Source organism: Scleropages formosus, chromosome 5 (assembly GCF_900964775.1).
Source record: "Scleropages formosus chromosome 5, fSclFor1.1, whole genome shotgun sequence".
Lineage (NCBI taxonomy): Eukaryota > Metazoa > Chordata > Actinopteri > Osteoglossiformes > Osteoglossidae > Scleropages > Scleropages formosus.
This window is the reverse complement of record NC_041810.1, coordinates 15,966,205-16,110,383: the sequence shown is the minus strand read 5'-3', so window position 1 is coordinate 16,110,383 and position 144,179 is coordinate 15,966,205. Positions and strand designations below refer to the sequence as shown.

General features: G+C 43.6%; 4 protein-coding genes across 11 annotated transcripts in view; 2 read left to right on the top strand and 2 right to left on the bottom strand.

The window, feature by feature from the left end:
- pitx2 (paired-like homeodomain 2) overlaps positions 1–50,213 on the top strand; it is a 51,398-nt gene extending 1,185 nt beyond the window's left edge. Inside the window, exons 1-5 of one of the 7 annotated variants that reach the window (XM_018759536.2) lie at positions 11,798–11,872; positions 12,002–12,096; positions 42,588–42,655; positions 48,014–48,213; positions 49,169–50,213. In XM_018759536.2, the coding sequence (XP_018615052.1) occupies positions 42,610–42,655; positions 48,014–48,213; positions 49,169–49,732 (810 nt within the window). In that variant the 5' untranslated portion in view covers positions 11,798–11,872; positions 12,002–12,096; positions 42,588–42,609 and the 3' untranslated portion in view covers positions 49,733–50,213. Of the gene's footprint in view, positions 1–11,797; positions 11,873–12,001; positions 12,097–12,492; positions 12,549–38,304; positions 38,347–40,139; positions 40,553–42,513; positions 42,656–46,943; positions 47,323–48,013; positions 48,214–49,168 lie in introns of those variants that run through there. The other 6 variants (XM_018759538.2, XM_018759539.2, XM_018759535.2 and 3 more) reach the window with 6 other exon arrangements.
- A 5,366-nt stretch (positions 50,214–55,579) lies between these two features.
- Positions 55,580–96,783, top strand: elovl6 (ELOVL fatty acid elongase 6). Of its 2 annotated transcripts, none has more exons than XM_018759500.2 (4): positions 55,580–55,626; positions 86,357–86,488; positions 89,286–89,437; positions 91,359–96,783. In XM_018759500.2, the coding sequence occupies exons 2-4, from the start codon at positions 86,418–86,420 to the stop codon at positions 91,790–91,792; spliced, it is 657 nt and encodes a 218-aa protein (XP_018615016.1). In that variant the 5' UTR covers positions 55,580–55,626; positions 86,357–86,417; the 3' UTR covers positions 91,793–96,783. The 2 variants fall into 2 exon arrangements, with proteins under 2 accessions (XP_018615016.1, XP_018615015.1); XM_018759499.2 differs by lacking the exon at positions 55,580–55,626 and adding an exon at positions 68,296–68,670.
- Positions 96,784–111,825: 15,042 nt separating this feature from the next.
- egf (epidermal growth factor) lies at positions 111,826–133,409 on the bottom strand. Its single transcript, XM_029251900.1, has 22 exons — positions 133,229–133,409; positions 130,722–130,921; positions 130,129–130,310; positions 128,457–128,684; positions 127,979–128,205; positions 127,070–127,189; positions 126,451–126,573; positions 123,571–123,693; positions 122,447–122,572; positions 121,596–121,732; positions 120,085–120,233; positions 119,241–119,345; positions 118,728–118,951; positions 118,445–118,612; positions 118,250–118,357; positions 117,943–118,089; positions 116,731–116,847; positions 116,049–116,171; positions 115,607–115,772; positions 115,042–115,206; positions 113,144–113,237; positions 111,826–111,966 (listed from the first exon to the last, which is right to left on the bottom strand). Exons 1-22 carry the CDS (start codon positions 133,407–133,409, stop codon positions 111,826–111,828), a joined length of 3,354 nt encoding a protein of 1,117 aa, XP_029107733.1.
- A 3,404-nt stretch (positions 133,410–136,813) lies between these two features.
- Positions 136,814–144,179, bottom strand: part of LOC108938748 (leucine-rich repeat, immunoglobulin-like domain and transmembrane domain-containing protein 3) — a 9,957-nt gene continuing 2,591 nt past the window's right edge. The window contains exons 3-4 of the mRNA XM_018759594.2: positions 139,996–140,301; positions 136,814–137,862 (exon numbers count right to left, since the gene is read on the bottom strand). Coding sequence (XP_018615110.1) covers positions 136,814–137,862; positions 139,996–140,301 — 1,355 coding nt within the window. The remainder of the gene's footprint in view (positions 137,863–139,995; positions 140,302–144,179) is intronic.

The following is a 144,179-nucleotide window of genomic DNA, read 5'->3' as shown; positions in this document are numbered from 1 at the left end:
TGGTTCAATTCTAAATTAGCGAAAAGTTCACACTGCAGAGAAATCTTCACACATACGCTTTAACTGCAAAGTAAAACTGTGACGAGATGAAAACAGGCAACATAAAACCAGCAGTAAAATTTTTTCCTCTGGCAAACTGGCCGTCTGGCACGCAAGAGAGAGCCGCGGCAGCCACAGTTTTAACATTCATAAAAGTCTCATACTTCTAAAATCTCATCCGAGAACAAGCGGGAACACAAACTGAATTTGTACGTTGAAAATGGGGGAAAGTTTGCAACACATGCAGTAATTATGCTGCGGAGAATCGGCTACGAAGAGAGAAGGTCATGTCATAGCAACTGTTTCTCATCGGACCGGTCGTACTCCATGCCCCTCGTCTCTTCTTTGACCATAATCGTCTCTATTGCAATCATAGGGAGCTTTAATCTTCAAAAATGTAATTTGTATTTAACTACATGAGACAAGTTAAGATGAGACACAGATCCTACTAGTACTATAATAAAAAGACTTTAAGGTCCTCGTTCTACTAGTGTCCTAAAGGGAATCCATAATACGTGCAATCCACGTATTGCATATTGTGATGGAGCAAATTACATATGCTATCGTTTCATTTTAATATCACATATCCTTGGAATAGATATTACTTACATGGTGGGCACTGAGAATGAACTGTCAGCAAAAGCTACTAGCATAGGCTTTTTGATATATCAGAAAAAGAGAAGAAAGAGATGTACATCTAGAATATCTTGGGGGGAAAAAAGTGTTTTTACTTTTTTTAACTGTGATATTCTTAGCAATATTGTCAGTGACAACAGTATTATATTCAATTTGTTAAATAAAATACTACTGAAAGTCAGAAAGGAGAAAAAAAAAAAAACATGCATTTGGCCTTACTTAGCTTCGGAAATGTATATTCATAACCTTTTATTTATAGTGATTTTGAGTGCAGGAGCAAATTACAGTGGCCTTGAAAAAGAAAAGAGAAAACAAGCTCTGCAGTTTCCCAGCATGCTTAGAGACCAGCTTTTAATTACTCTCCTTACATCGTTATTTTCAGAGGATGTTTCCTTGCCGATGACGTGAGCTCTCGAGTAGCTGGACAAAATGCCAGTGACGTGCCGAAGGAACGTGTGGCCTGGAGCGGCCAATGGCCCCACTGGGGGGCATGCGGTGGGGGCAGCAGGGGGCAGGGAAGAGCACCATCAGCCTGAACACCCCCAGCCCCACAGCCCCCACAATCTAGCTAAGATTAGACAAATTGAACATCAGTCACATCCCTGCCCAGCCTTCCTTTAAAGTGGTTTTGTGTTAAGTATCAGGATGGCTTGAAGTGGAAGCCACAATCTTCTCCTTCATTTGAAATTTAAAAAAAGTTTTGCCTGACTGGTTTGAACTTTCCTTTCATATGGAATGGAAGGATCATGGGTTGTGAGTATCACATCTCTGTAGCACTTTCTAGAATTTACATTTGAAATAATAAGCTAATCATCTGGCATCGACTTCTTTCTCTATCGTTCATTCATCTTTCTCGTTCATTTTCCGTATTAGGACTGCAAGGCATTTTCATGAACAGTTACTCACTTTTAAAAAGCACATGCACATTCAAGGGGGTGTTACGGGTCGCTTCCTGCTCTGAGTTAAACCCCGCCCCCCTCACTTGCAGTTGCTGTAGCTCAGCTGCTCCCCATGGCCTTGGCCATGATGCTGGAGTGGAGCCAGGGAGGCGGGGGTCCGGTGATGGATCGCCGTGTCTCGAGGCACGTCATCACCTGGGAGCATGTGTGATGTGTCTGTGGTAGGATCCCCAGAACGGGGGCCACAGTTTCTAGCGGGGGGGTGGGGAGGCCACCACTCCTGAGACCCCTCGCTATGCTGCTATGAAACTGTCACCAACCTCTATTTTCATGTGGCATTTTAACATCATTGTGGACAGTCCCACAGACATGTGTTCTCTGTGTTTCTGGTGCATAGCTGTGTCGCATTGCATTAAAATTAAACTATATCAGCCTGATACAGTGAAAGGCTGTATTCCATCGTGACCGTGTCTGTTCTGAGATGAGAAAGTGTATCGATTTTATTGTGGGATATTTTAAGAGTACAGAGAATAACATAACCATCGACTTTGCCTAATCTTCAAGAGTTCATTCAACTCTTGACATTATCCCACATGTCAAAGATCAAGCTTTGTAGTGGAAAAAACTTTTACACTTAAGTCCAGCCCATATTTGTGAAGGAAGCGTGCGGTGTGGATCAGGACACCAAATTGATTTGAGTATTTCTCCGCGCTTGTCAAAGTCTGATCTTGATAGTGTCAGTCAGGCTGCTTGACATCCTTTCTAAGGCATTGGGCATGTTAGACGTGTGTTGTCATGTCACACAACATAGATGAGCTCAGATCTGGCAGCTGACAGGTCACGAGGTTGTGAAGTGCTGACAGCATATGTCCATGTCAGACGTCGGGCATCACGGCAATATAGTCTTCTGAGTCTCCGGAGAAGGAGAAGTTTAAGGTTGAGTGTAAGATAGGGTTCTGATTTACGGTGGGATCACTTTCCTGTGCCTGTACACTTGGCGCACAGCACCTGGCTGCGTTTCTTCCTTTTTATTTCGTTTCAAATCAGCCGTCAGCGTTAACAGGGAGAGTCCTCTTCGTCAGGGGGCTCCTCCAGACCCCGTATTTCAAAGAGAAAAAATGTAATGGCGGTCTTGAGAATGAACGGTTTACCCAAGAGGTCAAGTGCCTCCATATTTGGCAGCCCACAAACAATTTGTTTGCGACCTTTAGTTTTCTTATGTTCAAAGAAATTAGATGCTACAGAAATTACCAAATGCACAAGACATTAATGACAAAAATACAAAATCTAACATTCTTCTGTACTGGGAAAACTAGAGACAATAGACTATATTAGAGAAATCCTCCTTCACATTAAAACGGTTGAACAAGGCCTACGATTTGAGCTTGGTTCTTGCAACTCCATTATCTGGTTGAGTTAGACTTCCTTAGAAAGGCTAAACATGGTTTATTTTGGGTACCAGGGAGCAGTATTTCCCCGACAGTCCATTCTGTTGCACATATGAATATGATAATGATTTATTTTGCATAGTGTTTGAAATTATTCATTTTGCAGATGCTTTTTTTGCTGAATTGTGACTAATTGAAAATAAAAATGTAATAGATTTTGTAATGTGGATTTATGTAGATGTTAGATTGGCAGAGAAATGGGTCTAGCAGAGATGTGTTTCAAAGGCCTTCTTGAATTCTGGAGGGATTCAGCAGCTCTGAGGGACAGAGGGAGTTTGTCTGACCACATCAGAACCAGATATAAGACATTTAAACTTTTGAATTTGGAGTTGTTGTAAGTGAGGCCTCCAAGCAGCCTGAGGCAGAGAAGTGTTGCAGCGTATAATCAGCAAATCATGCCTGCTTTTGAATATAGAAAAAGTGCAAAAACAGCAAAAGCACTAAGATGTAAGCTGCAGCTGACAGACACTTCAAACAACTAACCTAACCTAAAAAAAAAAATTGTGTTTCTATGCAGTGTGTGCACCTCCTGTCTGGGGTGGGATGGCATGGAATTAGCAAGGTGTCTAATGGCAGCTGTGTATGCGTAACAAAAAAAATGGGAGCGGGTCGGAGGGACCACATCCCACTGTACAGCACTGATTAATGTGCAACACACTCGAGAAAGTGGAATCGAAATTGGAGCCAAAAGAAGGCAGAAGCATTGGAACCACTCTCCCGGTAACATCACATGTTTCACATTTCCAGCCTCTCGGTGGATGACATTTCATTTCTCAGCGCAAGTCATTTTTAGTGGGCTAATTTAATTTAGACCCTGTTGCACATCGTTAATTCCTTTTCATTTAAAAGAGGTCACGTGCCCCTGCTGAATTCATTTCCACCCTCTTTCCTGAATTAATAGCAGTGGAATTTGGCAGCTGCTGAATGATAACAAACTCTCTTTCTCGGAGAAACAAGAAGGATGCTTTGAGATGGAACGTTAAGCATGACACATGATTTGTCCCACATCGATGGTTTGTGTTCATTCGCTATTGAAACATATTGCCTCATATTTGGCCTTTTAAGACAAGTAGCACAGGTTGTTTCTCTTTGGACCGATTTCTCTGGTTACTCACATGTGCTCACCAGGGGCACCAGGTGGTATAGGGGTTATAGCCGCTGCCATGCACTCAAAGGACCTTCATTTGAATCCTCCATCTGCCATAGTATCCCTGATAGAGGTACTTATCATCCACTTCTCCAAAAAAATTACCCATGTCTATAAAAGGTTACATCATTGGAAGTCACTTCAGAGAAAAGTGACAAATAAAGGAACTAATTAAAAATAGATATACTCAGCAGTGAATATTCTGGGAAATTAATTTTTAGTTGTCAGCATGATTGTGCATCTATTTTTTTGCGTTGCTCCACCGTACTGCACGTGGCCATGTAATAAAACTAGTCATCTGGAGTTACAGAACTAAACATGTCCTCCAATATATTTGTGGATGACCCACTAACCCCAATTAGTCTGCAGTTACTTTTAGCTGAGAATTTTAAAATGCATATTAGGTGACATGACTTTCCTTACGCTTTTCGTTGCAAGATTTTAATTTGTGATTAATGAATTGACGCATTTATATATTAGCAAAGTATCATACATTGGGACTTAAGTCTAATTTGTTTAGCGTGTTTTATTTATTTATTTCTTTGCTCTTTTATGGAATTAAAAAAAGTTTTCCAGTGTCCTTTTCCAAGAGCTAACGGTATGTTTTTTTTTTTTTTTTCCTTCTGCATGACACTGTACGTAGAGACTGCCACATCGTGAGTGACCCTGTTTGGAATAATCTGGTGTCTATATCCTCTGTCAACAACATGCTACCAATTCCGTATTTCTCACTGGCAACTGAAAAACAAGAGCGGGCCAAAAAAAAAAAAAAATCACAGTCTGACTGCAACAGTCATTGTAAGGACAACCAGCCAATAAAATACAACCAAACCAAATAAAATGCTACCGACTCCAGAGTTCTGTGATTCCGTTTGCTGTAGGTCCAGAGCTGGTGAACAGATCCGTACAGTTCACACCGTCAAGATTGGTACTCAGTGGACGTTTTGAAAGATACATATGATGTAAAAGTCAGTAATGTGAGTGTTTGAGCAGAAGTTTTTAAGCTTTATTTTTTCAAATCAAGGTTAACAAAATATAAAAATGTGTGTATGTGTGTGTGTGTGTGTGTGTGTAATTGATGATATATAATTTACCGAAAGCGCTATCAAAGTGGAGGGTAATGGAAGGCATATGAATGGAATTTGTCTAATGCTCCTCTCGCAGAAAGCAAGCGTCGAAGCTTCGTAGGAGAAGAAATTTGTAGAAACAAAATCACCTTGACAGCAGCGCACTCGGGTCAGAAACCCAAAGCTACGGCACACTCCCCTCGGCCCTAATGGAAACAGCATGATCTGTCATCGACGCAGCCATTTTACACCCAGGGACAGGGCCCCTCGGAGATCGCCTGCTGGCTTTCATTTGATCACAGAGCAAACCCAGCCAGGCGGACGCACACGGAGCAATTAATTATGACGCGGAAGAAACGCTGTAAATCATGCGCCTTTCAAACAATGTACAGCGCGAGTATGACACGGGCATCAGTGATCGTACCTGACAGGGCAGTCCATGCGACAAATGGAGTTTTAACCCATCAGCTTGTTTTCATTTACACTCTCAAGTGACTATCTTAGATCCTGTATGCATGACCAGCGATCTCTGTACAGGAAGTGCTGCAGCTCTTTAAGTCATAAAATGCAATTTCACATACATAGTCCCATGGTTTGTTCACCGACTGGGAGTACGAGGGCAGCTGCACTCACCATTTCTTCTACGAACAAGGATCCCTGTTTCTGAGGCCTGCTCCTCTCACACTCCTCTTTCCACTAATGAATGAATGAATGAATAGGGTGACTGATTTAGTGAGTAAGTGAGAGAGTGAGAGAGAGAGAGAAATGGGACTAAGCGTCAGTTTCAGTATCTTCTTGTCTGTTGGCAAAATGCACTTTTGTATTCTGTGAGGTGGGGGGACGCAGTGACGCGGTGGGATTGACCAGGTCCTGCTCTCCGGTGGGTCTGGGGTTTGAGTCTTGCTTGGGGTGCCTTGTGACAGACTACCATCCCGTCCTGGGTGTGTCCTCTCCCCCTCCGGCCCTGTGTTGCCGGGTTAGGCTCCGGCTCCCCGTGTCCCCCCCGTGGGATAAGTGGTTTAAAACAGTGTGTGTGTGTTCTCTGAGTTGTGAATCGCTTTGGAGAAAAGCATCGGGTAAATGAACAAATGTAAATGTGAAAAACCCAAACTGCTCTATAATGAGGGAAGCAATAATTGTGAGTTTTGAATGGGAACAGAGCAGCAGACTGGCTCTCTCTCTCCCAGCCACTCTCCCTGGTGAGCCAGGAAGACTCGTGCACGTGATTGGGAACTCTGAGTCCTCTAGCAGAGGTATTTACACCACCTTGTAAAGGCGTAAGCATAATAAAACGCCATGCCTACGGTTGGAGCAGAGGGTTTGTGCTCATCTACAACTCCTGGGTTTTTTCCCCACAGATCATATGAAATTCTAATACCCCATAGAAGCATAATAATAAATAAAAGCATAATTATAAAAATTTTTTAAAACCAATGTTGTTTTCCTTGAAGTGCACGCGACTACTGCATCACCTTGGAGCCAGTGGTATTATATGGAGCTGAAAGCTGATGGACAGATGGCAATTTGCTGATGCTAAATACCAGCACATGTAGTAGCCACATCATCTATAGTTGGTCACCCCCTCTTTGCTTCTTTTATTTATTCTCCACTCTTTGAAAAAAATTTAATTAAAATTCAGTGCTTCCTAGGGAGGTGGGGTAGCACAGCGGGTTTGGCTGGGGTCCGCTGTGTGGTCGATCTGAGGTTCGAGTCCTGCTTGGAATGCCTTGCAGTGGAGTGGCGTCCTGTCTGGGGTGTGTCCCCTCTCCCTCCAGCCTTGCACCCTGTGTTGCTGGGTGAGGCTCCAATTCGCTGCGACCCTGCTTGGGACAAGCAGTTGTCACCCGTGTGTGTGTGTGTACTTGCTATTTGCAGTCGACATCTCTCAGGATGTTAAGTTGTTTTGAACCAGCATGTTGATGCATGCTTTATTGAAAAATAAATACTAAATACTTCTCGAAAAAAAAGTTTTAAGTTGCCTTGGACTAAGGTGTACATTTAATAATACTACTACACAGCAGACTGTGGTCTTTCATTTGTAGTGTATTCATTTTATTATACTCATTGACAACACATGAATCCCATGATTTACCAACTCTCTAAATGTCATTGCAACAGCTTTTGATATCCAATTTTCGATTTATAGAACGAAAATCACACACACACTTTCAGAACCGCTTGTCCCATACGGGATCGCGGGGAACCAGAGCCTACCCGGTAACACAGGGCGTAAGGCCAGAAGGGGAGGGGGACACACCCAGGACGGGACGCCAGTCCACCACAAGGCACCCCAAGCAGGACTCGAACCCCAGATCCACCAGAGAGCAGGACTGCGGCCCAACCCACTGCGCCACCGCGCCCCCACAAGAAGGGAACAATTGGAAACATTTCTTTTCACGAAAATCAGTACAGCAAAATTTATCTGAAGTGTGTGCAAAAAAAAAAAAAAATAGTAATAATAAAGTTGCATGTTAATCAAGTGAAATGGAAGTGCAGTAATATAAGGTAGCTGGCATGTCTGTACCTAGATCTCTCCATCTGTTGGTGTGTTAGGGATGTGAGAGTATTGCTTTAAGAGAATGGGGAATTATCGGAAGTATATGAAATTCCTGTCGGACATAACGGGTCTGTTTTTTAATTAATTAAATTTCACACACACACACATTTTCAGAACCGCTTGTCCCATACGGGGTCGCAGGGAACCGGAGCCTACCCGGCAACACAGGGCGTAGGGCTAGAGGGGGAAGGGGACACACCCAGGACGGGACGCCATTAAATTAATTAATAAATTAATTAATAAAAAATTTAATTAATTTAATGATTACAGAGACAGCAGAACCATTAGCAGGAAAAGTTTATCTCATGGTTTTGCAGGTATGTATGTACAATTTAGCTACAGTGCACAGTTTCAGAAAGTTATTCGCAATGAACATGCTCGGTGGATCACTGTTTTCAGAAACAGGTTGATTTTGTAAATTGAGGGATGTCTGCATCTGATTTTTAAACGCATAACAGATTTAATTTCCTTTTAAAAAAAATTGTTCAGGCTGTATGTTGTACGTAGCTCTTAATATTACTAGATTCTAAACATTTAAGAGCTTCATTTAAGTGAAGCTAACTTCATTATTGATTATTTTTTGACCTAAACCTTTCTACTCTTGTAAAATTTTTGTATCAAAAATTTTATCTGAGTTCTTATTTTTTGAAAGTAACAGTGCTTTTACTTGAGTACTGTGCTTAGCTGCTCTATCCCACACTGTTAATACTGTGGAATGTCAAGCTGTACGCAAGCAAGGGGAACATTTTAACAGTGTCTCCAGATGAACTCCTGGTTTGCAGTGTTTGATGGGAAAACGTCAAGGTAAATGATAAAAGGAACTTTTTTCTTTTAACATGACATCCTCCTCTGACCCAACGCTGGCCCATGAGGTATGCCGTTTCCAGGACTCTGGGCTTAACAGAGTCTGGGATTTATTACGAGTGGAGTTGCTTGCCCTCTCTGAGAAGAGTTCTGCTGCTTTAAAGCAAACGTTATTGTTTGTCACAGGAAACCAGTCTGATTACTGTTTTCTCTCTCGTGCTGTGCACCAATCCATATTTATGCAAGTGTTTTTCATTCTGCTACCCCAGCCCCTCCCCCTAACCCCCCACCAGCCAATCTCACAAACCTCCTAGGTTGTTTTCTCACGTGTATGAAAAACAGTCTTTAATTTCTAATTTTTTAGCAGTCACACGTAGCAAGGTCAAACAAAAGACAAATCAAGCATTGTTAACAAAATGCACTGGGCACCTTCAGGAGGTGATCGGTCACTTCAAACCCCATTGTTTCCTTATGGCGACAAAAACTAGACAAATCAAAATCAAATAATGTCTCCAAACGGCTCCATTATGGCATGCTGCTTAGAATGTCACCATGCCATCCATTTACTATACAATGGGGCAATACGACAGGCTGGACTATGTTCAGAGAACCCTGGTGACTCGTTATCCAGTAGGTCAAGCTTTCTGACACCGACCGACCTGATGCATAGAAGATACCAAAATTTTGAACACACAGCACAAACGTGGCTGCTATCCTTCTAGATTGTCAAACTTTTCAAGCTGTACAGCTGGGTAAATAAATTCTAAATAGCATAGCTTATAAACCTTTTGTCGTAAGTCACCTCAAAGAGTCATCTAAGTACGCCGGGTCTTCCCTGTAGCAGCATAATTGGTAGCAGAATTCAGTTTGGATTAAGAAAACTAGCTTTGACTAATAAGGCACAAGCAATTTAATTATACAAGATACCCTTTGATTTGCTCATGTGCTCGGTTATGTAAAAGCTTTGAATATAGCTACAATAAATAAAAAAATACTTTGGAAGACAAAGTGTTTTTCTACTAAATATGGAACATTTTTCTTACCTTCGAGCTAGGTACATTTAAAGTTAATTTATAGAGACTCGAAATAAACAGTTATCTCCGTAAATTTCTCTTTAGGACTGATTTTTCACCGATTCATTCTGTTAAAAATGTGCAACATTTCTCATTTTTCTATTGATCACCATTTTTTCTTCCGAACACTGAGGAACTCTAGCCACGAGCTGTAAGAACTAAATGCTGGATAAAAAAGCTGCAGGTTGCTTTTGGTGCCGCAAAAGCAGAAATTTAAAAAATGGAAATGCCATAAAAACTCTTTTAAAAATAGGAAATATTCATGTCTTTGAAAATGTTCAACTCAATGAGTCACTGTAAAAGTTAATAATTCAGTAAATAACAGATCATATGGCCAGTCACAACTGATGGAAGAGCACCTCAAGATCAGAATGCAGCAATAACGTCGACCTGCTGTTTGCTGTGCAAAAGCCTGAGAAGGGTTTTGCAGGCCACGACATAGAGGGAGACTTGAGAATCAGTGGTTCGAATAAAAGCATGGCTGCTGGGTGGGGAGGGCTGTTCTGTTTAATGAAACACATCAGTAGAAAAGAAGGAAAACCGCTGTCTCCTTCGTAATAGAAAAATAATAAAAGAACAATAAAAGCTTAAGGTATTTGATAGGGAAACTGAGCAAGCAGGCCCAAGTGACGGCTATGTCAAGGCTCACAGCTCAGAGCATCTGTCGTGCCATGTGTCAGAACGGCACCGCAGCCTCTCAGCGTGGATCTTCTCACCACGCTGCTTTCGCTCTGCCCCTCTCCACACCTCCATGGAAAAACCAACAGCAATTACACGGTGTCCCTTAAATGAAACGCAATATGTAAATGTTGTGAAAGGACCAAATTAAAAACTAATCTTATTTGAAAGTCCTCGTAATATTTTAATTCCAAAAACATGTTGTTGCTTCTCAATAATGCTTCTCATCTGACTTGTGGCTTTGAGAAAAGGAGTTGATCGTGCTTGGTGGCAAACATTTGTTTATGCTTTCCAAAGGCTGGCGCATAATTTCAAAGGGAAATATCTGTGCCTCATAATAGGCTTTATACCTCTTTTAAATGGAGAACACATTTTCTGCCTCTTTGCGTTAAGAAGTCAAACCAGCACGCTGCCTAGGAAATTGGAAAAACAGAGGGTTCAACATGTCACTTGTTATATTGTGTAGGCAGGAGCTATTAATTTACAAAGAAAACGTAAAACCATTTAAGCAGTTGCAATCAACAGCAATTACACAAGAAGAAATCTAACATTATGTTTTATTGTTAGAAAAAAAAATGTTACCACTGGTCAAAATTTAAACTATGGTTCGAAATGATTGAGTAATATCCCAATTTTCAAACCTCCAACTTTAAATTTTGGATGAGTACTGTAAGTGAATAGATCCCTGTCTGTTTCAAAAACGACTTGACTAAGGGTAAAAATAAATACTGCAATAAAATATAAACATTTTCTTCCCTTTAAAACCTGCTGTGTCTGAGGCATTTCGCTAAACAACCCTCTCAGCCGGCTACCCTTCCTAAATCTTTTGACCGAAAGCGTAATTGTCCAATGGGAAGAGAAAGCTGGGATTATTTAACATGTTTACAAAAAGCTAGCCGGCTAAGCGCGTTATCCTGCTTGGTGAAATGCCCCAGTGGGTGCGCTACGAAAAATAAATAGACTTGCACACAAAAAGCCAATGCCCCTGTGTGAGACTGACCTCCTTGGGTTCCCCATTATCTAAATCACATTAAGAGCTGCCAGTTTCTGTAGCTGCATTTTGTTGCTTAATGTTCTTAGGATTTACAGATCAGGTAAATTCGCCTTCCAATTTAGTCATGTGCAACAGTGACATTGGAAAGTGTGTGGCCAAGGTGAGGGCTTGGCAACTTTCTAAAAGCGAACACCTCTTTTTAGTGCAAACCTGAGTATGTTAATGTTGATATGATGCTAACTTCTGCACCCCAGTAAGAGTGCTGCAATTCTCCACCTCTGGCTGCTTTTCAAGGGGTCAAAAATCAAAAGACCGAATTTGTTCAGTTTTCGACTTAATTTCTTGGGATAAGCTCCCCCTGTCCCTCAGACATGCTGAATCCCTGTGAGTTTTCAAAAAGGGTCTCAAAACAAATTTCTTTCAGATCCATTTCTCCTCGGACCTCCTAACAGCTGCATAAATTTGCCTCCCATCATCTGTGAAGATCTTGTAATGGGACCTGGCAAAAACAGTCGCGTTGGACAAACTAAGTATGTATGAATAATGTGCTTCTGAAATTAACTTTGGTTTACCGTAAGTTGCACATCACTTTGGAGAATTTCTTTCTTTATTTATTTATTTATTTATTTATTTATAGTTTTTTTTTTTTTTTTTTCCAGGGGGAAATTCTGTTTCATTTCAGCAGCATACAATATACAGACTCACACACAAACATACACGCAGACATGCATTGAAGACAGAGATAAATAAGCAGGTAAATGTAACATATATAAAAGCATCTGCTAAATCAATAAATGTAAATGTAGTTATGTAATCCTAAACAATGAATATTCTTTTCATTATCAAGGCCTCAATTAAATTTTCACAATAATCAAAACCACAGACTGGAACCCTACTGGCATCTACATTGAACTCACGAGGCACAGAGCTGGTTTACCTCTGAACAGTTGGCTGTGTTGAGTTCCATATAATTCAATAATATAAATACATCTTGGTCGACCGATAGATTTCTGCACCGCTAACAACATTGATACTATGCTGACACATCTGGCTTCACCATTTTGTACCATCATGCAAAGCTCCAGTACACCGTTAGCAAGGAATAGGGCAGTAATGGCTTTTACCACAGTGCAGCTGTACTCCAGGAATGACAACCGCTGCCAGCAGGGTCCAACAGCTTCATTTGGACTTGGGTCCTAAATACAGGTCCATGTGCTAACTGATGACTGTCTCCTGTTTTTTAAATCAATATTTAGAAGATCAACGCTTCTCACTGTGTCGTTTTTCTTCAGATTCATAAATAAATACAGATTGTGACCTTTATGTTTAATCATTGAGAATCAGCGATAATATGTCTCACGTTACCTTTTTCAGCCTATGCCATTGAGCGAAACAGCATTAAAATTAAATTAAGCTGCTTCGGCTGTCACGTTCTCGGCGTGACATTTACCAGAGGTGTGCTAAACTGATTGTTGACATATTTTTCATTAAATATTTTCCAGCTCATATATAAAACAGGTTTAGTTTTAATAGATAATAAACTCAATTCGCTGCTTTCATCAACTCAGCGGTCTTTCTGTTTACCTATTTTCGACCGTGTTTCCTATACAAACTTGCATCAAAGGTCACGTACCGAGACGTCAATAAACCTGAAATGAACAAAATCAGTTTTATTTGTAGTTCATGCCATCTCTGGAATTTTGTCAATGCCATGCATACGCGTCATGAGTTATTATTCTTTTATACTCCATTTTTCTACAAATTAATTAAAATTTTTATACGTATTTTCGAACCACTTACTGCAAGGCTTATTTGTGGTGATCTCTGCAATGAAAATAGTCAAAGATGTATCAGCTAATTAGAATGTGGTTGAGAGCTGCTGTGCTAAGGTTTGCATGAGAGAGGAAGGTGAGCCTGGAGGAGGGAGGCAGTTGCTCTCAGGCCGGGCAGGCAAGTTGAACAAGGCCTGGAGAAGAATCCCTACCGCTAGTTTAATTTTTCTCCCAAGGAGATCCGCAGAAAGATCAGTGACACTAAGCCCTGGAATTACCCTAGATATTGCCCCCTGCGCTCTGCAAATGAAATCCTACAGCAGAGAGGAAGAACATCGTGGTTAACACTCCGAAATCAGTTTCGTGGCAGAGCACAGCTGGCGCAACCAGGGAGGGGTGAGGGAGAGCAGGTGAGAGGGGACATGCCGGGTGTCCGCTCACCGACCCCAGGGCGAAAACCCAGAGTGGCCAGCGGGTCAACGCCTGGGAACGCGAAAGGGTCAGACTCGGAAACAGAAAAGGGGTCGCGCTCAGGTATGGAGAGGGCTCACCCTCAGGAATATTTAGGAGCAGAGAGCCGTTGGAACTGGTGGCCAGGCTTATTAATGAAACGTGGACCAAAATCCGGAATGGATGGTGGTTATTCGCAGGAACAGGGAGTGGTCACTGTTAGGAGCAGAGAGCGGTTAAGTTCATGAACAGAGACGTGGTCAGGTTTGGAACCGAAAGGAAATCGTACTGAAGAACATAAAGAGCTGAAACCAAAACCGGTACCCACCTGTCCACAGGCATGACCAGGGAGTGGGGGGGGGGCATGTGAAGCCCTTACAGAAATCACTGTGATCATAACCTTCAAAAGGTTGAACCATAACCCGCTCAACCCCACGCCTGTCCCCCAGCTGTCTGCCGCAGGGTCGACTGCCGCTGTTCCGGCCTCTTCGCTTACAGAGAACCGTTATTTATAGCCTCCTCCCCGAACTAAACAAGCACTGCACTTTTTATAACCCCCCCACATCCCAAAATAGAAGATGCACATCCACTTACTAAGTTGAGGGGATTTATGTGTTCTATATAAAATGATGGCGCTTTACTCATTGCCGTTTTGACGTTTGTACTCCGGTCCAAGAAAACAAGGTGCTAATCTCCAATCCAGCACAAAAAAGGTGGAATTATTAGCACAGAGGGCTCTGTATACAGTTAAGTAACATATTTCTTGGCTTAAACTTGATATAGAAATGCTACAGGGTTAGTATTTAGAGTGTTTGACTTGTCAATGCATGGTAATTGAATTTTTGTATAAACATGAATATAATAAGTGACACCGTTGTGTTATAAAAGTTACGTAGAAAATCCTTTGTTACAGACATAGATTTTCTAATACTTTTTTTAGTAAAATACTTTTTTTTCAGTACAGTACAATGTTGAAAACCTGCACGTGGCTTGGAACAATTTCTTCAACTCTTATCTTTTCCGATAATATATTTCGATACTCAAAATGGCCACACGTACAATTAAATATGATGATTGAGTTTGTAGTGATTTTTTTTACTTATTTATTTTGAGGGAACAATTGTAAGAAGTGCAATTAAAGTTACATTTCATTGAATTGTTTTGTAACTGATGGTTGTTTAGGTCAACTGCTAAATTAGTTTTTATTACAGTGACCAGGGCGGCCATTCAATAGCTTGTTATTGCGTATGACATTTTTTATCAGAGAAAATAGCATCCATGTGTAGAATATGCAGTGTATGGTTCACCTTGCAAGTTAAATAAATATAGGACTTGTGAGTCAAACATTATCGTATTTCAGTATCACAACACAGTCCCTTGAGGGAAAATGCTATAATGATAGATGGTGTAATTTCTGTTACTTTTAGTATTTTGTTTTATTTTTATATTTATTTTTTAGTATTAAATTGCTTTTTGCACTCACTCATTCATTCATTCATTCATTAATTCATTTGTTCGTTCATTCATTCATTCATTCATTCAATCTTTCATTCATTCATTCAGTTCATTTAATTGGAGCTTGTCAAATAATAAAGTTTTAATAGAAATCATTTGTGACTAAATAAGAAACAAGGAGAGAAAAACTTGTTTAAAACTTAGAATGAAGTTCTGGCAATGGGTGTGAAGCACACAGAGCTCCAGCTCCTGTCATCTAGAGTCGCTGAGAAGTCAGAAGTGAATATTTTCCAGGAGGCTTTCAAATGGACCTATGAGACTTGAGCTGTGAGATTATGCATGCCTTTCAAACCCCCCCCACCCCACCCCACCCCCCGCCAGCCTGCAGCTGACTTGCAGCATCAGTGCAAATCACCCACCACTTAGCTGATAAATGCTACGGGCACCGATCTGCCTGCATGTTTCACCTCCACCCATTTCTTCTCACACGAGTGTTCTATAGCATTAATAAGGCAAAATGGGTCATAATTCGGTGCAGTTGCCTTCCTTGTCTCCTTCAGTTTCAAGGCTAGGTTATCTACGTTACATGATGTTTTACAGCCCAGAACTCGCTTTACAAGCCGCATTCTTCTCATTCCTGCCATATTGATCAGTGTGTTACATTACCAATGGCGACAGAGTCTATTTTGGGTCACAAATGACTGGCAGTGTGTGTAACCTTTGTGTGTCGCTCTTCCATTTTACACTGCTTTCTCGGTTTTCTGACTCGTCAACCCTGGGCACCCACCCCCCGAGCCATTTTAAAACTGGTGCAAGTCACATTCAGGGACAGTGTGTCATAGAAAATGACATCCGTTTGTTCTGCAACTGGGCTTAGAGATAGTTTTACTCAGCACTTTTCTCGCTCTTACTATTGTTGCGTAACCACAAGTTGGCCCTTGCGCGCTTTGACCACGTCCACAACTTTTAATATTACACAGTTGTTTATATTTCACAAATCGGGGATCAACAATTCACACGGGAATCAAAATAAAAATGAAAGCTTCTGGAGTTGAAGCATTCTGAGTGGAGTATAAAAAATGTACAAGCTAGCAAAAAAATTTGCAGCTATGGGGTATTAATAATTTTAGGATGTGAATGTGCATTAATAATCCACATTTTCAACAATTGCATTTGAGAATGGCTTTTTTAAGCACAATAATGTGACATCCATCCACCCATCTACTATCAATAACCATTTGTCCAGTGCAGGGTTGGGATGGTCCAGAGCCAACTCACAAAACACAAGGTGTGGGGCAGGGCACACCCCTGGCTGGGATGCCAGTCCATCACATGGGAGTCAAACTAAGAGTAATTCAGAGTCAGCAGTTTACCTAAAACACATGAATAGAGTAAAGTAATGCTACCTATTCCAATTAGGGTCTCGTTGACACCACGTGGCTCTAAAGAAGGGTGCATGAGGAGCATGAGTGAGATCTTTTCAAGGGAGACTGTGTTCTCATCTACATCTGGGTCTCTTTAACAGTTTCCAAAGGATCCTCATATGCACCACCTTCCAAGGGTTAACTCGGATGAACTGGAATTGTTGAAAGTCTGTAGAGCACATGTTGCTTACTATGCGGAAGTCTGATGGTACATCATGCCTTCTTTCTTCTTCACATCTTGGGCAACTTCTCACTTTTTTAGCTCACTCACACTTGCCCTTGGACAGTAGTAACTCTCATCATCATTGCTGTTGCTGCCCTCGCTCCCAACACAAAGAAACGATTAACAACGGGACATGCAAAGCATTGGTCTCCACACTTTCTTGAAGAGTTGGCACGTGCAACAGGTCTGGGGTCTCATGTTGCATTCTCAAAATGTTATGAGGGCCTGTTATAAGTGGAGTCATCATAAAATTGCCCCACCTGTCAGTCTTGTGTAGAATGGGAGCCTTGCCACTTGAAACCCACCTGTGATTAGCCGCTCGGGTAGGGTTAGGGGTTGCAGCAGTGTGTTGGGGGGTATCTGGAATCACCATCAGCCCCACACTGACCGTGCTCCAAGGAGGGAAGCCCGAGAACAGATGGAGAACCGTCTCAAAGTTGCAAACCCTATAGAATTTCAGTCTTTGATAGCCTGTTGCTGGTTCCTGTGGTTGTGGCCATGCTCTGATGTGATGGACAAATAAACAGGTTTGGAATTTTCATGCATACATCTCATGCTTCCACTATGTTTTTGGGAGAAGCCACTGGGTGAAGTTATGGTTTAACTCTCTTGCTGATGAAAAAGTTTCATGTTTTTTTTATTATTATTTTGTATAGTAAAGCGACTGCTTGTCAGCCTTAACAGCTTTAGACCGAGATGGAAGAACTGAAGTTTCTGTTTTAGTCTGAGAGGGTTTTGTACCGCTGCATTCACCTGTTTCACAAACCCACACCTTGCACCTTTCCTCCTGTCACACAGTCATTCATTATAAAATTTCATATCAGTGTTATGTCTGTATTGTTGATTTGCATGGCTCAAATCGCATGTTTTTCCATCATATCTCTATTGAATCTTTTAACATCTCCAGTGCTTTAGATGTCCTGTGCTCCTCACATTCTCAGAAGCTTTCCTTTTTTTCTTTGTTTGGTAAGGTATGTAGCTTTTTTATGAGCACATAAGAAATCTTGGTTAATTCTTAGCAGTTCAGCAGTTTCCTCTCAGCATCTTCTTTTTGCTGAAGACCATCAAACCAGTTTTTGTCATTGTGATGTGGTGGATAAACCTGAGTCCACCACCTGGGTTCAAGCATCACAGGTGCAACATGTGAACATTCAACCTTACACAGGTTTGACTGATGAGAATAAAAAATAAGACAGACTTCACATAAAGAGCATTCATAATGGATGTAATCTGTATATTCATAATGCACATGTAATAGATACATTATTATGGTGATAATCATGGTGGTATTAATAATCAACAGTAAATAATAACTGGTGTGCAAAGCAGTTTGGCATTTGTTTTTAGTGCAATATTAAAGGGTGCAATTAAAAAAAAAAATGTTTTAGGCATTTTATTTTTTTTATTTTTTTTTTTTTTTTTGCATGATCTGACCCCTTTTTTAATGCTTCCTTGCTGGTTTTTAAGACCTCTGAAGCCTTATTTGTATATATGCTATTTTCCAGTACATAATGTGATTTGTCCCTGCTAGGCAAATAAATAAATTCTTTTGTAACTGTCAGAAGGCAATAGTTTGGGTTTTTTACAACCATTGCCAGCAATTTAACTGTTGTAATATTGGTGCCATGAAAGCAGATAGCTATGAAAGTAGAAATCTACTATTCACCTGGAGTTCTCCACCTAGGCATTAAGCGATTGAGTGATTATTAAAAGCACAAATTGCATGTCTGTTTCCTCTGTAATAGGAAGTGCAATATTGATGCATGAGGTAAGAAAGGAAAAATAAGAGAAAAGCAGCCAGTAAAGCAATAGAAACGTCAAGCAGCAAATAACAGCAGTTCTCATCTTATGAGAGAATAATTCTTCTGAGGGGTATTGATTCGCATCATAATGCAGCCTTCTGTATCCCACCCGTTACGTTGAAGGAAGGTTCTGGCTGTACAGAATGAGGCCAGAGGAGTGTTTAATTAGCAACAGGTTAGTTCATTCCTCACTAATTAAGCAGATTGGGTGAAGCTATTCTCCTGCCATAAGCTTACGGAGGATTCTGCACTGATTTGCAAAAAAAGGAAACTGAAGGCATTATGAGGGGGAGACAGACCTCTAACAGGCAATTAGTATCTGCGTTGGTATCCTCAACAGAGAGAGACCTGGAATTAATGCTTTGTTTGATTGAAAATCATATAGATTTTTTTTTTTTTTAATTTTTAAAAATCCTCCCACACTCCAGGCTTTGTTTCCAAAACGTAATTTTTGGCGAATTAAATATGTCAGCTTTGCACATACTAAATTATGCTAAAGAACATTACCTCGAAATCCATATTGATTCCACTTAGAGTAATAAAGCATTATGTGGGTGTTGAGCGGTGCAGACAAAGCAATCTGAGAAATCACTCTTTGCAGGTATCAGTTACAGTGGCTCAAAGAGAAACATCTGGCTGGGCAGCTTCCCAAAGGAAACAAATCCAGCTGTGAATAAAGGAGTTCATAAGAGGAAAAGGAGAACTTTAAAAACAAACTGAAGTCTTTGGATGAATTTGCTTTTAGTCATCTAAAAACATTATGTAAAGATCAATCTGTAATAAACTGGGCAATGTGATATTTACTGCTTGACCTGAGCTGCAGCTGTACTGTACATGTAAATATGTTTGAATGTAAGTGCGGTGTGTGCGCCTCCGCGTGAGTTATTAGTCAAAAAATACTAACACCATGACACAACAGAACACTTCTGTATTGTGCAAAACATCTGCTGCAGATGTATTTTGCATCATTTTACATTATATGAGGTGTTCAAGCTTTCTTGTTTCTTTTCCATTTGGAATGTGGCTGGAAATTGTCATTAAAAGTGCTGCCATCAGTTTATACACAGTGTGTATCATAATGCTCTGGATGACATTTTGTATTCATCAAGTTCTTAGCACTCAGTTACAATGTTATAAATAGCTGTAAATTGACTTAAAAGTCTTTTTTTAATCTAGAATGCCCAGGAGGAATGGGCAGCCACTGGCACTAGGACCACCAGAGGTTTAGTTTCTCCCTTGACTTTCAGTTGGGAATTTTTTGTTCCTTTCCTCCATGGCCAGTAGGCATACTCACAGTTTTAATAATTTCATGGTCATTTTAGTAATTTAATGTATAACCAGCTTTCTATTTGCCTCGTGCCTTTGTTCAGTGCTCTGTGTCACTATGTGAGAAGAGTGCTCTATAAAAATATAAAAATAAATTTAATTTTATCTAATATTTAGCTCACCAGGCGGCAGAGGTGCAGTGGTATGGCGAGTTTGGCCAGGACCTGCTCTCCAGTGGATCTGGGGTTCAGGTCCTGTTTGGGGTGCCTTCTGACGGACTGGCGTCCTGTCCTGGTTGTGTCCCATCCCCCTCCAGCCTTGCGCCCTGTGTTCCCAGGTTAGGCTCTGGCTCCCTGCGACCCCTTGCTTGGGACGAGTGGTTTCAGACTGTATGTGTGTGTGTGTTACCAAGTTGGCATTCTTCAAAAAGTACAGTTGTATACTTGTACGTAGGTCTGACAGGTTTCTAGTCTAGGAGACACTGCCGGACACCAATTTCTTGTCATGTCCCGTATTGGTTTTGAAATCTGCAGTGATTTTCAATCAATGTGTGTTAATGTTAACTGTTAGTGTCAATACTCTGAAAAGTATGTGAAGATGATGGGGAGAAAGCCTGTAATTGTTCAGCATTATTTTATGTACAATGTATTCTAATGCTTCAGACATATGAATGACTACTTCAGCAGTTTCATATAATTAAATAATTTTAAAACGTACCAGCACATGTTGCATCTGTGTTGTGTCCAAAGAGCAAAGCCGTGTTCTGCACTGCATCAGTTTGGATCCAGGGTACAGAGTCTATTGTTTCGCGGTGCTGTGATCCATCAGCCAGGGTGTGAAATAGCAGTCCAGATTTACCCCGGCCGGGCGCAGGGACACACACATTGCAGGCTGGCCAGCTGGAGCTACACCCCGCTCTGTCAGTCACACAAACTGGCCAGCGCCCACACTTCCTGTCACCAAGAGGCTTACAGCAAAAAGTCTTCAACTAACTCTCATAAAACCTTGCAGGTCAAAAGGTTTTTAAATTGCTTTTGACACAATTTCCATGCGATTGTCAACGAGGCAGCGTCTGTGTGTGGTGGTCTTGCCACACTCCTCGTGTGTGTACACTTGGAAAAAGGCCCCAGGCCCCTGGAAAGGGCTCAGCTCCACTGAGGAAGTGGTGCGCTGTTTCCAGCTACTGCTACCTACCACAGTGAGCTGAATTACATCATCATTATTATTATTATTATTATTATTATTATTATTATTATTATCCATCCATCCATTGTCAATAACTGCTTATCCCAAGCGGGGTTACGGCGAGCCGCAGCCCTCTCGGCAACATTGGGCACAAGGTTGAAGGGGTGGGGGCTACAGTCCATCGCAAGGTACCAAGCAGGACTCGAACCCCAGACCCGCCAAACAGCGAGGCACTGGACAAACCTTCTGCACCACTACCATAAAAATAATAATAATAATAATAGTTGTTGTTGTTGTTGTTGTTGTTAAATTATTTATCTGACACTTTTCTCCTAAAAAAATCAGTCATTGTTAAATATATACACTAAGCTACTTAATTGTTTACCCATTTATACAGCAGAGTCATTTTTTGTGTATCAGTTCAGAGTAAGAACCTTGACTGAGGGAACTACAGTGGGAAGTGGGATTAGATCCCAGTTTGTAAGTAAAACATCCAACATAACCACAGGGATTTATTTATTTATTCATTCATTTATGTTTTATGCCATTCTGCCAAGACTAGTTTTGTTTTTTTTTTTTTCTTGTATTTCTTCAGAAAACCACAATTGCTGTTTTTTGTCTGCATTTGTTCAACAATTCAGACATCAGCATTTTCATTCTGACTGACTCCTCATCACTCTCCAGTTAGGAGTAACGAAGCCTAAACCTAAGGTTCAGTTTAGCTGTAATCAGTTTAAACCTCCAGTTGCAGCACTTCACATTAGGATTTTGCATCACATTCAAAGATTTGAATAGACTATTATTATTATTATTATTATTGTTATTATTATTATTATTAAATATTGTTGATGATAATAAGAATAATACTTTACAGTCAATGAAAGGATTAGGGGAAGTGGGGCCCATTTGGGATGAGGTGATTCTCTCATGAATCAATGATCTGCATTCTGTGTGGTCACTGTTAACATACCGGAGGGAATCTATGAGAATAAAGACACAAGGAAATAAATATTCGGACAAATATGGCCTTTTGAATTGCTGTCCTCATGCCGGATGTTACAGAAAAATTAAAAACTTTCATCCCTTGGTGACGAAGACATCATCTGCAATGTATTTGGTTTCGTACCCTTATATACTTGAATAGTAGGTGATTGTGAGAAATGAAAAGCTCATTATTCATAACTAATTTGATGAATAACTGTACAACAAACATGCAGACTGGTTAAAAGTCCATCAGTCTGTCATCAGTAACCGCTTCTCTACTGCAGCGTCATAGTGGTCTGAAGCCTATATGACATGGTACACACTGGATGTAACACTAATCCATCATAGGAAGGTCTATCTCTAGCTCTCTATCTGTCTCTCTCTTTTTCTCTCTTTCTCACTCACACTCTCTCAGATGCACACACACACACACACACACACACACACACACACACACACACACACACACGGACTCATTTATTCACTCAGATATACATACATAATGGACTTCAGATAAGGCTTTCTCACAGATATCGTTATTCTGAACTCACTGAGACCTGATTTAGGGGACAAGAGAATCGCGTGGAGATCCTCTTCCCAGAGTCATGTACAGTGGGAGAGGGCCTCAGTATGGGACAGTGACAAAGCCACTATTGCGCCCCTGTCATCCTGTTGTGTTCAAAGCGATGGGTCGGGTCACCGACGGATGGTTTATGTTGGGATTGGACAGAATAGGGTGGGATGGGATGGAATGGAAGACACAGGAAGGGGGTGGTAGGTACAGGAGAGGAAAAGTCAGATATAACAAATGAGGCCTCTGATAAAGGACTGCTGGGGAAATTATTAAGATGTGTTGGTTTTATGCTGCTAGTTCGTGGTTATAATTTAAATGCAAATACTGCCATATACATTTCAGGTGAAGTGCTTCTACATCTTTTTTTTTTACTTTTGTGCCAAGGCAGCCTCCTCGGCTCAAGGTTTGCTACCCACCGAACATGGAAAATGAGTGAGGACTTACTTTGGTGGTTCCATGTACGTGTGTGTGTGTGTGTGTGTGTGTGTGTTTATAGGGGGGGTCGAATAATTCCAGCGCTGCGAAACGCTAAAGCAAATAGCGACGCCTGTTCTCAGACAGAACACGACGATTTCATGCCAAGACATAAAGGCCAATTTCACACAATGAAGGTTCTGGTTTGCAGTGTACAGACCCAGAGCTAGAATTACAGAGGTCTCAAGTTTAAAAAAAAAAAAAAAAAAAAACCCACAGCTCTTTACGCACAGAGTGCCTCTGCTGCACTTTTAAGACTTTTTACATTAATTGCTTGTGAATGTTTCTGATTGAGTCTTTGCTGTCGGCTGGCTCGTTTCTAGACTGCCCCCACTCCCCCCCCCCCCCCCAAACGCTCCTATCTTTCAAACACTGAAACTCATGGGGCAATTTTCTTCTCTTTTGATATTTTATGTGCCAGTGCTTTACCAGTTCACTTTGTTGGCTTTTGGTTGCGGGAAACGTAATGACACAATGAAGTCGACAATCAAAATAACTGCCCTGTTGTGAAGCTGCTGATCACAGACCTCAGCGGAATTCCACACACTCCCTTAAAGCGCTTCGAGTTTTATACATTTATTTCCACATGAACCCACAACAAAAAGGGGGATATGGTTACCATAACTGAAATGATTGCCCTTGAACCGAATATGCCAATATTACCTTTATTTATTTTGTTAACACATGTAGGCAGCTAAACAAGCATCTTATTGTACTTGTAATGAGTCAAAGGAGCAATTGACTTTGAAAATTAAATATCCAGTTACATCGCTCAAAGATTCCATTACAAATATTGAATATTTAGGGTCAGTCTTTTCTACTTTTTGTACATCTGACAGAGAACAGGCCACTGTGGTGTACTGGATCCGCACAACACTGAATTTAGTGAGCCGTCAAATGCGGAGTTCGACCCCTTGTGCAGGAGATGCCTCCAAGAGATGCAGCATTTTCAGCAGAGTAGAAAACTTTGATTTTGTTTTTGTTTGGAACACAAGCAAGAATCTTGTGTAAGAACAAGAAAAGAAGTGACTAAATTTTCTGGTTACATTCCCTTGTGTTTTCAAGTGTAAATTCCTTGGAAAAAGCGAATGATTTTGCTGCTTTTCAGGAAAACAGTCAGGGTCTTGGTTCCGTTTTGGCTCATTATGAAACCAGCGATGTGCAACACCTTCACGCCGATCGGATCTTTGAAGACATGCAGCAGCGCACCGAAGAAGCGCCCCGACCGCTGAGCACGCGCGCATCGTGCTCCAGCTGGAGCAAGGGCTGCAGACACGATCTACGCACTAAACGGAAAATAAAATTTGAACTTCGCAAACCTACACTTAGGCCTTGCGGTTTCCCCCCTCGACACCAGACTTTGATTTTATACCAAACATTGTTCTTTCCCATCAGAACTCGATACACCGCGCACGTCGTTAGATTTTCAGCATTGGCGCGGCTTAACGAATGTAACGTAGTGGGATTGTAATTGCTCTAAGTGCTGGTGGCTCAGACCAATTTGGAAAAATGGAGGTGAATTCAGCCTGGGATCTTGTTCCTTTTTTCTACACAAAAAAAGGGTCTTTCACTGGGCTCAAATGGTCAAATTAAGTCATCATTGGAAGCTGCTGCTACTGAGCAAGTGGTGGCCGCGTTATTAAAAAGAAAGAAAAAAAGAGAAATCCTTGGCCGTGGCGTCTCTCCTTCTGGAGGAAGGAACTCGGCAAGGTCCTCTGGCCTGGCGCCCGGGTGGTCTCTCCACTCCGCAGCCGCTCTGGATCTTTCCCTGAGCCCCGAGCTGAGCCAGCTGACGGTGTACCCCTCCAAACCTGCCCCCCACCCACCCCCGCATGGGGCCGCCTCTGCGCTGCCAATGCTCTGCTCACACACACACTGCACGACAATTAGCCTGTCAGCATGCGACTGTGTTTTATTTCAGTATCTACATCTCGAGAACAGGACATTCTTCCAGAAACAAATCGAGGAAATAATGATTATCTTTCTTTTTATGCAGGAAAGCAAACGGCTGCATTAATTGCTGAGCTATAATGTCTTCTCTAACTGATTCTTACGAGTCCATGTTAAAGCTATGATGATATACGCACTGTGTTCGCACACCGGCAAGCACGGACCTCTAATTTTTCAATGTGGGAGGTTGATGTTCTGACCGTAAATCATACTTCATGGAATATATTTAATTTACTGTTTTAATACTTTCCAGGAAAGGAAAAGTTAGGTTATCTCATGTCGGCATACGTTTTAATTATAAAATTCAAGGAAAATGAGACAAATAGTGTACCTGGACCTAATTTTATTTAACTGATTTTCCTAAGGAAAAAAAAAATCATAAATCTGGGGGAAGGTGGGCTTTTACACTGAAGGATGGCTGGCACTATTGTGAGATACCTTCAGATAGAGGCACACATTGAAGTGCTGCTTTGCTGAATAATGAAGTTAGTGATGGTCCAGGGGTTCAGACGAGCAGTGCTGTGTGAGCTCAAATTCTGCAGTGCAGTTCTGCAGTGAAAAAAGCATTCTCAGTCCACTCTCATGCACCATCCTATACCTTTAAGCCAAAATCTGCCATTTAATATACCTAGAAAATACTTTCAACAGAGATTACGCTGTATTTACGGAACATTTTGCTTTTAGTGTATCGACAATTTTGCTAAAAATGCTGAATATTTTTGTCTTTTTTATTGTTCCTGAGAGCTGTTCATTCAGAAGTTTTGCGAAATACTTTCAGCCTGTGTTTATATCAGCTGTGTCTAGGAAAGCACTGTGCCCATTATAAATAATGCACGGTATTATTTCAGAAGCTTTTTAATGTGTCCTTCTAGTAAATCGGTCAGTTACAATGCAAGAACAAAAATCTAAACATAAGTTTGGGGAAAGCATAACACACATTATTATTATTATTATTATTATTATTATTATTATTATTATTATTATTATTATATAAATATGTAAACTATTCAAATTGAAAAGCCTGAGATGAAGAACTTTCCCTAATTCCCAGTTTTATCATAGAGAGACATAATAGATCAGATTTTTACAAACAGATATTGTGATGTCATGCCTCATTATCGTCTGCCTGGTACTCTCAAAACAATGTGAAACAAATTACAATGCATTTTTTGGGTCAAGTGTTATTTTCCAAAAACAAATCTGGGCATGTATGAAAAAATATGAATATGGACAATCCCTGAGCATTTATAAAGGCCTGGGTTTGAGTTAAACCTTTCATCGCATTAATTAGGAGAATCCAAAATCCAAACAGCCAGTCCACTGCCATTTAATTAGCATGTTATTCACTAAAGAGGTGCTCTACAGTGACACGGTGATCATGAGAAGGCCCCGAGGTAGCGGTCCTAAGGCGTGAGGATGGCATCGGCTTCCAGCACTGGGCAGAGAGCCATGCATGAAGAACCCGGGAGAGGAAGCGCAGCGCATGACTCAGGGAAACCGTGCACTTAGATATTCAGCCTCCGCGGCCAAGAAGAACACACTCCAGAAAAACAGGCATCACTTCAGCAAGAACCCAACACATGCAGGGAAAACCCACGAGGACACAAAGGGCGTTCTTTTATCTAGAGTTCTTGGAAGGCCGAGTCTCAGGCAAGTTTTTTTTTTTTTTTTTTTTTTTCTTTTTTCCAATAAGCACACTTTGCTACACATTGTCCCAGACTGATGTCACATGGAACGCTATGAAAAAAAAATTAAATACTAGACAGGAGTGAAAAAATGGATCACAGAAAGAAATTACATCATTGAGACAGATTAGTGTTACACAGTCATTCTTAGCAAAAAAAAAAATAAAGTACAGAGATGAAGGAAACTGGAACAGCTGAGGCAGCACTTCTAAAGTAAAGGAGAAAACCCCTCAGAGAGGAAAGATGCAGACATGGAGAAAATTAACACTAAACTAGGTCCAGGCAGCCTACCTACACCATCGTGATTCCTTTCCCACAATGCAACTCAGCTCCGAGTCTTTGCTATTCAGAAGCACACAGCGTGTGAAAGAGGCATGAAGTCTCCCAAAATTTGAGGCTAACGGGATGCGTCCACCTATGTATTCGCCCGTTACCCAGCATTCTTTAAGCCCGGAGCAGGGGAGGGAGAGTGTGGCAGGCGACTATGATCGAGCGAGGTATGATGGATGCGTGCAGCTGACCACCCAGCTCAGCTTTCAATTGTTGTGGGATGGAGACTTCTCACCTTGTCAAGCGCTTTGAGGGAACTCGGGGCTGCGGTCATTGGGCGGGTGGCGGTGGGGACACTGGGGCAAACAGGTGCCAGCCCAGAGTGAGACGCGAGATGGAGCCGCTCAGCGGGTCAGCAAGGAACACTTGGCCCGAGGCTCTGGGGCTGGCGGCCAACATAGAGCCCTCCACGTTGGCACCACAAAAAAGCACATTCGTGACCTTCAGGGGCTAGGACCCGTGCCACGACCTAGAACCCTTCCAAGCCAGCCTCATTCCTTCACACCGTCACAGTCAGAAACTTTGGCTCCAGCTCGCTGCTCCATAGGGGCTGCTTGTCTTCATGAGCAGAGTGAGCATGATCTGACTGAGAGGAGCAAATTGCAATAATTCTTCAGGTGAAAAGACCCCGTGAAAGAGGTCCAGTGCTACATGTGTATTGTTAACTGGACTGAGGGGACTACCTCTTTATTCTGTGGCTACCGGTGGCCATTTCAGGCAACTGCCAAGCAGCTGTTTTCACTGGAAAGTCTTCAGTTATGACACATTGCTGTATCAAGTCATTTAATAAAAAGTCTGTCACTATTTATTTGCTCCTTGTGAAACCTTGTTTCCACCTCAAACTCCAAAGCCCTCTGTGACTTCAGTCCTTGAGCATACAGGACATTCAGTTTCTGATTTAACTGGTGTCTTTAATGTTAATATTGTAGAACTTTAACACGCAGTATATGTTCCATTGTTTGAGTTTTACACTAACTAGTTGTTAAGTGTTCCTTGGTAGATGGTCAAGTGGTACTTGGTCCATTGACATTCATGTGGTGTGGCAGTTAGATCCTTTGTCTCTGGACTCAGAGGGTCCAGCTTCGTGTCGTACCTCTTGCTGTAGTACCCTTGTGCAAGGTACTTACCCAAAATGGGTCCAGTAAAAACCCAGCTGTATAACTGAGCAAATTACCATGTATGATGAAAAGCATCAGCAAAATGAATCTATTTAGGACATCCTTCTTTCGCTGCAATATTAATGGTTTGCGGAGTACCTCACAGACAAAGAACGGAGCGGATTGTGTGAATTTTATGTGGGAGTCCGGACTGCCAATATTGGCACGTACTGACACAGTGGGATTTAAATCACAGCCATCCCCCAAACACCCTAAGTAGGGGGTCTTGGACTTCCGCCAACCCCTGAGCACACTCCAGAACTATACCAGTTACAGTTTGAGCAGGCAGCACTGAGCTGCTTGCCCATCATCTGTGCGATGGCATCCTGGTGTTCCATCGCCTCTAATATTATCGCTAAGGGGAGAGGAAGGACCGTTGTCCAGTAGTAGTTTGGTCCACATAGCCACTGTCCTGCGCTACAGCTCTGCAACTCCAGTCACTTAGAGTTTGTCAAGATGAATGATGATGACAACAGACAATCAAAGCCACCGGTGACAAATGAGATCCTTCTGTGTAGAACTGAAGATTCTCCTCATGAGCTTAGTGTAATGAAGCTGCGTTCTGTATCTACCACCATGTGGCTAAGCAGGGATAGGAACCACGAAGTAATAGTAGAAATGCATTTTCTGCTAGCTGCAAATAGCTCTCCTGTAATTTTCTGATGAAAACTGGATGAAATTTCAGCTCGAAAGCAAAGAGCCCGTCCACTTTTGCAGCTGTAATTTCCAGCTAAAGTCAGTCCTTGGGTTTACAAACTCGAGTTTCCCCAAAGGTAAACACTGGAGGCGGCCTATGACTCAGTAACTCCGCGATCCCTTTAATAAACTCTCTCATTCCACCGAAAAACAAGTCTTTCATATTGCTTATCGTACACCTCAGATAGCTCTGTCAAGATAAAAGGTTCTTTCCATGACTCATGCTGAGTCATCCAAATGAAAGGTGATCTGTCAAGAAGGGCCCAATTGCCGGCTTTTCTGCAAATACGTAAAAATATTCCCCGCCTCTCGGTTGTATTTATCAGATATAGAACCGTGCCTGAGAGAGAATGAGAGTGAGTGAAACCTTGTAAGTGGATTGAGTTCTTCCGTGCACGAAACGTACCAAAAATCTAACACAAATTATCTGAATTTGCTCTGAATTCTAATTTTAGTTCTTCTCGATTGAAAAATGAACGCGGAAGAAGTTTTTCGGTGAAAACAATTAGCCGAGCGGTCTTTCTGATACTATCACTTTTTGGATTGGGAAGAATTTAGAAAAGAGCCTGTGATGTGATATTAAATAATATGCTTCACAATTTGGCTCAGGGATGCAGTGCTCACAGCAAGCCGTCCCAAAACAGGACTTAACACTTTTAATTACATCTCTCAGCAATGTGGGATTTGAGAGTGAGCTGAGCTGAGCTGAGCTGAGCGTTTCCTCACAGTTAGGAGCTGTCCATGACACGGCGGTGCGATTAACTGTAACATTAGCTGGGTGGAATGTGCGTAGATGCATGTGGCCCTAGCTAACACACGGCCGCACAGTGCGGCTCAGCCACACGCCACGCTAATATGCACCGTCCGTCAGGACCACTGTCGACACTTTGGCTGCACTGAATGTTTCATTTGCAATAACATCTTAATTCAACTTATTATTAAGCATAAACTAATTTAATCAAGTCTTGTTATGTAGGATCCAGACCAGCGTGACCATTTTCTTAGATTAAGAATACTTTTGGTGTTGGTTTGTGCTATATGTCAGTTTTTGGAAAAATAATATTACACATTCTTGAAATGAGCTAATTTTGGCAAATTTTGGCACCAGATCTCAAGCATTAAATATTCCAGTACCCTTTAGGATCTGATGCTTTCTACAATGGCCTGGTGCCTTCTAGAATCTTCCAATGGCTGTGAAGTACCAAACTAAAACTGACACTGTAGAAAAACTAGTGGTATTTTTGTAATCAGTAAACTTTAAATAAACTTTAAATAATCACGATCATCGCAAAAATTGACATAAGTAAGAACTTTGAAAAATTTTGTTGCGTTGTGTAATGGATCGATTTATAATGGAAACCACACAAAGATGGACATGTTTTTCCATGTTTTTCATAAGCGCTGAGGACAGGAATTTACTGGGAGGGACACATACTTAGTGTAGTAGACCCGGTTCTATTTTACGATCCTCGAAAGTGACTGAGATGTCACATCTGTCATGGAAGTATGGGGTTGACAGGACAATAAAAGAGGCCGGTACTGTTCTGTGTGTCCTAAACAGAAAAAGACACGGAGGTGATAGCTTTGGAAACTTTGGTGATGTTCTTTGATTCTCCAGTATCACAGTTACTGCCTGAGCGGTGGGAAAGGTGTCTGTCAAATGAGAGCTTGGGGCATTATTTTAGGCAATATTTACGAGGCATGCCTGGGCCATTCATATAAATCATGATAACACTTAAGCATGACCTATTACACATTTATTTGTGACTATGTGGCACTCAACAAATCACACCTGTCTGTTAGGTATTTATTATGCCTATTACTAACCAAAGCATTGTCGATGATTTCAAGCTAAATAAAGCAGCGGGGACTTTTCTCCCCCCTCTTGACCTGTGTGGGCATGATAACTGGATGATAGAGAGGTAGTGAGGCTGCTAAGAACATCACTTGGCATGAAGGTTGTTCCCTACTGTAAAGTGAGAATATCCCACCAGGGGCGGAGCCAAAATCAACTGGGTTAACAGTCAATGCACTTCTGTCCTACAGCTATCCCCAGTAACAGGTCCTTGCCAAGTCTTTTCTAGTTTTGTGAAAATGCCACATTGCTAAAACACTACAAAAATAACTTTAAGTATTAAACTCACTGAACCTCATCTATAATGCTTCACCATATATTTTCATTTCATCATGCATGTTTGTCTTTTTGATACCATTGTCATCTTCACAGACTCCACACTATATTCTTTGGCTTTGGATGCCAGCTGTGTAGAGTTTGTGATAATCTACGTTTTTATGCAGTCATGTGAATTCCGCCTCCGTTTTGAAATAGTGTAAGCTATTTATCTGAGCACTTACCATTAACATGTTAAAATTTCACAGCTCTGACGTTGCCGTGGACGACAAACTCGATTGCAGATGCAGGTCAGCATTAGATAGAAACAGCGTTCAAAGTGGACAGCTCTGAGATCACCACCGACATTTTCTGCAGTTCACAGGCTTCCTGGTGTGCCAAGAAAAACTTCTCTGTTTCTGGTATTTATGGAAGCTTTAAAAATGATCCGCGGCGGGCTTGATCTATGCTACCTTTGCTCGCTCCAGTTGCAGGCTCCCCATGTTGTTTCTGCCTTGATGGCGGCCCCCTGGGGGAATTGAATTTAAAACACAAAATAAACTTGCAAGACCTGTGCGCACTCAGGCGTATCATCTGTGCCATATAAAGTGAAGTTTTAATAGAGACATGTGGTTTGAACCTAAATAAAAGCTCAGCAGAAATATATATGTAGTATAACATGGAATAATGTATATTTAAAAGAAGCAGCAGACTGAAGTGGAAGGAAAAAATCTGATTCTTGCTTTAATAGAAGAGGCAGACTTTTTTTTTTTTTTTTAATAAAGACAGTGGGGTGTAATGAGAAGCACACAATCAATAAACTCCAGCAGAAAATGCTCTTGAGGAACTCCCAGTATGCCTTTCTTTCTCTTCTGGCACTGTCAGTGCTCACAAATAGCAGCTATTGAAGACTACAGACCTTCACATTTTGTAAATAATACACAAACTCATCAACCTGTCATTGTGAAAATATGTTATATACATTTTTTTTCTTCTGTATTTGCCTATAAAAATCTCAAAAATAAATTAAATTACCAAATGGGCTTGTTGGTTTAGATCTTAACCCAAAACCTTTTCCGAGCACACTGCAAATTCTTGCTATCAACACTGATCTAAACAAGGGAAAGTTTGGCAGTAATGTTGATATTGTATTTGCAGTTTTAGTCATTCAAAATTACATTGTTTTTAGGTTTTCCAAAATATATCGAGTCGAAAAAACAGCTGTGTTGCTAGCCGGGAGAGCTGTTTATGAACCAGAAAGGCATTTCGGTATTTGTAAGAGCGCCATTGCACCAACCAGAAACCACTATCATCATTACAGATTGTCACTGATGATTTATGTGACCTTGCATTTAACTCAAGCGACTCCCACAATGTATTCATTTATTATCTTTTCTTATCCTTATTTTAAAAAAGAACTTCAGTATGAAGTACAGCTGAATTACATAAAAATGTGCCCACTGTATACAAATCAACTGACAACTCTCCACTACTTCTGACTATCCACACGTCCTTCTAAAGATATATAATGATCCATATTATACTTTTTCACACTTTTTCACATTTTAAAAATGCTCTTAATGTGTCCAAATTTCTAATTTTTTATTTTCTACTGGTTATGCTGGATCAGCTTCCACAGAGGGTCACAGAGTAAATAAAAGTAACTGAGCTCTTTGTCAGTTGTGCCCATCGGTAAACTGCAGTGTAAACAACGCCAGATTTGGGCTGCAAATCTCAAATACTTGGACAAATTCAGTGAATTCTGTGAAATGCCTTTAGCAAGATTAGAAAAGAAAAAAAAAACTATTGACTCAGGGCACAGGGAAGCAGAAAGTGACATCAAGATTAAACAGAAAAAGAAAGAAAGAAAGAAAGAAAGAAAGAAAGAAAGAAAGAAAGAAAGAAAATGTAGACAGGAGTGCTCTTTTTGTCAAAATTTCTGAAAAAAAAAAAAAATGTCCATTCCTGTGTAGTTGTAGTGGGGGATAAATGAAAAGAAAGCGTCAACATTCATCCCAGACTCAATTACACCGTGATCTCATTTCAATAGAGATTATGCAGGTGTCTGAATTCTTTTATCCCTGAAAATCCATAACCAAAATATTTTTTTTCCATCAATTAAAATTTACAGTCTTCCAAACTTAAATTCTTTTTTTTTTTTGCACAAGAAAAAAATAAATGATTTTAATAAAGGAAAAAGCAAAAGAAGTATGTTAGAACACATCAGATCTTATAATGGGAGTGACTTAAATCTTTAGATAGCCATTCCTCTGGGAAAAGGTTTAAGAAAAGATCAAAGCACGTTCTTGCCATTCCTTTTTTTTTTCTTGAATTATTCCACTAGGGCAGAATGTGACATCATTAGGAAAGGTGGTGGATGCAGAATCTCAGCAGGATTAGACGCTCGATTCATTGTCAGGGAGTCTCTCCCGGCTGCCGTCCAGCCGGCACGAGCGAGTAGCACAAAGGGCCTTGTAGGGCCGGGGCTGGGGGGCAGCTGCTCAGGAGACTTGCTGGAAGAAGGCCACTGTGCAGACAGCACCAGCCGCAGTCCTCCATGATCCTCACTGGAGTCGATCACATCAGTCTGTAGAAAGCACGAAACAAAAACACAGTTTGAACAATTAAAATTACGTATGCTTGAAGTACAGGTTGCAACAAGTCCACCCAACCATTAGCTGCATGGTAGAAAGGTCCAGAAGCCCATATACCACGAATACTCTTTACATCACCATCCACACGTTACTCTCCACTCTCTCCGTGTCGGTGTGTGTGCGTGTGTCTCCCGGTAAGTGATCGTAATGGGAATCTCGGTTAAACATCCTTAATGGTGTACAGCAGGAAAAGCTTTCTGAAAACTCCCAGGATGCCTTTCATCCTCCCTTAATATATGTTTTAAATTCTAAGCACTCTTTTTTTTTTTTTTTTTTAAAACTATCAGACACGAGAACTACAGTATTGTAAGAGCATTCATGTCTTACAAGTTATTTTGACTAATTTGACATGAATGTGTTATGGGTTGTTTCTAAAGTTATAGCATAGAATCTGCTCTTTAGATTGGGATACAGCCTTTGTGGTTGAGATTTAAAGACACCTGTGGTTGAGTAATGTGAGGAGGAAGGATGAAGGATACTTTTTGCGGGCTGGGGGCACTTTTCCTAGAAATGTGAGTGCGGGTGCTTTTTGTAAAAAAAATGTGTTCTGAAATATCGTCCCTCTCCGTCCAGTGCCACTTAGAATAAACCAGTCTCCACCCTGCTGAACCCTGCATTTCCATTATTTACACAATAAATTGCGAGTTTGTGAGAAATTGAGTGAATTCAGCCATTTCCATCGTTCATTCTGGATCATCAGTTCCGAAATAAGTGTTTCGTGTCTCGCGTACCCTTCTCGCTCGCACTCGTTCTCTCTCGCTCGCTCGCGGATTACATTCCCTTCATCCATTATTAATGAAGTTAAAGTACTAGTAGCATGCCGAATGTGCTGCATGGGAGATTTGTAGCTAATCTAGCACAAAACAGGCCCAGTCACATAAGGAAGAAAAAAAGCACAAATGTCAACAGTTTCACACAGGGACTGGATTAGACGGGCCCCGCCGCCGATTCCTCACTCAGGGATTAGCTCCTTTTTAGTCCACTGAAGACAGGCCAAATGGCTGCGTGGCATTCTCACGTTGTTTTTACCTTCCGCTCACACTACTGTACTCAAACTGTACCCTTCCCTCCGCTGTCTTCTCAAACAGTGACCATAGTCAAACACTTCTAACAAGGAGGGTGGAGCTCCGATCAAAAGGCCTCCCTACCCACCATACACTGGAGAAAAAAAGAGCAAAAACAGTGTTTGCCACACAACAACTCTATGACACACTGAAAAAGATCCAGAAATTACTGTAGCACAAGAATTAATCCGTACAGCATCGTTACCGCATTTATTATTTATGAAAAAATCTGCATTGCGGCATCAAAAGTGTTGCGCCTATTCAAAATAAAATGAGCATTTCGCTCCATCTGAGGAAGACATGCTTTAATTACAAATTCGAGGATAGTTCAACACACACAGGCAAGACAGCAGATGAAATGGAATCAGGGAACAATGCCTAATTTTAGCTGAGCCGGGTCTCCTGGTCGACAGAAGTTCAAGATCTCCCGTGTCTTGCTGTCGGCGCAGTGGACCAATTAACGCTAAGCTGCCCCCAATTGCACACGCCGCTCCACCTGAGCAGGGCAGCCGGGGACTTGGGATGGAGCACATCTGCTTTACATGTTATTGACGGGAGATGCATCATGGTCATTTTATTACACCAGTTACATTCTTGGATGATTTCCCCTTCGGCATGTTAGTGGCAGCTGCATATTGATCTTTCATGCCATTGATCAGTGACTGCTGGAGCAATTTATTAGCCCCTTTGCATTTATGATTAAGATCAAGGAGTTTTTAAAATAACATGAACGTGTTTTTTCTTTACTCTATTAAACCAATTGCATCTAACTTTTTTTTCCTAGAAACATTAATTCTATTACACACACACACACATTGTCTGAACCGCTTGTCCCGTACGGGGTCGCGGGGAGCCGAAGCCTAACCAGGCAACACAGGGCGAAAGGCTAGAGGGGGAGGGGACACACCCAGGACGGGAGACCAGTCCGTCGCAAGGCACCCCATTACCATAGCAATATTACCATTGAATGGCAAGACATCAAAATTTTAACCACTTTAATTAAATTCTTATTATTAGATTTAATAATGCAGACTTGTTACAATATTTGCCACTGTAAAAAGCCTTACAATGTTAGGAAAAACTTCAGAAAAATGTTAAAGACATAAAGCTTTTGCCAAATTCAAGACTTTTCTTACAATGGACAAATTTTTAAATACGTTTTTATAAATGATTCTCTGCGAAGACGCATTACATATACGAAATATGTCCTACATCAAGGGGAAAAAAAAGCTTACGTGAAAACCATGGTTTATAGGCTGGAGAACTGAATGGAAGGGCAATTATTTAAAAAGGCTAAATGAACTGCTGATGTCTCTTTAAATACATACAATATTGGCACTGTGGTTCTGGAAGGAAAAGACAGAAGTCAATACACGGAACCAGATGATGTCATGTTCACTCCATTAAACTCCAACCACAGTGCGTGGGCTGAACTAAGAAAGTCACTCTGTTTTGCTCTTTATTTCATAGCACACGGATAGGAAATCTGTTCTACATCCAGGCCATTGGTAGGACCCAGCTCAAGATGAGCAACTGGTTCATTTGCAAAGGTTTCCCTCATTAGCATGACATGTAATTCTGCTTGGCAAACAGAAACATACAGAGAAACCTTTCATGGGAGTAATTAGAGATCTTTTGAAGCTGCCAATGCAGAGATGCTCTTTTTCTCTCCTCTTGACCCCCCCCCCCCCCCAACACACACACACACACAGAACTCCATTAAAGTGAAGTAGTAACGTTAAAACCGTTACACCCACAATAAAGTCTTATTCCAAACCATTGCTTTCTGTATAACATATTAGCAGTACATAAACTGATTTGTTTAAAGATTTGTGGCTTCGGAAATACAAATCCAACTCCAAATTTCATTACATGACCATGGTAAGGAGGCCAGAGACGACATTAGGCAAAAAAAAAAAAAAAAACTTCATGTGGTCTGTAAGTGATGTAAAAGTTGAGAGTGCTATGTGTCTGAGAAACCTTCGCTCTCAACAGAAAAGGCCCATGGTAAACATAGGTCATTAAGGTAGACATTTCAGGAACAATGATGTGGATCTTGCTGAGTTTGAGTATGTTTTTTCTTTTCGATGGCTTATGGCTAAGGCTGTAAAAAATATGCACAACGCCATGTCTAGTTGGACTTTTGCCTCTTTTTTTTAACATGACGCGAAGAAAATATAAAAATGTTGCAGTTTCTTCTGTGTCAATTTTTTTGTCAGAATTAACTGTCATTTAATTGATTCCTTATGCCAAAAGCTGGATTCAACTTTAATCACTAGAAACCGGAGCATGAAAAATAATTTGTTATGCCAAACTATTTATCCTACATGTCAGTGAAAATAAACTGTTCCTGAAATAGATCTATACTACCTTATGTCACAGCACAACATTAATAACACCATGGCACTACATATAACTTAAATAAATGATACAGTTCCAAGAAAGTATTTCATAAGAGGACCACTCATCTCCCCTTCTTAACACACTAATAAATTAAGTACTTGTATTTTCCCCTGAGTCTTATTGCCTATGGGTGAAATATTCTTTAGTCAAGCAGCAGTTCTTTTCTTATGACCTGTGTTTTCAGAACAAACGAAAATAATTCGACACTGTAGCATCTGAACAGACAAAAGGCTAAGACTCCAAATGAAAGTACTGACAAAGAGAATAAAATAAAACACGGGACATATTGTGCTCTGCCTGATCAAAAGTGATCAGACATTCAAATCGATGGCTTATCTGAGATTTACAGAACTGGGAAATTAATTTAGCAATTAAGTTTCTAAGAAATGATGCTGTTTTAGTTGTTTTCATTAAGTGTGTCAATATATGCGAAGGACATGGAAGTTTCATTGCACATCTGGAAGAGTATCGGTCGTGTGAAGCGCACAGGTCCGAAGCAGCTACATACAGACTGGAGACCATGGTTTCTGCACACTGGCATTTTCCCCAGTTCCTCATGTTTCAGAAGGCCAGTAAAGTGCCTAAACTCAGTGCTTTACCCTGGAAAAGAATTCTGAAAATGATCTGGAGAAATGTAGGCAGTACCAAGCACTTCCTGCCTTCTGTGGACCAGTCCAGTCCTCTAAACCCAAATTATGAAAAACACTTTAAAGAACAGATGCTTGAAGCGTTTTTAAAGGTAGTACATTTGTCGAAAAACCGCAGGAGAAAAAAGGTTCTCTTTCCCTTCACGTTAGTACTCTAACTCTGATAATTTCAGAAAAATGAAAACACATGTTTAAGTTTTGAAAGGTCGATTCACCAAATCATTTCGAGACTGGAGTATGGATGAAAATATTTCATGTATACGGCATTTATCTCCTTATACACGAGTTTTGCTTTCGACTCTGGCAGAAGGATCTTTTTCTGTTTTTTTTTATTTTCCTCATCCGTGGGTTCAAACGGAGCGAAAAGTTTTCAGAAGAACGAAATTATTAAATAAGCGGAGAGCGCAGAGCGGGCCGAAGAGCGCCGGTTGATGTGGAAATGAAGAATTTGGCGAGAGCCCGGACAGGTCACCTCCTTCCCCCACATCAGAGGCACATCACACACTCTTTCAAGTGTCCTTGTGCGTCGCACAAGATGACAACAGCAAAATCGATAAGGGCTTGAAAGGAGGAGAAAGGAGCTGCCGGCAGCCCCCCGGGCACAGCTTCTGGAGCGCGGGGCGCGTCTCCGCGCGCGCCATTCCTTCGCACCCGTGTCGCAGGGGAAGAGGAGCCCTTCGCTGTGTCCTCCTGATGCAGGTGAGTATGGTGGGGGTAACAGGGGGCTTCCGCCACTCTTCCCTCCCTCTCACCCTCTCACCCTCATCCTCATCGTCCTCGGACAGCAATGTGACCGACAGACGTGAGAGCCGGGGACTCACCTGCGCACAAGGTGGTGTTTTTCCTTTCCTTTCATTTTTTTTTTCTTTTTTTTTTTAAATCCATTTCAGTTCATGTACGCGTTTAATCGTCCGACGGCATCTTCATATGAAATATCCATGTCCAATCTGTCGCAGGGGACGGCGGGTTTCTGAAAGCCAGATGATAATGAGTCTGCGTAAATGCGGGGATTCAAATTGATTATTCTGTTAAAAAAAAAAAAAAAAAATCGCATTAGTTAAAGAGAAGAAGAGGTTGCTTGGAAACAATCGTATTTTAGTGTTTGTTTAAAAAAGTGGCAATTTCTTGTAAGCAAATCTAGGCTAAAGAACCAGCACTTGTCGAGGAAATGGGTAGAAATGGTTTTTTTTTTTTTTTTTTTGGTTTGTTTGTTTTTTTATGGCGCAACACAAATATCGTGCGATTTATAAATATTTTCCTCAACATGATTTTTGCATAATGCAGCAACCAAATGCAACCCTCACGCCGTGCGTGTATTGAGCGTACAAAGTTTATTTCTAACTCAAAACTGACATCTGTAACGCGGTCTGTCTTAATTATCCGTGCCTCGCGACGTGCCCTAATGAAACCGTGTAACGTGGTAATAATATTAGTAATATACAAATATATTAGTGCCATATTAAATGTTGTTCTTATCATTATTTGAGGGCTGCTCCCACAGCTCCCTCCCTGCTGCAGAATCACAATTCCCATGTGAATGTGTGCATTAATTCGCTTCTTAATGGGAGTATGACTGAAAATGTGAGAGGGGGATTAAGGCGGGACGAGGCGCCCGGTTCATTTGGTTCTCTTCAGACTCCGGCGAGGATGAGCGCGCATCTCCTGCGCTCCCGCGTCTCTTTGTCCCGCAATTTGCATCCGCGCTGCTGCTGCTGCTCACTTCATTTGCACAGTGGGCAGAAACGGGCCACAAACACAGCCCTGCTCAAGTGTATCCGACAACACGCAAACGTAAAGTGCGCAATAAATGCAGCGCAAAAATACATAAATGCAACTGTAACAATACAGAAACAAATACAGTCGCTTTGACATTCACCTTATGTTATTTGTATTCATATAAACTGCATATATTAACTGTAGTATGTATGTAGGGATGCACCTATGTTTGTAATAGAGGTGTACATTGAAACTGTGAAAAAATAAACTTTTTCGCCAGTTTACCAATATGTGTATCGAAAGTTGATTGAACACTTGGACTTGGTACTTTAATGCGTTTTAAGGGAATATTTACTTTAATTTGTGTATGATATCACACGCGTGTACAGGTTAAGCAAACACTGGTTGTGGAATTAAAAAGCTATAAATGAAAATGTCATTGAATTTCTTAGCCTCCTCTGTTATTAGCATCATTGCTGTTGCTGTTTCATGTTGTTAATTACATTATGTCTGTTTTCATGCAGTGTTTCTGAAAAAGCTTCAGCGAAATTTTGGAGGGTAGAATGCTAAGAATTTCTCTTCCTCGGCTTTTCCCCTTCACTTGTACATAGCACCCCCCCCCCCTCCCCGCAACACCCCCCAGTGTTTTTGCCAAGTTAGGAAACCTCTCACCTACACGGGACGCGGGACGCACACTTGAGCGCGCGCGCGCGCGTACACACAAACACACAAACACACCCACTGTAAAACACCCTCCCACGCGATCGGCTCGGGGCAGGAGGGGAAAAGTGCGCCACTCTCGAGTGTGTTCGCGAGCAAAAAAGTTGCCCAAAACATGCGGGGCGCGCGCGCGACACACTCGGCGGGATGGGACAGGGTCACTGAGTGCTGAGCGCTGAGCGGCGGCCGCTCCGTCCCCGCTGTTTACTGGCCGAATTAGCGCACGACAGGAGAGCCGAGTCGCGTCGGAGAGAAGATCCGCCGAGAGCCGAGACGCCGCGACATCGACATCGACATCGAGCCGCGACACGAGAGGGAGGGACAAGTTCCTGATACTCATACTGGCTATGATCTGAACGCCTCCGGATCGGACCCAAGCGCGGTGGGCTTCGCTCGCTGTCCGGTTGGATTTGTTCCGAAAGCAGCGGGAATAAAGCCAAAGAAAGGGAGGGAGGGAACCGCAGTGCCGGTGAGTCCCGGAGCGTCGGGTTCGACGTGTGACTCAGTGCGGCGGCGGGGTTTTGCTCCCTTTCGGCCGGGGCTGCGGGACTCTGGTCCGAGTCTCCTCTCTCTGAGCAGCTCCCAGCGGGGACCTGTTAGCACGGCTCTTCTTGCAGTTGGACTGTGATGATGATGATGATGATGATGATGGTGATGATGTGTCCTTACCAATGTAAGAGTGCGACTTTGCGGTACCAGTCCGCTAATTGGTGTTGCCATGTAGTCTTCCACAAGGTTTCATGATTATTACATCTTATACGCTTCGAGAGAATGCACTAAAATGAAACTTAGATGATCAAAGTAATTTTAGTAACGGCAGCAGTAGTAATAGAAAAAGAATAATTAAAATAAGTAGTAGTAGTTGTACTAGTAGTACAAGTAATAGTGGTACAAGTAGTACCAGTTGTGCCAATTTCACCATAACCAGATACAGCCAGATAAGTCTTTACAAGAAAAAAAAAAAAAATATATATATATATATTTTAATGCAGTTTTACTTAACATTTTGTTTATATTATATACCTAACATAGTGTGAAATTTTCAAAAAGATAATTTAAACAATTAGTTGGCCTACATTGTTTTCTGAGTGTAATGTTGACAATAATAAACTGCAGTCGTGTGAAAAGTACTGAATTCCAGGTACATATGTTAAGAACATTTACAGTAAAAAATAATAATAATGTAACCAGGAATTACAGTTAAATGTTCATCTGAGTAACACGTTTACAATTTGTAAATAATTGTCTAAGAATATAAATGAAACTGAAAATATATAGAGACGTAAACCTCATTGTATTTACATTTTCTGTATCTTGTCATGAGAAAATGTAAAAGTATGATAGCAACAAACTGATAATTATATATGTGTACATGTATGTAATATTTATAATAGTACACCCAGGCTTCTTCTTCTTCTTCTTCTTCTTCTTATTATTATTATTATTATTATTATTATTATTATACATCTTTACAGACATTTCACAACTCAGAAGTAGAATATAATTTTAAGATACTTATATCGCAGATACCTCAGCAGAACTAACAATTGGGAAGTTACTGACTATGTAAATGATGTTGCTCGTCAAAAATATAATATTATTACAAATAATTTTACTAAAAGCAGAGAGTGTTTTACACGTTAACATTATGTACACAGTGAAGAAACTGAACATTTACACTGAAATAATACGCGGGCTATTTTACTTTTCAGTACATTGTTGGGTTTTACACCGTTTAAGTCATATTTGAACTGAGCAGCATTTCTGTTTTGGAAATTTTTTCTGTTTTTCCAAGCTATGAAAAGGACCAACACTGTGAGCCACATTCAGAATTAATTTCGCGCAGCAACAGGGAAGATGCAGCGGTTTTGTTCGTCTCAGTGTTAATCATATAGGTACTATCCAGGTACCTGCCATGTAAAACATCAGCTATAATACCTAATTTCAGTGAAATATAACAGAGATGTAGCTGAAGCAGAGCGCAGTTCGGCGCGGATCCACAAATTTAAAAAAAAAATAATAATAATGAGGAAAAACGATTAACAGCATGATTGCATGCAAATTTCTAACTTAAATTATCATAAGCAAACAAGGGAAGCCTGGACTAATAAAATCCCATCTGTGTTACTTCATATCGAGTTAGTATAGAGCTGTGATAATGAATTTTGTAATATCCCACCGACAGACATCTCAATCAGAAACTAATCCCGTGATTTTACTGTAGAATCACTAAACTGCTGCCCCTTTTTACCGCACGTACAGCGCGGAGGCAGCGTGTCCTGCACACTTTTTATTTATTTATTTATTTATTTAGAACACCAGTGTCTACATATTTATTTAAAATTGTTTTTTTTTCCTCTTTTTTTAAAATTCCCATCGTTCTTACTATTTTTAAAATTATTATTACTTCTCTGCGATAGACGACTGATGTCGTGCCCAGGAATGTATATATTATATTATGATATGATACAATAATGTTTAGTAATATCAGAAATGTTTTTCAGAGGCTGAAGTAGAGACACCATAATGGACTCCCACTGCCGCAAACTTGCGTCCACATGTGCCCAGCTGGGTGAGTATGTGCCGCAATAACTGCACTTTTGCTTCGAATTGAAGCGGAACATTTTATTTTATTTTTCTTTTATTTTATTTTTTATTTTTTATTTTTTATTTTTATTTTATTACTCAAGGAAAACGGAAGGAAATGTGTGTCATCTTTTTTTGGTCTTCCTTCTCGGCTGAGGTTGGAGAGGAACTTGGGCAGATGTAAAGTTGTGTTAGAGCGGTCCCTGGCGGCAGAGGCAGAGAGGTGCAGGGAATCTCCTGGGAGGACAGGTCTGTCCATCGCTGTGCGACACTCTGCGCGGTTGAGGTGTGTTTAGTTCGCGATATTACAAAAAAAAAGCACAAGGGTATGAAGAGGACGCTCTCATAATGATACAGTTCGTGACAGCATTTGCACTGTAATTGCTATTAAATTGTCTGCTTGTGATAAGGGACCAAAACTACAGAGTAATCTGGATACTGTGTTATTATTATTATTATTATTATTATTATTATTATTATTATTTCTTCCATTAATACAGAACTACGCCCTCCCCGACATTTCCTCTATTGGCGCTCTGCAAGGACAGTATGAATATGACAGCCACGAACGAGTAAAGGAATAAAAAAAGTAAAGGAAACGATGTAATGTATACTATAACTGACGCGCCATGGCATATTGTAGTGTAGGTGAACAGGTAGCATATTAAACAGCTCTGATTCCCAACAGATTCAGCATCTTTTATACTGCATTCGGTGCTTTAGTTCCACATTGGTATAAGATTGAGAACTTTGGGTGCATTTTCTTAGAGGATTATTATTATTATTATTATTATTATTATTATTATTATTATCCATGCGCGCCACTTTGACGTGAAGTGAACACTAGAACACAAAGACATTCAGACCATTTCTTTATTGGTGATCTTTTTTTTTTTTGCTCAGTTTTCCATCCCTTTAATTTATGCAGCAGTTGTTAGGTTGACTCCAGGGAAAACTAAATGTATAATGAAAGCTTATTCGTGAGGAGGAATATACTAATGGAAGAATGTGATGTCTTCTTAATCCTATGTAAAAAGCTTTGTCGTCTCCCTAATATTGACTGAATGGGTAATTAAGGGCCCTCCGTAGCACAGCGCGCGCGGTAATCCGTAAAAAGGAGAGATAGCACGCTAAAAGTAAGAAATAAAGACAAGAGCAATAATCCAGTCTAAATCTACTATTACATTCCAAACTTCGGAATCATTCAAGCATAACAGGTTCCAATGATTGTCGGACAACACTTAAAATTAATTTCTAGAATGGAAATCACCATTTGTGTTCATATAAACAAGTTACCTGTGTAATTATTAAATGAGCGAGGTTGTCCAACGTTGTCCAACAATAAGTAGCCGAGGAGATACAAAATAATTATTACGGATTAATAACATTATTTTCATAATTTTTTCGCCCGAATTGCCGGTATCCGTACCACGTCAAGTGGATTTTCAAGTTTATGGTATAATGAAGGTTTCTGAAATAATGAAGATTTCTGGAATAATACTTTTTTTTCTGAAATATATTCTTTGCAGGAATAATATTTTATTGCACGCATTTTAATTATTCCTCGACTCTTAAAGGACACATATATGCTTTAAAAAAACGAATTCTGCACCCCTATTCATTATGGTAATTCAGACTTTTGACTTTTGATTAATGTATTCGATTTTACATCGTTTTGGGGTAAAAAGTGTAGCCAGCAGGTATATACACGTTGCAGGGAATTGTATTCTAACTAATCACGTCATTTGGTAACTAAAACCTATAATAAGAATGATAAAAATGCAAAATCACAAGAATCACAGAAACTAAGAAACAAACGGGAATGTCGATTAATCGAACAGGTTATGGCGTATAGAGAGAATTACGAAATGTTACTATTTTTTTATTTTTAAGAAATTAAAACTTTAATGTACATATTTCTGCAATTAGAATTAGTTCATTTTGTTGTAGATTTTTTTATTCAGTACAAGCAGTAGCTCTATAATAACAAGGATAGTCTATAAGCGCTATATAAACTACTGTATATGAATAAGAAGTTGACTTTGATTTTTTTTTTTAAAGAAACTAGTAAAGACTTCTTTCATACTGTTACTTCACTGTAAAAGACCTGAGCAGCCAGATTTTGACAGGTCTCCCACCTCTGTGTGCAAGAATGCAAATGAGGTGTGTATATGAAGGGTTTTCGGGGGATTAGTGCAATAACGTGAGGACAGGCCATGTGATGGAGTGAGGGCTCAATATTTCGCACTTTACACTTTCTTAACGAGCACAGCAAGGCCCCGTGAATCAGTCCTCTTATTACACACCGGGGCAACATTTACACAGTGCGCTGCGCATTCTTCCTAACATTTTAAAAAGAACATACATATTCCGCAATTGTTGCTTCTGTCTCAATGAAATCCGTTAAATTGCGAAGTTCTGCCACTGAATGGCAAAGTTTGATGTGTCTTTATCCCTAAATGGAAATTAAAAAGAGACGGTAGAGCGGTGTAGAAGTGTTTCACGGGTCGATATGAAGGCAGGTGAGGAGAAATGAAAATGTTTGAACGTCACCAGTCAACTTGTGTGTTCAGATACTTTGGTCACGTCTGACTTGCGCGGCTCTGCTGGCTGTTGTGGCAAAACTGAGACATTTGTCTTCCTGTCAAAATGTTAGCAGAGCAGAAGCCAGGCTATTATGAAGGAAACACCTCTGTTTTATTTACACTAACCCTCTGTGCAAGATATGGGCTATTCAAAAATGAGGGTGAAAAAAAAAAAAAACTATCGGAAGAATGCATAAGCATTTTACATCTCCATTCCTGCGTGGTTGCAAAGGAAATATTTACTTTACATTTTATTATCTTGGGGGAATTAAGGTAAATTCATTCGAAAAACTGCGAAAACTCCACTAAACCCCCAGTTTAAAAAGACTTAAGCAAATGAGGGTCTTATCAGATTAAAAAGCACTAGAAATGTAAGAGCGCTGGCTCCTTGGAAAACTCTGTGGGGTCGGAGCGATGGATTCCCTGCCAACAAGAAGGGATGAAATACTTAATTTAAACACCAGATAACTAGTAGGTCCCGAATAAATTAATACGCCGAAATCACCAATCCAAATTTATTACATTTTTACTTCATGTATTCTTTTCTTGCAAAAGGATCATAGGAAGAGGGCAAGTGTTACGCTGTGATACTGTCCGATTTGTAATATGAACATTTTGTACATTACCTGTCTTAGTCCTAACCAAGGTCAATTCGTGCGGTATATAAGTCGCAAACTGTGCGTGCGTGTGTGAGTATATACAATACATACATATATATATATATATATATATATAGATACTGACATCACTCCACTGTATTTAGACGAAAAAAATGCTAAGCCAGTTAGTTCTAATTCTTCATTTACCTTCGAAAATGTTATATATAATAAACGAAGAATTACAACTGGCTTTGCTTTTTTTTTTCGTCTAGTAGTTAACTATGTAATTAATGGATTATACATTTGGTTTTATTGTTTTTTTTTTTTTATGTGTGTATATCATTCTCCTAATATTTCAACGATACACTGGTCTTTTTTTTTTTAAAATACAGTGGAGTGATGTCAGTATAGTAAAGGTATTCCAATAGGCGCTTTTGCCAACTCGAAGCGTGACAGTCGGTGTTCTTCACACTGGCGCGTCATTGTCTTTGCCGTTTGGTTCGGGGAGCAGCGCTGAGGAGCTGCGCTGAGGAGCTGATTAACCAGACCGCAGTAATGGGGGTGTCATTGTTCCAGCTGTGCTGCCATACATGACAGTGGGCATTTTGGAGCCGCACTCTGTAACAGGACCTTCTTTAATGGACACTGTGAGGCTCTAGTTCGGCGTGCTTCAACCACAGATTCCTGTCCTACACCCAGGCCCGGGGGAGGGGTGGGGGGGGGTGGATTTTATTCTGGGGCCGCATAAGCAGCTACCCCGCAGACGCCAATTGGCGGCCCTCTCCGCTTTCGCTCCAAGCTGCGCGGCTCCCGTTGGCCGGGAAAGCCGTCATGTGCGAGTGTGACAGCCTGTCAGGGAGTGGGCGGGGCTTAGTGACGTCAAGGCCTAGAAAAGTGGCTCAGTTGGACAAACAGGGATGAGGGAACAGCTGAGATGAGGAGCGAGCGTTCTGGGGTGTGCGCATTTGGATATAATATCACCTACCTGTCCCTGTCACTCCGATACTCACAGCCACTAGCAGTGTTAACCGGGATATGATTCGCTTCAGATTCCTCTAGAAATCTTCTTCTTTTTTTTTTCTTTCCCTGATACTGATAGCGCTTGCTAGGGCTTTGATTTAAGGCGTCCTAACACGTTTAAGCAGAGTTGTGAAAATTATTTATTGAAGAAGCCGCGCCGCGCAAATCCCGATCACCAGATCCTCCGCTTTCGTCCCAGTCGGAAGATTTCGCTCGAGCTGCGGAACTTAATCTGCTAAAACCAAAGCCTTTCGTCTTGTTATCGATGAACTCTATGAAGGACTCATTGAATTTGGACCCCCATCTTGTCGGGAATAAACTCATCTCGTCTCAGCACACGGCTCTGGCCATGGCTTCTGGTCTGCAGCCCTTGCAGCGGTCTGCAGACTCCAAACACCGGCTGGAGGTGCACACGGTCTCGGACACCTCCAGCCCAGAGTCTGTACTAGGTAAGCCCGGTAGAAACACGCGCCTCTACCGCCGTACACGCGGATCCGTGCGCTCTGTAACAATAGATGATGATCATGTCCTCCGGCGCGTTCACTTAGTAACCGCTTCTGTGCGTGCAAATACTTCTTGCATCGTGGCATCGATGAACAAGTGTGTGTTGATGGCTGTTTACGCTAAGTTGGATATTTTATTTCGATACATACTTAATAACTGGATTATTCTGGTGTTTTTTTTTTTCTTTTTTTTTTTTTTTTTTTTTTTTTAAACGCGTTCGGACTTTGTCCAAATGCTTCGGTCGTGAGACATTGTTACCAATGCAGACGTCGATACTACTGGTACAAAGTATTAGTACCATACCAAGGGTAACATCACATTTCAGTACAAACCAAAGCTTACGCGCTTGTCTTTAATTTCTGTTTTATAATTTAAGTACAGTTTAATGACTTAACTCACATGCTGCTACTGACATGTAGTGTCTGGTTCACCCTTCTGCTTAGGGGCAGTTTCCGTGTAAAATACTGAAATAGATGTTTTTTCGGATGTTATGTTAAATGTTTTCAACGCGAGCGATTTTTTACAAGGGATATTTGTGCAATTTCACGCATTTCGCTTTTCAAGAAACACAACTGAACGTTCCTGCCGTTTTCCTGACACGCGACGATGACAAACAAAGTGTGTTGATCCCCGCAGAGAAGGAAAAGACGCAGAGCAAGAACGAGGATCCCTCAGACGACCCGTCCAAGAAGAAGAGGCAGCGGCGCCAGAGGACTCACTTCACGAGCCAGCAGCTCCAGGAGCTCGAGGCCACGTTCCAGAGGAACCGCTACCCGGACATGTCCACGAGGGAGGAGATCGCCGTGTGGACCAACCTCACGGAAGCCAGAGTCAGGGTGAGCGCGACAAACGAAATAAAATTACATAAAACAGCATGACCATATATATTTTTTTTTTCCTAACATTCTGTTTTCCGTCATATTGTGGTGATCACGGTGGAGCTTCCGATCAGACACCTGGGGTAACTTGTGGTTTTAAATGCATATAATACAAAAAAAGATAACAATGATTATAAAGCACTTGAGCACGCGCACGGGAAATAAGTTAATAATTACCTACTGGGTGTTTTTTTTAAACGGAATTTACGACATGAACGTGCTCAATGCTATTTAATATAAACGCTTATTCCACTGTTAGTTTTCTGCAGAAAGAAAAAAAAATGACAGCATGATTTTTACAAATGGCTGAAGAATAGAGAGGCGGTAAATAAATAGCGCAAAAGGGTTGGTAATTTAAACCATACATTTTAATACGCGGGTAGACTATATGGTTATGATTAGGTTCGCGACCCCTTGAGTGAACATAGCGACAAAGACGGATGTTGAGACGGAATGGACATCAGATTCCGTGGCTGCATTAGAATACACATCTGGAGACGGGTGACCAAGTGGCCCATGGCGTATGTGTATTGGACTGCTGCACATTGACATTGTTCGGTGGGGTGGACGTGGTCTCAGACACCTATTTACATCTTGCAGACTAAGAAAACGGGTGGGACACGGAGAGCAGTGTGCGATCCGGCACATCGTTCAAATTAATTTTAATCCGATTAATGATGCACTATAACGCCCGATTCTTCAAGCGCCGGGCCATATTTTTTTAACCGCTTCTCCAGTTCACATTTTGACAGGAGGAGGTGTTTACACTCAGCATCCCCATTTTTTCTTTTTTTTTTTTTTTTTTTGTTTTTTAAGTCATTTCACTGCGGCTTTGCGCGCGCACGGAATTTTTAAAGCGCTATGCGCCGACGCAGCGGTGTGCGCGAAATTAATGCGCCGTCTTGTGCCGCAGGTGTGGTTCAAGAACCGCCGGGCGAAGTGGAGGAAGAGGGAGAGGAACCAGCAGGCCGAGCTGTGCAAGAACGGCTTCGGCCCCCAGTTCAACGGACTCATGCAGCCCTACGACGACATGTACCCGAGCTACACGTACAACAACTGGGCGGCCAAGGGGCTCACGTCGGCCTCGCTCTCCACCAAGAGCTTCCCCTTCTTCAACTCCATGAACGTAAACCCGCTGTCCTCCCAGGCCATGTTCTCCCCGCCCAACTCCATCTCCTCCATGAGCATGTCGTCCAGCATGGTGCCCTCGGCGGTGACCGGAGTGCCGGGTTCGAGCCTCAACGGCCTCAATAACTTGAACAACCTGAGCAACCCGTCGCTGAACTCGGGGGTGCCCACGCCGGCCTGCCCCTACGCCCCCCCGACTCCCCCCTACGTGTACAGGGACACTTGCAATTCCAGTCTGGCCAGCCTGAGACTGAAAGCCAAGCAGCACTCGAGTTTCGGATACGCCAGCGTGCAGAACCCGGCCTCGAACCTGAGCGCGTGCCAGTACGCGGTGGACAGGCCAGTGTAACCCGGGACCCCCCACAAGAGCCGCTCCGCAGGCACGAGACCCCACAGAGACTACAGATCTTTTCGTCTCTCCTTATGAAATGGCACTAGAACGACTAAAACCACTGAAAACGAGCTGTAACCCCGAGATGGATTTTCGAGCGAAAATCATGGAACATATTCAACTGAAAGGTGGAACCTACGAGTACTAGACATTCACTCCATAAGTATTTTTGTGCTTCGCCAGTGAGTGCCCACTTCGACTGGATATTTTTTATTTTATAACGTTATTTTGAAGTTCCCGAGTATGGACACTAATAGACTGAAATGCTGTAAATATGGAAATGTCATCTTCATTTTATACAAAAAAAAAAAGAAAAGAAAGAAACGAATGCTCTTTGCTCCTCAGTGTTTCCAAGGTTCAGTTTAACAAAGCATGTGGAAAAAAGAAAAAAAAACGTAATGTTTTTGCTTGCAAAAAAAAGGGAATGTATATACTACACGCACCAACTGTGTGTTTCTAACATATTATAAATTTATTATTATATGTCTGTGTGAATATCGGTTTTAGAGTAGGAAACCTTGATTATTAAAACGCATCAAATGTTCCAGCGAAATTAAATAGAATTTGCTTTGTGTATACTATTTGGTACGGAATTTTGTTTCGATTTTCAACAACAACAAAAAAAAATAATAAAATATTGTGTTTTATTTAATGGAAGTAAATATATTGTTCAAAAATATTTTGCACGTTTGAATGAAGGTTTCTGTGGTTTATTATACGGGCGCTTTATGTAGTTCGTTTAAAAGAAACAGGTGACATTTCTCGATTACACTGATGGCTTTTCTGGACCCAATACACATTGTGTGTGTGTGTGTATGTGTGTGTGTGTGGGGGGGCGGGGGGGGGGGGCTGTCCCAGTCTGATACACACATGGGCTTATCTTAGTTGGCTACGTCTGATCACCGACGCTTGAAATAAGGTGGGAATACACAAAAGATGAATTGTAAATGTGCAGGAAAACAATAAAAAAAAAAAACCTCCCACAACTAGAGAAGGTGAATTTGTGGGGAGGAAAAATAACACATCAGTGCAAGAACATTCCAACAATTAATTTCCTTGTTAAGATCATTGTGCTCATTATCCTAATAAGTGCTTCTAATTTGGCATCGGGCAGAGTAAACGTGACTCTGCGTCCGCGTGAAAACTGTTTGCTCTCGTAATTAAATACATTCAGCCAACAAAAACATCGCGGGGAAGAGAGAGAGACAGAGAAAGAAAGAAAAAATATATATCGCGTTGTAACAGTTGTGACAGGCCAGTCGTGGCATGTTTTGCCATAGATCTTATTTAAAAACGTCCAGAATAAATCTAACCACCGAATTAGCCTCGAGTTTAAAAGATAAAGCGCCTAATCACTCGCATCTGAATGATCTGAATGTAAATAATCCCAATTTTAATTAATTCAATTCTTTTCTGGGATTTCGGTTAAAAGATTAACTTTACTTTTATTAATGGAAGTATTTAATGTAAACCATCTAATCAGACCCGATAAATCAGTTCCAGTTTCAAAGTTAAGGCGAAAGGTTAACTTTTTTTTTTTAATGGTTGCAAAAATTCAGTAAAAACAACAGATTACTGTCCAGTTCTGGTTTCGGATTCGGCGCAGGAAGTGCATAAGAACACTAACCCCGTATTTATACCTTCATACTAGTTATTTATGAGAAAGCAATAGCTGGAATGTAAAACTAAAAGTGAAGGAGTTGCCGCACGAAACAATGGAAGGTATTCGGTCCGGGAAGCGGGAGGCGGTGCGTCGCTCTGACTCTTCCATCGGGGACTGGAGACACTCGAATCCGGAGGAAACCATCCCCCAGACATGGGCATCGTCCACTGCAAACACTTCACCTCCCCGACCGGCAATTTTTAAATGGCTTTTAAAAGTGCAGTGGAACTGAGGAAGCGACGGAACTGTACATGTACAGTATGTGCGACTCATTCTCATGCGCGGACACCGCCCGCCGTCCGACATCCTCAGCTGTCTTTGCCACTTTTTTCGGTAAGTAAGTGTGAACAATTTCATACCTCTTCAAGTTACTGATTTTGCTGCACCGATCTAGGGTATTAATTTACCCCAGTAATGAAGAATTTGATTAGAATGCGCGCGGCGTGGGGGGTCCCTTCGCTAATAACCGCGCCGGGGAGAGACGAGGGTCCGCATGAACTGCGCCGCGGTGCGAATCTCAGCTCCTCACTTGGAACCCTTATATTTATTTATATTTAGGACCTTTCTCTTCGATTTATACTTAGCAGTTGGGTTATTTGTGGGTAACCTTTACAGCAGAACACGCGTAAGGCTGCACTCGGGCAAACTTCACGCTGAGAAGCTGAACTCTTGATCCTTTTTAAACGGCGGGGAGGGGGGGGGGGGGGGTCGCACCCTGGTCTGCAGAGAGAGAATGGCCGACAAAAGGAAGGCCTTTCCTTCGAGCAAACAAGTCTGCCACTCAATACACATCCTAATAAACACCGGGGTGAATAAAAGAGCAGTGTGTTCAGACTGGAAAAGAGACGCTCTCCACGCTCCGCACACACTCCTGCTTCAGCGCGCGCGCCTCATTAAGGTAAGACAGTAACACTGTTACACACACTGCAGCACTTTAATGTCTTCATAAACTGGAAGCCAAGCACACAAACTACGTCCTCTCTTGAAGTACATGTTTAAACTACACAGCATCACTAGTATTAGAGCAAGTCAAATGAATAGTACATTTATTTTTGGCGAATTGAAAGAGCTGTTTACTTCTACTTCATATTTGATCGATGGACTGCAGGAAAACCACGTTTCTGTATAAGTTCCTCACGTGGCTGGAGAGTAAGTTCAGGAGCCGAGAAGGATACTTAGGTGAATAATTTTTAATAACCTGAGATCATACTGAATCATAGTGGTTCGTTCGCGATGAAAGGGATAAATTCAGAATCTGTGTGAATTGAGACATGATGATGTAGGTAGGCCTTTACCTTTCCCTCGGAATAATAATAATAATAATAATAATAATAATAATAGATCCCACAAATGTATCATGTGTCATTTTAAATATGAAATTATCGTTAGCGTTACACGCTTGCCGGTCAGATTCGAAGCGTTAATAAGGTTAACTGTGTATTTATTTTTTCCACTTGCTGGTTTTATTGTTGGACTGACCGTGATACAGGAAACTGTACAGAATAACTAAGAGAAAGATTCCCAATTCTGTACGATTAAATTAATTATGTTCAGTAGGAAGCTTGCCGTGTGGCCCTTTCATAGTATTTTATAGTATTTACATAACGTCCCGTAAATCAAAATTGAACCCCTCTGTGTTTCGGCTAATTTTTATAAATGAGAAGAAATGTAGAGTTATGGGTTGAGTTATGATTTTCTGGAAGGCGCTTTTTTTTTTTTTTTTGCTGCATTCATGATTCATCCATCCATTCATCCATGGTCTCATTCACTTCCACAGACGCATCACCCACAGAGTAAACGCGTTACTGGACTCATTTTCATCAACTGTTAACAGCGACTGTTTGCACTGCAGCCAATTATAGAGAATAATACCGAACGGAACTGCGGGAAAAGACCCTTAATCTCGCCCTGTTCCTGTGAAATACACAAGAGTGGCGCTCGGGACTCGATCGGCGCCAAAAGTCCCTCTTTTCGCGCTCCCGGCGCACGGGAAAATAATACAAGTTAGTGATGATGATGAGATTGCTGGTTTAGTGTCAATCTTCTGCTCAAACACAGGTAATCCAGTGAGGAACCCGGTCCACTGATGGTTTCGGAGGCGTGATTCCACGAGGAGACATCTGCAGGCCTCGTTTAATCTAAATTAGCGCAGTACAGGCAAATTATAGATTTTCTGGAAGAAGGGGGAAAAAGATGACACTATCCACTATCAATGGCAGCCTGTTAATAACGTCATTTTACGTGGCATAACTATAAATCTAATACTTGTCGAGTCGCAAGACAACCCTTCAGTAACAGACGGATAACCTATTGCATGCTGTTATGCCTTTTGTTTTAATTAAATAAAGGCGCTGACTGAAGCATGAAAGAAAATTAAAAAATGAATGGCCTTAAGGAGTCTAGACCAGACCATCAGACTGGCTTTAAATGGAAATCATTAGTAATCAGAGTATCCCATTATTTTCATTATTATCATTATGACTGCAGTGTTATTTCTAGGAGCACTGTAGGCAGCTGCAGGTTTTTCAGGGAGCAGATAGTTTCAATCTAAAAAGTGGTTGTTCTAAGAGACCTGTACAACACAAGCCACCTGGACCACAGTTACACATAACTGACAAGAAAATAAGTCCACTGGAAGATTCTGCGATGAACGCATAAAAGAAAAATGCAAACTGCTTATTGACCATTCCTATATCCTTACAGAAGGGCCCACTGCCCTCCCAGGCCTCTCCAAAAGGGAAACTTTGGAGGTATCATTTTTTTGTGCTGTATTAACCTTCCCACTTAGCCTAGACTGGATATATAATTGCTGTTTCCACTGAGGCGGGAGCAAAACGCATAAACATTCTTACGGTAGCTGTAAACGTCTTCGTGCTGCATTTACACGTTTGGAGAAGAGGACGTGTGAGCGGAACACAGGGTTTGTTTGTTGGGAGTGACAGTTGTGACACAGAGACAGAGCACAGAACAAGACTAAGTGCACTGGGGCTCAAGGGGGTTGCGCACATCACCCAGGTGGCCTGCGGTGTGGTCTGTGGGAACTCTTGCCCTGTCAGTCCAGATGCTTTTGTCCTGGTAATAAGACAAGCTGCATCTCTATGGTGTGACTGCGCACCGCACGCTGTGGACTGCAGCGCGCTACTGGAACACGCACGTCGCTCGAGCTGGCGGGACCTCGGTCGCCCCGTGTGCTTTCGCTTGGCAACGGGCGCTGCCGATGAATGGGCAGAACAGATGTCCTCAGTCTCCTCCTCCTCCAGTTCAGTAGGCCGCCACTCATCCCGGGAGCACACACCCCGTGTTTCTTGGACAGATGGCCAAAGTGCAGGACAGACTGACGTCTTCGCGTGGAAATCCCGCTGCACCCCGGACGGCTGACCTCCCACACGCATCTGTCTGCTGGCAAACACGGAGAAAACGCGCAGGCGGCGGCAGGCGCTCGATCTGCCCCCTCTTTTTCGCTTTGTTTCCCGAGCCACAGAAGGTTACACACAATATGCAGGTTGCTCACTTGGTGATCTGCTCTGAAATGTGCTGGTTTTTCATAGGAAAAGATTCCTAATCATGGTAGCACGAGAAAATTTTTAAATATTCGGCTGAACTCAATGTATGTTTGTACGGGCAAAGTTATCTCGGCGCACCTAATATACACTCAAGCACAAAAAGAATATAGAGACATGCAACAAGTAGAATAAGTAATAACAGAAGCAAGACCAAGGGAGCCTGTAAGGGTAAACAAAATATTTCAAAATATATTATTGAATATATGTGTTTTTTTTTTTTTTTGAAAACAGGCAATGGATACAATAAAGAGTATATTTAAAATTTATTTACAGAGTAACAAATAATAAAATGAATCATTGGAATATATATCGAAATTGATGTAATACTTAGCCAGTTTCACATATTTAAAATTTGTTATTTCCCACCTGTATGGGAGCCGTTCAGGTGAGCACAGATTTGACGTGAAACTGCTTCCACATGAAAAGAGGTGACATGTGCAATGTTCAGCAGTTAAACAACATTTTATGGGGGTTGAACACAAAGCACTTGCATTCAGGAATTTAAAAAAATACACTTTTGAACCCTAAAAGAGGCTCTGCCGTTGTACCATTAAATGTATTTCTGTTTTGCCCGCACAGATTTCATACATACGCCGCTAACACCAAGCAAAAAGCTCATAATGCAGGTAATTAAAAACTTTATTTTTATTTTACATTTTCCTTGTTATGTATTAAGAGACTGATATATTGTATCTTTGCATTGCTGAGAATTATAAGAGCACTTGCACTAATTTGACAAATGTAGCGCAGTCTTCGTTTTTGGGTTTGCAGTCTTTGAAAACAGTCATTTAACGTGTTTATAAGTGCTGTGGTCAGCCCATGGCTGTGCCATGTGCTTCTGCATGTTCCCTTGAATTTTTTTGTAGAAAATAAACTTGTAATATATTCTCCTACACTGAAAAACATCAAGCTCTAGAGGATATTCAGAAATTAACTGCTTTTTTGTGTTTACCAGTTATAAAGTTAACAGCGATAATGTGTAATTCTGTGTCTGGATTGTGGGGTTTTACCATGCAAACTGGCTGTCCCGTGTACAGGACCTGTTCCATCTGCTGGGACAAATGCTTTCTAATTAGGCAAATGTGACTCTGTGAAACACAACACAACTTTTCTGGCTGTTTCTGTCATGTTTGGGGCTGTGCTGTTGCTTTTCTTACTGGTGCATTACAAAATCTGTCAAATCATCCACTAGGCAACTGTGAAATATAGCATCATAAACCCCAAGAATGTTCAGAAAAACATGGCCATTTTGCAACTATTACATAAAAATACAGCATTCTAGTATTTCTGATCGTATGATCTAGTGCGATTAACGCTTAAGGCAGCAGAGTTTTTTATGCCATGGTTTTGGTGGTAAGATTGTGGTTTATCTCTTACATAATGGCACTTTTCCAAAGTATCCCTTCTCCAGGGCAGTGATTCGCAAAGAAACGACTAAAAAGTATATGTTTCAAAGGTATAATCACACTGTGACCACCAACGAAAGGCACAACACCCTATATGTTTCAGACATGCAGTGGACATATAGGTAATATCACATGCCTGGACTGTAAAATTGTACATCCGAGTTTTTAAAACGTGCCTGGTACTGATTCCGAGAGACACTTTGCACATGTTTTCCCCGTGGTGTCTTGTCCCGTAGCGGGTGATTCTCTCCATCACTGTCATGCTCTGAGAAACCACGAGCACCAGTCCTCCGGAGCGGTTCCCACAATGCAGTCAGCGGCTGTCGGCCCCTTTTTGGCGTGCAGTGTTTGCACCCAAACAAGAAAGCGTGACCACACATGCTTCAATTTATCGTGCGCCTTAAAAGCATAACTGCTTGCGTGAACGGGGCCAAAACTGCATCCGCGTTAACATATAGCAGATGAGGCGCTGAGCGCATAACGTTTACAACACAAAACCGGAAAACAATGCTGTCGAAAATAAGCATATGAATGCACACGTGTAAAGGGGGTTCACTTCTTTCATTTTCATATTTTAAAATCCTGTAGAGAAGTTCAGCAAATGTAACTTCCCTGGTCTAGGTATGTGAAAATGAGAACATGTGAAGAAGTGCTAATTGTAAAATGCGTGACTCATTTCAATGATAACAAAACACAACAACATTTTTCAAAGTTCTTACTTATGTGGAAATTTGCATTGATTACGATTAGTTAAAGTTTACTGATTACAAAAATACCACTAGTCCTTCTAGAGTGTCAGTTTTAGTTTGGTACTTTACAGCCACTGGAAGAGTCTAGATGGCACCAGAACATTCTGGAAAGTACCAAACATTCTAGAAAGCATCAGGTCCTAAAAAGTACTGGAATATTTGGTGCTTGGAACCTGGTGCCAAAATGAGCTAATTTCAAGAATGTGTAATATTTTTCAAAAAACTAATATAGAGTACGAACTTACCCCAAAAGTATATTTAATATGGGAAAATGCAAAAAAATTGACAGAAAATTTTTATTCCTTTGTGTAATTGAATCGTATTGTTAGGAATGACAGTGATTAATTATCGTGTTTGCTATAATGCCAGTATTTTATAGTATGTATCCTGTGATATTGTGGACTAAATGATCATATGTGATATTTCCATTTCTGTGTACGAGCCCCCGCCACAAAGTCCCGGTGTCCATCCTCCCCACCCTCCCATTAGCGAGTGTCTTTTCTCATCCGTCTGTTTGCTGTGCCACTTATGCTCTTGTGTGTGTTTTAACCCCAGCCCTTCGTTGTTTGCATCCTTTCTTCTGCTGAGTGCGCTCAATCACACAGCCCCCGCAACCACCCTCCGCTCTCCCGGTGACGGAGTCCCCGTCGGCTGCCTCACGTCTCCGCCATTGTCTCCCGCTGAACTTTAGCCCTCGACTTTTTACTTTTCCTCGCTGTCCTTCCGAAGCCCAGTTGCCTTTTTGACCCATTTTACCCCAGACTGACAACCTGCTCCTAAAGAATACCACCCATTCGCTTTAAGATAACGATAAGTTTAATGCATTTACCCAGTAGTCGAAGCGCTCTTTCGTATTTGGTACGACGTAAAGACCTGCTGAAAGACACAAAGCTCTAAAACAAACAATAAATGTCCCAATTTAAGAGCCAAATGGAGAAAAAGCATCGGCAAATGGTCTCTCCTCAAGTACTTATACGTAGTTCAGGACAAGCAATCGACAAAGAAAGCGTTTCCCTTACGATTATGGTTTGAGATCTTGCATGTGAATATTTCAATTTTGCCAAACTGTTTGGAAAAATGTATCGTTTTGAAATACGGTGCATTAAAGCGTATTTGGAGGGAAGAAAGAAACAGGTCCACTCATGTGACTATGAAGCATACGGGAACCTCACCGCGTCCCTCAAGATGTGTTATTGCAGTGTTCTGGAGATGAGGTTTTGGACTAACAGCCTCACTTGACCCAGGTGCTCATTTTTGTCCGCCGTAGAGGACACATTTTTAAGTGCATCTCCCAAAACGAACACGCTGCAGTACTGAGTCACGATGTGCCGTTCTTTTAAACGATACCACGGATTTGTGGGTGGAGCTTGGACGGTTTCGGGGAGACTCTAGAAATACAAACAGAAACCTTTTTCTCGTGGATCTACCCCCATTCACGTTTCAGCCGAGCTCCACCTGTCTGGGATCTGTACTGTATTCCAGTGGAAACATGTTGCAGTGGAGGCCACATGGAAAGAAAAGTCCAAAGTCGTGTTTTTATTATGTTTTTAAACCTGTTGTTCATTTCGACTCTCTTACCGTGCCCGTCTCAGTGTGACACTCCCATCGCCGGGGTCTGATGTCGATGTTCTCTGTTGGCCTCCAGCCACTTTGGCTCCAAGTGAACGGCCTGTCAGAACAGAGCAAACCTCGAAGAAAAAGTTTAACTGTAACGTCATGCAGAAGAGCTCAGTTCTCTGTATTGCAGGAGAATTAAGTGTTTCTGTGGACTGGAGTCACTTCCAGGAAGTGTGGAATCCAGGGAGTCTGATGAACACTTTGTTCTCCTCTGTGGCTGAAATGCAAAAAGATTTTGTGTTTGGTAGGAAGAGTCAGCTTCACCACCAGCCAAACCCGTTCAGTCTTCTGAGTGAAGACTAACTGGTTAACCAGTTCCACCACCGTCCAACTCAATCTTCTGAGTGGAGACTAACCGGTTAACCAGTTCCACCACCGTCCAACTCAATCTTCTGAGTGAAGACTAACCGGTTAACCAGTTCCACCACCGTCCAACTCAATCTTCTGAGTGAAGACTAACCGGTTAACCAGTTCCACCACCGTCCAACTCAATCTTCTGAGTGAAGACTAACCGGTTAACCAGTTCCACCACCGTCCAACTCAATCTTCTGAGTGGAGACTAACTGGTTAACCAGTTCCACTACACCCGATCGTCCAACTAACCATCTGAACATCAAAAATCTTCAGCCGCATGTCCATGAATTCCCTGGGAATTCTGAGCACTTGTCCCATGAAGTGGAGACACCACATGCGGCAACACAGGGCGTAAGACTGGAGGGGGGAGGGGACACACCCAGGACGGGGCGCCAGCCCATCACAAGGCACCCCAAGCGGGACTTGAACCCCAGACCCACCAGAGAGCAGGACGAGGGCCACGCCACCATGCCACCGCCCCCCCCCCCCCCCCCCCCCCCCCCACTGTAGAAACAAATTACTCATATGATATTACTAGTGTCATCATTTAGAGTTTACTAGTTTTAACACTAAAATGATGCTAAATGTGGTAATATAAAGTGGAAATGGTGTGTGTGTGTGTGTGTGTGTGTGTATACAGCTATCATTCCCTTCCTTTCCCTCACTCTCGCGTAAGGCTCACAGACTGTCATTTTCCATTTTTCCTTTTGTACTTGCAAGATGTTCCATACAGAGAGGAGGGAAAGGCTCTGGAGGCATTTGGAAAAGAATTAGAATAGGTGATAAAACGATGTAGGCAAAACTGAGCAAAGGAAAATTGCATTTGCTCCACGGAAGAACTGCGGCCAGGAAACTGGTGAGAGGAAAATGTGGTGACTTGGAGCAGCTGAGAGCAGAGTAAAATGACGAAATGTCACAAGCAGCCACACTCCATTGATATATTCATAGAGAAACCCTTGCGGAAATAATTCCTGATGGGGCCCAGTCAATAGGACCGTCACAGGATCAAGCTGAGGACTCAAAGTGTTCAGCAGATGTGGGAAGAGAGACAGAAAAACAGTATTTTGTGATTCTCCAGTACATTTGCTTTAACTGTTCAACCTGTGCGGAGGGTGCAGAGGTGCAGTGGGTTCGGTCCGGGCCCGCTCCGTGGCGGGTCTGGGTTTCGAGCCCTGCTTGGGGTGTCCTGCGACGGACCGGTGCCTTGTCCGGGGTGCGTCCCCTCCCCCTCCAGCCTTGTGCCCTGTGTTGCTGGGTTAGGCTCCGGATTGCCGCGACCCGCTCGGAATAAATGGTTTCAGCCTGTGTGTGTGTGTGTGTGTGTGTGTGTGTGTGTGTGTGTGTGTGTGTTCAACCTGCTACTGACTGCAATACTCCACATTGCCAGGAGGGGGAGGACTTTCCCAGTTTACATTTTAATAGTCTGCTAAAGGAAAGCAGTAAAGCCACTAAGATGATAATAGTGACCATTATGATTATTATTATAGTAATTCACTGCTGCGTGAAAGTGTGTGAACCCTACAGGGATGGTCATTATACTTGTTTAAAATATTAAAACAAATATATACAATCAAAATCTTAAACATAAAATGAATAAATCTGATTTACACACCTGATTCTACTGACCTACTTGGTGTAACCAGAACAACTTGGGCTTCACTTATTTTTGCACCTGCACTACTTGCGTGTTTCTACTACACACATGATTTCCCCTAAAGCAACATATGGAATTGGTCATTATACACCTATTATGTCACATGAGAAACACCGATTCTCATTAAATAACCATTTAGTGGTAAACTAAGGGACACAAGGGGTTCACATACTTTCAAGCACCACTGTATGAGGGGAAAAAAGCAGGTTTAAAGCAGGCTGAACCAAGAGCGGATAAAAAGCACCCCCTTTTGCCCTCATTTTCTGCGATAAAGTGCGCAGCATGTGACCGTGGGTGACTTACAACCATGTAAATTCTGTGGCCCAAACACACAGTCAGCAGGTTTCCTTGGGCTCTGGTCCCACCTCTGCGGTCTTTAGCAGGAGAGACACGTCCCAACACATTTTCGGTTTGACGAACGCGAGCGAAGGCAATCTGCACCTCGTCCCGTTAAACATTCATCTCATTACCTGCCACAGTTGGAGCTCCGCTCCGTAAGTCGCCGTAATCCAGGCCACCGTGCGTCCCGCGTTCCCATCATTAGCGGTGAACGTGAAAGAATCAGACAGGACGCGGCGGCCCGGACGCCCATCGCACCCGCTGTGCCTCCCGAAAGCAGGGGTTTGGTGCTCCCGAATCGGCTTAGCGTGGCGATGCACTTTGTGTAGCCTGCATGAGGCCTTACTGCAGGGCTTGGTGTTCATTTCCATTCCATTCAAAGACGTGGCTCGGGATCATACAACCGAGCTCAAAATTAGCATTCCCTCAGGGAACCGGTGTCATGTTTTCCTTTGCAAACTTTTACTTTTCTGATGGCGCAGTGCAGCAGAGCCATGTGCCTGAACTGGTCCAGTTGCACATTTCTATTTTTTCATTTATCTGACACTTTTCTCCAAACCAACTTACAATCTTACAACTATTTTTCCAGTTGGGTAATTTTACTGGAGCGATTTAGGGTAAGTGCCTAGCTCAAAGGTGAGGTTCGAACCTGTGACCTTTGGGCAGCAGTTCTAACCACTACGCTACCAGCTGTCCCTACTGCTGGGAGGTTTCTTTAATTACTTGTAGCTTTTAGAAACAGTGATCTGATTATTTTAATGAGAACGGGAGGTCATATGAAGGTGGTTCCAGGTGATCCAGACTCACTGCACAGTAGATGGGGGTGGCAGGGGTCTGCATCCAGGTCCACGTTGGGCTCCAGGAGTAAGTGCCTCTGAATCAACGGCGGATGCATCCAGCACCAGGAAGCCCATTACCTGCCTCCCAATGCCGCTGAGCCGGGAACAGAACCAACAGCCATACCCTGAGGTCACTGTCTTTCCAGGAAAGACCACATTGACCCAAAGCAGGAGGTGTTATAGACAGCAGGTTGGGACTGCGACCTTCTGCCTCCAGAGAAATCCAAAAATCTGAGGTTGTCACATTTTTAAACTGAACCCCGTGTTCTATTTGCCATGTGAATACTGTTAATTTGACACTGTTTTTTTTTTTTTTTTTTTTTTTTTTTAATACTGGTATTGTTTAAGTTTGAGGGGGTGTGTTGGCACAGCGGGTTTGGCCTGTGTCTACTCTCTGGCGGGTCTGGGGTTCGAGTCCCACTTGGGGTGCCTTGTGATGGACTGGCATCCCGTCCTGGGTGCGTCCCCTTGCGCCCTGTGTTGCCAGGTTAGGCTCCGGCTCGCTGCAACCCCGTTCGGGGCAAGCGGCTTCAGTCAGTCTGTGTGTGTGTGTGTGTGTGTTTAAGTTTGAGTTTTAAGTGCGATAGATGCAAGGTGAAAGGTTAGGAGAAATATTGTATCTTTGCGTTTGCTGAGGCGAATCTGGAGGTAAAATATGTTGTGACATTTCCATCATTAAGACAAAGCACGACTGTAATAATGACATCACCGTGAAGGCATTATAACGATGGTTTTGGATAAAGCCTTTATGAAACAAAAATCCAGGATTAAATGTGATGGTGCTGTGAAATGAAAATATTTCTGCAAACGTTATCATTTATCTTTTTTTCTTTTAAATAAAATATGGTGATTCAACATGTTGTGATTCAACATGTAGACTGAAACATCTCAGCACCCATCAAGTCCTCCATCAAGTTCTCAGGATGGATGCCCCCCTGGGGGGTAAGAGACAGAGGTGACAGAGTTTTATAGATGAGATTTGTGGAAAACAAAACCTGAGAAATAGTCCCTTAAGCAGCCACAGAGCATTTCCTCACCATCCTCAGCATGCATCATGTTGATATATCGTGTCATAATTCAATAATTTTGTCTTCTTTAATCTGTTCACAAGCCCACATTTTGGAAACATTTCATTTTAGAAACATAATCCTGACAGAATGATTTTCCTTGTGCGAATGAGCGCCCGATTATTTCAAACTGTAATGACACGATTGAACCAGCAGGTGGCACTGCGGAGCGCGAAAGGCTGAAGTTCAGCACATTTGTATTCTAGAACAAATCTATCTATCTATCTATCAATTTTATATAAACAGATCATGAACAAATTACAAAAATGGACTTTTCCATTTTCTTACTTCAGAGAACAGCAAGAATGAACAATGAAATTTATAAATAATAACAATGCATTAAATTCAATTTTACTCAAAATAACTGTGTTCTCACATGTAATGGTAAAAAAGGAAAACAGAAAACAGCATAATTATCTTTGTTCTGCTCATAATTTTCAATTTTTATCTGTTAAGACTATTATTTTTTCTGACTTACACACACACTTTCAGAACCGCTTGTCCCATACAGGGCCGCGGAGCACCGGAGCCTACCCGGTAACACAGGGCAAAGGCCGGAGGGGACACACCCAGGACGGGACGCCAGTCCATCGCAAGGCACCCCAAGCGGGACTCAAACCCCAGACCCACTGGAGAGCAGGACCGTGGTCCAACCCACTGCGCCACTGCACCCCCGTGACTTACATTTACATTTATTCATTTAGCAGATGCTTTTGTCCAAAGCGATGTACATCTCAGCAAAAGAGAAGGAGACGTAGGTGCAGACATGAAAGTCTCAAGCAAACCTAGTTTGTTCCCTACCACTTGTTGCACCGAGGTTCATCGTTCAAGTAGGTGCATAAGACACAGGGTAGACAAATCCCGATACCCACACCAATTTTTTTTTTAAATTAATTAATAATTTTTTTTATTAAATATTATAAGATACACAAATTAGCAGTACAATACCAGAGTACTGGCTGAATAAAGGTTGTATCTGAGGATGCTTCTGGAGTTACGATGCGTGAACAGTTACACCATAGACGATCTGAAGAGATCTTGGGCGAAGTAGATCTGGAAAAGGTGGGTTTTCAGACCCTTCTTGAAAACGGACAGAGTTTCCGCAGTTCTGAGTGACAGGGGAAGGTCATTCCACCACAACGGACCCAGAACCGAGAACCTCCGAGCTCTACCTTTTGCACGCGGGACCACCAAGCGAGCACAAGTAGATGAGCGAAGGGGCCTGGCTGGGGTGTAACGGTTGATCAAGTCCTGTAAATAGCCGGGAGCAGTTCTATTGATGCATTTGTACACAGTAATCAGGGTTTTGAATTTGATTCGGGCAGCTGTAGGAAACCAGTGCAGAGAGATGAGTAGAGGAGATACATGGGAACGCTTTGGCAAATCAAACACAACTCGTGCAGCAGCATTCTGTAGAAGCTGCAGAGGTTTGATGACTTCTGACTGCGACAGGGATTCGTGGCATTCTCCACACCAGGTGTCTGAACACATGGCATTATTGACCATCATTTTCATCGAATGTTATTTATTTAATCATGTGTTGCACACCTGATTCTCTTTGGCGACGACATCACAGCTCCTCACACGCAGCTCAGACATGTAGAGGCCCAAATGGTTCATGGTTCATAAAGCAGGCATAGAGAAGAAGCGCCAACCTACTTCATAGCAGCCACATGTGTGTGGAGCTACAGCTGGGATAGTGACTGTAGGACAGGAGAAAGACATTAACTACATTTGTTTGGGGAGAGACTGTGAGCCTCATTGGACAAGTTCTAATTAACTGATGGATGGATGGATGGATGGATGGATGGATGGATGAATGGATGGATGGATGGATGGATTAAAAGACGGATGGATGGATGGATGGATGGATGGACAGTAAGCAGTATCAGTGAGACCTCAAAAAGTGGACAACTTTCTAGCTTTGACAAATAAGAAAACGAAGAGTCACTGCTCGCTTTCCAGCAAAATTTTTAAAAGTTTGCATTTATTCATTTATGTTTTTGCTGAGAAGTTTTGAAATGAACTTAGTCTGAAACCAGTGATCGCTGTTGAGTCGACACAGAGACCACTGCTCTGTCGTGGTCTTTTATTACACTCTGTTTTCCGGTAATGTGCTGAATGACTGCAGCTGGAGTAAAGCAGTACCAGGCTGTTGGGGGGCCCGCCGTCCTTCTGCCTTCTCGTCTGCGAAACATATCAGTGCGACACAGCACTGACACGGAGTTGTTTTTAAAGCATACTATTACACGCAATTTTCCACACGACGTACAACGTGAAATCTCAGTCATTATTTTCATTTCGTCACATTACTGTGTGAAACGTGGCCGGCCGAGGCGTCCTTTGATGCTTTTCGCTTTTCAACAGTTTGCGAGAATGAAGTGTATTCAGAGGAAAGGGAAGTGACTGTAACTGATTTACTTCGTGTTCATTGCTTCAGATCACTTGCAGACCTTCTCTCAGCACACACCAGTGTTGTTGACTCGGGTCAAGAGTAAATAGTTCTTCGAGATTTCGGCGGCGGGTTGGCGGTTCTGCTCGACAACTGATTATACGCTGAGAAATAACTGAACGACACTCATGTAAAGACATATTTTAGCCAGCTGATGTTATTGTGCAGCAGACGCAGCGGTTGTCCTTATGGCCAAACGCTGGGACTGGAGCAAATGTAGTACAGTTACATGGCACTTTTTTTTGAAAGCAACTTCCAGTCTTAAGCTACGTACAACTATTTACCCCTTTACAGAGCTGTGTAAGTTTACTGGAGCAATTTAGGGGAAGTATGTTGATCAAGGGAATTACAGCGGGGAATCAAACCTGCAACCTTTGGGTCCAAAAGCAATAGCACTAAACTCTACACTACCAGCTGTCCCCGCCTTACGAGAGTTGTGGGATGGCTGTCATACGTCCACATCAGTGGTACCTGCGCTCCAGTAAGATTGTAAACACATGAATTGTTCTGATATCGATGCTTTCTGAGCGGAGAGGTGGATGGAGGCCTGGTCTCCTATCTGGCCATTGTCACACCTTCACAGCGACATCAAAAAAAGGGTCAGGAGTCAGTAGTGGGAGATGCGTTCCCAGTTTACCCTTGTGCTACATGCATCGAACAGGCACATTTACCGTGTTACGGTGCACCTGTGTGTGGCATGTGCTGCAGATTGGTTTCCTTTGGAGTGCATTAGGGAGAATAGTCTTCGCCGGAGGTGATGTCGAAGGGGATAGAGACACGGAGAGAGGAAAAACCAGGTAGGGATAGAGGAAAATACTCCCTGAAAATGAAACTCATAGTGAAACTCTTGAAGGTAACAGGAAATACAGGAAATGTGTCTCATTATATGTAAAGAATGTAAACAGGAGAGAACGCAAATGGTGAAGCATGCAGTTGATAACGGTCAATTGTGACAAAACTGGTAACAACTGGAATCATAAATTACTGGTATTAAAAAAGTAATAAAATTATATAAAAGATTTCGTGATGGATTATGATTCTGCTTTATTCCAATGTCTTGAACAAGTCAAACTTTTAACAGTTTAGCAATCTTTTTTCTCTGCTTAATTTACGACTGGCATTTTGATTTCTTGGAAGAAAAAGTGTGTCTGTGTGTATGTGTATATATGTATATACATATAGAAAAATGTTTTATTTATGTAAATATATACATACATTTATAATGATATACAAACATTTATACATAGACTTTAATCAAGCCAGTTATTAATAAGGAGCAGCTGGTAGTGTTGTGGTTAGAATTGCTGTGTTTAGACCCAAAGGTTGTAGGTTTGAGCCCCTGCGCAAGGTACTTTTCCTAAATTGCTCCAGTAAAATTACCCAGCTGTATAAATGGGAAAATAATTATATGTAGCTTAACATATCATCTCAGCTCAGTAAGTAAATGTAAACTAGCAAAGATATGTATCTGTCAGCTAAAAGTACTTTGAAATCTTGCAAAATTGTGACATTTCTCCTGTGAGTCTGAAGTCCATGTAAAGTCTGACTGCGTGACACTCTCATAAAATCACGCCACTGATCATCTTACTGCCCTCGGGGAGGGTAATTTTTGACATTTATTTTGCTGACCTCTTTTCACGAGACAACTTATAACGTTATATAATTAATTTTGCATCGACTCACTCATTTACGAAGAAGAATATTGTAACGACCGCGCGTTACTGTTTTAGGAGGGAGTGTGTGTTTAAATATAAATAGTTGCATTATGGGAAATAATGTTAAATGTGTGTGTAACCACTGGGGGCATTTAGGGGGAAAATGGTAGGGTGACCGTGTCTCCCCTTCCCTCAGGAAGAGTTTAGGAGTGCTCGGGCAGGTTAAGAAGGCTGGCTGTAAGCGCAGGTCCTGGAGGAAAAGGGGTTTTTCAGATCGAGAGTATGATTTCCGTTGTGCCAGTGTTCAAATAAATCGTTCGTTAAGAACGGTGCCTCCACGTCCCTCTTCGCCCCATCCAAACTCACGGCGCTGCGCGCCACAATATTTTAATTGTACCAACTGAGAGTGAAAATGTTGACCAAGGGCACTACGGCAGGAGGGGGATCCCAACCTGGAATCTTCAGGTTGTAAGACAACGGCGTTCACAACTACCTCGGATGTTTACAGCATGACTGTTGACACTTCTATGTATGTTTCAGAAATTATATATAATTCATACATAATGTAACATACATAATTTTGTATACAACGCAGAATTCTTTTTGTAATATTTTAGTACATTGTTTGAGTCAAGGCCCCAAGTCAAGGCGATGGAAGGCCAGAGCGCCCTCTACAGGGCGATGCGGTGAACTCTTAGAATGACTCTATGTATTTACACAGTACAGCTCTTCACACAGCAAAAGGAAAGAGCCGAAGGATGAAAAACCGGAAACAAGTGTGCTCCGTTTTTCTCATTATCACCCCCATTTAACTTTGTCACATTATTTTATATCTATTTATTTGATCTCGTCATCTGACAACTGCGATCGGAATTAACACAGAATCCCTAGCTGTAAATAAGTGAATAACTGTAACATCCTAAACCAGCTTGGGCTAAGACATCGCCTAACTAATAACAAATTAATAATGTTCCAAAGTTACAAAATTGCTCCAAAATTTACTCTTAAGTCAGTGCTCCAGCAACAGTTATTGCGCTCAGTCTGCAGTCTTGCTCAGTTCTATTACGTCCACACCTTGGCTTGAGGACGTCACCACAGCAGCCCTGCAAACCGCAGGCTTTAGGACCTGGGGTCCTGCTTCTGGGTGGAGAGGGCGTGTGTGGCTTCAAGCTGGAGGAGGAGGAGAAGGACATCTACAGTGACATCGGAGAAAAGAGTCAAAGATCTGCTGGAGCGGGAGGGCAAGACATGAGAGAGCCGGGGACACAGAGCTGAGACACACACGTACACGCGCGCGCAAACAGAAACAATAGAGACAGAGAGCCTGGTCCGCGCACACACACAGCATCTCCACGACCAGTCCACCATCATCAGGCAGCAGCACCGGCAGCCGCAGACAGGAAACGGAGAGAAGACCGAGAGAGAGCAGCAGTGCGAGGGCACCGCGCCGACATCATGTCCGTGCTGGCTTTGCAAGAGTACGAGTTCGAGCGGCAGTTCAACGAGGACGAAGCCATCCGGTGGATGCAGGAGAACTGGTGTGTATCGCGGGGAGAGAGAGAGAGAAAGAGAGAGAGAGAGAGAAAGAAAGAAGAGAGAGCGCGCGAGAAGTGAGTGAGGGGAGGGACGGACGGAGACGGGGAGCAACGAGTCTAACCGTTAGGCTAACGCAGGGCGTCAACGTCCATCATGTCACATTCATAAGATATTTTGTCACAGTTCGCGCGGAAAGCCTTATTTTAAACGTGTCCCGAGGCCGTGTGTGTGCACTGTGCGTGCGTTGCCGTGGCTCGTGATGATGGTGCTGCTGCTGCTGGTGTGGTGATCATCATCATGCATGATCATCATCATGCATCCTACGCGATGCCCGTGAGCACATCTGTAGCGGGGTCTCCATCGGGAACATCGTGGGGACAGGCACCCCTGGGCCAGGCACGGGGACAGAGACTGAGAGCTGAGGCTGGACCCGGAAAACGTGAGAGAGGTGGAAGGAGGCGCGCGCGTGCCGACTAATCACTGCCCTCATCTGCACCACCTGCGCGACGGGATAAATTAACAACAGTAATTCTGTTAATCTCATACCTCGCGCAAAAAATAAACGCCAGAATTGTCTGAAAGCAGCACGGGCGGCCGCAGCCATGTCTCCTGCTCAGTCAGCGCTCATCATGTCAGCAGCAGGCGTTGTCCACTCGAACCCGGGTGCGCGCCTGGTCTCGTGCTTGTGTTTCCGCTTTCCTTTCATCTTATCCATGTCACAGAGAGGCCGCATTGTAAACCGAACCCCTGTCCGTCACAGCATAATCTATTATTACAGTTATTATTATCACTACTACCACAGAAAACAGATGACGAGAGGACAGTCACCCACAACGCTTTTGGCATGCAACACTAATAGGTGCATAATCTGACCGTTAGGTGCAGTATTAATGTTAATATTAATATTCGTTGGTACTTCGTCTTGAGAACTATATTTTGCAGGTAGCCAAGCTAAGCTTCTGTAGTTGTTCAAGACAGTACAAGGCATTAAAAGCAGTACTGCCGCTATTGTTAGTACTATTCACGTTTTTTGTGTGGTAAAATAGTGGCACATAATGTGATTACTTATTTAGGAAAGTAACACAAACGATTATTTAGACGGCTTTTTTTTAAAAAAAAAAAAAAAGGATGAGTGTGTTCCGTGGAGTTTTTGCAAGGTTATGGGGAATGCATGAGCACGACTCAGCGAGCGCGCGCGCGCTACGGCGGGAGCGAGGCCGCTCCTGAAGCGGCAACGTGGCGACCAATCACGGTCGTCTTCTGATGTCTGCTGACAGCGTTTGGGCCAATTAGGTCGCGGCAGCTCACCGTACGCCGCCGTGAGAAGGGCTTGCATCACAAACCACTGACACAACTGTGGAGGGAGTGGATGGGCGAGCCAGGAGGCGCCTTTTACTCTAAATTAACCTTTGGGTATTTCTTAAACAGCATTAAACATGAGCAGTTGGATGACAAGGAAAATTTTTCTGGACTGCAAAAGGCTGAGACTATTCAAACCATTGCCGCCTCACTGTATTATCCACTTCTGTAATTATGAGCTAGTGACAAAAGCAAGTTAATACTGGTATGCGGGAGGCCTCCTTTCATTCATTTTTTCCCTATAAATTGGGTTTGTCACCAGTTCCTCTTTCTACAGTGGCAGGTTTTATAGTATTACCTCAAAAAGTACTCACGTGATTAGTTTTTTAAATTTGCATATCATTTGCATATAGAAGGATCACAGTTTGTCCATACAGTTTGACATGAAATAAGGTGCTGCTGACTGTAAACCGTGCAATTGCAATAAGGAAGGATTTGAAGCTAATACATACTGTATGTGTCCATTACTTTGGAGAATTAGGTGATACAAATGTGTGTCTCTATACTAGACCACATATACAGTTAACTGTGGCGGAAGTACTATCCAGACACCACGGTAACAGAAGCCGTTGACTAAATATCACATTACCCTTAACAAGATACCACCTGGCATCCTTAGTTTATCTCCCCTCTGGTGGTGTCGTAATCTATAACCGTCTAGTGGAAAGGGAGGATGTTCACGCTCAGTTCCCCTCATTGTGCATGGGATTAACTTGGATGTGAATTTTTATAATGGCCTTCAGTGGACCTTCAGTCTGTCCGCATAGAGACAAGCTCTTTCCTGCCCTTGGCCTGGGACATCAACTGGTGACGGGGTGGAGACAGCAATGTCCCGTCAGTGAGAGCTGACTGTCAAGATGCTGGCCAATTGCTGGTGCACTATTAGTTTTACATGCTCTTTATTTAATTGCTCATTTGTTATTGAACAGGTTGATGGCGAAGCTCTTCAAATTTGTCATCCATCAAAAGAGTACCTCACATTTTCTTAAGGTGTCCTCATCATTCTTTTTGTACATACCTTCGTAGTGCGCAGTAGCAGGTGCACTGTGATTTATTTACTCTGTGCAAATTAGGTTAATTTGCTCAAATTTTCTTCTTGCGGTAAACCTCTATTCTCTGTCCGGTCAATTAGAGGCCTATTGGTACATGGGAACATCTGTATCTTACATTTGCATTGATAAATTTAGCTGATTCTTTTCTCCAAAACGACTTAAAACTTTAATACTTTTAGTTATTTACCCATTTGTACAACTGGGTATCTTTAACTGTGTCAACACTAGGTAAGTACTTTGATCAAGGGTTCAGCATCAGGAGTGGGATTTAAATCTGCCTCCTTTAGATGCCAGACGGTAGGTCTAACTGCTGTGCCACATGCTGGTCATGCTTGACTATCTTGCAGTAAAAAAATTGCTTGGTGTAACTCTTTGTTGTGATCATTGCTTTGCACTTTCTGTTTTTTGCATCAGCTGACTTAGGAGGTACCAGAGAATCACAGTCTCCTTGGCAGGAAGTTAGCGCCATAGCATCATAACTCAGCTGAATGTGTATTGTCAGCTGAAGGAGCTCTGTTCTTGCAGCCAACCTTCACTGACTTACAATTGCACTCCTTTGAGCTTCTCTTTTTTGAGGGTGGTGCACAGCCCCTATCGCACACGGCTTATATACCACAGAGTTTTGAATGCAAGTTCCTGAAATTAACTTCTTTTAGAATTGCCTCATGAGCTTGATAAATATCCCCTGTTTTTATCAATGAAACTGCAACACTTGAGTTGCTGGCATTCAGTACAGTACGGATTCCCTCCTTTCCAGCGATCATTGAGATTATTGAATGAAACAAGTCACAGTTCTGTTTAAAATGCCTTTTTGCAAATGTGTCCTGTAAGCGAGCATGAGTTGCTATTCTACAGAGAATCCTGTGGAACTAATGGATATGTGTGCTGGTGGTACTTCTTGTGTATAATGTCTGCTTTTCCCAAGACTTCCAGGATGGCACCATGTGAAATGGTGAGAAGTGGATGAGAGCATGACGGGGACAAAGTAAAAAGAGAGAAATCTAGCGAGGTGAAGTTCTGCTGGGTCACAAGCAGACAGGCGGATATAGATAAAAGGAGCTTAAAAGTTCACCTGAGTCCACTACAGAGATGAAAACTTATTGCTGCTGGGATGGTTTTTGATCTTGTCCCGTTCAGAGAGAGCGCATGATTCTGGGAAAGGTCCATGTTCAGCATTTATCACCTTTGAAAGAATGACACGTGGGCAACTTGCCCTTTCAAACTTTTTATAAATGCATTAATATGGGCAACAGTTACACTTTTACCAAAGTATGGACCACCAACACCCTTCATATTTTACTATGAAACTGTCTATATTACGTAAGTGGTAAGTCAGGTTGAGTTTTGATTGTAAGTTTCTTGGTACAAGACGAAGGGCTGCAGGTGGCATAATGGTTTAAGGTGTTGCCTCGTAATCAAAGGTTCCACGTTCAAAACCTGTTCCTGCTGTAGAACCCTTGATCAAGGCACTTATTGTGAATCGGTACAGTAAAAATTACCCACCTTTATAAATGAGTAAATGCATTTCATTCATTCATTTAACAGACACTTTTCTCCAAAGTGACATACATTTCAGAGAAAGAATTCAGAGTGTATCACACGGACAGGAGCAGAGATTTGGATGCAAATACATGATTGTAGTGTGTACTCAATTTGTCTCATTGCACCACGTGAACCAGTATACATCACGCGAGTAACTGCATGAAGGTTTATTCATTACTCAACAAATTGTTATTTAAAAATACTAAACATATACGCGTACACATTTATCACAGACATGCTAAATCGGGGGAACTAAGTTTGAAAGAGTGGGTAATTGTAAGTAGTGTGGTGTAAAGCCCAACATTTTAGTGTCAGCTAAATGAATGAATTGTAATAATAAATAACTGATGCCATGGAATTAGTTTTGTCATGTCTGAACTTTTATAGAAAGTAGTTTATCTAGGAAGTCGTGTCGGCGACATCCAAGGTCGCTTTATAGATGGGCACAAGCATCATGGTAAAAATACACTTTCATTTTATTGGTCTATTCCACTTGAGGGTGCGGTCACCATGTAATCTCTGCCATCGTTTGAATTCCGAGAGCACCCATTCAAAAATCCTTAAGTAAACCATGTGCCCTTACACAAATACTCTGTTCTTGTATCTCTGTGTGACTCAGCTGTTTTGAGCAAGCACTCAGCAGCCGAGGCTGATCTTTATATCCTTTCCGCTACCGCAGGCGACCGTACACGCCACTGCGAAGACAATAAAATCTTTACGCAGAATCTTTTCATGCAGAAAAACAACTGTATTGTTCCAATTCAACCAGCCCATTCATTGTCCTGTGGATCATAAGGGCAGCTTTGAAAAACTGCTTGGGAATTTTTTTATGTGTATTCACCAAAGAGAATAAAACAGAGTAATTTAAAGATAGTCATTTTTTTCCTCAGACATCTCTTGATTCTGCAAGGCGTTGCAGGGAGAGAAAAATGGAACAATGTGTGGGAGATAAGTACCTGCATAAAACAGGCTTCATTCCAGCTTTTATTCAAACGAGTGTTTTCAACGGCTGTGTGATCGTTTAGTGTCTTGCAAAGCCGTGTCCTTACACATTGGTGTTGTTGAGTTCTGTCCAGTCCATATTGGATTTTGGTGAGTGCACATGTACGGTGCTTCCAGAATATTTTGGCCTCCTCCTGTGTTCTTGGGGTAAAAGGGTATGTCCGATGTCACAGTGATTGAGTCCCTTGTTGGTGGGTAGATGGATGGATTGATGGAGGGATGGATGGAAGGATGGACGGAAGGATGGACAGATAGGTCAGCGCCACAACATCAGTGAGAGGACTCTTTATAGAGCCTGATGGCCGTTGGCAGAAATGACCTCATCTGCTTCCTTGGAGCAGCACAACTAGACCAGTTTCTTGCTGTATATGCTCCTCAGTTTGCCCAGGGTGGCATCTGGTTGCTACTTGTCTTCTGCTCCACATTTACCAATCATAACCTTCTTAAGAGAATCTGATCGCATGATGCATGTAAAGTATGATAACCTCAGTCTCATTATTTGTGCTTCTAGTGACAGCTATGGCCTTTTTTCATCCAGTATTCATCAGTTTGTTTTCCTGACTATCCATGGTGTACTGATATATGTCCTTATCCTTTACTTAATATTCATCTGTTGACTGCATGTTAGTATAACTATAACAGCCTTGCACCTGTGTCCTGATTTGCCTTAATCACTTGCGATCACACCTTGCAGACAGACAACCTTTGGGATGAGTAAGCCGAGCAGGATTTCGATATTATTTCTGGCAATGAACCAGCTTTGCAGGTTTTTTTTTTTTTTTTTTTTTGCCATGCTGTTTGCTTTTGATTCAGCTTTGCTTTTTTGCTGAATTTTGTGTGTGGTGTTCCCTTCCTGTGAGAAATGTGTTCTCTCCTGTCTTCAGCGTCACAACACAGGATTTTCAGTGGGTTGTGATTTTTTTTTTTTTTTTGGTCAGTTGGACAGATGGTATTAGCAACAAAAATGCAAAGCCTTTGTTGGATATCATGTTTTTAGATTATGTAATTTAAAGCTGTTGCCATTTATTAATATAAGAATACTTTCCATCTGACCATTATCAATACTTGTATGCAGGGTCATGGTGGTCCAGAGCCTATCCTGGAAGCGTAGAGCATAAGGAAGGCTGCACCCTAGGACATAGGTTGAACATATTACAACGTGGTTATGGCTTTGCCCTGGACTGTGTGTGTGTGTGTGTGTGTGTGTGTGTGTGTGTGTGTGTGGGCAGTGACATGCCTGAGCTAGCGCATCACGGCCGCGCCGTTCCATTCCAGTACCTGTACATCGTCCTGGAGAACAGCTCCCGCTGGAGCGGAACCGCCTTGACACCAGGCTCTTGTATGGGGGAGGAGCAGAGGACGAGTGCTGTGTGTGAGCCCTTGTCTCTGAATGTGCAGCTAGTGGCACCTGAATATAGGCATACGCTTGCATACGTTGTTATATTTGCATTTTTTGGGAACAGGCTTTGTAATGTGCTGTTCCCATCGTAAGTGACAGGAGGTCGCCCAGGATTACACGTCGTATCTGTGTGCAGGTAGTTCTCGGTGTTTCTGGATGATTCCATGCCGTGGGTGTTGTCCCGAAGGACCGTGATGCTCCACAGCTCAACGGTGCCCTTGACCCGCAGCCCCTGGACCACACTGTGGTCACCCACAGGATGATGATCAGCTAGCGGTGAGCAAGCGGAAGACGCCTGTCTCATTAGAACCCTTATTGCTAGGGCAGCAGTGACGTTTATTTTTAAACCCTGGCAGAAAAGGTTGTGCCGTGTTCCAGCCGGCTGTGGCTGACAGCTTCCTTTCACCAGGCGCTTCGTCACCGTCTCTCATTGATGAAAGCTGGGCTTCCGTCAGAGCTTTTCACCATGTGTTCGGCAGCGTTTTGAATCCTATTTGACATGTGTGCGGTGTGTGAGTCACCGGTGTGATGGTGTGACACAGCAACAGCAGCGCTCTTGTCTCGAGGACAAATGCTCAGGAGTTTAGCTTTAATTCCGTTTTGTAGTACAGATAGTTATGTCATGGTAGGGTAGGTGCCATTGAGTTCGGTTTGACTCATAGAACCCACTTGCACAGTTTTCATGGTTCAAGAGGGTGCCGAAGTGGTTTACTACTGCCTTCTTCTGAGCATGTCTTTGGATGAGGGGAGAAACTCACCTAAATATAGGCAGAACATGGAAACTCCGCAGGTTCCAACCCCATGTTCAGACACAGTCCAGGTACAATGATCCACCAGCACAGCAGCAGCCAATCAGGGAGAAGCTCCACCCACCTTTCCGACAAGGTCATGTTCTTCCGATCTTTGGTTGACTCTGTCCTAACAACAGTGCTGATTCCCTCTCGTCTTTCTTCATTTGTTGGCCACCATGGAGCTTTGATTTAGGGTCACCTGGAGAATATGTTACACATCAGTGTCTGGCTCGAGCTTGTTTCCCTGGTCCTTCGTGTTGGGTTGCGTTTTTGCTGCCTTCCCATCTGCTGCAGGCTCACTTTGCTGAATCTTCACATCTCCTTAGTGCTTTTTAATTGGGCTTCAGATAGACCCCAGTGTCAGAAATTATAGTTGAAGCATTCATCACCACATGTTCTTCTTCATCTTTGTGTTCAATAAAAGACATCTTTGAAAGCATATTGTTGACAGCTGTTTGGCTGTACAGTAGAGATACATGGCTGTTGTCTTGGAGGGCTCCAGCTGTGTTGGTGTTCAAGGCTCTACACAAATTCATACTCGACCCCTTTCATCTCGCTTCGCCACGTGTCATGACACAGCAGACGAACCGATTCATCCGTGGGATTCCACGTGATAGACCACGACTCCTCATCTAGGTGACCACCTGCCCGCTGACTGGATCAGAACACATAGCCAAGACAGGTGTGCTATGCCTCTGCAGCCGCCCGTTTCTTATGCAATAATTCGGGCAAAAGAGTTCTTTTTCAATTGCACGAGTGTTTCTTTGAAGGTTTTAGAAGGAAGTTTTGAAGGCAGTGCTGGAGATATCGTTGCGATTTTGGAGATGTGAAATTTTTGAGCGAATTGAGCAGTGGGAGCGTTTGGCATAGCGCTGTGCGATTCTCTCCCCCTCACAGCTGTCACACATTTTTAACAGGCACATTAGAGCAGCTCGCAATAGAGGAGATTATCAAGGGCGCCGAGCATCTCATTTCGCTGTTCCTCAATATGCTTCCCTTGGCCAGCAGAGCTTCCTGGAAAACTGTTCTTGACAAACAGTTACATTGGATGATGGAATAGCGCTTAATGGAGGTGGATAACTCGACCGTCCCCTTTCCCCTGTAGGAAGTGGAGCAGGTGGAGGAGTGCGGTGGGAGGTAGTATCACGCAGCACCATGCTGATTTGGCAGGGGCCGCGACAGACGCGTCACGGTCACGGAATTTAAACCGCGGCGACTGGATTGTTACTTGGTCCTGTAAGAGAATCCATTTAATCCGTTCGTCTGAGCGAGCTGCCGTCGCAGGACATCTGATGGTCGCATTGAAGATGAAGTCTAGAGCAGCTCGTATTGCTACGTGATCTTTTGGAGCTGTGATGGCGCAGGTTCAAATCCCAGGAGGGGCCCCATCACTGTACCTTTGAGAGATGTACCAAACTGGAAAGCTTAGGCAGCCAGTGGTGTACTTTTCAGAGCGATTACCTTGCAGCCGCTTGCTTTGCTTCCCTGCCCTTGCTTTAACACCCTTGATCTAGGTAGGCTGCTTACCCTGAATTGACACAGTAAAAATTACCCAGCTGTATCAGTTGATAGATCTTGGTAACCAGCTTAGTGCGAAAAGCTCCCTTTGTTAGTCGCCTTTGAAAAGGTATCCGGTAAATAATGCTTGATAATTAATAATAATAACTGGAAAGATGGAAACGTGAGTAAGTGTGCAGCACTGAAAGCCATGCAGCTTGTATAGAGCAGTGACACCTCCCAAGGGAGCGCTCGCTGACGACCCCTGTCATGCCGGTTGAGGGCTCAGCTGGTGGCACACGGTGGTCTTGATGGTTATGCACCTTGACAGATGCTCCATCTCTCGGTTTTGTTCAGAATGTCATGAGCAGGGCTTGGAGGTGGGGGACAAGTGATGGGTTTTCCCACAGTGCTGCTACTCAAATCGGCCGCCTTCACGATCTACTCCCACAGGGCTTTACTAAACTGTCTTTATGGTGTTGATTGTTCCCCTGTCTTCACTAAGCAGTTCAGAGGCATGAAGTTGAAGGAAATCTGTCGCGCGGAACAGAGGACGCGGGGACGGCTGGACCCAAGCGCAGGATCGTTTGTCAGGAGCCAAGGGGTCAGGCGAGTTCTCGTTGTCGGGGACGGGCGAAGAATCGGGTGATCGGCAGTCAGAGCGGGAACGAGGCTCCACGGATGTAGTCGGGAGACGAGGCGAATGGTCAGAAGCCGGGGAACGAAGAATAGGAGCTAGGAACGAAGGACAACGGGACATAGGCGCAAAAGGGACGGTTGTCTCAGTGAGATTCCGCAAGTGCGGAAGGGATGAGGACGGTCTTTCAAAGGTGAGCGCTCTGATCGCCATCAGGTGCTTGATCGGCATCAGGTGCTGTCGATTGCGGTGCGGACATGGACGTGACAAAACCTAGTGAAGGCAGAAACGATTGACTCATCATTTCTCCAACAAATGTCATTGTCCTCCAAGTGGCATTTCTGGGTATGATTTCTTTATTTGTTCATTCATCTGACACTTTTCATCAAGATAACTTACGATCTTAGGTTTGTAAACCAAGCCACTGACAGTGATTTGTCTGTCTACACAGCGAGGTGATTTTGCTGTATCAATTCAGGATACCTGGTGAAGGGTTCTACAGCAGAAGGTGGAATTCAAACTCAGGTCCTTTGACTGCGGAGTGAGGATCCTGAAAATTGCACCACCTGCTGCCCTCATGGGTTAAACAAAAGGTTGTATAAAATGGTCATATTGCCATTTGCGCGGTGTCAGTTAATGCTGAGCAAGAACTATAGTAATAACTGATTTATCACACTGAACTGGATCAGTGTTACATGACAACCTAAATGCGGTAATGCTGTCAGTACCTGCAGTCTGCCATCATCTTACCTCCTTGAACATGAGCCTTTGCTGGTCCCGTTTTTATTGACTCTCGAGGCATCTTGTGACTGATGAGGGCGTGCAGAGCAGGCATGACCGGAAACAAACTGCGAGAACTGTAGGAGCGGTCAAACCCGGTCGTACCACAACGCTGTAGTTCACCTCCCTGCGACGTGGAAACCGGTGCTTTACAGGGCACACCAAAGCAAGGCCTTTAAGTCTTCTGCTAACCTTAGTAAAGCTTTTATTTTTGTACCCCACCCCCTCCTCCATGGTGATATAAATAAAGATGCCTCTCACCTAGGAACCGTAAGCTCTTAATAAGCTGAAACTATTACCTCCTTATAAAAAGAATATTAGAGCCAAGCAGAAAAGAGACGTGCTGATCTGGTGCTCCATCCCACGTGGCCTGCAGTCCCGTGGAATCAGACATGTATTTTGGCCTTTATAGGTGTTATATGTTATGTCTTTCATTATTATCTAAACATCTCCATTCAACCACTGAAAAGTGTGAGTCCACATGGGGAACCTGGTCAAGACCTGTATGGAACAAGCTGGACAAAGGAGTGAAAGCAAAGGAACACACAAGTGTCCTACATCTCAGGGAGCTGCGGCACAAAAGCCAGGAAGACGTGGCCACCTCGTTTGTCGATCGGACGTGTTAACCAAATACGTTGTGAACGGCTAGTTTGCAGGAAGTGGTCTTGGACTTTTTGCTTGTGCTGTACACGTGTAATGTATCCTTACTGAAAGATTTGCGTATTAATAGTTTATGATTGCGGGGGGTGCGGTGGCGCGACGGGTTTAGCCTGGGGCCTGCTCTCCGGTGGGTCTGGGGTTCGATTCCTGCTTGGGTGTCCTTGGCGTCCCATCCTGGGTGTGTCCCCTCCCCCGCCAGCCTTGCACCCTGTGTTGCCGGGCTAGGACAAGCGATTTCTGACAGTGTGTGTGTAGTTTATGATTTGGTTATAACCCTCATCAAGAATGCATTTCCTCCCCTCCCCCAATAAAAGATATTAGGTTAGATAGATGACATTGCTTTTAATCTATAACTTCACGGTCTTATCTTGAGCAATGTGTGTTAATGCGTATTAGTGTGACCAGAACATAACTAGAATACTGCAGACACATGTCCAGCAGGAAAGCTTTGCCATCCTTTTGCCACGATGAAAATAATATGCAAAGTTCTGAACAGATAGGTCCTCCCACCCCCTTCAGTCTACCTGGGCTGGGCTCCTGTGTCAACAGAGATGTCTGGTTCTTGTGACATGGCCAGTGATGCGTGATGTTTCAGCTTTTATCTTTGTCTCCAACCACGGATTCCTCTCGTAAAACTAGGTATGTGGGGCCCAGGAGGAACGGGGGGGGTCGAACTGGGGGACCATGTCGAGAGAACACGGGAAGAATGGGTTTCCAGATGAATCTCTCTACTTCTGGGCTGTGTGACAGGGGATACTGCTCACATTCATGGGTCTGAAACCTACACACAGCACAAGTCCTTCAATCCAGACTTAGAGGCTCAGGTCAAAGTTCAGATGGATTTTCACACCGTTGCCCTGCGTGACAGCTGCGATTGATCGTTGCCTCTCGGATTTAAATTCCCGCCCAAAAAAATTAAACCTCTGCCACAAAAACCAAGGTTACTTCATTAAGATGGTGTTTTGTAATAATGCTGATGCTGAAGTCATCTTGATCTCATGAAGAACCAGTAAGAGCATACGAATTGTCTGTGAATGGCGATCGCATCCCGGCAGTATGATGGTGCAATTCTCTCTGCTCGTTTCAGGGCTTAGGGGACGTCCATCGCGCATGGACATCTTCCTTCATACCTTATGAGCTCAGAGCTGGCGCGGTCACCCGAGGTAATTAATCCCGGGGGAGATGCACTGCGGTTTGGTCAGCCAAACGCTCAGACCTGCATGTCCTTTCGCTGACCGCAGGGGTCCATCCCATCCAGGTGTTCGAGGTGTACAGCTGACCTTCACATATGGACTGGACTTGGGTCAGTAAAGTTGTGATGAATGGGCGTAATCGCACTGGCTAACAAGGTTAATGTCTGATCATACGGGTCAAATCTGGGCCCAGTGTGGTTGGAGGGAAACAGAAAAGATTCTGGAAATTCTGAAGATGGATGCGTTGCATGATCGTAGAAGGATTGCGGATAACCGTGCAGTTCCAGCCCTTCACCTGCTTTTTGACCTGCTGCGGTGTTTGTACCAGAGGAACATTTCCAAGTACAAAAGGGAGTGAATAAGGCAGCAGCACAATAGGATGACACCCCTGTCCCCTCCCCCATGTCCCTCTGCTGTGTGCCCTTGGTGGAGTTTCTGAAGGAGACTCGGCTTTATTCCTTGTGCCTCCAGTCAGCTTTTTTTTTTTTATTTTATTTATTTAACTGCAGCATGGCTGCTACTGAAATGGCTAATGTGCATATCTGAGAAAAAAGCCATTACTCAATTCGAGGTCAGTAAAAGCACGGTATGTTCTTGTCAGTCCAACCCTTTGATTTCTCTCCCTGCATTTTCCTCCCGCTGACAACAGCTGGAAAATCGCCCCCCCCAAACTGCAACTTCGGCAGAATTAATTCAGTCCCGACGGCTGAATTGATTCAGCTTTTTTCACTCTTGCAATAAGAGGCAAAGGGAGAGCTGTGTTTGGACCGATGTAGATAATTAGCTTCTGTCACTCCAGGAAGGTTCTTGATGGCCAAAGAAGTTTAGGGTGACTGTCCGCCTCAGTCGTGGAATTTTTTGGGATACTGGCTTTGCTTTTTGACCTTTTCCCACCTGATCGCCAGCCCCAGGTGCAGGATCTACTAACTAAACAAGGTTCAGATGGTTTTGAGTTTATCTCCTGAGGTGCAAACTCAGCTAGGCTTCTCGATACAAGGCCTGAGCTGTTTCTTTCCCAGTCAGGGGATTATTGGACAGAGATTTGTTTGGTGATGCTGCATTTCAGCAGGAAATACTGCAGCATCATGGGAGCTGCAGCTTAGCATGAAGTCAGAAAATACGTATGAAGCTGCATATTTGAGGATTACATGCTAGTGTTCTGGAGCAGTACTTGAAAATGTCAATTATTTGGTGAAATATCTGGGTCCAGCTAAAAAGTATTCGTAAAACATGGAGAGAGGTAATATCTGAGTTGTACCTCTGTGTTGCCCACTGTCCAACATGGTGGTGGCAGTGTGATGCTGTGGGGCTGCTTTGCTCGTTACACAGTTGGTGATCTTTACAAAGTCCATGGCAGTCCAGCTTGGCCATCGTGGTACACTTCAGAGCCATGCCATTCCATCAGGGTTTCGTCTGGTTTGGTAGTGCTTTGTTCAGTTTCCACTGAGTGCACTCAAACTTTTGCCTGGTGTTGTCATCCTGGTGATGTTCATTTCTGGTAATAAAAGTGCATGAATTATTGCCAAGAATGCTGTAGTATCACACTGGTTTTATGCATGGCCTTTTGCTGCAAAGGATTGTGGGAAATGTTGTGTTGTTTGTGTATCAAACCACAAAGACATTTGGAGGAACCTTCTAGCAAGTGAATGTAAAGATCCACACTTGCTTGGTAGTGCGCTCAGGCCAAGCACATCTTCAGCTTGGGTTGTCTCCGCTCTCCACCTACAGTTTTCCTCAAGCTCCAAGCAGCCCACTGGTCTTGCAGATTTATTGGGGCATAAAATAAGCAATGCAGGCCAGCAAGTGCGTGTGATTTTCCCAGCAAAATTCTGTAACGGTGTCAGGTTAAAATTGATCTGTTTGCAGAAGCGAGCGCTGGCGATGTCTCACATTCCCCAGTTGTATTTGCACTCAAAATGTCCTTTGTAACTGTGTCATCAAACATTGTGGCAGATCTGAGCTCCATCCCAGGGCCAAGAGGCACTAAACAGGGAAGGCATTTCTTACAGGAACATCTTTAAAACCACAGAGCACCATTGTATACAGGGCTAAAAACATACTACATTTTGCATCATCATTTACCTGATACTTTTCGCCACGGTCACTGACGGGTGAGGTTTGTATACCAGGCTACATACAGAGATTATCTCATTTATGCAGCTGGGTAATTTTTACTGTATCAATTCAGGGTGAAGTACCTGAATCAAGGGTTCTGCAGCAGGGGTAATTCAAACCATTGTTTTCAAGGCGACGACTTTAGAGACTGCTCCATCTGCCGTACCATACAGCTAATGTCCGCTTGCTGTAGTCGCCCTTTTGTGAGTTAATAAAATGGCCATGTTATGAAGTCCTGAATGAAGTTGGTTTTTAAACAAGTGACCATGATGGTTTATAATGTGTGAAACCATTCTGTGGTTTTGAGGATTTTTAGGAACAACTTTCTCAACATTTTTCCTTTTTTTTTTTTGAAGCTCTGGCTTGTCTTTTTTTTTTTTTTTAATGCTCCTTAACCAAAGTGATGGAGACTGCCAGTTTGTCTTTCTTTACCACAATGACTGTTTTTCTGGGTACTTTTCCCACTGTCCTACTTGGGGACTCACATCTGTACCGAGATGATCATTCATCTCATAATGTTCCAGTCTTTGAAAACAGGCCGTGCTTTCGCAGGCGGTCGTCAGCAGAAAAACAGCACAGCTTTCACCGCTGCCAGGCATAGGGGCTAACCTTCAGACTTTCCTCCGTGAACCCAGCCTCATCGCTGTGCTCCTGGAGTGCTGATTTGTGTGGGGCCTGAGCGGGATGACTCCCCCACCTTGCCTTCTGACAGCTTGCTGCTGAAACGTTGCCCTTGGGCGATCTTCCCCACCCGCTAGAGGAGCCATGAGTGACCCACCCGCGGGCAAGCCAAGAACTTTCACTCTCGCCTTTAAAATGTGATTTATGGCACAGTCACATTGCCCTTCCCCTGTGGTCCAAACTGGGGTGGTAACCGCTGGAGTCGCATGAGAATAGGGTAAGCGTGGGTGCACTCAGAGTTTCAGCCCGCCTTGGCTCCAGTCGGAGACGAAATAAAGACATAAAGACGTTCTCTTGAAGTGGGCAGGTTATCCTACAGCAGCTGCATCAAGGGAAGATCTAGCGTGCTAAGTGCCGAGGATGAGGGCTAGCCTGGGTGTCTCTGTGGTATTCCAGAGCGCATACATCCAAACACACACGAACAGATACACTGTGTCTGCTCCTATCAGGCTCCGATGAAGCCCTGGGCCTCCATCATCAGTGGACAGCTCCTTCCTGCCCTATGCATCCTTCTGGCCCTTGCCCCAGCAGTGAGTTACATCCACAGAAAAAGGCCTCGGGTTGCAGATCAGAACCATGAGCCGTTCATTCATTTGGAATCAGATTAGAATTATGTGCGCTATGATTCTATGAGCTGATTCGGTTTCCTTTTTCATCAGCGCAGTCCGGCTGTGTTTTCTATGCCGGTGAACCTAATGCCGTCTGGCAGGTCAGCAGTCGCTCTTGTTTTGGCATCCAGAGATGTACGCAAAGCCAGGTCGAGGCTTCGTTTGCTCATTCATATGCCACTTCACTGGTACGTGCATCTGCTTAGCGTTTTCCAGCATTCAGACAAGTAGCTAATACCTGGTGGGGCACATTGAAAGCAAACGCCCGACTTTGTTATTTCATGCTTGTTGGTTTTACAGGCCTGATCAGAAGTGATCTTTTGTCCATCGCCAGGCTCCGGGATCCAGTGGACACAGGGGGGCTCTTTCCCTTGGGGTCAAACTGTTCCCCCCGCTGCCATTACTCCTCTGGCCCACGTTCCCCAAATGCGCTTCTTTACCAAGTCCGGCTCCAGCATCCATCTTCTGCTAGTTTTCTCTCTACTTATAATTGAGCCATAAATGTGCCTTTTGACCTTTAGCAAAGCTCACTGGCTGCCAGACTTCTGGAATTGGAAAGGAGAAGTAAACCATGCATACAAGCGCACGCATAACTGCTTCTACCTTTCTGTGTCTCCTTCGCCCTCTCGCCATCTGCCTCTCCTTCTCCCTGGCTGTGATCCAGTTGACTCTTTTACCTCCTCTGCACTGAGCAACCACTGACATCCAGAGGCCCTGGAAAACCAGCAAGGAGATGAGGAGCTCGAGATGGGGCAGCAAGTCCAAGAGGAAGAATTGGGCTAATATTGGGGTGCAGATGGGTGGGTCTGGGTGTTTCACTGATGACCTGAAGACTGTGCTCCAAGCTTAGATGGGACCTTCCTGCTAGGTCCTTGGAGAAATATTAACCAGGAGAAAAGGGAACATGTTACCATAGGGATAGCAGTTCAGACCCACTGACACTGCTGTCATAGCCTTGAGCAGTACTCAACACAGATTATTGTGAGTGGAAGATAAGTACAATGCAAAACCTAAACAAAAGGTCTGATAAGTTGAACAACAGGCTCCAGAACTGAAAAGAATTTGTTCAAATTGGACACAGGTCAAAGAATCCAGCGGCTGTTAAAAGAAAACGCTGTCCCTTGGGCATGTATATATTTCCAGATGTACTGCATGACAGCAGTCTACTTTAATATGATAATTTTGTTTGGAAAGTCACTGACTTACATTTAAATTCCAAAGGTTTCAACCCGGAACAGATTACAAATAGTTGATTTCTGTTACGTGGTTTTTGTTTATCCTACTTGGTCTCAAGGAAGAGAGAGTGTTCCTCAAAGACAAAGCAAACATGATGTACGTCTAGGGGTCGAAGTAGTGCTAAAGTTCACACATTCAGCTGGAATAGTGAGTACGGTGTCACCGGCGGTACTTTGAGGAGCGTTACAGGGATTGAAGGCGCAAGTCCACATTTAATATCTCTATAGTGTTATAGAAAATACCACTACTGTACATTTGTAGTTTAATAAAAATATGAATGACTGGAAAAGGATTAGTTGAAATCAGTCCTGCTTGATAGTTAAGGTCTATTTCACCGAAAGCAAACAACTGTAGGTCAGATCATCGGCATGAATTTGTCTGTCTACCCGACTTTATGAGTTGGCCAGAAATCGAGGGGATCCATGAAGGTTTTTGAAGCATGACTCAGTTATGTTCACTCACGCATCCCCTGCAGTATTCCAGTGACCTTTTCTTGGGCTCGTATCAAGCACCCGTAGTCTGGTCCGCTGGAATGGAAGCAGTGAATTGGAACTAAAACCTCAGGCTAAGGTGGGCCAGCAGCCCAGGAAGGCCTTCAAAATCCCACGGGTGGTTATGCAAAGCCAATGGTTGGGTTGGCAGCTTATATTAACCAGTTACCTATTAAACCATCTGAATGTTGAGGTAGAGGATCAGTAACAGATATGGTTGTTAAACTCTCTGTTGATATTGTACCAGTCAAAAGTTTGAGTACACTTTCTGAAAATCTTTTTTTTTCTCTACATGGTATTGAGTTAGCAAGTCAGGTTCAGGAAATGAGCCATTATGTCTTCTGGGTTGTTCTGCAACAAATCCCTGAGATGTGAGACATTTATGGGTTGTCTTTGAGACTTCTGTCGTTCATTCCGTACAAGCGTAACCAAGGTTGTCCAGGTGTACTCGGTTTTACCTGGCACTGTAGATCAAGGTATTGAAAATTAAACCCCCCTAGATGTGCATGGTTGAATGAACAGAGCACATGTTGTTCACTTCCTCAAACACCTCCCCTGTGATTGAATCTCCCTTGGACATAGTGTGGGTGTGTCCTTCAAGATAATCATGGAGTTAACTGTCTTGACCTTGTGCACCTCTTGTAGGAAGAAGTCCTTCCTGTTCTCCGCACTCTACGCCGCATGCATCCTTGGCGGGAAGCGCTTGATGAAGCAGAGGGAGAAGTTTGAGTTGAGGAAACCACTGGTGTTATGGTCGCTGACACTTGCAGTCTTTAGGTAAGCTGTGTTTTACCCTTGCCTCCAATGGTCTGTAACACACTCTTATGCAAATACATCCTGTGTTCAAGGGGCCTTTTTTTCTGCTCAGTGGCCAGGTTTAGGAAATAAACTGAAGTGTGATGCCTAAGGGTTGGATAATTTCTGAATGGCATCTTAATCCTTGAATGGGTATCACTGAGTCGCCATCTGCTCTGGTGACCTCATAGATGGAGAACCTTCAGAATGTTCTTTCCCGTGCTTATGTTCTCAGTGTTGGGATGGGTGTGTCCATTGCCTCTGTGATTGAGTCCATCCAGCTGGTTGCAGTTTGTCCTCTTCTTCTTTTTCTTCCAACTTTTTGAGTAATTGCAGTTAATTTGAGAGAATCGCATGACTTCTCTGAAGTATGGTAGCCTCACTCTCATCAGTTGTAATTCCAAAGACATTTCTGGCCTGATTGGACCCAAAATCTTTCTAATTGTTTTCCCACTTGACTATGGTGTCCTCAAAGGTCTTTTCCAGCACCACAGTTCAAATTAATTTTTATTATTTGTCCTATTTTTTTTCTGAACTCCAACTTTCACATAAATTTAGTGTTATAGAAAGTACCATTCTATTAACAGTTTGCTTTTGATGATCCATCAGCACATTGGAGGTTTTCCAAGTTCCATGTTGCATCACAAAATATGCTTTCACATAAAGCAGCACCTGTTCTCAAGAAAGGCAAAAAGCAGTGGAATCGATTACATTATACAAACCTATAGCCACTGTGACTTTTGCTGTTAATTTGTGGTTTTACTGTAAATTTGTCAGTGAGAGGTGCTCCAGAACCCCTCTGGCAGGACACACCCATCTTTCAGCAAACTGACCACGAAAGTATTTTGACTTGTCCAGCATCACGCTCCATGGGGCTACCTGACATGGGTAGGCTTCGAAGGTCACCCCAGTACACAACTTGCTTCATTTGATGGCTCATTCCAAATTTTGCTGCCTTCACTGAAACTTGGAAAAATGCCACCACGTCCCTTTCAAACAGGCTACTCCTAGGTGCGTCCACATTAAACCGAGTCCGCTCAGGCTCCTTGACCGCAGTTCCTCCCGCTGGGAAACGCTGCAGCCGGCGCCTAGCAACCACGGCGGTAAACTGCTGCTCGGTATTTGACACTCCCAGCTGTATTGCGTGTGCTGGTCAAGGGGCCGAAGCACAGCTCTGCATTGTTCCTGCAGTGTAACAGAGCGTATGCCACGTGTGTGTGCTTTCTCATGCGGTTTAGTCATTAAATGTCAGTGTGGTCGTAAGATTGAAAGGGCTCTGTGTGTGTGTGTGTGTGTGTGTGTGTGTGTGTGTGTGTGTGTGTGTGTGCGCGTGCGTGCGCGCTGGTGCTGGAAGATGCATTTTCATCGAACATGTGACTGCAGCAATCGGCAGGTCAGGGTATTACACCTGTGTATCTGGCTGCTCCCAGATGTCGAGAATGTGAATGGAAAAGCCTCCCTGTCGAGACGCCACATCGTGCTCCACGGTCGCTTCTCATTGGGCTGTGTAAAGTCTTGATGGGCCCCCGTCGGGTCTTCGCTCCTAATCAATGCCAGCGTGTTGTTTCTGAATGGCTATTCTGATTTTTTTGCCCCGCTGTATCGTACAACCCCTTCTAGGCGAGCCATTTAGAGGGACCGGTGGTGATCTCTGAGGGTGCTGCTGTAGGGTGTGGCCCCTGAGCTTCCCCAACCCCCAGCTCCAACGTTCCCCTGGGTTTGCCATATTCCTTGTATTTTTAGACCAGATTGGCAGAATTAAAAGATTAGGAAGCGTGAAGGACAAAACTGGGATCCTAACTAATTACCTTGCTCTTAATCAGTTAGTTTTTTTCCCCCTTGACAACCGCCGTCTCTATGCCAAGAGTGTCATGTGTGTTGCATGCAAGTGTGAAGTTACTTCTTTAAAGTGCCGTATATCTCCAAATGGAAATAGAATTAAATTAACTGAAAAAACAAGGTAATGCATGTCATGAAACTCTGCATGTTGGAGAAGTGTTACGCTTCATAGTGCTTTTTGGGGGGTATTTTTGAGTGATCATTAAACCCAGTGAATGTAGTTATGCTAGAGACAATATGATTTAATGCCCAGCTAGAAGAACTTTGAATGTTTCTCCTTTCTGGTTCCATCTGTCATTGCAACAGTCACACATAGAGCAAAATACTATTATCTATCCATTCAGCTGGTGCTTTCGTTCAAAAGGTGTGGTTTGGACACTGAGCTACTTACACTGATTTACCCATTTGTAACCATTGGGTAATTTTTTACTGTATCGATTCAGTACTTCGATCAAGAGTACTGTAGGAGGCGTTTGGATTCCAACCAGGATGCTTTGACAGCTCTAAGCACCACACCACCTGCTGCCCTCATCGGTAACACACATATGTTAAACTGCAGACCAGTTCATGACACCATACAGCATATCGCCAGTCTCTGTGTAACCCAGTGACTGTAAGAGGACATGCAGTACACAGTGTGCTGAGCAGCTCCCCTTTGGCAGTCTTTATTTATAGAGGATAAATCTTCTGGGTCGCCATTCTCGCTGTCCATCACACGTCAGCCTGATGTGAATGTAATTCCTCACTGTATCTGTATCGCAGTTCTAGCACAATCACTCTGAGGGATCCTTTATAAATCTATTGCACGCATAAAACACTTTCCGCCCACGCAGCCCAACCCTTCCATTGATCCCAATGGAGGGCCGCACTGATGGACTGCTTGAGTGCCTTCTGGGTAAGCGCAGCATTCTCTCTCTCTCTCTCTCTCTCTCTATCTCAGTATATTTGGTGCAGCCCGCACTGGAAGCTACATGTTATACGTCCTGATGACCAAAGGGCTGAAGCAGTCGGTGTGCGACCAGGGCTTTTACAACGGACCCGTCAGCAAGTTCTGGGCATACGCCTTCGTCCTCAGCAAGGCGCCAGAACTCGGTGAGCCCCATCGCCATAAACTCTTGTACATAATGACTGAATGTATTAGCAGACACATTTTATGAGACTTGGTCTGACAACCTTCAGGTAACCTGTCCTTTGCCACCGTGCTCCTCGCTACCCTAATTGTACATTTGAGCTTATTAGATTGCCTTATAGGGCACGAGAAGATACTGTATTCGGTGGCAACGGGGTTTTTTGACAGAAAAGCTGAAAATCAGTATCCTCCTTTTTGAGCACATGAACAACGATAAGTCTTCGGCCACATAACTTAGATGAAAACAGTTTCAAGTTAAGATAATAATGTAAGGCAATAGTGTTGATGTCGCACTGGCTCTTTGTGTTATGAATTTTTCGCAGAGCTTTTCCGATTTTTTTTTTTTATTTTTTTAAAACTGCATTTTCTTCACTTATCCGTCTTTTAAAAAATACTGAGGAGCAAAAACAACATGCATTTCCACCACCAGCCAATAGATGGCAGTAAAACACACTCAAACCGAAAACGAGTGCGGGGGTAATTTCTGCTCACTGGTGGTAAATTGGCTTTGGATTTGTGAACAAAATACATTCTGAATAGATTACTGGTCCCGACTGTGTTGGTAAAGCGAGGAGCCACTTTATAGTGTGTTCTACTTTTCTGTTTTGAAAAACAGCCCAAACCGGCAACCGTCAGGTTTCTCACATAGAAATATGGAGAAAAATATGTTTAAATTATGAGAAATACACTTAATTGTTCCCAAATGGCCAAAGGGTGAAGCGCTAATTGTGTGTACGTGTCTGTACGAGAGTCGCTGGCAAGCATTCTGGGTTCAGACGTTCACCGAGGTGCTCAGTGAATGCCACCCTGCCAGATTCCCCCCCCCCTCAGCGGGGGACACCTCCTTTCCCCGCCTTTGGAGGCACCGACAAGCACTAACAAGGCGTTCGGCTCCACACCGTGTGGCGGCTGCCAGTCCAGTTTCGCACACCGATCCAGTTTCCGCAGAGGGCCTCGTAGTGACCGTATCCTCCCAGAAATCCGTGCCCTGTGTTGGCGGACACCTCCCGAGCAGTCCCAGAATTCCCTGCCCATGTTGCAGTGCCTTCTGGGAAGTTTAGTGACTTGCGTGTATCTGACGTGAGCTTGACTGACCCCTTTGTCCCCGCTGAGCAGAGCAAGTCCAGACTCTGGACTTGCTCTGCTGTTTTCTGCTTGCATGACCCCTTTGTCTGTGTCCAGGGCTCCAGTCCACAGATCTTGCTCAGCCTACCAGCTAAGCTGGACTGTTACCGGTCAGGGGAGTGTGGGTAGCAGCCCCTAGATCCATCTGGAGCGCCTGTGCGCGCATGCACAAGCACACAGACACAGAGTGACACACACACACACGCACGCCCTGAGGGTGCAACCATCGGAATCACAGAGCTGCCAGGGGAGATGGGTTTGGACAAACGTCTTCTTTCTTACCTGTCCGCTTTAATAATGTATCCCAAAAGTTTGAAAACGTTCAGGGGCAAAGTAGGGAAGGAACGGCCCCCAGGAGGTGCCGCATCAGCTCTTGCACGTAAACTGATTTGACTTGGCCTTATAGATGGTGACTTGCACGAAAATGAAGGAAGAGGCGTAGACTGATGCGATGCACATGAATTCCCCATTCCCACAGAGTGTATGTACTTCTAAGTAGGTTTGCAGCACCACGTTTTGCTTGGGAAGCTGCACGCTCTCGCTGTACTGTGCTCCTTTTGTTAGCACCTCAACCACTCGTTAACTGCGCTTCCAGACGTCGTGCCGTGCCTACCACAGACTCACAATGGGTGTCTTGTGTGGCCTTCGGCTCCTTGCACTTTCCTTCACCATTCACTCTCTTTTTTTTTTTTTTTTTTCCTCCCCTCTCCCACTACCCCCCAACTCTATTTTTTCTTCCTGCTCTCTACCGCCCCCTAGGGGACACCCTGTTCATCGTGTTGCGGAAGCAGAAGCTCATCTTCCTGCATTGGTACCACCACATTACGGTCCTGCTGTACTCCTGGTACTCCTACAAGGACATGGTGGCCGGCGGTGGCTGGTTCATGACCATGAATTACCTGGTGCACGCGGTCATGTACTCGTACTACGCCCTGCGGGCTGCTGGCTTCCGGATCTCACGCAAGTTTGCCATGTTCATCACGCTGACGCAGATCGCACAGATGGTGGTGGGCTGCGTGGTCAACTACCTGGTCTTCTCCTGGATGCAGCAGGGCCAGGAGTGCCCTTCGCACGTGCAGAACATCGTGTGGTCCTCGCTCATGTACCTCAGCTACTTTGTGCTCTTCTGCCAGTTCTTCTTCGAAGCCTACATCCCCAAGGCCAAGAAGGATGCCGAGAAGAAGGCCCCGTAGGCCTGGCCCGGGGCAAGACCAGAAGGACGGATGGCGGACAGTCAGAAGGGCGGGACGATCGGGATGCGCTCGAGCTGTGTGGCTCGGGAGCGGTGGGGTGGGGGTGGGGATGGATGTGGGCGGAGCAAAGGGGGTGGGATCAGAGGGTAACGAAAGGGGGCCGGCTTATGTGGCACGTTCATGTGCAATGGCGCACGTGCGTGTGTTTTGAGGCAACTTCTCTGGGGAAACGTCTGCACCGGGTAGCACCGAGAGAGCCGTTACCATGCCAACCAAGACTGTTTATCACTAGAATTTCACCCCCACATGATTCACCACATTGACAATGTGCTCATGAAGTGAAACAAACGCGTACATACCGAAGGCAAAGGGTCACCACCCTTGGTGATCAACCTAGTGGAAGGGAACACAGACACAGGTCCAGGACCCTACTGGGAATCTACGCTTTATTGTTGCCATTAATATTTTGATTTTGATATATAGATTTGATTTACGTGTCACTGGGTTTGGGATGTCATTTTGGCCAGATTGCAGCAATGATGTCGGGTATCGGAATGATCTTTACAGGTGTGGCGTGGAAAGGTGGGTGAACTGAAGGACGGGGCCAGTCATTAATAAAGCCCCGTGATGCTGATGAGCAGTTCCAGAACAATGATATCACATGTCTACGACAGCTCGAGTGGAAAAAAAATGAATGATTAATGGGCTGTCCATGTTCTCACTGTGACGTCAAGATTTTGTGAATGATGTCTTTAGAAGACAGAGCAGCAGTTTGTGGAACACACTGGAATGAGTTAGATGGTCATATACTGTATTAGATGTATAAGGGAATCAATTTTTATTTTTCTTTAATTTTTTGTGCATTTTACTGTTAATGTGCACCTGGCTTTCTCATGTTGACATAGAGGATCAAATGAAGCTTCCTGCTGATTCATTTAGGCATTTCCGTTCCTGTATAAATTTCTCTCATGGACCTTTGACCCGACGAGCGCGCAAGCCGTTCATCGCTGCTAAGTGAGGCCAACCCTGATGCTGGGCTTTGCGTGCCATTTTGCTGAACCAAAAAAAGATGACGCCAAGTCACCATTCGTATTTTCAACACGATGCTTTCCCTTGTGCTTCTTCATTGTCATTTTATTCAGTATTATAGTTTCATAAAAAGCATAGTCTTTGAAGCTGCTCAGCGTGTAAACGGTTTTGTTTGACGTGCCTCGCTTGTTATAGACCTGTACTTAAATTTGTTCTTGTTATAGTGTTTAAAACAACAAGTCCCTTTTCCATGTATTGGCTTTTTTGTAACGCTACCCTGGGCACGTGCCCATATTTCCCTGTTTAATCCCCATTTCGGATACAAAAAATAGACTTCAATAAACTGAAACCTCTCCCCAAAACCCACGTAAAATAAAAGACACCACTTTGTCCCAGCTCCTCTGAGAATAAGTTTTTACATTCAATTTTTTTTCTGCATTTAAAAAAGGTTTGAAAATGTGAGTTTTGAGACTCTTACCGCTGTTAATTGCGAAGTGTTCCTACACGCTGCGTATTATGTTCTGTAAAAATACAAAAAGATAAAAATGGAAGAGGCTGATTTAAAGCAATCTGATGCATTCATACACAGTCAGGTAAAGAGCCCAGGTGTGAAGGGATCCCAGTTTGGCTTTCAGCTTTAGCACACAAACCGTACGTACATACGTCACATATACTACGTCCTCGCTCCCTTTTCCTGGATATTTTCATTTCTACATTTTGCCCCTGACCTTGATGACAAAACTTTATAACAGAAAAGCTTTCAAACGTCAGAGTCGGAAAATTAAAAGAGAGCCAAACCGAAAGACGGTTCAAATCAATGTCAGAACCTTTTTTGACACCATTTCAGTCATTATGGGGTTTGAGATGCGTCATTAGCAGGTGGATTGGGGATATGACTGCAGTCACACCCAGTCACACCCACTACTTTTCCTGAAGTCTAGTGGAATTATTTAGTCAACAAAGTTATGAAAAAGCTGTTACATCATTCACCTGTCTACTAATATATCTAAAGGCCTGCCATTAATTCACCATGTGTCATATGGGTATTTTTATTTATGCTTTTTAATTCCAGCATTTTGCATCCACATTTTACTAAACCAATTTTTTTCCACTGGCTTCTGTGTTATTTGCAGTTGGCAGAACAAGGGAAGTTAGATGCTGTACAGTAAAACGGTACACTGTTACACAGTATCTCCTCTGTGACCCACAGTGTACATATGTAGCCATTTCTGAGCCATATCCATCATCTTGGACAGCAGCCTGATAAGAATTAAACTACATATTCTTGCCTTATCAAAATTAGCTAAGGGTTAGAAAAATAAAGCTCGTATTAGCATGTGTCACAAGTTCCCAGAAGTGCTCCATCCCATTGCCATTTATTCTGAAGTTATCCAAACCACATGTCCTGCTGAAAAGCAGTTTTATTAATACCCTCCTTGGGATGGGTAGGGTTTGTATACTTAATTGGCTTTGTAAAAATACTTTAACCCGTGCACAGAAAAAAAAAATGTATGTATGGAGTCAGGGTGATGAAGGACTTGAACGCAGCAAGCAGTTTAAATTAAGGAACAGGACAAATTGCACCTGTGAATTTGTCGACCCTGCAGTTATGCAGGAAAAATGTGCAAAGACACTGGTGTTTCAGAACTATTTTCGTGTGCACTGTAAAAATCTTTGCAGTACTTGTTCAGCATGTTTTTTTTTTCTTTCTTTTTTTTTTTAAGTACTGTACATTGCTACAATTCCTCTCCTGTTACTGTATCATAGAGTTCTGGCTTTGTGACTTCTCGGGTCTGGTTCATCAAGGCCCGAACTGTAGGAGATATAAAGGGCACTTGGCAGTGAGTGACATTAAAAGATTATGCGTGAACCTTGTAGTGACAGGATTGTGGGCACATAGAACCAAAACTACTCCTTGGGGTTTTACAAGGGAAAAGTCACACTTTTATTTTAAACACTTCTTCGGTTGGAATGGTCAGTTCTGAAGGTCTATATGATTATTTTTCTTTGATTGCCCCATCTCACACACACTTGATTTTTAATGGTCTAGAAACAACAGCACAAGTCAAAAATTTGAGTTAAATCACTGAAAACTTCTCTTTCATAAGAAACAATGTCTTTGTTCAGATCATTTGACTTGTTTATCACTTTCCTTCTTCTCCAGATAGTTCTTGTCCAGCTTTGAGGTGTGTTTCCATTTGGTATCTTGCTGAAGCACAAAGGATAGCCCAACTAGCCGTAACTCTGATAGGACTGCATGAAGTATGCTGTGATCACCATGGTAATTGTCATGGATTTGTTGAAGATCAACAGTGTGATCAGCAAAGCAGCCCCACATCATTACACTGCCACTGCCATGCTGGACAGTGCTAACCCTCTCTGTATCTTACAAATGCTCACTGGTTGGACCCAGATATTTCCAATTTTGACTCAAAAGATCTCTAAGACCACCTTCCCCTCTTAAGTGTCCAGATTTTGTGGTTTTTGACCCAGAAAAGTCTGGGTTCAAGCAGGGGTGCTCAAACTTTTGACTAATTCTAAATGCATTTTCATTTTTCCCATTTCTGTCATGAACCAGATAGCCCATGATTTGACCACCTGTAAGCAAAGGGTTTAAAACATGCTGCTGAGGTTACAGACACATTGTTATATTTAGCTGAGACCACTTTGTCCAGGTTTTTACAAGGAAGGCAATCTGGAGTGATGGCTATGAATACCGTTAGCATAACTAGTCCTGTTTGTGTTCACTAGAAGTCAAAGCACTTTCTTTGGATATGAGTACCTGTGTAATTGGTGATGTTCTTCAACGTGTTGTGAAGTGCTGTCTTTTTGGGAAGGAGGAGATTTGTCCGTGTTTTTTTTTTTTTTTTTTTTTGTTATGTCTTACTGGCCCTGCCTTTTGTGTTCCCTGACACCTTGACCTAAAAGGGGCCTTGGAGGTCTTTCCCACAGATTACTTTGCGAACAGACGTTTCTGTTGGAAAACAGCTAAGCTGCTGTCAGAAAACATCTTGACCCTTCCTCATTTCCCTGATTCCAAAATATGGTCTCAATTGACTGCGTAACCTTTGGCTAACTGACAGGTTGACGGCTAGCTGTGTGGATTATGCTGGTGATAACTACGGAGATAATTGCGTGTGCTAATACAGTCTGCACTCTTTAAAGCTATTGAAGAACTGAAGTAAAAGCAAACCAATACTGTGGCCAGATGGGCTCAAATACCTCATTTTCTAACCTGTTCTGGCCCTTTCTCAGTTCACACATCCTTTACTGAGCAGGTTGCAGCTTGAACCCCGGTCCTGAGTCGGAGTTATTAAAGATGAGTAGAATCCCATCGAGGACCCCCCCACTCTGTCAGCCCACTGTTGCACCAGATATGACAAACTAATGTCACTGTCGGATAGAGTCCATGACATAATTAGGTGGTTTCTGGGGAATTTAATGTCGTTTCCATGTAATAAACATGTACGATAGCTGGATCATGTTCTTGTTACACTTTAACATGTACTGTAGGCGATAATGATTTACAAAAAAAAGCACCATAAACTTAAGTGTCTTATTGTATGTAAACCTATTTATGCAGACATACATGTAAAAGTCCATGTACATATGATAGTAAGAATTGCCAGTTTTAAGAAGTTACGATGAGTGTTTGTTTTCTGTCGGTTCCCACAAAAGAGAGGATCACAGTATATTAACCATGTGTGCAAGTAGAGCTAGCTTAAACACAAGTGCTTTGTCGAGATGTCCTCGGTAACTAGTCGAAACAGGTGGAGAATGCACGCGAGTGTTTCCGCTGCCCTTCGTTTACCGTGTCATTGTCTGGTGACTGAAATGTGTCAGGCTCGCACCGTACTGTATGTTAAATTTGACGGATGGCCCTCAAGATATCATGTGAGAACGGAAGTCTTCCACCTCCCCATGAGACATGCAAAGTGATAACCTGTTCCTGCTCAAAATAAAACCAGTTCACATTTTCTGTAGTTGTGATGGTGCTTTTTCTCTTTCAGAAATATGATTATAAATATTAATTAACTTAAACACCCTGTGCTTCTGGGATTTGCTCCAGAACACCACCCCCCCCTACAGAGGACTAGCAGTTACTGAGGATGGATGGATGGATGGATGGATGGATGAATGGATGGATGGATATTTGTTTGTGTTTTTGTTTAACTAACAACTTTGCCCACAGTGAGTTAAAGTGTTATGTTAATACCAGGTAGAAAGTACTCACAGGGTTGTGAGATGAACTGATGACAACCTAGGGTGACATATTCTATTGGGAACAAACACAAGATCAACCCAACACAGAAATAAACATAATTTATTGATCCAACTCAGTTTTCACATAGCATTATTTTCAGCAAAAAAACAGCGTATACAAGGTAACACAAAGTAATAAAAGCAGGGAAGAAAATGAACAAGGTAGTTTGCTCATGAATTTCCCTTCAAGTAGTCATCTGACAAGCGAGGAGAAGAAAACAAAAAAAAACTACAAGGACAAGGAATGAACTTCTGGAGGTCTAAGTATTTACATTAACAGTCATACACTAGTTTGCAGCGCATTGGAGCCTCCCTTCAAGTCTAAGTCTGAAAGGATCTGCTTCGACCTGGAACCAAATTCAAGTTTTAACAAGAAGACTCAGTGTAATGACGGTTTTGCATTTCTGTACTTTGTTTCTTTAGAAATGACTAATATATAAATAAACAAAAGCTGCTTCTCTCATATATTCGTGGCATGGAAATAGCATAAAATTTAGCAGCAATTTTGCCAAGATATCAAAGTCCTCTATCGAGCTGGAATAGACTGAAATGTCCACATCTGCTGAATACAGCTGAACTCTGCATGTGCTGTGACTGAAAATTTTTGGCTTTTATTGCAAGAAACAATTTAGAAAATACCTGCATTCTCTCCCTGATGAAAAATATTAATTTTGGGGTATTTATATATTAAGATAAAACAATTATAAAACTGCACATGGAATTTGTAAGTAGAGGCAGAGGAGGATGTGTGCAGTAAAAATGGTGACTGTGGTAACAAATGCTTTGCTGTCTGAATGTATAAAAATAGCGCCTGGGGGTTTCTGCATATTTTCATATTTTTCATATTGTCTTTCGGAAATTCAGGCCCTAGTCCAGCAATAAAAAATGACACAGCATTAATGGTAATGAGATATAATGTGAGCAGCCGTCATGTCTGCTTTGATGAAGGACCACATGGAGAATATTTCATTTGCTCCACCTAATTGTAACAATTAATCTACAGTGTGTTTGCATAGTCACGATTCAGAGCACAAACACGCATATAATATGAATGAATCATTTCCGTGACCGCCCAGGCGTAAAATTGAATATGCATATTTCTGAGTGAGATTTCAGTGGTTCCCAAAAGCACTGTTCATATGCTGAACCTATATGTGAAAATGAAGGTAACATTTCCTGAAAGGGCTACATGAACTGCTTATACATTTGGGACAAGTGTGGACCTACTGCATGTGTAAAATATGACAATTAACATAAGGGTATAACAATGTCATTAAATTGGTTTGCAGGAAATGATTTAGACCCTTTGGCAAAATGTAACATAAAATTATTGATGCAATTTATTATTATTATTATTATTATTATTGTTGTTGTTGTTGTTGTTGTTGTTTACAATAATAATAATATTTTTTTACCTATAAAATATATAGCATGGACATTTAAAATGTGCAGCACATGCTTTATAATGTGTAGTCCTGCATCTTCTGATGTGATGTCTGCATGAATTACCTTCCGTTTCTGTTCACGTCTGCTTAGGTGCTTTGCTGACCCTGATCCGACGTCATAAATTACAAGTTGCTTTTTTTGTCAAGAAATGAGCACATGCGAAATTGACGCTGCTGAACCAGCGACCGGTCACCGAGACTGAGATTTCTGTCCTCTGTCCTCTGCAGTAAACTTAATAATCGATATAACAATCGATCATAATCCAGCCCTCCCATACCATCGCAGGTGAGTTATTCTTTTTGGCCCAATGATGGGAAGTGAGGGAGTCCTGTAACTGCACAGCAGCTCACACATGCCAGGCCTCCTTGCAGTCGAAGGTCACCCTGATGGATCATTCTGTCATAGCAGAACATGAATGTGCTTTTGCAGAAAAGGTAACCTTTAGAAAGGGGGGTGCGGTGGTGCAGTGGGTTGGACCGGGTCCTGCTCTCCGGTGGGTCTGGGGTTCAAGTCCCACTTGAGGTGCCCTGCGACAGAGTGGCGTCCTGTCCTGGGTGTGTCCCCTCCTTCTCCAGCCTTGCGCCCTGTGTTGTCGGGTTAGGCTCCGGCTCCCCACGACCCCGCATGGGACAAGCGGTTCAGACACTGTGTGTGTCTGTGTAACCTTTACAAACTTGTTTTTTTAATATATATGGCATAGGAGAAGCAATAGCCAGCCAAGACTCCGCCATTCATTTTCGTCGACTGTAGAGGACAAATGTTTTCAACTGTATCTCCCAAGATGTATTTACCACAATTCTAAATCCTCACGCACCTTATAGAGAGCATTCTACACTTTCACATAATTCTACGTAAGTCTGGGGGTGGAGCTTAGGCAATTTCCTGCAAATCCTAGAAATACATCTAAAAACCTTTTTTTTTTTGCTGGGTCACAGGAGGACAGACAGTTCTGCTCCAGGTCACCTTCCGCTTCAAGTGTAACATCTGCATCTGTCAGGAACATAAATTCCCAACCCAAGTTTTTCCAGATTTGTTTACGCTAAATAACAGATAAGCATATTTCATAAATCGTTCACCGAAAAACAGTAAAATCGCAGCATTTTTCACACTTGTTGTTCCATTCTTCTCGGCTTATTCCTTTCAAACTTCCCCCGGGCCTCCTCGATCTATCCCTTCAGTGCGCATCACAATTTATTTTAAAAGCAGCTTGCAGCCACCCCCCCAAGTTTCACATATTCGTACTTTTCCGTTGGACGCTGTCTGCGCTATGTGTGATCAGCATCTAATTTATTCGGCGTGAAACCTTTTCCTCTCCGTGCCGCTATGAACTGTGGGAGAAATCTCGTACGATCTCTGCGCTTGTCTGCTCGTGTTCCATCCCGGGAAGTTCACGCCAACGTCCCCCCGTCGGCGCACAGATTTATTTCCGTAGATTCCTCAAGGGGCCGGCTGCGTTTTCTCCTCGAGACACCGAGGTGCGAGGGGCGTGAAGATGAGATCTGCGGGAGCTGATGCGGAGCAACCCGACAAAGTGAAACAACGGCTTCTTTCCGACATCTCCGCTAAGTAATACGGTGTCAGACCTGGCAGAGCTTCCGCACGATACACATCTGAAAAATTTACCGCCCTTAATCTATAATAAGTAACCAGCTTGGGTGACATTGAAGCCTCTGCAGAATCACAAACCAGGGTGGTGTTTTTAATTGGCTCAGATAAGGGGTCTATGTGTGTGTGCTTCAGGGCGGGACCCAACACAGCACATGGGCTGTGAGAGAGTGTGTGTGTGTGCGCTGCACATTGCAATAGGGATTGCCAAAAAGGGAAAAAAGAGGGGGGAGCATTGTTGGGAAATGTATTATATACCATAAATTATTGCCTTTATATTCTATTGATTATTTCAGGGGTCAGTGAGCAGCACAGCAATTAAGACCATAGTTTTACCCTTGAGGACCTGGGTTTGAAGCCCTGCTCCTGCTGTCGTCCCCCGGTTCACTATACCTATCCCAGATTGATACAGTGAGAATTACTCAGCTAAAATAAATTTAGCGTACAAGCCTAATATTGTAGGTCACTTGCAGGGGGGGAATGTCAGGTAAATGAATCATTTTAATTGTGTGGTGGTGGTTACACAAGAAGGTGTCATGCCGTATCAGGTAAATTTTACCAGCTCACCTTTTACCTACGCTGCTGATTACATACATAACAATAGCTTTACTGCCTTATCGAGTACAGCCACCGTGTCATTCCTCCGTTCTCGCCGCAGAGCCATTAAAATGGAATTAGACTGCATACGGTAAACACTTGTGAACCCTCTGGAATTACTGAGATTTTTCCATGAAGGTCTAAAATGGGACCTGATCTTCATCATAGACTATAATAATAAAATTAGAGAAAGTCTTTTATCTCATTTTACGTTGCTATAACTTTATGGAATAAAGGCCAACGGTGGAAAAAGTATGCATAATGTACACACACACACACACACACACACACACACACACTGACTGAAACCACTTGTCATGAGCAGGGTCGCAGCAAACCGGAACCTCACCCGGCAACAGAGGGCGCAAGGCTGATGGGGGAGGGGACACACCCAGAACGGGACATCAGTCCATTGCAAGGCACCCAAGAGGGACTCGAACCCCAGACCCATCAGAGAGCAAGACTTGGCCAAAGCTGCCGCCCCGCCCCCCTTATGCATAATATATATGGACAAATACATGTATATGCATATAGACATACACACAGTGTGTATTCAGTGGGTTTAGAAGGTCACCACTCTCACTCAAAATTGGTGCCTTCTTTAACAAATATAAAAGCAAATTAAATTGACCTTGTTCCATTATTTACATGCAGTAACCCACATTATTCAAGTGAACATAACATTCTGAAACTTGATTTATTGCAGTAAAAAACCTCATAAGCGGAAAGAGAACACCCCCTATACAGCTGCAGTGTGAACTTACATAGGTATAAGCAGTACCCTTACAGGTCGCACAACAAATTAGTTGTCTCCCACCTGTGATCAGTTGTGATTTTCAATGAAAGCAGCTGTTTCTAGAGGGTTCCGCTACCTGGAAGTGCATTTGTTGTGTGACTCCACACAATACCCAATATAGGTGAAAATGTGCTCTTTTTTTTAAAATTTTCATTTTTATAATAAAAAAAAAAGAAAAACAACAAATTTCAGGTAAACCTGTGGAAAAGCACAACTCAGGGGAGTAAACTGATAGAAAGATATATTTAAAAATAAAAAAAAAGTGGAAGGTGAACAGTGTCCTGAGTCCTTGCCAGTATAAAGCCATTCTACCAAGATGGATGAGCAAGTAAGGAAGAAGATGAGAGAGAGAGAGAGAGAGAGAGAGAGAGAGAGAGAGAGAGAGAGAGAGAGAGAGAGAGAGAGAGAGAGAGAGAGAGAGAGAGAGAGAGAGAGAGAGAGAGAGAGAGAGAGAGAGAGAGAGAGAGAGAGAGAGAGAGAGAGAGAGAGAAAGACTGTGCATAAACTCTACATCCACTTTATAACCAGGATATCAGTGTCAGCAGCACAACTTAAATGTTGGAGTGAAGTTGCTGTACACCCTGTGTCTTCACCATACTGGGCACAGCGAGTAGCGCTACTGTCCCCACAGCACCTGGGTGGTGCAAGAGGACATGGGTTTGATCCCTGCTCAGTCTGTGTGGCGTTTGCATGTTCTCCCCACATCTGTGTGGGTTTCCTCTGGGTGCTCTGGTTTCCTCCCACAGTCCAAAGATACGCTGTTCAGGTTCCCCCATAGTGTGTGTGTGAGAGACAGAAAGAGTGTGTTCCACTGATGTATAGATGAGTGACCCACTGTAAGTAGTGTATCTAGAAGTGTAAGTCACCTTGCTGAATAAGGTCTGTGGGCTCCTAATGCTACATAGAGTTCATTGGAAGTTGCTTTGGAGAGAAGCATCTTCTTAATAAATAACTGTAAATGTATTGTCTAAGGGGTGCGGTGGCGCGGTGGGTTGGACCACAATCCTGCTCTCCGGTGGGTCTGGGGTTCGAGTCCTGCTTGGGGTGCCTTGCGACGGACTGGCGTCCCGTCCTGGGTGTGTCCCCTCCCCCTCCGGCCTTACGCCCTGTGTTACCGGGTAGGCTCTGGTTCCCCGCGACCCTGTCTGGGACAAGTGGTTCTGAAAATGTGTGTGTGTGTGTGTGTGTGTGTGTGTGTGTATTGTCTAATCAGTCTCCTAACCAGGTAACAAGTGTCAAATCAGTGAGTCCCACTGAGTAAATCAAGGTAAAAGAATATAACTGGCCCTACAGGGTTTGGCCTTTTTCGGAATTTTGAGCATCTGAACTGATATGAATTTATTTGATACTACGAGGGAGCATGGTGGCGCAGCAGGTTTATCCAGGTCCTGCTCTCCGGTGGATCTGGGGCTCGAGTCTCACTTGAATCAATGTAATTTCACATACACACACTGGCTGACCCCCGGCGAACTGCAGCCTAACACGGCGCAAGACTGGAGGGGTAGGGCACGCATCCAGGATGGGATGCCACTCTGTCACAAGGCACCCCAAGTGGGACTCGAACCCCAGACACTCCACAGAGCAGGACTTGGCCAAACCCCCTGAGCCACCACAGCCCCCCTCAATGTAATTAGTTCTTGTTTTTAATTTTGCTCACGTAAATATTTGGATAACTACTTTTACAGGAGTGATGACTTTCTGGAGGTACCGTATTTGGCGACCATACGCGTTTCTCCAAAGCAGTGACTGGTGTGAGTGCAGTGAGCGGGTGGATCTCTAAAGTATTGAAATGTCACTATACACACTACTGTATGCCTTCCTAATGCAAAAGATGTTGGGGTTGGGCAGGACTCTTAGAATTCCTAGCTACACCCCAGGGATGCAGCAGATGGAGGTTTTTTCTGGGGGGGGGGGTGTTATTCCACAGGTCATTGCTGTTACTTCACTGCATCCAGACGTGGTGTTATATTCGGAGGGAGAGCGTATTGTGTACTTTGTAGAGTTAACAGTGCTGTTCGAGGATACTGTTGGGGAGGCATACCAGTGGAAACTGTATGCAGATCTGGTGGCAGAGGCAAGGGACCATGGATGGCGGGCTCACATGACGCCGGTAGACATTGGTGTTAGAGGGTTTGTGGCTAAATCAGCTACGGCATTGCAGGAGTTTGACATTAGAGGCCACTCATTAAAGGTGGCGAAGGGGCGGTCTGAGGCAGCTGAGAAGGCAAGTCAGTAGTAATGGTTGGGGAAAAAAAAAAAAAAGACCAGGGTACTTGGGGTTACAGGCTGGAAAGAGGTTTGTAGTGGTTGAAAATTAGTGGCAGGTGGTGAGTAATGGGAGGCAGCTGGTGATAATTAAGGAGATGTGGCCTTGTTAAGTAGGATAGTTTATATTTGTGGAGTAGGGTGTTTGCAGTTGGTTTGCTGGCAGGAATTGAGGTAAGGTTAGAAGGTATGTATGGAGCTGTGGGTTAACTGGTTGAGTTAGTGGGGTTGCACTATTTGTTGAGGGCGAAGGGTATCGAATGTGTGTGGCGGGGGATGGGTCTGGGATGCCGGACTGCACTTTTGAGCCTTCTGGAGGTGTTGTGGGCCTAATTTAACGAAACCCCGACAAAGGGAGGTGCCCACTTGATAACCGCAATAAAATACTCATAAGGGTGTGGTTTAGTTGGTGAGTTAGGCTTGGTCTGTTGGTTTGGCTTTGTTGGGGTTGGCTTGATGGTTGGTTGTTAAGCTTGGTATGTTGGCGATATGGTTTTGAGTTGGTGTGTTGCACTTGATTTGTTGGTTTGGTTTTATGGGTTTTTTTTTTTTCCTCTTTTGTGTAGTTGGGAATAGGCTTGGTTGGTTTCTGTTGGTGGTTGAGACTTGGTCTGTTTTGGCTTTGAGTGGTTGGTTGGTTGGTTGGTGGATTGGCTTGATGGCTCCCCCCCTCTGGTTAGGCTTGGTTTAGGTGTTGGGTGTGGTTTGGTGGTTTTTTTTTTGTGTTGGTTGGATTAGTTCTGGTTTGGTAGGTAGGTTTGAAAAGTCAGTTAAGTTTCTTGGTCTCAGGTCATGAGGTTGTATGTTGGCTATACTGGGTGGTGTTCTCTGTGGCTTTAGGTTGGTTGTTGGACTGGATCCTTGTTATACCCCGTGTGTATTTTTCAACGGCTCTGAACATCTCTTGTGTATCTTGAATTACGTTTCTTGAACCACACTCTGCACTGTGTGCTCTAATTGTTTCTTACAGATCATTAAATCCTGAAGGTAATTTCCACCCGAGGCACTTTGTACGGGGCTGAGCAAAAGGACAGTGTGAGATTGGTTGAGTGCCTCTCAAACAGCTTACTATATAAAACTTAATGTTAGGCAACACTTTACTCTGCATTCCCCCCCACAATAAACAAACAAGTATTCACTTTAAAAAAAAAAAAAAAAAAAAAAATCTCATGAAGAGGAGGAAGCCATGTACTGAAACAAGCCCTCCCACAAATTCTAGGCTAAGGATTTCCAGTGCTTTCCCTTTAATTAATCACAAGTTACTCAGTTGCTATTGTGCGAAAATCCAACACTTTAATTCTCCCAGCGCCAGAGCTGCACTACTTTCACGTGAACCGAGGAAGAATTGACCGCGAGAGGTCAGGATCGATGAGGAGAGGGCCGCCGATCGACTAGGCGAGTCTCCCGAAAACGTTGCATGAGGCACAATGTGGGGAAAGACAAGGTGCTCGACGGTAAACAGTGACGGGATCTATATATTGCTTTACTTAATGAGTGGAGCAGTTTATTTGGTGTACAGTATTAGCGTCACAAAGGTTGTATTAGCTTTCACCCTGCTGTAAATGACATCTTTATAGATTATTGGGGCCAAAGTTGACTCCCCTCACGCACTAATACAGCAGTTGGCCTGGAGCTGCTGGGAAACTGTAGGAGGCAGTTCACTGTTCAGTACTGCCGCCTTCTGGACACATAGTGTAATTGCAGCTCTTCTCTCATTTTGAGATATCTCTTGTAAAGCAGCTAAGTGGTTGACTATCCTTTTTTTTTCCCCCTTTTTTTTTTTTTTTAAAAAGGACCAGCTCTGAAGTGCAGGCATTTGCTTTTTTTTTTTTAATTAAAAGCAACATGCAGTTATTTTAGTAGATCATGGATAAAATCACCCACTGTCTGAAGCGGGGCCGTGGCGACCCGGAGCCTAACCCGGCAAGGCTGGAGGGGGACGCACCCAGGGCGGGATGCCAGTTTGCCGCAAGACATCCCAAGCAGGACTCGAACCCCAGACCCGCCAGAGAGCGGGACCCGGCCAAACCCACCGTGCTACTGTTCCCCCTAGATAAAATCAGTGAAATGGAATTAAATCAGTTGCTAGAATAACATCCTCTTTGTCAAATAAGCAGTTTGCATGTCTAACAGCAGTAAATGTTGAACAGATGTGCTGAAAGACTTCAGTGCCCAGAAAAAAAGACAGGAAGAATCTCTATATGTAACATTTTCAAATGTCAGTGTCCAAGAACTTTCAACAAGGTATTAAGTCTTCCGAAGACGAGGACTCGGGTGTTGTTCTTTCTAGAGGAAGTAAGTTGCACATTTGAGCCAAACACACAATTGTATAGGGAGTGTCTGGTGTGTGCCATCATAGTAAAACACATCTACTTGCCAGATATAAAAATTGAGCAAAGGTAAAATGTTCTTGCATGTGTTCGATGTTCAATTTCTCTCAAGTACAACTTCTTAGGCATTTTTCAAACTGTGGTATATGAAGATGCATCATATAGTCATGTGTGTCTCAGTATCTGTGGTCATTCTCACTGTAAGATTGACTGAACTGCGACCCAAGCGGTTCTGCTCACATTCTCACACGCGCTTCTGGAACCGACTCGGACATCGATGGGTCCGTTCCGGTGACGGAGAGGCCCCTCGCTCAGCCATGCGCCATATGTGTCAAACGCTCAAATGCATGTATTATCTGGTCCTAAATCCACCATCCTACCACCTTACCCCCCCTCACCTAGGTCAGAAGCTGGGGGAACGGAGCAATGACCTGCAGGATCAGAGTAAAGCCCTTGAGTGGACAGCTAGTGTGTGTGTGTGTGTGTGTGTGGGGGGCAGCGTGCCTGTCTGACAGTGAAATTAGAGAGCGACGGTGTCGTCCCCACCCAGCCAAGCGCGGACCCCTCTCACTCAGGTGGATTAGCCCTTTCATCCCTGTTTTAATTCCCAACAGCTGAACAGAATGTGACCAGACTGTGCGAACAGTCTCAAAAAAAAAAAAAAAGCCTGTAATGATCCACTTCTAGTGTTTGTGATTTTTTTTGGTTTTTCAAAATCTGTTAAGGGGTTTTTGAGTACTGATGCACTTTTTGTACACAAGTGTATTTTTCATTTTCAGCACTATTCAGAATAAATTCCCCCACCTAATATGAATACAGTGGGTTATTTCTTCATTAGTGTCTCTAATGTACATATTCAAAATATGGGTATAAGTAAGCACTATAGCAGTTCCAAAAAATTGACTTTTTTAAATCATTAACTCTATGATTCAGGTTAGATGTGAACTTTTCTAATAACAGTAAGTTGCTCACTTGAGTGAACTAAATATTTGTAGAGAGGCTGGTGTGGACCATAACCATAAAGGTCTGTTTTGTGATAGAATGATCAAAATATTTAATCACAAAATCTTGATTGTGGTTTAATAAGAATACAGGGGGGTATGAGTCAAAAACCTTTTTGTCTGGTAGCTATGACATACTATTGTGTGTGTGTGTGTGTGTGTGTGTTTAAAATTCCTCAGTATAGTTATTTTTAGGACCGGACCACTTTTGGCTTTATTGAAGAGCAATACAGAAGAAATTGATGTTGGTCCAATTTCGTCTATATTGCAGGACCAATCTAGTGTTATTTGGGGGGCTACCCAGGCTTGTCCTGGTCTTTTAATGGAGGGCACTGTATAGATAAGAGTGGCCTCCTCATAAAATCAATATCGATTTGGTCTCTGATGGGTCCGAGGAAAGACACTGCGTCATCTTCACAGCCTTGGGAAAGCGAGTCCCCGATGGGACAGCTGATGTCTGAGGGACACATTTTCTCCATGTAAGCTACAGTTTGACAAGTGCGAGTTCAGCCAAACCCCATGCGAAAGTATATTTGCTTGTTCCCTTGGTGTTCTTGTTCACGAGAGAGTTCCAAGATCAAAAGTGAACGGGCTCCGTTTCTGGGCTTGATCTGATGGAGTGAGCTTCTTTTGTCCCTCACAGCTGCTGAATCCTTCCAAGCATTGCAAGGGGCCTCAAAACTCTTGCTTTTCAGACCCATTTCTCTTCTGATGCCTTTTTGTAATTTTAGTCTTTAGCCACTCACCAGTTTTGTGAACATATTTTGCTATTTCTGTTGCCTGTACAGGTACCTCCTTGAGCATGTCTAGGAAAATGGTGGTTTCAGTAAGGAAAAACTATGCTGTAATAGTCGCTTGTTTGCGATCTGATCTTTAGCGAAGGTGCTTTTGCTCTCACTCGGATGTGAGAGAAGCCTGTGTTAAATGCATAGCTAATTGCAAATGAACCAGCACTTTCATCCAGGAACTGCTGCTTCCACCATGTTTCAGCAGCATATAATATAAATATTGGTATTTTTATTACAGCTGGTGAAGATGCTCTCTGGGTTTCTATGTGAAAGTCTAATGTTTGTATTAATTACACATTTAAGTGTGTCCTTTGCTTTGTTTGTAGCTTTGTGAACACACTACAAATCTGTGCTGAGGATGCAGTGCTCTATAATGGACATGTAGCTGGTAGCGTCGTGGTTAGAGCTGCTGCCTTTGGACCCAAAAGTTGCAGGTTTGAATCTCACCTCTGGCTGTAGCACCTTTAGAACAAAGTACTAACCTGTACTTACCCACCTGTACAGCTGGGTGAATAACTAGGTTAACAATGCAAGTCCTCTTGGAGGAGTGTCAGCTAAATCAATGTTGACATACTGTAACTTCAATAACTTTGCAGATGTTTCTATCGAGAGCTGCTGACCAATAATTAAATAAGGAAACTGGCAAAGCACTGAAATCTTCGCTTGTTGCCAAGGACTCTTTCCTGGGCTGGAACATCTCTAAGGTGGCTGTAGGCACCTGAACAATGAAATCAGCACATGCTGGAACTCGCAGGACCTGCAGCCCCTGATTTTGACAGCAGCAACACATCCCAATACTTTCCCCACTCTTTGACCTTTTGAACTGGACTGTTTTTTCCCCCCTTTGGAAACATGTGGGATTGGAGGGGGAGGCAGCACAGCTTCAGATCACTGAGAGATGCTGATAATTCGGGATGCACCGGTCGCACTCTTTGGGATGGTTTGTGAGCGCTAGGCCGAAGGACAGAGGAGGACACCGTTTCCTGTGCAAAATGTCACTGAATAGAAGGTGACATCTAAAATTCACAAAGTGATCAATGTACCTGATACATGATGTGAATATTACACAGCAGGTGCAGTTATGGTCAATGCTGACACCTTGCAAACAAAATATACATGTTTGAATCCCACCTCCTGCTCTGGTACCCTTGACTGAGGTACTTGCCTTGAAGTGATACAGTAAAAATTAGCCAGCAGTACAAATGGGGGTAAATTGGTGTAAGTAGTCTTGTGTACAAGCCCAATAATGTAAGTTGCCTTGGAGAAAAGCATATATACATAGAAAATTAACCTGTTTATGTGCTTGAACTCATTAAAAATGCCAGACCCCATTCTGTGAAATCTTTTAATACAGAAGAAATGAACAGCCTGTATTGCTGCTTTTGTTCTTGATTTGTAATATGTAATTATGGACAGAGCTGCTATTCTGCCAAAAAAATCGGAAGTCTGAGAAACTTCTGTTAAGTGCTATAAAGGTCATACCGGGCGACGTTCTTGGAGCATATAACCGTATGCAATGGAGAGTAAGAGGCAGGCTTGAAGTCATGTATTCAAACCCACACCCACCTGGTTTAGGGCCACGTGTAGCATTTCTGTTCTGTCTGGATATACTAACCCTTGGAAATAATTACATTTCATGTTTTGCCCCTTTTCAAAAAACTATTCCTTTCTATGAAAAAATACTAATAGCCCTAAAATGGTCTTGTTGACCTCAGTATGTTTAGTAATTTCACCCTCAAGGAGCAATAGGAGTCGGTGCCAGAACAAACTGCAGTGACGAATACCAAGGAGGACACTGCAAGAGCAGGACAAAGTCTAGATGCTTCCCCCAACTGCAGTCTTTTCTTGTAGTCAAACTTCTCAAAACACAGCAGCTGTCAAAAGTTTGAGTACACCTAGGCAATACGTGTGTGTGTGTGTGTGTGTGTGTGAGAGACCAACAGAAAAGTAAAAGCAAAGTGACTCAAAGGTCCTGCATCTCAATGAATTGAATAGCAATTCAGTTATCGTGGGGGTGGGGTTCCCCACAAGTACCTGGGTACTTTCCATGTACCCAGGTAAATCTCTTGGAGCATTAAATCAGATTTAAAACCTCACATCTATGGCAGGTGCAATAGAATTCACTGCTGGTTTAGTAAAATTGACATAATTCCTGCATCTCACTAATAGTGGTTGGGATCAGAGCTGAAAGTAAAGCAAGAATTGTGTAGACACATGTTATACACTCACTGGTCACTTTATTAGGTAAACCTGTTCAACTGCTTGTTGATGCAAATATCTAATCAGCCAATCACATGGCAGCATCTCAATGTGTTTAGACATGTACACGTGGTCAAGACGATCTGCTGAAGTTCAAACTGAGCATCAGAATGGGGAAATGTGATTTAAGTGACTATGAACATGGCACAGTTGTTGGTGCAAGACAGGCTGGTCTGAGTATTTCAGAAACTGCTGATCTACTGGGATTTTCATACACAACCATCTCTAGGGTTCGCAGAGAATGGTCAGAAAGAAAGAGAAAATATCCAGTGAGTGGCAGTTCTGTGGGCGAAAATGCCTTGTTGATGCCTGACGTCAGACGAGAATGGCTAGACTGGTTCGAGCTGATAAAGACAACAGTAACTCAAGTAAAAACTTGTTACAACCAAGGTATGCAGAAGGGCATCTCTGAACGTCCAACACGTCAAACCTTGAAGCAGATGGGCTACAGTAGCAGAAGACCACACCGGGTGCCACTCCTGTCAGCTAAGAACAGGAAACTGAGGCTGCAATTTGCATGGGCTCACTAAAATTGGACAATAGAAGATTGGGAAAAACTTTGCTGGTCTGGGTCTCTATTTCAGCTGCGACATTCAGATGGTAGGGTCAGAATCTGGCATAAACTTGAAAGCATGGATCTATGCTGTCCTGTATCAACGGTTCAGGCTGGTGGTGGTGGTGTAACGGTGTGGGGGATATTTTCTCGGCACACTTTGGGCCCCTTAGTACCAATTGAGCATTGTTTAAAATGCTACAGCCTACATGAGTATTGTTGCTGACCATGTCCATCCCTTTATGCCCACTGCGTATCCATCTTCTGATGGTTATTTTCAGCAGGATAATGCACCATGTCACAAAGCTCAAATCATCTGAAACTGGTTTCTTGAACATGACAATGAGTTCACTATACTCAAATGGCCTCCACAGTCACCAGATCTCAATCCAATAGAGCACCTTTGGGATGTGGTGAAATGGGAGATCCGCATCATGGATGTGCAACCGACAAATCTGCAGCAGCTGCGTGATGCTATCATGTCAATATGGACCAAAATCTGAGTAATGTTCCCAGAACCTTGTTGAATCTATACCACAAAGAATTAATTCAGTTCTGAAGGCAAAAGGGGGTCTGACCTGCTACTAGCAAGGTGTACCTAATAAAGTGGCCAGTGAGTATCATTTTCCTATACACTCTATTTTGTGCCATATTTGAAGAGTATTCTTTGCCGTAGCAGTTGTGCACAGGGGCGACGCCTCTGCAGATCAGTCGACAGTATTGTTCAATTTCACCAGTAGAGCATTAATTTCAGTAAACAGGATGTGTGAGATTCTGCCGATGTTCAGGTTGAAATGGTAATGGCAGCAGCACACAAAGGGAAACACAAATGGTAGGCTCCGGTTCCCTGCAACCCCGTATGGGACAAGCGGTTCTGAAAGTGTGTGTGTGTGTGTGTGTGTGTGTGTGTGTGTGTCTACATGAAGTATAGCTTTTTTTTCCTGGTGTCAGCTCCTTTGTCCTCTAGGGGGCGCTCATTGATTTGCATGAGATTTCAAGTTTGCAGGCTGCCCAGGTGATTCAAACAACCACGTTTCTTGGTGCACCTGGATTTGTTGCGTGATGCTCCCGGCAAGTGGTCACGGTTGCTGTGGGAACAAGTCAAGGGTCATCCCGGAAGATAACCTTATCAGCAGACTTGAGGTGAAAGCCCTTCCAATGTGGTGCAGCAGCATTCCTGTTGAAAGGTCCCTCGGTCATCCCTGGGACTTGGCCCCGCCTCCTCTGACACCACACACTCCCCTGGGTAGACAGAGCAGAGAAATTAAGCCAAGCCCCCTGACTGCAGTAATGAAGGCTACAGTGAGAAGATGAGTTATGCTGTTGTGTTGCCTTATGAGAGTTTAGTCATGTTATTTTGGTGATGCGGGTTGTAAGCAGCGGAGCCCCCCAGGTAGAACATATATGTACCTGTTTCGGAAGAACCCGAGGGACACCCCGTTTGTCTCGGAGTCCCTACCACGCAAACGACTTTGCCGCCTCCACCGGTGCTGTCCTCCAGAACCACACAGAGCTGGAATGGACCGGGGGGGGGTGGCATAAACACGCTTGCACAAGTTGTCACGTACTGTGCTTTTCCAAACAAACGCTTGTTCGCACATTCCGCAGGCGGGACAACTTTGAGAATCCATCTCAAGACAAAAGGGGTAGAAATACGGTATTAACCTACACCCCCTCCTGCTAGGGGTATGTCATACACTACCCCCGCCCCTCGTTCCCTTGCTTTTAAACTTGAAGGCTTTAAAGCAGGATTACAGGGTGTTAACATTCAGGAGTCGGTGCCGATAGTGACAGCCCAGAGAACGCCACTGGATTTCCTAATTAGGGAAACAAAGGAAGCGAATTCCCATGAATCCTCGCATCCGAAGGTGATCCACCGCCCCTCCCCTTCTAAGTATCCGTGGCGATATTTGGAGCAACGTATTGCGAACCCCAGAGGACAAGCCTTCACTTCCACTGGTGCCAGCTTTGAGCCGAAGGGTGCCGATGAAGGACTGAGCTGTGAAGCCGGAGGGATGGATGATGACCAAGTAAAGGAGCACTCCCACCTCTGTGACATCACTGGGGGGGGGTCAGAAAGGGCCTCCCTTTGATGGAATGTACGCCATGCTGTCATCCATGGATATCTACATTTATTTACTACCTGACATCCTTCCAGGAAGCGAATTACAATGTTAAGATGCTTACAGTGGTTTACCACTAAATTACTATTTAATTTTTACTGTATCAAGTCCCTAGATCATGGGTACTACAACAGAAGGTGAGATTTGAATCTGTCCTGAAACATAGTGCAGAGACTCAAGCCCTTATGCCATGGTTGGCCTGGGTCTTTAAACCAGGGGGGCAGAACGGTTACAACCGTACAGGACAGCCACAGTCCTGGAGAGGTTCGAAACCCCAGGCAGGGTGCGAGACTCGCCTCTGGTGTGCTGCTGTCGGTGGTCTCGGTACCGCTGTCCTCACTCCCGCTCGTGTCGTCAGTGGCCGACTGCTTCTTTGAGGTCCACTTGGACCTGGGGGGGTCAGACTGCGTTACAATCTGTGGTCACTGGATTGAGAGGGAACTGGTTCCGGATTACTAGACCCGGAACACAAAGTAAAGGAGTGTGTGCACGTGGTGATGCAGCAGGTAGCACTAGTGCTGCTCGTTCAGACATGGCTACGAGCTTGGCTCACTTCTCCATATGTTCATGTGGGTTTCCTCCTGGTGCTCTGGTTTCCCCCCCACTGTGCAAAGACATGAGTTTCAGGTGAACTAGTAAATAATACTAAACAGAACAAACTAGATAGTGTGTGTGAGATTGTGTGATGGACTGACACCCCACCCAGAGTGTACCCTTGCACATGCTCAATGCTTCACAGATAGGTGCTGGACCACCATGGCCCTGCACTTGAAAAGCAATCGGACAAATAGACTAATTGCGTTGAAACTACGAATTTCCAAGTCACGTCATTCGGAAACTGATGGCACCATGAGGGTGCCTTCTAATAAAGGGGCATGCAAATGCCAGCAGAACATGTGAATGTATGTTCGCTTGAGAGCAGCTGGTATACATCTAAGGCCTTCAGAAGAGTCTCTCCTGGGACACAATTAAGGCAGGTGGGCGTCTATAGTATTTATTTCCATGGGCCATGGTGTATCACCTTGGGCCAAGCTGGGTTCGAAGGCAGATTTAAAGGAACAGCGCTGTATGTAAAGAGAGGAACTGCTGAATGGTGCAAAATAAAGTGACTGGATGTACAGTGAACTGCTCTATGATAATTGTTTTCCTGATCCTTTTGAAAAGTGGTAAACTTTTTTTTTCCCCCCTCTCCCCCCCCCCCCAGAGAAATGGGTGGGGGTGCCAAGAGGGCCGGTTTGAGGCCGAGGGACGGAGTGGGATGGGGGTCTGGGGCTGAGTTTGCAGACTGAAAGATTGAGCAGTGCAAGGGGGGGGGGGAAAGGCCCACCAGCCAAGTGCGACAGGCAATTTGGAGCAGAAATATTGGCAACCACGCAGCGTTTAAATAAGGTTATAGATCACTGGGTCCATTTTTGGGCACAGAAATGACCTAATTTGACGGGTAATTGCTGTAGTACAAGACGAACCAAGCATGTAATTGAAAGCGTGCGCATCCACAAGGAAGTGCAGGAAGCGCGGGGTTTGTGGGTCTGGGGGTTGGTGGCGGAGGGGGCTGCTTTGTGAGTCAAAAGATCCTGCCTGGCACAGCGTGACCGTGACCCTGGGATACGTTTGCGGAGGCAATCAGGTGCTTAGTAGTTTTTTTTTTTTTTTTTTTTTTGAATTAAAAAAAAAAAAGTGTGGAGAAGGAGAGAACAATACAGCAGGAAGAGCAGACATGTAGAAGGTCCAGTTCCTTTGCCCCTGCAGCCCAACCTCCTTCCGTGAGGCATGCCAATACCATGTGACAGACACCTGCCAAGGAGCACGTTTAATACCCCCCATCGGATTCATGCCGAAGGACCCTGTCCGTAATCCCCCCTACACCTCCTATAATAAGAGATTAAAAATCTTTTTCACATTTCCTCTCCGTGTCCAAGAGTTGGGGGGTCTGGCTTAGCTGGTTGGACTTGTCTAGTAAATAAGGATCCCGGGTTCCAATTGCAGCGGGAACATTTTAAAATGCTCCCAGTGGCTCTTGGGTTGGAGCTGCCTGGTCCTGCTCTTGGACCATTCATAGGATCCATCATGTAAGACAACTTGAATTGGTTTGCCCAGAGCATGCTGGAATTTAAACTCCCCCCCCCCCTTTCTCCTGTACCTCTTTGGGGTTTTATGGTCATTTTGAACACGTGTGGTTGTCATTGACTCTCACCTGTAGCGGTAGATGGCGCAGGCGGAAGCAGAGAGTAGGGTGACGAACACAATCACGCAGGTGGTGATGGCCAGGCTGCGACGCTTCTCCTGCGCCCTGTGCTGTAGGTCCCACCACTGTAGGTCCCTGTGCTGGCAGCGCTCACCCAGGTACCCAGAACGGCAGCTACGAACACACACACATAGTCGCACAGCTGGACACACAACTAGGAATAGACAGCTCACACTCCTAGGCAAACAGCACACACTTTTACATGATTTGACACATGCACATCAATTTGTATGCGCTTTCATGGAAAGACCACAAAAAAAACTGACTGGCAAAATTGTGATCAGTCATGTTGCACTACTGCCATCTAGTGTCCAGAATGATGAGCTCTGTACTGTGCACTAAACACTAAGACATTGTAATGTTCATTATTAAGAGAAAATAAACATAGACAATCTAAATATGGGAATGTCCCTGGAAGTTGTATCACTTGGAGAGGGGGGGAGAGAGAGAGAGAGAGGGGGGGAGAGAGAGAGACACAGTTGACCCCCCTCCAGCTTCTTTGTAGAGTACTTGCTTGCAAGCGAAGGACTTGATATCGGACACGTAGAAGCACACGCCCTCATGGAGACAGTAGGACTCATGGGAGGCGGGGCACTTCTCCACGGCGCCTTGACTCCTGTCTCGTGTGGTCGCCTCCGCCGGACTGCTGGGTTCGATCGCCGGGGCGGTGACGGGGCTCTCTGTACTCAGAGTGGGGGCGAGGTTATCGTAGGCGTCAGAACAGCTTCCGTGATTCTGTTCATTTTAAATCTGACCGCTCTTTCCCACGCAGGGTGTGAACATCATACAAAGCACAAAAATACACATGGGTAGCAGTTCATGCGTCATATCGGGCAAGTGTGTGTAACACCACTTTATCTGGGCCTGCTGGATGGGGGCAAATGCTTTCGTTGTCCTAAGCCGGCACTGCACATGGGCTCAAAAATAGCGTCAGGGATGTATGTCTGAAGACGTACTTTGACACTCGAACCCTGTCCCGCTGTATCCAGGAATACACCTGCACAGGTAGTGCCCCTCCGTGTTCAGGCACTCGGCGTGGGGGTCACAGGTGTGCGTCCCCAACTGGCACTCGTCAATTTCTGTATGGAGAGAGCAGCACAATGCCCTCATCGTGGCGACGGCACCCTGAGCTCATCGCACCTGCGGTTAGTGCCCCCTCTGAATGGGATCATTAGCATCTCGGACCACCTGGACTGACGTGTCTGCGGCCGCTGCTAAGTTGGTGTCAATAGTAGCATTAGTAACCAAGTAGCTAAAATCAATGTGTATTCCATGCAGTTTAAATTCCTCACGTAAAGTTTTTTTTTTTTTTTTTCTTCCCTCCCTTCCAGGGAGATGTCATCTTCACTCATGTTTTGTTTGTGTTAATGTAGTACTACTTTAAAGACAGAATAACTTTTTGTTAGCTGGGAAAATAACAGCTATGGAGCTTCTGTACTGCTCATTAACATTCTCTATTCTGTGTGTGTGTGTGTGTGTGTGTGTGTGTGTGTGTGTGTGTGTGTGTGTGTATTTTTTAATCTTCCACTGTGTGTTGTCTGACCTGACACTCAGCCCTGCCCACTTTCGTTCAGTAAATTTCAGCAAATAGGGTTCTGGAGTCCAGTTTCCGGCCCCGCCCCCATCCCGCCCACCTACCCAAACACTGCTCCCCATTGGCTGTGAAGCCCAGTCGACACTGACAGGTAGAACTGCCCCCCTCCACTACACACTGGGCATTGGCGTCACACTGTAAAGATGAGCAGTCGTCCTGGTCTGCAAGGACACAAAGACATCAAAGACCTGCAGGGTGCTCATGCCTAGAGTATTTTATGAGTATTTAATATACAAAAACCTCAAGCTTTATATGCACTGTTCTTAGGTTTTTATGATGGTCTGGGTTGCCAAATAGAGACAAAACAAGTGGACAAACACCCTTAAGATTGTAATTCAAATATGAGTGTTAGAAAATGCTTATACACCAAGAAATGTATGTGCATTGTAATTTGTGTAAATTAAGGCTGGATCAATCCTATGCCCCTCTGTATGTAATGCAGTCTACAAGAACGTTTAAATTATTGAAATTATTAGTATTACTGTCAGATACCAGAAATCTTGAATCACATGATAAATCGGGTAGTTATCAACACAGAGTGGGAAGTGCACTGCATCTTCAGAGTACAATCAAGGGTCTCAGTTTAGACATTGATTGTTGACTCATCGGCGCGCAAACCAGTTCAGTAACAACTGTAGCCTTTGGCCAAAAATGACTGGACCACCAGTGTAAATTACCTGCGGTCATGTTTGCCCACAATGTAATCAGAGAAATAAGGTGGAATTTTAATCTGTCTGCCTTGAACCCAGAACTGGAAACTAACTTGAAAACCTAAAACCATAAATTTTAGAACCCTAGTTTCCAGCACTGCATAGCTTTCAAATATTTGAAATAATTTTACAAGGAGCATAATCAATTGAGTAAATGTGGTGTGTATGTAACATTTAGCATTTGAGGAGCGGTCCAGAGCGGCCCTCAGGATGCCGAGTAACTTTCTACATTGAAGCAACCGTGCAACACGTGCTCCAGGCCTACGTCTCACGCCTTCCTCAATGACAAAGTGATGGTCGTTCTTAGGCAGGATTGCCAACAAATCTTAGGATTAGACTGACATACACCACCAACTGAGTAAAGACTGGTGTAAATGCAACCAATAGCAACCAGAGCAGGAAAAGTGAGGGTATTTGTCTAGAAGTTGGATGGAAGATAGTAGCAATTCAGGTTGCTAGGATGAAAATAAATCTAATCTACTGGGTTAGAAACAAGGTTTTGGTTGTGCAGGATGTCCTCAGAGACAAAGGTCCGCAGCCCTTTACCAGACACCATCTTCTCCGTAACCACGTTGAGCTCCAGCTCTTCCTTCTCCATGGTAGATGCTGATTCCGAGTGCACAGAGGGGGAGGCCTCATCGTTCAGGGTTTTGTTCAAGGCAACAGTGTCAGGGCCCTTTTCAGCTTTAGACTCTGGTAGGAGACAAGTGGTGATTAAGCATGAAGTACAGCGTTGAGAGGAACAGTCAACATGTCTGAGAAGGTGGTGTAACCCTGCTTCATCTTCAACAGTTTTTGACCATGACCAAAGAGCTATGTAGGATATGATGGTCAAGAAGAGCACCTTGCTCACCTACAGGGGTGGCAGTTGCATTGACTAGTAGGCATGTTCCATCACTGCTGAATCTGATGATGCAGGGCTGGTCACAGCCTCCGTTCGTACGTAGGCAGGTGTTGGCACCTGTGTGAACCAGCCAGTTGGGATGAAACACAGCATTCATCATTTTGCATAAGTTTCTCAAGTGCAGCAGGCTGACCCTTTTTGTACCTGGTTTGGCCAGGGGGTGAACGATGACCAGGGAGGCTCCTTGACCCATATTGCCATGGATGCGCACAAGGTTCCTCCCAGTTCGCTTGTCCAGCGTCAGCAGCAGGTGCTCGTCCCAGTCAGTGACCCACACAAGGTCCTCAAAAACAGCAATGTCAAAGGGGCGGCCTAGATGAAAGTGAGAGTATCCGCGCTCAGTCGCCGGGGACCGCATCCTTCGTCTTTGCCAGTTGGTGAGTACATTGACGAGTACCAGGTGTGGTACACGCCACTCGAGCCTCACCTACTTGGTTCTGGGCCAGGACGCGACGCTGGGAACCGTCCAAACTCGCCAGCTCGATGAGCCCAGTCTTGCTGTCGCACCAGTAGAGGCGTCCTTCTGCATGGTCCAGGGCGAGACCGCTGGGGGACAGCAAGCCGGTGCTAACAATAACCGCACGATCAGATCCATCCAGGAAGGCGCTCTCAACTGCTGGCTGCTCGCCCACGTCCGTCCAGAACAATTTCCTCAAGGACAAGAAACCCAAGAGGGAATCATTCACTCTTCCCTGCCTGTCTAAGTCAGGGTCATTGTGCCCTAGAGCCTATCTGGGAAGCACAGGGTAGAAGACCAAAACATGGAACACACCAGTGAGGACACTAGTGCATCACAAGAAAGTCAAATGACTCTTATCTTGACGAAGAAAAAGATCTTCTCAACAGAAGAGCTGTGAAGAGGCCTACAGTTTTCCGTGTAGTTAATTTCAGTGCGTACTGTGCATTCTCAATATAGCGAGTGAAGGGGAATTGCCCTTACTTGAGCTCCGGGTGAATGGCAATCGCTCTGGGTCTGTGAAGGCCGTGCCTAACGATCACGTCTCTGTTCAGGCCGTTTAAGTCGCTGCGTTCAATAGTGGCGAGTCTGTATGGGGAGACGGGACCTGTGTGTCAGTACCCTAAACGGACCGTAGAAAGAATCCAGCATCCTCAGAGGGGAACCTTCTAGTTTTACAGCAATTATTTATATTTATATACGGATCTGGCAGAACCATTATAACATCAAATCTCATCATGTGCTGTGAAATCTTGGGTATAATGCACTTTCAATTTCAATAGTATGATTTCATAAGAAATTCATGCATCTTTGAATTTAGTTTGAATATTTAACAGAAAAAAAACTGAGATGTGCAACTATTCTCATGGCAGTGAAATAAAGGCAAAACATTACCGTAAATTCTTGTTTATTACCTATAAAACAAAGCTAAAACAAAGGCAACTGGACAGTAGAAGCCCCTTGGATGAGTGGTGAAACGTTTTCAAGAAAACTCATGCAAGTCCAGTTGCCTTTGTTTTAGCTTCGTTGTTTAGATATACCATGACCTGGATGATTGAGAATCTTCAGACTTGTTTATTACCATAGATATTTGCATAAATACAACAGCGTCCAAAAAGACATTGGACATGATGAAATGGTTTGTAACGTGACTCTGAAGTAATTCTGTGCATTGTACGCAGGTGTTGAGATCTTTACATGATGGCGAGACTCGATATTGCAGGTGCACTTTATATCCACGGTTTTGGCAGTTGTAGCCAGAATGTTTTCTTTTCCTCAAGTTTTATTCCTGAAACGTGTCGGGGGGGCTGCCCGTCATTTGACCCACCCTCGATCGGTCCAGTAGAGCTTGCGCTGTATCCAGTCCACAGCCACACCCTCAGGCAAGTCCAGCCCCTCTCTCACCAACACTTCCCGACTGCTGCCATCCTGGTTTACTCGCTCCAGCCGCCGCAGGGCCGAGTTGCCAAAATACACCTGGTTTGCGCACACGGACAGAAGCCTATCCGTTGGTAGGAGCCGCCTCATAATTATAATTCATAACTATAATTGTATTCAACAAGGCAGCTGGTGACATACTGGTTAGAGTTGCTGCCTTTGGACCAAAAGGTTGCAGGTTCAAATCCCTTCTCCAGCTGTAGTGGCCTTGAGCAATGTACTTACCCTAAATTGCTCCAGTAAGTTTACCCAGCTGTATAAATGAGTAAATCCCAGTAAGCAATTTAACAGGGCAAGTTTCTTTGGAGAAAAGCATCAGCTAACTGCATAAATGTATGAAAATAAATTATAGGTAGTTTGAAACACAGTGATGACACAGCTGATGAACTGCAGGTGGCAGTAGAATGGTCCTCCATTCACCCGAGTCACATTTGAACTCATGCCCTTCCATGGATCACTCTTTGCATAGGACAGCAGGTGCCATAGTGGCTAGAGCTGGGACCTTTAGCAGAGATCACAGGTTCCTACCCCACCTGCTTTTTTTTAATTTATAAAAACTCTCTTGAGCAGGGTACTAACTCCAAACTAAAACAATTTATATAAAAAAAAAAAAAAGACCCACCTGTATATGTAAACAGTTAAATTGCAGTATGTAGTTAAACAGTGTAAGATGTGATGGAGAAAAGTCAGCAAATTAATGAATGTAAATATTTAAGAACAATAGTTTTTATCTTAGCAGGGGGGGCGTGGTGGCACAGTGGGTTTGGCCAGGGCTTGCGCTCTGGTGGGTCTGGGGTTCGAGTCCTGCTTGGGGTGCCTGCTGATAGACTGGTGTCCTGTCCTGGGTGTGTCCCCCTCCAGCCTTATGCCCTCCGCTGCTGGGTTAGGATCTGGCTCGCCATGACCCTGCTCGAGACAAGTGGTTTCAGGGTCTGTGCGTGTGGGGGTTTTTTTTTTCTTTTTTTTTTTTTTTTTTTTAAATCGTTTGAAAAAGTGACTGTTCAGGCCCTTTAGTTCACATGGAGAGTTTAAAATACCTCACATATCTGCCTGCAACTGACCTTTTGTACAGTCCACTGCCAAGTATGACTTTCAAAGTTTACATTTATTCATTTAGCTGACACTCTCCTCAGAAGCAACTTAGTGTTAAGATGCTTACTGCTCATTTTTACTTAACAATCCATGGGAATTACTTTGATGAATGGTGCTGTAGCAGAAGGGGGGGGGGGGGTTTGAACCTGACTCTTTCAAGTACAAGGCAGCAGCATTCACCAATGCATTACCTGCTGCCCCAGTAATTTGTAATTTGACCAGATACAACCGCTGGAGTCAACGTCTTGTCACTCCTGCCTGGCTACATCCACATACATCTGTCCTCCACCCTCCCGGGAGGGCGAGTACCTTCCCTTCCACTGGGTCATAATCCAGGGCCATGATAGCGCCCCCTGCCTCCTCCACCAGACTGCGACCAGCTGTTCCATCCAGGCTGATGCGTCGGATGCTGACGACATTTGCATACATCAAATATGGGGAAGGCCCTAAAATATGGAGATAGGTAAACAAATGACATGAAATCAAAACGCAGTGACCCTCTTCAGAATCGTCTGATTACTGTTACACTGATTCCAAAGGATACCTTTGGAAAAAAAATTTTTTTTTTTTTTTTTTTAAAAATTGCCCATAGTTTATTTTCCTCTCCCTGGGTAGTCAAGGGTCAGTCTCTAAATCTTGCGTTCAATGAGACACATCTTATTGTGGGGTATCAGTATATTGGAGGTGTCACACCTCCCGGTACATCGGTACCACCTGCAGCTCAGCAGGGGAACACTGGATTAAAAAGGTGCCCCGGAAGCTCTTCCGTGGGGAACCTTCCTCAAGTAACTGCCCTTCTCTTCCCCTGCTTTGTGTGTGACACCACTTGCGTTCAGTCTCCCAGTCCCTGGAGCCTTCGTCTGGCTTTTGACTCCAATTCTCCGAGCCCCGTTGGATGACGTGCGATCCTTGCCTGACCCTTGCTGATCCCAACTACTCTTTTGCCTCATCCCAGGGGCTTAATAAAGACCTTGAGAGCACCGCATGTGAGTCCAATACAATGACAGGGGCAATGAAGAATAAATATACAATATAATTTGATATACAGTAGGTGTTTCATTGGATGTTGGGTCATCAATGTAATCAACTTCAGTTTAATGGGCATATCAATGACAGTGATATTTGGACACCCATGTGCTGCAGGGACAAGTGGGACTTGCCTGTAGCGGAGCAACGCCTCCTGTCGGGCTGCAGCTGGAATCCTGGCCGACACGCGCACTCCCAGCGGCCCGGGCCCAGGGTCAGGCACACCTGGCTGCACCCACCATTGTCCAGCTCGGAGCACCCTGTGGGGAGACCCCGTAGCTGCCATGTCTCATCACTACCCCACGCAGCTGGACTTCTCACACCACTGAGAGCGTACAGCACAGTAGTGTGTGTGTGTGTGTGTGTGTGTGTGTGTGTGTGTGTGTGTGTGTGTGTGTGTGTGCGCGCGCGCGCGCGAGAGTGAGTTCGTAAGGCATCGTGCTGCAAAACCCACAAATGATCTGACAGCATGTGTGTTTATAAGATGAAATAACATAATAGACGACAGCTCCTCACTGATGATCATATAGCCAAAAAATGTCCAGCGCACCATGAGATGCCCATGGTTGACAGTACTGCCATCCGGCAGCTTGGCGTGAAGCTAAACGTCAGCACTGCAGGCAAAGCTCTCCATGCACGAACGTCAGTGGGCCGTTCATTACAATATTTTTGTGCTTTTCGCTTTTCATTAGGTGCATCATCTGCACCGTGACATTGTAAGATGATGCAAAAAAATATACATCTATAATGCAAATGTGTTGAATAATCAAAATTAATTTTTCATGAAGTGGAAGACCTTTGCAAGTTCAATGTTGCTGATATTAATCTAACAGCGAATGCAGATAAAATTATGTGTTAATTTTCTCATCCCTTTTTTGTTAAATTTGGGTAAAATATCTGCAGAAAGCCCAAAATTTTCTGTTTTCCGTAAAGTTCAGGCACACATATTTCACGTTGAATGTCATTAGAATCTAGAAATATTTATTTAAGTGATAGTGGGGCGACTGGTTGCTCAACCCAGGTAGTCATCCTCTAAAATGCCCTGCGTTCTCCATCCAGTAAGTAGCGTGCTTGATCACTTTCGAAACATCCTCATCATTACTGGGGAAACTCAAAATGTAATGTTAATGTTTTATACTAGCTTTGTTTTATTTTTTTTGGACAACAATATTCCAAAGCCACTTCTGTCAGTTTGTAGGAAATTCAGAGACGCACGACGATCCCAGTCATGTCACTCCGTTGTCTTTCATGGTCCTACCGGTGCAGGATGTCCCATCTGGCTGCAGGATGGAGCTCTCTGAACACGCGCAGACCTCCCTTTGCTCTAGGCGGACACACCCATAGCGGCAGGGAGAGACTTCCGCTGTGCAGGGCACCAGTTCTGCAGGACGGGGACAGACATGGGGTGGGAAGGCAGGAATGGTGAGACATCAGTGCACAGTGGAATGAGAGGGCCTTCTTAGGCTGGATTGGAAGAACCATCGATCAGCATGTTTTTCCCCATGTGTAGGAACAGGGGCTGTGAACCCAAGTCAACATCTGATTTTTACTTGAAAAAATTAATAATAATAATAAAAAAAAATCTATACCCTACGTAAAACTTTAATATAATGTGCTGGAACACAAAAGGTAGCTTCACAAGCTTTCTAAGGCTGGGCTGAAATCAACTACTGATACTCAACACTTACGGTGTGGAAAATCTGTGTCCTCATTAAATTCCCATCTTTCACATCAAAAATAAATGTAAAACTGCAAAAACAGGTTGGAGGCACCATTCTGTAAACGGAAACACTGCCAGTGTTTATAAGACCTGCTATCACCTCTAAACTCGACTATCAACTTCACGCTCAATCTGACCAGTCGCCTTGTCCTGAAACGACGTGGACGTAGTGTGGCATCAAGGTCTTTAGCGGCACAGACCGTCTGCAAAAAAACATCCGAGCATACAGTGCAATTACACCATCATTCCTACACCGTAAATACACAGTACACAACACTAAGAATACCCTGGAAATGTATTCACTGAGTTTAGCATCCATCACGTACTTGCTCAGCTGTACTCTCTTAATGAAGACAGGATGTTGTGTAAAATACTGGGGACGTGTGCAAGTTCTGAAAAATGTCTGTGAACCACTGAAGATGAGGACCAAATCACAAGAGACCATTGTAAAGCAGCCCCAGAGCCCAAGGGTATCATTTGAGTTGCTGTCCGCCATGTTCGTGCTAATCATGACAGCAAAACATTGAAGAGGCTCCTGGGAAGGGCGGCGCAGAGCAGATGGAGGGCTTCAGAAAGCCTCTTATTCGAAGCAAAGCCTCCATGATGTCAGGAGCTAATCCCATCTGAAAAGGTGAAGGAACTGACGAAGCGGTCCCCGCCCCGCTAGGCTCCGCCCATCCCCAAGGGGATCATGTGGCAGGACCGTAAGCCGCACAAAGTGAAGCGTTCCAAACTTCATACGTTGACATCATAATCTACATCGCCATGGTATTTGACATTGATTCACCTCAGGTTTCCCTTCAAAACACACAAATCTTTCATTTGACATTGATTCATTTAGCTTTCACTTTCCCTATTCATTTAGTTTTGGACACTTTCTCTCCAAAGTGATTTACAGCGTTAAGCTACTTACAATTCTTTGCCCATTTATGGAGCTGCGTAATTTTACTGGAGTAATTAAGGGTAAGTACCTTGCTCAGGTTGGGGGTGCGGTGGCGCAGTGGGTTGGACTGCAGTCCTACTCTCCGGTGGGTCTGGGGTTCAAGTCCCGCCTGGGGTGCCTTGTGACGGACTGGCGTCCTGTCCTGGGTGTGTCCCCTTCCCCCTCCGGCCTTACGCCCTGTGTTGCCGGGTAGGCTCCGGTTCCCCGTGACCCCGTATGGGACAAGCGGTTCTGAAAATGTGTGTGTGTGTGTGTGTACCTTGCTCAGGGGTACTCTAGCTGGAGATGGGATTGGAACCTATGACCTTTGGGGTCAAAGGCAGCAACTCTAACTATTACATTACCAGCTGCCCCAGCACTGAATGTAGGCGATAACTGACTTCCCAGTCAGTCCCTGGCAGCGTAACAAATATGGGTTTACACATATTTATACTCCAATTAGGGAAGTGAGAGCTCTGTTATTACCAGCTGGACATTGTGTCTTCAATTTTTTTCTTTACTCTTCCGCAATTCCATTTTTAATCGCGAGTGGAGAACACGCCAGACCTTCGAGACACACGGGAGTAACTGTACTAGCTCCAGTGCCATATTGTAGTGGTAGGTTTTGTAAATCTTCCACCAAATCTTGGTCTTCTTGCCAATTAACCTGCAATAATGTGCTCCTTGCTGCCTCGCTGCACAATGATTACCTGCAGGACCTGGGCAATATGCTAAAGCAGCTTAGCGTACCAAAGCTGCTGACTAAATATGTTCCCTATTAGAGGTGTCACCTCGGCAGCTAATCTGGTCGCGTGGCAAGGCTCCCGATGCGAGCGCACGAGATGCGGAACAGACTCTCCAATTGGGAGCCCTGCCTCGCCCCTTCACCTCCTTCCAGAGCTGCTCTGGGATGTTCAACCAGGAATCGCATGCAAGTTAACTGTTACGTGGCAGTCATCTGTTCACCGGAGACCTCTTTTCCAGGTTTCCTACAGTCATCAGCAGTTTCCACAGCAGCATAATTGAGAACTCAGGTTCCAGAAGACTAGACGGTTCAGCAATACTAGTAGACCACTGCACTTCTGTCATGATTTCTAGACCACTGCCTGTTTCATCATGATGAGTCTTTGGATTCATCATGATGGGTTTTTGAAAAGTACTGTATGGCTCAGTCCAGTTTTTACCGTTCTACTCATTGACATAACCAATCCTGCAGAAGGCCCTCCCACATTGACCGCTCTTGAGTTGGGATCCTGGACAGCTGGTAGCCGAAAGAATTTTTTTACAATTTGTGATAGAAACAAAGATATCCCAATGAATTGAAACCAATAATATTGTGATCCATGCCGCAGTCGCGAGGCTTTGGATGGAGCAGCCTGGCTCACTTCTCTGGAGACCAATCACACTGCGGTCTGGTCCAGTCGGACTCTCAGTGTCCATTCAGCCCTAGAATAAACACCCTGCTATTGCTGAGTAGCTGAGAAAGAGGGTCTTACCCTGACAGGTCTTCATATCGGAGAGAAGCACAAACCCCTGAGGGCAGGTACAGAAATAGGAACCGGGAACATTCACACATCCCAGCGTGCAGCCGTGGTTCCACAGGGCACACTCGTTCACATCTGGGACACAGAAACAAACGCACAAGGGCTTCAATCGAAGAAACATTGGATTCTTAGTTTGTGTCATAAACTACATCTCTAAATATGTATTTGGCTACAAGTGACTGTATATTTGGGGGGCGCGGAGACACAGCAGGTTTGGCTCTCGGGGTCTTGCTCTCTGGTGGGTCTGGGGTTCGAGTCCTGCTTGGGGTGCCTTGTGGCGGACTGCTGTCCCGTCCTGGGTGTGTCCCCTCCCCCTCCAGCCTTGCGCCCTGTGTTACTGGCTGAGGCTCCGGTACGCCTCGGGACAAGTGCTTTCAGACAGTGTGTGTGACTATATATTCATTTTTTTGTTTTCATCTCTCACCACCATTTTTGCACAGATTATTATTTTATTTCTTTTTACGTTCTTAGGACTTTTGCCTGGAAATTTTTAAAAAATGAATTATTTAAGTAAGGATGCAGATGTTTTCTTTGATCTTGTGCCACACGTGTGTCGAGAGGCACAGGGTACCTTGGCAGTAGTTGCCGTGTTTGCTGAGGGTGAATCCGGCGCTGCACCGGCATGAACCGCCCTCGATGTGACTCGAACAAACGTTCACGCAGCCGGCCTCCGAAGTATCGCAGCCTTCACCTGCGAGTCATAGACAACACCGGGCCATCGTGATTTCACATCCCCTTCTGTAGAATTCATCGAAGCGCTTTTTTTGTGAAGATGTTCTCACCATCGAGGAAATCTTAGACTTCCAGTGTGTTAATATTGCAGTAAATACAAAATCTGTTGTCTTCATTAAGATATGCTGTCGATCACTAGGTATTTTACGGAAAGGACCATAGGACTAAAGGAGCAAGGGATCTATTAATTATGAGTCTGTAGGGAATATTTATACAAGAATAAGTCAGAAAGTATCTGCAATAACACAACACAACAAAATGTTTCAAAGTTCTTAGTTATGTCAATTTTGCATTGATTATAAAGTTTACTCATTATAAAAATACCACTAGTTCTTCCAGAGTGTCAGTTTTAGTTTAGTACTTTGTAGCCATTGGGAAAGTCTAGAAGGCACAAGAACAGTGTAGAAAGTAGCAAAACATTCTAGAAAGTATCAGATCCTAAAAGGTACCGGAATATTCAATGTTTGGAATTCGGTGCCAAAATTGCAAATTTCAACAATGTGTAATGTTTTTCAAAAAACTGACATATAGTACAAAGTAATGCCACAGTTATGCTTGATCTAACAAAACTGAATGGAAAATGCAAAAAAAAAAAAAAAGAAATTGTCAGCAAAATTTGTTACATTGTGTAATGTTTTATGAATGTATAGCGGATACATTTTGACTTATCCTCGTATGTGCAGTGACAAGTCTCATCACGCAAAGGCGCTGACGAATAACCTCATTTCACAAAGAGGGTCAGGGAGACAAAACAGTGGTGAACTCTGACCTTTCGGTGCAGTGGGAGGAGCCTCTGCCATCGGCTGCATGAGAGGATGTACCACCTTCACATTAGCTAGTGGGAGTGGCATTTTCTTAGATGCAATGTTCATCCGTTCGTCTCCGATGTGCTTGTTGACCCGGTTAATGGCCCTGGCCTTTGGGTCAGTGTAAAACAGATGCTCCAGAAACACGGAGATTGCTGTAATGTGGGTTCTGAGGAAAAGAAGGTTAGATGTGTTATGTGTCGTTATTTCGTGTGTTTGCAATTCAGCTGGACTCTCAAACGCAGAGAATTAGAGGTTGATTTTGTAGCTGGACAGTTGGCTAATATTTATGGCAGGTAACATTTTTAATTGGGCGTCATGTATGTAAAATACCTTGAAATGTATTTTCAGAAAGTTGTGTATCTCTGCAAGCTTGACACACTGGCGTCAACAGGCAGAGGCCGGAGGGTAGATACTTACTGTGGAGTCTGATTTATGATATTTATCACATTCCCGTCGTAGTCACAAGACCCAACTGCAGTCCTTCCGTCGAAACTGGACTGAACCCAGAAAAGTCTTTTGTCGGTAAAGTCCAGGGATAGGACCCCAACTCGGTGCACGGTCTTCACAGTGGTCACTGTTGTGTTGTTATCCAGGTTAGTCTTCTGTATGCTTGTAACCGTGCCATCCGAAACCCAGAATATATACCTGGGGAAGGAGAGATGGCGACAGAGCACGATTCAAAAGAAGGAGAAATTTTTTTATCCACAGCTGGCTCTCCTCTTTTATGCTGGGCACTGAGAAATGCATCCTGGGAAAATTCATTTCATAATCAGAGATTTTGCCGGGCCTCAAGTGTCAAGATTTAAACATCTGTAATGAGTACCTTTCATCAAGGTACTTACCCTGAATTGCTCTAGTAATAAAATTACCCAGCTGTATAAATGGGTAGCTCATTGTGCAAAGGTACCATTGAGAGTTTCTCTGGCCTAAAAACTAATTAATTAAAACTTATATAAAAGTAATAATAAAATTAATGAAATAATAAAAATGAAAAATTGAAATTAATTAACTAAAGCTAAATTAATTGATAAGTCAGAGCTTCTCTGTTCATGACTTGCTTCCTTTGCTGACTGGCTAAGTATCTTTTACATTTCTCTCTGATTGAATATTGGTGTTCTTCGATATATCACCACACAATCCAATGATCTGTCCATCCATTCATTATTAATAACTACTTATCCACCGTAGGGTCACAGTGGTCCGCAGTCTAACGGCAGTAACAATGGAAAATTTGGTTACTGTTCAAGCTCAAGTGCTTTAAATATGTCTTGAGCACATGAATCAATGGAAAATATTCATTAAAATATATTTAAAACATTTATTTTAAAACAAAATATTAAATGTAAATTTGAATGTAAGCTTGTAAATTTAGTTTTAATATAAATTTTTTAAATAATTACATTCTTCATTATATTATCACTGTCACTGTGAGGAGAGCACTCTAAAAATAAATTGAATTTAATTCAATTATTGATTTAATATGGGGTGCGGTGGCGCAGTGGGTTGGACCACAGTCCTGCTCTCCAGTGGGTCTGGGGTTCGAGTCCCGCTTGGGGTGCCTTGAGACGGACTGGCGTCCTGTCCTGGGTGTGTCCCCTCCCCCTCCAGCCTTACGCCCTGTGTTGCCGGGTTAGGCTCCGGTTCCCCGTGACCCTGTATGGGACAAGCGGTTCTGAAAATGTGTGTGTATTGATTTAATATTACATTTCTTTAATATTCAAACATGAACTATTAAAAATAATATGAATGAGGAAACACTGAGGCAAGGAAGATGGGAAAAAAAAAAACGCTGCCATGGGTATCCCCCCGGCTCGCAGCTGCAAGTGTCCCAGACCTGCATGTTGCACCTAAGTGCCAGCCGTGTTGTGAAGAATGTGCTCCTCCAGCGGTCTCGCCGTACACTCACAGGTAAACATGAGGGACATGCAGACGGGCCGCGCCACACTGGGACGAGTTTCACTGCCCGTTGCCTTAGTCTGACTTGCCCGAATGGGAACGTTAATTCCAAGGAAAAGAAATGTACTGAAATGCCTCTGCTGCTGCCGCAGAGCAAAGTAAAACCAAAGTAATAGTAACGGCACCGTTTCACCTGTCAATGGGGTCCACTGCAATGCTGCCGGGGCGGGACAAATTTCCTAGAATCGTCCTTGGATTGATCCCATCTAAGGCCACTCTTTCGATTGTCCCCTTGTCTCGATTTGTCCAAACAGCTTGGTTCTGAATCCAGTCGACTGCAAAGCCCGCGATTCCTCTTCCAGCCGAGTGAACTTTCTGGAAACACATAGCAGGCATGCCTGAAGATATACGTATAATAATCTAGGCAGGGAAAACATCTGAGTTCCTTTTGATTGTGACTTTCTCCTACCTTTTCTTTCACAAATCTAAATGCAGAGGAAAAACTTTTTTTGCTGCACAAGTGGCTATGAAGAATCACAGCTAGGGGCGTAGCTATGAATCCTGTCCTCCCTCTGAAAGGACATTGCTCAGCCCTCCCTTTAAATAAATTAGTTTGTACATCTACACATTGGGCTTGGCTAAAAAGCCAAAAAGGGATTCAAAAGTCCTACATCTACCCTCGAATCGCCACCACCATCCAGCAGCAGCACCAGTCCTGGTGACAGCTCAGCTGGATGGCCTACGGTTCAGTTAACGGTGCACAGGTGTGTGTTCTCCGAGCCCTACCCGTCTTCGAGTTCCATTCAGCGGCGCCTTTTGGATAATCCCAGATTCAGTATTGACCCAGTAAAGCTTCTGGTCCATGTAGTGGAAATCCAGCAGAACCGTGGCTCCTGCATTACCCACAATCCTCCTTTGTCTCTCCCCATCTGTATCGATGCGGAATACAGCCGGACCTTGACTGAAAATGAGGTACGGTACTGGCACTACAGAGAAGAGACAGATGCGCACAGTTAAAAGGCCACAAAGACAGAAGACCTAAATATATAGGGTCAATATAGTCGGTCATATAATTGATCCATTTATGAAAAAAGTTACCTTTGTCCCATTATCTCCCTCCCTCCCATGCCTTCCAAATAGGGGTCCTAAATTTCATTAGTAGTGAGCTAATATTGTTCACATTATGCATCAATTTAATGGTGACTGAGAGTAATTTGTGAAATTTTGCACATAGCTGGTCTAATATATCAATTTACAAACCATAATTAGGAATGATGCATTTTTACAAAAACTTGTGGTATGAAATGCTACAGATTCTCATGAGGGCTTAAGACTGAGATTTTAAGATTGTTTTTATAATACCTCTAGGGTTGTTTTGCAGGTGGAAATGTACGAGGTTGAGTCAAAAAGTATGCGCAGTAATATGTGTTCGTTTTAATACAAATTATTGCGGATACTTTGTGACTGACCCTTGTACAATTGTTCATTCATCGGCCTCAGTTGTTCTTTTCCACCACTTCTCACGCCTCCCTGTGTCCTGCTGTTTGCAGCACTGCATGACGCGGTAAATCAGTGTTCCTCGGTGATGAGCCCATTCAAAGCTTCAGTGACGTTAGATTCACGCCAGCTTAGTCTCCTCATGGACAAAACCACTGTATCCTAGCAACAGGCCCTACAAATCAAAACCCCCAGAGATAAACAAAAGGTGGTGTGGCGATTTCAGAACAGCAAATCGGTAGAGTGCATTTGCTGAGTCAGCATAATGACATACTGGGGTCATTTTTGAGCATTTCTGACCTCGAAAATTCAAATACTTATTGAAATACAAATATCAAATTCTTTCATATATAAAACTGCTGAGCTGCAAAGTACCGGTGAACAATTATCACTATCCTGTTCTAGTTTCAGACAAACTCCTTCAAGATGATGGTTTTAAATGAGTACCAGTTGTGCCCTAAGCAATAGCTTTTTGCTGCGAAGGACCAATTTATGTAATTGAAACCATTGGAAAGACAGCAAGAGATCGACCGCTCACACCATCACCACTGAATCCACGGAATCGCAGTTCAGGAGCCGTGACGAAGATAAAAAGAAAGATGATAAATGACACATCTGTTCCTCAAGTCACCTCTGGCCCCCGGAGGCTCGTTGCTATGATGTTAAGAAGGGCCCCACCTACTTTGGGACCTCATGGACAAGTTCAATAGAGCTGTTGGCCTGGTGATGGACGGGTCACACCAGAATGGAAGGTCTCGTGAGGTCAAAACGGTGTAACAGGCTGGATAATGGGGTTCCATTGAGACCAGAGGAGGGCCCGATCAATTCGAATGAAATTGCTCAGGATGGCAAGTTTTGGGAGTGTTCCCCATGGTCTTGCACCCAGCACATCTCCACTGCTGACAAGTCCACCTGAGGGCTTGAGATGTTCCTGTTACAAGTCTATTTCTTGCACACATTTCTTACAACATTTGTACTGCATAGCAGCAAAGGCTTGAAAATAACCAGTTCTGAAGCAAGGAAGCCTATTTTCCCATAAAAGATATGTATTTAAAATATAATAGAAATAACAGAAGCAGTCCTATGTACTGTTGTTCTGCACCCCCCCAGGATTTCATCTTTCTTATACTGAACTATATTACAAAGGATGGGCTGTGAAATCGACAGCAGAAATGCACAAGTTTAATAACCATTTGGCCTTCTTTGCACCAGATTATATTTCACTATCCTGTTTTTGGACCTTTTGTTAAATCATTGGAAAGGGCACAATCTGAGACGTGTGAATATTCCCTCGTTGCATGACGTGATCAGATGTTTTTTTTCAGAGCAAGAGCTGGAGGGTAACTTGTGATGGAGACCAAGAACAGAAGTGAAGTGTTCTACAAAGCAAGACCAGAATGCCTACATGATACCTACAGTTCCTCCAGTTGCTCTGGTTTCCTCCCACACTGCAAAGATGTGTATTTCAGGTGGATTTGTGACTAAATTGCCCTTCGTGTTTGCATGTGTGTGAATGAATGAGTGTGTGTGATGGATTGGGGTGTAGTCTGCCTCACATTCTCTGTTCCTGGGATAGACTCTAGACTGCCATCACCCTGAACTGGAAAAGCACTTATTGGTAATGGATGGATCAAATTGCAAAGGGAGCCATAAGGCTCCTAACCAATACATTTTTGTTATTTCAGAAGAATGATTAAATTTGCGTTTTGTGTGGCTCCCAGAAGCCGACCTCTAATGTGCTGCCGATGAGAGCAGTCCGCGCTGCAGTGAACTTCCTAACCATCTATCTTACCCACCTTGCAGCGTGTGCTCGCTCAGTGTTTCAGTTCCCAGTCCCAGTAAGGGGAGGCCGGTTTTCCGAGACTCACCCACACAGCTCCAGCTCCCTGTGGCCGAGCGCAGTCCTCTTCCACACGCCTCCTTCCTCGCCCCCACCAGGCGAACCAGCAGAACGGTTAGCGCCCCAAACAGCATCATTCCCCGGCCCCGCGTCCGACTGCCCAGCTCCCCCTCAGTGGCCCTCGGGCTCGGCCAGCGGCGCCGACATAGCCGTTCCCCAAAAACCCCCAGCGCTCAAGGGTGCAGGGCTGTGTGTCCTACCTACAGCCCTGTTCAGGCTTCCTCGGCCGCAGGTCCCACAGTGCAAGACCTCCCCTCTGTGGCCCCGAGTCCACTCGGCTCTTTTGGAGGCAAAGTACGAAATGCCTGACACTCCCGTGGCAGATTTTACACGTCCAGGACTGTAGCTCCAGCCGGCTTCTGCTCGCTCAACTGGCAGTGGCGCTCTCACAATGCAATGAAATGCGACTGCCGTTCGGTCTCAGTAAACAAGCCCCCTACTCCCCGGTGCACCCCCTCTTGCACCTCTGTGCCGCCTTTTGTAGGAACCCCCACAAACACACCCTCTCTTTGTAAGCCACTGCTGTCACCGCACCCCTCCACCCCTGTATGTGGCAGTCCCGTGGTGCGGCTCCAGCCCAGCATGAATGGAGTTGGAAAAGGAGAAGGACCTGAACTGTTTATAACTGTTTTCTCTTCACTGACTTCATTTGGGAAGGACTTGATAACATTTAAAAGCGCTTCTACTCCTGGAATAACCCCAGCAGAGAGTGACAGGTTGGGCTGAGCTCTTAGTCCCCCAGTGAAAACATGGGAGTGGGGTCCAGGTTGTGTCCAGCACTGCAAATCAAGTAATTTTGGCTCCATAGAGCCAGATGTGGAGAAGCATGAACTTTTGCCTCTGATGTGCATGTGCATGTGATCCAGAGTTCGGGCATTTCCTTGTAAGCGAGACAGGTGATGGGGTTTTTGGGGGTCAGGTGTGTACACTTGGAGCCCGAGGGAATACACATGGATGGATTCCTGGCCCTGCTGTGATCGCCAGTCATTATGGTACTGAAGTATACCCCCTGGTTTCAGGCCACACCCACAGGCTTCACAGCCCTTAAGACTGGACTATACCCTGCGGATTGAGGCCACGCCTGGGACACACATCCATAGGCCTCCTGTTAGGCGGCTGGCTGCGAAAGTTAAGGCCAGTTATGAGTGCACTTCCAGCTGGTACACTGTGGACTTTCTTAGAATGTAATAAAGTTAAACTCAGGGGCACAAGGGAAGATCCCTCCTTTGGAGCAAGTAAATAACCTTTTGTTTATGCGTCGGCACCCTTGTCCGTTGTACATTAACTTTGCATCACATCTCAAAAAATGGATATAGAAGAGATATGGATCAGGCAGCAAGTCATCATAAATAATTCACATACCCACCACACATTAGCAACCACAATATTTTATTGAAAATCTCGCAGAGAAAACCCACAAATGAAATGAGCCATCCATAATGAACGACAATGTTTGCACAAGAATCCTGACACAGTTCTATAAAATATATAAAGGTTGTGCATTTATTAATGTACATTTACATAAATAAATGTACATGCAGCTTGTTAACAAGCATTTCTAAATTAAAGTTTAAAAAAATGGAAACTGCTGATGACACTAAGGGGGTGTTACAGAGGTGTTAGGGCCATGTGTAAGGCATTTTTTTGAAGGATGTGTCTCTGACTGTCATGGTCTCTGAAGAGAACTCCAGAAAAAGACAAATGGTAATATTTAAGGCGAGAAATTCGGAACTCCATTTCTATTTTAACACAGCACAAAGTACATTAATTTTCGGTCACAACCCCAGACGCACTGCATGTCAAACGTGTTCAACACTCAGTTCCAACAGAGCCGCATCGTAGATATATATGTCACAGCATCGGGAAGGAAAAGGCGCTTAATGGAGACAGACGAGATCACAAATCCTGTGTTCGTCTCCAGGCTCAAACATTCATTAATCCAATTAATAACTTGGGGATGCAAACCTACCGGAACCTCAACGGGCCGTCCGCAGTTCTCAGTATATGTCAGTTACTGGGTGTCCTTTTCCATTGCTTTACAATGTGTTGTTTATCCCAGTTTATTGCCTAGGTTATCCTAATAAATGTATGCTTTTTTGGCTACATCACAGGAGCATAATAATTTCCTGTGGAAGGTCATTATACAGTAAAATTTGTTACCAACTCTATCTGAAAACTAAATCTGAATGCATATTTTGCAATCAAAGCTGTACTTGTTTCCTTGGAAATACTTCTTATAACACACACTGTTTTGGAGGAAATAACCTTATGCTTTATATCATCAGATGTGCACATAAAACAAGACATTACAGTCATAGCACGAATTTAGACCTTTCATTGATGGCGACGTTACAGTACTTGGCAGTCGTATTGTACATGTGACTGAAACTGCATTGTAATTACATAATGAAGAGGATCAGAACTGAAGCCTTTGAAAATGCCATTTGGAAACAACTCGGTAATGATGAGTCCGTCATATACAGTTCTGCTTGAAAGTACGTGAACCCTACGAGGACGCTCATTATTCTTGCATAAAATAAACATAAAATCTAAGTCTTGGACTTTTAAAATGAACAAATGATGATAGTGCTTTACACGCCTCATTCTACTTACCTACTTGGTGTAACCAGTACAACTTGGGCTTCACTTATTTTTGCACCTGCACTACTTGTGTGTTTCTACTACACTCATGATTTCCTCTAAAGCAACATATGGAATTGTCCACTACACACCTATTATGTCACATGAGAAACACTGATTCCCACTAAATAATGATTTCAGTGTAAAAGTAAGGGACACAGGGGGTTCACATACTTTCAAGCACCACTGTGTACATCCTTTATAGTCTTTGCTCACAACCTCCATGTGGAAGTTCTAATATGTGCTGCTTTCAGACATGAACACCATCACCTAAGCTCAAAGACTAGCTCACCAATTAAAGCAGTTATTGTTGCTAATTAATAAAATGAGGTAGCGGTGGTGCACATGGTGGGAAGTACAGGACACACGGCCCAGAGAATCTCGAACAAAGAGCACCGTCCAAGAGCTTCCGTATTTTCCTGTCCTTCCTATAGTTGTACGTAAACACAACCTCCGGATTCACAGGGCCACATAAAGCAGGTCGAACTCGGTGAGAACCGTAAAGTTACCACTTGTTTCAAAAATACATGAAATATTTGAATAATAATATTTTAATAAGAACTTGACACGCCCAGCTGGCATGACAAAACTGACGATTACAGCTAACGAATCTGTTTGTTTTTTTGAAACCTTTCGGATGATGGCTGTGTGACGTCGTGTTTCTACTAAGCTGGAAAGACGATATGGAACGTGAGTGTTGAGTTAGGGCAGGTCGAGGGATCGAGTGAAACGTAAGGCATCGTGTCGTTGTGAAAACCGCATCACAGCGCTCGAAAAAGGGGAAGAAAATGAGCCAAACGGCAGTCTGCGCCCAGGGTACGAGGCGTCCCGCAAGCGGGGGCTAGCACAGGAACTCGGACCTGGAGCTCTCGCTTTTGTACGTCATCTGGGAGTCGATGCTGGAGCGGGAGCACAGCAGCAGGCGCTCCGAATCATGCGGCGGCCGCCTCGCCCACAGCTCGTGATGCTGAGTGGTGGTGGACGTCCTCGGTTTGAGAGACAGAGTCTCGAACTTCACATAGGTCTCCTTGGACAGCTCTGCCTCGCGCGGGTCCCTACGTGTCCTACAGCACAGGCCGGCGATCTTGCAGAGGAGTAAGACGATGAGGGGCAAGGCCAGGGCGCACGCGACGCCCCCCACGACCATCAGCAGACGGCTCTGAGGCTGTTCTGCTGCGGGCTCCGCCGTGGAGAAGGTGACGCACTGGTCCCTACGGGAAGGGCCACCTTTGACGATCAGGCACGCCATGTATTTTGTATTGGGTTTGAGCCCCTCGAGGGCCACCTTGCCCTTGCCCACCTCAGTGGTGAGTGTCTGTTTGACCTTGTCCTCATACGGCGAGTAAACCACAGTGAGCGGGACGCTTCCCTTCGTGCCCTCAGCCCTCCACACCAGCACCACGGTATCGGCATTCTCCTCCGCCACCTGGATGCTCCCGATGACGGGTCTCTGGCTCCCGGATGTGCTGTCGTTCCCGGACACCCTGCTGTCCTCATCCTGCGGTGGCTTTCCATCCTGGCTCTCCTGCTGCATTCGGGCCGACGACCTCTGCTGGCCGTCCGGAATCGCGGGCCTCTTCTTGGTGGGAGTCATGGGCTGGGTGGCGTTTGGTGGCACAGTGGGGCCGCGAGTGGTTACGGCAGAGCTCGCCAACGCCGAGTCTGCCTGGGCCGGACTGACCGCCCCCTCCTGCATGGGAGGCTTCGGCGTGACCCCCTCTGGGTACTCGGGCGTGGTGATCTCGCCAGCCACGCTCAAAGTGATGGTGGCCACGGCCGTCCCAGCCACGTTTTTGGCCTTGCACCGATACTCCCCCGCGTCTTTGTACAATATCCCATGCAGGCTTATAATAGACCACTTGATCCCCTCTCCTGGAGACTCCTGGACAACTGTGAGGAATTAACAATAAAGAAAATGAAAATAAATAGTCACGTAAACTTCCACATTTTTTTGAACAATGAATAAAATAAAACAAAAAACATATAAAGAGAATAAAATAAAATTTTAAACTTGGCATTTTATTTGGTGTTTTGGTACTTAGTCAGTATACTCAAACGACATATACTCCAAAATTGCTTTTTTTATTAAAGTGCTTTTAAGAAAACCTGCCTTTCTTCAAAATCACCATCAGATCAATCACTTCACTTGAGACAAAATGTCACACTGGATTTTCCCTCGAAATTATCAATGACAATGTCAATAGGCAGAAAGGTGTTTCGATCAGCCTTTTGGTGTGTGTTATAGGCGTTGAGAGTGTGATGATGCAGATGTTTGGCAGAATAAGGTACAGGTTTTTGCTAAGAAAATCCCTCCTGACATTTAAGAGGTGCCATGCAGGTTGACTTTAAATTCCTGAACAGCATTAGAAATATTCCTGGTTTACCTGATGCTTAACTGTCTTTAACCGGGGAGTACAAGCCAAATACACTGTAGCTCGCACTCTGACAAAAAGCCCACCGAAAAGAGTTTGATTTTTCCATAATATTCAGAGAGGGTTTTTTTTATCAGCTTTTATATATCTGAAGGTGAGTTCCACCATATTTGGAAACTCATGTTTGAAGATGGGATAAACAGTGTTATTTACAGAGCTTAACAGTCATTTAAAATGATTTTGTGCAAACAATGTGATGATGTGAAGTCAGTGAGTTCTAATGAACAGGTAATCCCCGCTGCACTTTAACTCTCATCCGGGAAGCAATGTCCTGCACTATCACCGACAGCTATGGAAGTAGAAATTTACTTGATATTGAACAAACTCATTTGGTGGAGTTTAAGGTGGTTTTCCACAAACTTTTAGTGTTTGCACTGAATAAAAACACAAGAGAAGCACAAGCATCCAGCCAGGGTAAAAAAATCTGAACATGTAAAGCACCATTTTCAAAACAGCAAAACCCCCCTCATAAATCCTGCATACATCCCTTATTTAACACAGGTGCACCGTATAAATAATTTAGTCTCTGCGTTTTCCTTCTCTTTTAAATTTCTGTTATCCCTGCTTCATCAGCACTCCTGGTCGTTTTTAAGGTTTTGGAAGTTCCATCAAACCTCAAACATTTCATATGTGTCAGGGTGAATGGAGAATGTGATAAGTCATGATAATTATCCATCCATCCGTCCATCCATCCATCCATCCATCCATCCATCCATCCACCCATTCATCCACCCATCACCAATAACTGCTTGTTCAGTGCAAGTTCCTCATGGTCCAGAGCCTAATCTGGATATACAGGGCTCAAGGCAGGCTACACCATAGCCTGGGAGGCCAGTTTCAGGATATTGTATATATTATATATATTCTTCTCTCTTCTTTAATCCTCTTCACTCCAGTCAGACCATAGGGCCTTATTATATCTATTAATTATACATATATTATTTAAAAATGAATTTTAGTAGGTAAAATCTAACAGCTCCATGCTGTTTTAATTAATTTGACTGATATTTATATTTCATTATTATATATAGTTAAAAGATTGTTACAGACGTGTTCCCAGCCACCTTCTCCATGGTGTATCCTTCCTGATGCTCTGTGCTTTTTCCCATGACAGGCACCAGATCACTGGAATCTGCCCTAATTAGATAAGAAGCTTCTAAAAATGGACACATGGATGAATGGATGCTCCTAACAATACAAATAATTAAAGTGATGTTTCTTATGGACTCTGTCGTTTTCACGAAGAACAAGTGATCGTAACGTTACAAGGAGGCAGTAGGTACTCTAGTGATCAGGGCCTTGTAATCTGAGAGTTTTGAATTTAATCCTACCTCCTGCTGTACCACCCTTGATCATGGTACTTACCCTGAATTGCTCTAGTAAGAAGACCCAACTGTATACATGGATTAAATACTCATAAGCAGCTCATTGTCAAAAAAAAAATGAAAGGATTGAAAGCTGCCTTGGGCAATGGCATCAGCTAAATAAAGAATAATAACAGCGATAAGAGAATGTCTATACTCTACATAACCATTGAGAGCTGGGGTTAGAACTGAGGGATGGGTTGCCAGGTTCTTGCCCACCACTTTACCTGTGTGGTTGACAGGTAAGCCGTCAGCCCTGGTCCAAATGAGGACGGGAGTGGGCAGGCCGGTGGCATCACAGCGCAGGAGCACGTTGCTGCCCAATGGGGACGTGATCTTAGTGGCTGAGGTCAAAACTGTGGGCTTGATACACTGGTCCAGCTCGGCCTTCCAGAACAGGACCCCAGCCAGGTTCTCGGGTCCACTGCAGGCCAGGAACTGGTCCAACAGGACCACCAGTGTCTCCGCCATCTTGGACAGCTCAATCAGCTTGGAGATGCGACAGTCACAGTACCATGGGTTGTCCTGTAGCCCTACGGGTGCACGGAAAAGATAGCCCATTCAACCTTGATGACTTTTGCAGTGCAGTTCAAGATCGTTCATGGTTCAAGCTTCAATTCATCCAGCCCCTAATTCCAGTCAAACTCATCCCAGGAAAGAAGTCATGGTGTTTCCCAGATGGACCACATGGCAACAAGCATCCAGTGACATCCCAATGGAAAACCCAGGAAGACGTCTCACCTTGGAATTATATGTTGATGTCTCATGCAGAAGACTTACTTCTTGAGAATCACCTTGCTCCTACTATGAAGAACTTGCTCCTATTACAGAGAATGTGAACAAGGAAATACCTGGTTCTTTACGTCACAGCCGTACTGGGATATTCCGAGGTTTTAATCTCCTCAAAAAGATCATAGTTCCAGACTGTGGTTCCAACTAGGTCAAAGGAGGTTAAGCCATGTTTGCTCTCTATCTTTAGCAAAGAGAGGCGTGAACTTGGGTTCACAGCCTTGGTCCTCAAGGGATTTCAGATCCAGCCTTGGACCTTTGAGTTGACACGGCTGCGCATTATGACACTGCTTTCCAATTAGACTGGAAATTCCATGTTTCCAGCTTTTTGTGTGGAACAGAGATTATGTATGAGGTGCTAAAATATTTAGTTTGTATCTAAAGGGTATCAGGTAACAATAGTAAACCATATAAATTGTGAACCCTGTATCTGAGCTGCCACCCAAACACAAATACCAGGGTCTTAAGATATGTTACTTGTTACAAATTATGCCTTTCTAAGACCACAGCAACTCTGGAATCAGATCTGTAGCATTATTTTCAAAGTAAACCTCAAGGTTTTTCTATAACTCCCTGAGAGGAAACATTCAAAAGTTCATTTTTTTCAAACCTCAGGGACCAGAAGTGGACGATCCTTAGCCATTCACTGATGTACTTTAAAATAGTCGACTTTCTCCCACCACGGTCAATATTTGGAGGATAGATCAGAGCAAGTGCTTGCAGATGAGAGCAGAGTATGAAAATATTACATGAAATTTCCTTCAAGGAACAAATACATTTTTGCATCTAAAGAGCTGCTGCTTTGATCCAGGTCTGTTGCTTCTCAGTGAAGTTCTGAGTGAAAATCACGTACGGTCCAAAAATTTTGTCACTTAAACAAAGAGTTCTGTCTGGAAAGAAATAATAATCCTGCAAATATGGACACATTCTTGATTTTTCCACTCTCAAAGAACTGAAAAAAAAAAAAAAAAAACTTGTGCCTTGAAAAGCCAAGCGATGTAACTTTCTATCCAAGTGATGTTACAGGATCTGCATTCCTTCACCTCCTTATTTCAAAAGTACTGCCAATGGAGCTGCTGGAGGGATTAATGGAAGATAGGGTTCTTGGAAGGCTGCGACTGGCCCTCTAACCAGCTTATTCTTCTAGGGACTTAACGTGCAAAAACAGTAAAGCGCTCAAACTCTGCGCCTGAGTTCATTGTCATTCAGCTGTTTTGCTCCATTACTGCTTCCACACAGACCAGAGGCCCACAGAAGGTCCCGGAGGGCCACTTAGGGTAAAAATGGTGTATAACCACCCCTTTTCACACATGCTGTAGACATGAGCACTTATTTTGTAGGTCCTTCTGGACAAAAGCTATAGTATAATCATGTCCCAGTATACACTTCTTTGTGTTGTGAAGTAAGTTAATGCCAATATACAAGCATTAACTATGTGCAAGGGTCAAAAAAGTCAAAAAGTATCCCCAGTAGTGTTCATCAAAAAGTTGATAATAACTTTATTGATCATAACTGTAATCTTCGGGAGTTGGAAACATTAGATCGGTTGAGTTTTTAAGCAGATGCTTGGTGTGCTTTCTGTCTGCTGGAGGGCTCACACCTGCTGTTGAGCAAAGTTGGTGAACCCCCCCATCTGGGACCCACTGTAGAAAGAGAGAGGTGGAAGCAGGGAGGTGCATGCAGGGTGTGGAGGTTAGTGGGTGTTTATGTGCTTTGCATGATTGACAACTAAACATGGCCTTAGGTCTCATTCTTGTCTCCCAGTATTTTCAAACTTTCAATGTATTTGTTTAAAACATAAGAAGAATGAAGAATTCAAACTTACTGTTGACACGTTAGCATAACTGAAATGTGAAGAAAAAAATGTCTTTACATATTCATTATATTCAATAATGATGTAAATATTTATATTTAAGCAAAAATAATGAAGCTGGTAATGAACCAGGAATTTCCTCATTCTAATTTATACCCAGGGGGGTTTCACTACTCATGTTCATCCATACAATCATGTGATGAACCCAGTAAGAAATTCAGAATGAAACACACTACCGGAAATCCACTGTTTCTTTTGTAGCAACCAGAGGCATCTTGCTCAGTACATACTGCGCTTAATTACTCTCATGGGGTAGAAATGAGTATTGACGCTGTCAATTTGGAAGTATCTGGCTCACTTTAATCTATCATTTAATTCTGGATTTTGGTCCAATTCTGTAACTTCTCAAAGCAGCAATTAAATCTGCATCTGCTACTGTGATTCTATGTTAATATGAAGTTATGGATGAATCAATGGAAATACCTCTTTGACCTCTTGGTTTTCCCCAAAAAAATTAGTTCCACAAGAAATAAAAGTGTATACTTGGAGAGTACAGAGCAACAAAGTGGAACCAGAGGAACAAAACTATTAAAGATTACTTCCCAGATCTTTTCCTGAATGGACTCTGGTAAAATGTTTATCCCTAGAAAAGAATTTTTATGCATAGAGAAGAATATGAAGACTGGAGATAACTCATAGGTAACTGGGTCAGAGGCTGGGTTGGTACAAAAACCATCATGTGCCAGAACCAGCCAGGGCCTGCATTTGCAGATGGGCTCTAATCTCACACCTTATGTAAACACACCCCCGACAGTCATCATCAACAGTGGATTGCAAGGTCAGCCCTCAGGTGCCCCATAAATCTCACCCACTCACACATCCGCAGTGATGGAGCTCCCACATAAAGGGAGGGCAAGCCTGGGACACAAAGCTCAGCCTCTTATACCCCCATGTGCTGCAGTTGCTCTACATAAAGCTAATATTGGTCTTTACCCTCCCAGTTTAAGGCAGTTTACCACATGGTTACTGTAGCCACACAGTCACCGGCTGCTCTTTTTGATCCGATTCTCTGGAGCAGAAGGATTTTTGAAATCTTTCCATTCCAGCAATTCTGCACTCTGCCCTGAGTATAAATCAAACGGTGAGACCCCCCGTTGATTCACAGTGTTTTAATCGGATACCGTTGTGTGCTAATTTTAACACATGCGTGAGTCTCGGGGCAGCGGTAAACAGTAAACAAACTGTAATGATGTTTTGTTGACCCTAGAATCAAGATAAAAAAAAATACATTTCTGTTAAATGTCTAATCTGGAGCCACTGATACTCATATTTTCTTGTTACCATGTTGGTTAGTTTTGGAATCACGCTTGATTTAGATGTTAAGAATCAGCATTTCATTCTGCTGTTACTTTCTCCCATATGAGATGTAACGTAATTTCCAACTTGGCTGCATCCTTTTATTTGAATGCACATATTTTATGATACTTTTATGTTACATATTTTATGATTTTATGAATGGTAATACAGCTACTAATATTTAACAGCAGGATAACCTGACTATTGAAACCCCTTACCAACCCAGTATGAAAATGAACAAATGAACATATTTCCTGCTTGTTGTCTGTATGGACGGGCAGCCCGTTGGCCTTGGACTCCCACAGGTTTTCTCCTCCTGCACCTCCATTTGGAGTTTTCCGTCCCCTTTGTTACCCTTTCATTTTTTACCCCTGCCTTGTCAAATTGTGTGTTACCACTGTGGTTTTGATTGCTTTGAGTTGAAATTAATTGTTTTGAATTGAATACACAAGC

What these genes read in the sequence shown, in the direction of transcription:
- elovl6 (XM_018759499.2), top strand. Translation starts at nt 68,588, where the DNA reads ATGTCCGTGCTGGCTTTGCAAGAGTACGAGTTCGAGCGGCAGTTCAAC. An exon ending in CGGTGGATGCAGGAGAACTG is followed by an intron (nt 68,671 to 86,356) that starts GTGTGTATCGCG and finishes CACCTCTTGTAG; the next exon opens with GAAGAAGTCCTTCCTGTTCT. An exon ending in CAGCAAGGCGCCAGAACTCG is followed by an intron (nt 89,438 to 91,358) that starts GTGAGCCCCATC and finishes ACCGCCCCCTAG; the next exon opens with GGGACACCCTGTTCATCGTG.
- egf (XM_029251900.1), bottom strand. Translation starts at nt 133,409, where the DNA reads ATGATGCTGTTTGGGGCGCTAACCGTTCTGCTGGTTCGCCTGGTGGGG. An exon ending in ACACGGCAACTACTGCCAAG is followed by an intron (nt 126,574 to 127,069) that starts GTACCCTGTGCC and finishes TCTGTGTCCCAG; the next exon opens with ATGTGAACGAGTGTGCCCTG. An exon ending in AGATGGGACATCCTGCACCG is followed by an intron (nt 122,573 to 123,570) that starts GTAGGACCATGA and finishes GTCTCCCCACAG; the next exon opens with GGTGCTCCGAGCTGGACAAT.